This window comes from Gasterosteus aculeatus, chromosome 6 (assembly GCF_964276395.1).
Source record: "Gasterosteus aculeatus chromosome 6, fGasAcu3.hap1.1, whole genome shotgun sequence".
Classification (NCBI taxonomy): Eukaryota; Metazoa; Chordata; class Actinopteri; order Perciformes; family Gasterosteidae; genus Gasterosteus; species Gasterosteus aculeatus.
In genome coordinates this window covers 15688159-15829583 of record NC_135693.1, presented here as the reverse complement: position 1 = coordinate 15829583, position 141425 = coordinate 15688159, and the positions used below count along the sequence as shown (strand labels likewise).

At 46.2% G+C, this 141425-nt stretch overlaps 8 protein-coding genes and 2 long non-coding RNA genes across 12 annotated transcripts in view; 5 read left to right on the top strand and 5 right to left on the bottom strand.

Moving 5' to 3' along the window:
• atl2 (atlastin GTPase 2) overlaps nucleotides 1-10528 on the bottom strand; it is an 11299-nt gene extending 771 nt beyond the window's left edge. The window contains exons 1-14 of the mRNA XM_040177940.2: nucleotides 10324-10528; nucleotides 6665-6822; nucleotides 6141-6374; nucleotides 4328-4459; nucleotides 4144-4248; nucleotides 4019-4069; nucleotides 3862-3918; nucleotides 3639-3731; nucleotides 3391-3529; nucleotides 3171-3298; nucleotides 2902-2958; nucleotides 2741-2812; nucleotides 2211-2642; nucleotides 1-862 (exon numbers count right to left, since the gene is read on the bottom strand). The exon at nucleotides 1-862 is cut by the window's left edge and continues 771 nt beyond it. Of these exons, the coding sequence (XP_040033874.1) occupies nucleotides 743-862; nucleotides 2211-2642; nucleotides 2741-2812; nucleotides 2902-2958; nucleotides 3171-3298; nucleotides 3391-3529; nucleotides 3639-3731; nucleotides 3862-3918; nucleotides 4019-4069; nucleotides 4144-4248; nucleotides 4328-4459; nucleotides 6141-6374; nucleotides 6665-6822; nucleotides 10324-10396 (1851 nt within the window). The 5' untranslated portion in view covers nucleotides 10397-10528 and the 3' untranslated portion in view covers nucleotides 1-742. The remainder of the gene's footprint in view (nucleotides 863-2210; nucleotides 2643-2740; nucleotides 2813-2901; nucleotides 2959-3170; nucleotides 3299-3390; nucleotides 3530-3638; nucleotides 3732-3861; nucleotides 3919-4018; nucleotides 4070-4143; nucleotides 4249-4327; nucleotides 4460-6140; nucleotides 6375-6664; nucleotides 6823-10323) is intronic.
• On the top strand, nucleotides 7561-7839 carry LOC144409518 (uncharacterized). The gene is made up of 2 exons (XR_013468012.1): nucleotides 7561-7624; nucleotides 7732-7839. It is a non-coding gene; the product is annotated as an uncharacterized LOC144409518 (long non-coding RNA).
• An 830-nt stretch (nucleotides 10529-11358) lies between the features above and the next one.
• On the top strand, nucleotides 11359-20537 carry LOC144409517 (uncharacterized). The gene is made up of 2 exons (XR_013468011.1): nucleotides 11359-11693; nucleotides 20270-20537. It is a non-coding gene; the product is annotated as an uncharacterized LOC144409517 (long non-coding RNA).
• A 30691-nt stretch (nucleotides 20538-51228) lies between these two features.
• On the bottom strand, nucleotides 51229-54081 carry olig3 (oligodendrocyte transcription factor 3). The gene has a single exon (XM_040179573.2). It carries the CDS (start codon nucleotides 52812-52814, stop codon nucleotides 51921-51923), a length of 894 nt encoding a protein of 297 aa, XP_040035507.2. The 5' UTR covers nucleotides 52815-54081; the 3' UTR covers nucleotides 51229-51920.
• Nucleotides 54082-64857: 10776 nt separating this feature from the next.
• Nucleotides 64858-69250, bottom strand: LOC120820621 (uncharacterized). Its single transcript, XM_040178592.2, has 2 exons — nucleotides 68759-69250; nucleotides 64858-66619 (listed from the first exon to the last, which is right to left on the bottom strand). Exon 2 carries the CDS (start codon nucleotides 66568-66570, stop codon nucleotides 65776-65778), a length of 795 nt encoding a protein of 264 aa, XP_040034526.1. The 5' UTR covers nucleotides 66571-66619; nucleotides 68759-69250; the 3' UTR covers nucleotides 64858-65775.
• A 335-nt stretch (nucleotides 69251-69585) lies between these two features.
• ifngr1l (interferon gamma receptor 1-like) lies at nucleotides 69586-78614 on the top strand. The gene is made up of 7 exons (XM_040178591.2): nucleotides 69586-69893; nucleotides 73470-73599; nucleotides 74100-74272; nucleotides 74747-74928; nucleotides 75624-75786; nucleotides 76582-76697; nucleotides 77116-78614. Exons 1-7 carry the CDS (start codon nucleotides 69836-69838, stop codon nucleotides 77479-77481), a joined length of 1188 nt encoding a protein of 395 aa, XP_040034525.2. The 5' UTR covers nucleotides 69586-69835; the 3' UTR covers nucleotides 77482-78614.
• Nucleotides 78615-79777: 1163 nt separating this feature from the next.
• il22ra2 (interleukin 22 receptor, alpha 2) lies at nucleotides 79778-82436 on the top strand. The gene is made up of 6 exons (XM_040179110.2): nucleotides 79778-80054; nucleotides 80556-80676; nucleotides 80778-80959; nucleotides 81040-81182; nucleotides 81432-81591; nucleotides 81830-82436. The coding sequence occupies exons 1-5, from the start codon at nucleotides 79997-79999 to the stop codon at nucleotides 81579-81581; spliced, it is 654 nt and encodes a 217-aa protein (XP_040035044.2). The 5' UTR covers nucleotides 79778-79996; the 3' UTR covers nucleotides 81582-81591; nucleotides 81830-82436.
• Nucleotides 82437-82632: 196 nt separating this feature from the next.
• On the bottom strand, nucleotides 82633-100532 carry map3k21 (mitogen-activated protein kinase kinase kinase 21). Its single transcript, XM_040179109.2, has 9 exons — nucleotides 98744-100532; nucleotides 90235-90415; nucleotides 89993-90141; nucleotides 89673-89848; nucleotides 88171-88411; nucleotides 87948-88070; nucleotides 86446-86596; nucleotides 86271-86365; nucleotides 82633-86098 (listed from the first exon to the last, which is right to left on the bottom strand). Exons 1-9 carry the CDS (start codon nucleotides 99534-99536, stop codon nucleotides 84948-84950), a joined length of 3060 nt encoding a protein of 1019 aa, XP_040035043.2. The 5' UTR covers nucleotides 99537-100532; the 3' UTR covers nucleotides 82633-84947.
• Nucleotides 100533-101147: 615 nt separating this feature from the next.
• On the top strand, nucleotides 101148-122694 carry pcnx2 (pecanex 2). The gene is made up of 40 exons (XM_040177929.2): nucleotides 101148-101681; nucleotides 102761-102963; nucleotides 103920-104037; nucleotides 104128-104167; nucleotides 105034-105533; nucleotides 105629-105823; nucleotides 106301-106783; nucleotides 106873-107047; nucleotides 107157-107298; nucleotides 107387-107529; nucleotides 107873-107951; nucleotides 108131-108266; nucleotides 109017-109159; nucleotides 109389-109542; nucleotides 109694-109726; nucleotides 110069-110240; nucleotides 110344-110454; nucleotides 110722-110813; nucleotides 111169-111278; nucleotides 111691-111799; nucleotides 112110-112202; nucleotides 112297-112447; nucleotides 112866-113007; nucleotides 113127-113304; nucleotides 113415-113523; nucleotides 113611-113740; nucleotides 114643-114701; nucleotides 114851-115066; nucleotides 115169-115422; nucleotides 116196-116429; nucleotides 116939-117042; nucleotides 117466-117610; nucleotides 117777-118007; nucleotides 118086-118243; nucleotides 118850-118966; nucleotides 120155-120333; nucleotides 121129-121295; nucleotides 121382-121456; nucleotides 121886-122062; nucleotides 122267-122694. Exons 1-40 carry the CDS (start codon nucleotides 101529-101531, stop codon nucleotides 122438-122440), a joined length of 6384 nt encoding a protein of 2127 aa, XP_040033863.2. The 5' UTR covers nucleotides 101148-101528; the 3' UTR covers nucleotides 122441-122694.
• A 423-nt stretch (nucleotides 122695-123117) lies between these two features.
• rgs17 (regulator of G protein signaling 17) lies at nucleotides 123118-138330 on the bottom strand. 3 transcript variants are annotated; one of them, XM_040177930.2, is made up of 6 exons: nucleotides 137974-138330; nucleotides 136038-136219; nucleotides 133485-133615; nucleotides 131198-131269; nucleotides 130880-131111; nucleotides 123118-130254 (listed from the first exon to the last, which is right to left on the bottom strand). In XM_040177930.2, the coding sequence occupies exons 2-6, from the start codon at nucleotides 136038-136040 to the stop codon at nucleotides 130066-130068; spliced, it is 627 nt and encodes a 208-aa protein (XP_040033864.2). In that variant the 5' UTR covers nucleotides 136041-136219; nucleotides 137974-138330; the 3' UTR covers nucleotides 123118-130065. The 3 variants fall into 3 exon arrangements, with proteins under 3 accessions (XP_040033864.2, XP_040033865.2, XP_077961094.1); XM_040177931.2 differs by having other exon boundaries at nucleotides 135915-136219; nucleotides 137974-138184; XM_078104968.1 differs by lacking the exons at nucleotides 136038-136219; nucleotides 137974-138330 and adding an exon at nucleotides 134796-134922.
• Nucleotides 138331-141425: the final 3095 nt, after the last annotated feature.

Genomic DNA, 141425 nt, shown 5'->3' with positions numbered 1-141425 from the left:
ACACGTCAAAAGATCAGATCCCTACAGTTCTCTTCAGGATATCACAAAATACTAAAGGGAAGAAAGACGCGCAGACGCCTGCAAGCAACCGCAGCCCAGCGCGGCCTCGAGTTACATGGTTTCGAGCTCACCGGGACAAACCGAATGATTGATTGGAGACAGGCGGGACATCTAGTAGCCTGTCGGAGGAAGTAGAAAGATTCTCCGGAAAATAACTGGAGAATTACCTCGTCCATGACAGGGACATTTCCTGATTATGTTGAAACAATTTAACGGCGGCCTCCCTGTTATTCGACGAGTCACTTGTGCTTATTGGGGAAAGGTTAATAAACGGGATGAAGAGAAAGTAAAGCGAGCTCGTCTCGCTCGTAAGACAACACCGGTTAAATGCACAGAAAGTGTGTTTCAGTTTGCATCCGTTGCCGATAGCAGCCGCCCACAGCGGCGTCAGTTTTCCCTGAATTGCAGCTCAATCCTGAAGCAAGTGCAGTCCTCTTACAGCATACGTGTGTGTGTGTGTGTGTGTGTGTGTGTGCGTGCGTGCGCCTACAACAAAAGATCACAGCATGGCACATTGAAGATGAAGGTCCTTTAGCTCCAGTTTTGGCTTTGAGGCACTGGGGGGCGATGAAGAGCAGGGATAAAAGGGGGTCAGCTTTGGTGTTGAACTAGTTCCACAGTTCTAGGATTGGACACATTGAGCGGAGGGGGGAGGGAGGGGGGACACCACGGGGGAGGTGCATCAGCGAGTCTTTAACTTGGTCTGCTGCGAGCCTTGTTCTGTCAAGCTGGCTTTGATGGAGTTCACCACCGTCTGTCGCACCTTGTCCTCCATATAATGTTCACTTAGTGGCTTCAAGATCTGCAGGAGAAGAGAAGGATTCTTTGTGAGAACATGTTAACTCCTCTAAAGGCCTCTAGAAAACAGGGGGGGACAAGACACTGAAATGAAAAGGTTAGGGAGGTAAAATAAAGAAACTAGAACACAAAGCGGTCACAGAAACAACCCAAGAGTCACAAATCAATGGAACATAAACGTTACAAAAAATAAAATAAAAAAGGAATCCGGCATTCAAGATTATTAACAACCGTTGGGGCAGACGTCCCAGCTTTTACATCCTGAGGCGGTTCCGGCCCGTCAGTGTCCAGGAGTTGAAGTAGAACAATCCAGCACCATTGGACTGAAACTCAAGCATCAAAAAGGCAGCAAACTGCAGGAGCTTTTGTATAAAAAAAAAAAAAAAGAGGAAGTTCAACAGTCTGTAAATTCGGTCAGCAGCTAGTTCATCTTCTTGTAGTCGTAGTTGTTGTTGTTGTGAAGAGGAGACAGAGCGTTGCGTCCCAGCGGGGACGAAGGGACGAGAGAGACGGGGAGAGCCAGGCGGCTCCTGACAGGCTCTGAAAGTTTGGAAAGCACCTGAGAGGACAGCAGGGAGGAACGGGAGAGTTAAAAACAAGGAACGCAGCCAACCGGAAGGGGAGGGGGGGGCAATCCAATCCAATCCAGATGTTTGGGGAAGAAATTCAGGAGAAATAATTTTTAAAAAAAGATGCGAAAACTGGGTAGATGTTTAAGCGAACACAACAAAAATAAAAATAAGGAAATGATGTTGAACAGCAGGCAGAAGAGGAAAGGAACCTCACCTTTCTAACCACAGAGGGAGGAAGACGTCAAAGGAGACATGAAACTACAAATACATGAGAAACCCGAGCCGAGGCTGATGGGGCGAATAAAAGATGGTGCTGATGGAGCACCTGGAAGGTGATTAAAAAGGGTTTGAGAGACGGACGACGGGACGTGAAGACAAACAAACATTCAGTGGATAAAAGAAAAAAAAAAATGGAAGGATTCTGATTTTTCTGGTTTTAAAAACACCAGCAAATGCACAAATAATAAAACGCAGTAAACAACACACTTCATACGGTTATTGATTTGGAGAAAGGAAAATGCTATTTAAATGTAAATCACTTAACTCTTAACCTTTGCTCAAGTGTAAAAAAGAAATCAAACCACACACCAGCTGACACGTGGCTATTAACCAGGAAGTAAATGAATTGATTGGCAAATCTTCCATTTGAACAAAGTGCCCTCAGCGCTGCAGGAACTAAAAGAACTAAGATTTATCACTTAGAAAATACACAATTACACACAAGTCGTATCGGTTTTCGTCCAAACATTTGAAATGAACCACTTCCTGTCGCGGACCCACCTGTTCCCAGAGCGTCTCGGCCACCAGATCGATCATCGTCCCCACCTCCCGGAACTCTCCGGAGAACTTGACGTAGGCCCAGGCGCAGAGCGACAGCAGCGCCACGCCCATGGCCAGGTTGGCCAGCGACGCCAAGGCGCTCAGGCCCACGAAGCCCGTCACGCCGGACACCACGTAGGTGACGAACATGACGGCAAAGAGCGTGGCGGGCGTGCGCGCCGTGTGGAAGATGTTCTTGCCGTCGTTGTGCCTGGAGAAGTTGCCGTAGGCCTCGTCCAGCTCCGCCTCCAGCTGGCTCTGGTAGCGCTGGCAGAACTCCTCGCCGCCCATCTTCTTCACCGAGCGGAAGTGACCCACCGAGTGCTCGCGGAACTCCTCGTGGCAGCGCTCCAGGTCGGCCGGGGCGATGTACGGCTGGTCCCCGCCGCAGATCTGAGGGGGATGAGAGGGGGGGGGGGGGGGGGGGGGGGGTGAGCGAGGGGCCATTTCACAAGAATTCACGATGCCCGGGAAGACAAGCGCGTCCTCACCTGCTCCATGCTCTTGCCGTACATGTCTTTGGCTCCCGCCACGGCGGTCAGGTTGTTGGCCTCTGCGGTCGCCTGACAAACAGAAGACCATGAGATTCAAGATAAAAAGCTAAAAGAGGGAGGAGCCGTACTTCAGCGAGACGCCTCCGGCGGTGACGAACCTGCAGCATGGACTTTGGGTGAGGCAGTTCCTCCCCCTGGTAGATCTTTATGTAGGCCTGCGGGAAGGTAACATAGCAGTTACACCACTGTCTCCAGGTACTATGAAGCCAGCTAATCTGCATCCTAACTGAATGGACACACCGGTCACGTGTCCATTCAGTTACTACATAAATGGAAAGTTTAAAGCTTGGCAAGATTATATATCTGATGGCAGAAAGGCGGACGCCTGTTTTAAATCAGACTGAATCGGAGTGAAACGCTGCAGCACCTTGAAGTACTCCAGGAGGTCTCTGCAGGTGACTTTGTTGCCTCCGATCTCCTTCTCCACCAGGCGCTCTGGGGCCAAGAGGAGAGGCACCAGCTTGGCCAGAGCCTTCTTAAAATCACCATTGATGTCTGAGAAACACACCGAACACGCACACGTGAATCCAGCGAGCTTCAGCCGCCGCTGATCCTCGTCGTTGGCCCCGACGCTCGCGGCTCCTCACCTTTCAGCCGGCCGTCAAAGTACGGGTTGGTGGCCACCTTGAGGCCCGGGTGGGGCAGCAGGAAGCAGCCGATGCTGGAGAAGCAGGAGTGGACGTGCTTCCTCACGTTCTGCAGCTCCTCGTGTTGGTTCTGCTTCACCTGAGTTCGGCAGACGACAATTGACTCAGCGGGAAAGTCGGTTCTTTCAGGCGGTGAGAGAAGCGGTGCGTCACACAGGAGCAGCGACTATGTGCAGAGACATTCTTACCTGTAGTCTTTTCTCCAGGAAGTTGTTGCCTCCTTCCAGTCCATAGTTGTGCTCATAAGGGTAACACCAGTCCCGGATCAGAAACATCAGTGACTGAAAACAAATGGTGATTTGGTTACGTTACTATTTGACTAGTTTTCTCAATTATATAATTTAATATGATTTTACAGACATGATGCACGTTCAAGACTATTTAGCATTAACACCCATGGTCAGTCTGTACCTGGAAAGGTTTCAGGTAGATCTCCTCCATTGCCAGGCGACCATATTCTGTGAAAAGCTAAGAGGGAAACAAAACGATGACGAGGAAAAAAAAAAAAGAGCTTCTGTAACTTTGGTGCCGTTTTTTTTTTTCTTCAACAAGGAGAAGCGACACCAACCTGCAGATGCTGCAGGTCGTCCTCCTGTATGTTCTGGGAGAGGTTGTACACCTGCAAACACAAGGTGAGGCATGATGGTCGGACATTTAAAAGAAGCGGCCAACACGCTTGCTCGTAAGCCTCACTTGCACGGAGCTGGTCATGGTGCTGAGGGCGAACACGGTGGCACAGTCCTTAATGGTGGACTGGCTGTCAAACGCTCCCTGAGTGTCCACGAGGAGCACGGCAACCTGTTGAGAGACACGCCAGATGTAAAGCGCTGCCTCCTGGGGGGCTACAGATGTTCACACCGTGAGCTTCATCGCCCACCTTGCTGCCGTCAGGCTTGTCCACCACGAAGACTTCGCTCCAGATCTGAATTCCCGTGGTTTCCCTCTCGCAGCCTCCTCTCCAGGAGAACCCGGTCAGGGGCTCGTCGTCACCTCCCATCCACGACTCGCCCTGTTACCCAAAGGGAGAGGGGGAGGAGGCGAGGGCAGGAAAGGAAGAGAGGAAAGAAGAGGTCAGATGAGGCATGAGGAATGGGAGGTAAATGCTGTAATCTAGGAGAGATTACCACCTCTTCTTTTTTTCAAGAGGAGCAGTGGTGAAAGAAAGTTGTTTTTCCAAGATTCAAGACATCTTACTTTCCTTCGCTTAAGGGAAGTTGTCTGTGATCACAGTATTTCCAAAATAGGAAAAGGGGGAAGAATGGATTCAGGCGATTCCACCAGCCCTAAAAACTAACCTGTTGTTTACCAATATATTGTTGGTTGATAACGTTATCGGATAAGTGGGGAGATTATTACACTCGAGCAAAGGTCTGAAATCTCGGTTGGTTCTTGATAGTGGATTAAATAATCCACTATCAAGTTCTACCGGTCTGATTGGAATGAGTCTCTCACAGAAACAGACATGTGGCAGCGCAAAGCCTCAGCTTGAGTATGAAGGCTGAAAGAAAACATGGGATTCGATGGAATGTTTATCCATAAGGGTATTTGTCTTTTTTTATGCATCACTAAAAGTTGCCCATCCAACATAAAGTTGATTTTTTTTTTAAAGCTGCACATAGTGCCCTTGTCATTTGTTATTTCCAGTTGACGTGTCAGGAGATCCCCCGTCCACTAACAGGAAATGCATAGCACTCAACAAGCCTCACCTGACGAGCAAATAACTGATTTGCAAGGCAAAGTACGCACCAACACAGATTGCGTGTACGATATGACGTCAGTGCAGAAATATCTCACAACACAGCAGGTTATGAATAGATGATACATGAGAATATTCAGCTGTCACAACAGACACAAATGAACGCACGACAGACGGTCGAAGCATCCACCTCTGGATGTAACTGAATATCAAGAACCACCGTCTGAAGAAACAATAGCAGCATTCAGAAGGTGAGCATGTGCAGATCTGGTCCGACACGCGTTAATGTGCACGTTCATTACAGCTGTGGCGGAAACATTCCTGCCTCGTTACGCCCTTAAGTGTGTGTGCAAGTGAGTGTAAGGTGATCCTGGCTGCTCGTGAAGGACTAGTTGTTGTTGAGACAAACAGTTGTTGGATGAGCTCAAGAGTGTGTGTGTGTGTAAGTAATGTACAGGGTGCCTTTTCTTAAAGATGTTATTTCAATGGCCAGCAACCACACAGGCAAACTAGACTGAAACGGTTATTTTATTATTATTATTGGTTCCCAAAATGACAGCTAAGTACGAGGACGTAAACCTTCCCAGGAGGCGGAGACCGGTTGAACCACTGCATGGATGCCAGTTGCTTAGTCACCCGGTGGAGACGGTTTCTGGGGATGAGCCCAGGCAGGACGCGCTCGTCCCTTCTCGTCACTAAGACACTCATACCAGAGCTGGTGCTCATCTCATCTGTTGTAGTTGTTCATCCAGCAGACCTGTTTTCACAAGCCCTATTGTCTGTGTTACACAATATTAAAGTGAGGGGGATATTATCTTGTGAACACACCATCAGCAGGCGCATTTCACAATCTAATTCTGTGTAAGTACTTTTACTGTGTAAGTTCCCATTTAAATAGATTTCCCTTTTTGATACTTGATCCAATTGCACATTTTTGACGATGCAGAATAATGCAGCTTCTTAAAACAAGCGTATGTGCGGCGTTGGGTCTCACCTGGCGGTGCATGTAGCGCAGCATGAAGTCCAGCAGGAAGGACTTGCCCTTGCGGAAGGCGCCGGCCACGGACACCACCACCACGTTCAGGTCCTTCACGTGGTCCTGCAGCAGGATCCTCTCCAGCGCCGCGGCGTCCAGCTCAAAGCTGTGCTCGTCCTCGTTGGCCAGGACCACCTGGATGGGCCTGGCAGCCCCCTCCGCTCCCTCCTCCTCCGCCTCTTCCTCCACAGCCTGAAGACATGAGTTAGCAATCCATCAGTGGGGAAAGCATTTAGGCCGTAGCAATGATGAACCAGCAGCTTTCATAGAGAAAACAGGAAACGGAGAAAGCCAAAGCTGAGATCAGCAATCAGACCGCTGGGTTTGTGTGTGTGTGTGTGTGTGGGGGGGGGGGAAGCTAGAATGCGACATACGACATTTGAAACGCAATATGGCAGAATTGTTGTAAAATGAAAAACATTGCGCCACATGGTAAACATTGTGATTTTGTAGGCAGCGATACAGCAGGAAGTACATTTTACCTCTCCCTCCAGAAAAGCGTCGGGGGAGGCGGCGAGGCGGACATTTTTGCCCGAGGTCGAGGCGGCGGTGCGCGGGGTCTCCTCCGGGTCTCCGGGCGCGGCCAAAGGGGGCTTCACGTTGTGCCGAAAAGGGGGGACATCTTCCACACCACTCAAGCCTTCAGGGACCCGGACACAGAGACAAACGGGTTACATTACGCTGGTTAGATGACGCCGTGCTGCGTGCGGGCGAAGTGAGGAGGCGCCGCATGTGGACGCGGGTTTATGTGGTGAGCTCCAAAACAACGCCCCAGTTTGCTCCTCATTAGTTTGTTTGCTACGGGAGCTCAGAATTCGCCCTACATGCGGTTTTGTTGTAGATCTTTCCAGCATCCTCTTCTGGGCTAAATACATTCACCCACTCGGGCCGGCCCATCTAGGTCAAGCTCAAAAATAGCTGAAAATCACAAAAGGGACAGCAAAAAAAAAAGAAAAGAAAAGTTAGTGGGGCAGCGTTTTCAGTCTCCTTCTGAGCCGTTTCTGTGAAAGCGTTCTTTAGATGGATGTTGCCTCCACAACGTGAAAGTTACAGCGCTTCCTGTCACCAATACACAACGGAGTCCAAGCAAGTGGGCTGAACCACAAACGGCGACGGCTGCAGACGAGTAGCTCGCATTATTCCACACTGGAAATTGACAATCGAGGAATCGACTACTTTTGACTAGAATGCATTTCAAAAAGGCAATCTAATATTGTGAAATATCTTCAAGGGTTTACTGTGTATAGCCAACCCAGTTTTCTAAATAGTTCAGACCCCAATGAAGAATAATTAAAAAATCCATTTGCTTGAACAAATATTTACAGTAAGATTAATCGAGTTTGCAGATCTGTTAAATATTTTTGTCCATCCGATCCAGGTAAAAAATGAATCCCTGTTGAAGGATAGTACGATCTATTGGTCAAATGGCCGACAATGAACCGGTAGGCAAATATTTTAAAACGACTCTCCATCTGCACCACAGAGTCTCTCACCACAATCAAATGAGCACAACCTATTCCTTTCATTACGATCCTTGCCGGACACGCAGGACCGGACTGCTCGGCACCACCACGGCCAAGGGCAAACATCTCAGTCCATTACTCATGTGAAGAAAGACACACCCTGAAATTCATTTTCATCTGCTGGCCTCAGAACCCAACAACAAAACAACAACAAACCAGATGAATAAAGCAGCATCAGGACCAAGGCCATGTTCACGACTTTGATAAGACATCAACACTCATTCTGTGTCATTTTCTTCCAAACCTCAGAGTAGAATATAGATTTCAGTTACTATAATGCATTTTTGTTTCCACACAGATTTTATTTGAAATATACAAGTGGTGGTAATGCTGGCGTTTCTGAGTACGGGGACCAGCACCGGGACACTTCAAGGACGTGGGATGGGGGACCACAGGGAGTTCCTCAGTAGGACAACTGGAAATGGGGCGTCCACAAGATCTACCGAGTGTCCCTGCAAATCCCCACAAGGGAAAAGCCGCCATGCTCGGCGGAGCCGTTACAGTAATCTGCTCCGCGCACAAATTAGCGCTGCAGATTTCATGAGTTCGAGGCGGCGCAGGCTCTCATGGAGTCCAGAGGGGTCCCACACAAAGACGCTATTCTGCCTGGACAGCGAGAACACAACGTGTGTGTGTGTGTGTGTGAGCGAGACCAAACACAATGAGCACGCAAGGAAGCTTTCTGCCGATATAAACACCACGATGAAGTGGAGTTTCGCCTCGGCTCGCAGAAAACGAGGGGGGAACTAAACCTCTTATCTTGCAACGGAGCAGATGTTAACTGGCTTCTACACCTTTTTCTGCACCGCGTGCACTAAAACACACAAAGTCGTTGTGGGATAAGAGGGGTTTTGTGCAGTGCGTCACTCGTACAAGTGCGGGTCTATCTTTAACCGAGAACGGAGTGCAAGCGAGTCCATCGTATCAGCTCCGCGTCCCGAATCAGCTCTGCACTTCCGCAGACTCCTGCACTCAGTCTGAGGCCACGGGCCGCTTCCCTGCACCCGCCGTGCCTTCCTACTTTCATGAGGAGAATCATCTCCTGTTTAAAAAAAAAAAAAAAAAGAGGGGGTGGGGGGTGTTTGGTGAACCTTTGGGAATGAAGAATAGACAGTTTAAACCTTGAGACATTTGTGCAAAAATCATTTCTCAACTGTTGCAAGACGGATTATTAATGCCAAAGCTTCTCAAGCAGGGTTTCAACACCCTTTTTCCCCCCCATTCAGGCGATACTTTCTTTCATTATTTAGAAAACTAATCTTTAAAGTGACCACTATCTGGTTATCGTACGCCATGTCAACAACACTGTGGAGCGGACAAATTGTCCACCTCAGTCTATTAAGATGCCGTCACACTGACTTCCATTCACACGTCCAGACAACCTGACACGGCCTCCCTGGACAAGAGTCAAGTGGGGGGGGGGGGGGCAAATGTTCTCAATCGGCCCGATTGGGAGTCAGTGAGGACAAAGTGCAGGTTGAGAGCAGCCGCAGTGGGTGAACGTTCTTGCCACAGAGTTTGGCGGCCTGTATGAAAGTAGACATAAAGGTGAGATCGTATCTCAGCGATGAACCTTGTGGAGACTGAGAATCTACCGTTTGTTACAATAACAGCAGGTGTGCTGTAAACTCGCCGTGGGAGAGGAAGGGATATGGTTCCTTTCTTTTAGGGGGCAAAAAATAATCAAGAAGTTCTGAGAGCCCAAGGTTATATTTTCAAATGTGTTATTTTATCCGACAACAACTAAAAAGCAGTTTGAAAGTACATGAATCCTTCTGCAATTTTTTGCAGACTTTTAGTCAAATTAACTCAAACTACAAAACAGGCTGCAGGCAGCAGCCGTATTGCCCCAATATTGCTTTAAAACCTCGATCCAGATACATTAAAACAAATCATCACATGTGAAACTTACTCATTGTAGCACGTTTAAAGTTAATAAAGATTCAAAGAACGATGACCACGGGTCACTTCCTTCCATGTGTTGTGATTATTCGTTCCAGTAAAATGCGCTCGCGGTGTATTAAGTTATGTTCGGTGAGACTGGCCTCGCAGAACCGAGCGGACTAATAATAGACCATTTAAAAATACCCGAGTTACTTGTGCCCGGGAGAAGATTAACGTGTTATGTTTAACGTTAATTTAATTGGACCGAACGGGAGACGGGACGGAGCCTCCGCCGGGGGGCCACAGGTGAAAGTGACGGCCCGGACGGAGCGACCAGCGGACAGGTGTTGCGGAGGATCTCGTCACGGATCCCACAAATCGGTTCTTACACGCAAACGCTCTCAGCTTAAGTTAACGAGGGAAAATACGTTCTGACGAAGTGAAAACCACGCGCCGGGAACAGGTTTCTACCACATAAGGGGGTTTTAAACCAAAGATTGGCGAACTTACATTCTCAGGCGACACATTAAAAAGGGGGTCACAACATTTTCCGCGACACCGCAGAGTCTCTCCCCCCCGTCCAACTCCAAACAGGAGCTAACGGAAAAGCGAGTTTACCCCTCAGAAAGACAAAGAGCGGCGAAGCAAACAACGGGTCCGCTTGTTTAACCCCCCCGCGCCCCTCATTCAGTCCACTGTCACACATCCGCCTGACAAAACCGACGACGGGTTACCTTCGTCTGTGACTCGGCTTTTGCAGTTGGGCTCGAAGGCATTTCGGCTCCTCAACCCGCGCACCTCCGCCATCTTGGTCTACTGAATTCAAAAGTGTGTGACGTCACAGGAGTTTTTTTTTCTCCCCCTCTTCTCACGCTGTCTGCTGCCCGGAGGCCGCTGAGCAACACGGCGTTTCCTTCCACCGCGAGCACAACTCCGTCCGTTATAAAGTTATTTTAAAGTTTAAAAAGAAGGATATGTTCAATAGACGGCCAATACTTCCTTGCTTTGAGACTAGTCTGTTTAAAGGATACAGTCTGTTTGATAGTTAGTATATTTTATAGTTACACACTGTTTTTGTTGTAAGTGTATAAAAGAAACCCGTTGCATTAATCATCGATATCCCCAAACTCTTTGCACTACTTTATTCTTTTTTAAAACATACACAATAGGACTTATAAACATTGACTCTTGTTATTGCTAAATGCTTTTTATAGAGGACTATTATAATTTTGTTTCACATATTGCATGTAGGCTACAATGTTTATTTGACTAACTTATAAGGCTGAGACACACGTAATTTACAGTTTTTAGGCCAAAGTCATTTTCCACACAAAATCTATTTCAGAATATTACTTATTTTTTATAATATTGAAGCAAACCACAGTGTGAGCAGCATTTGATTTATCTGATGATGTAATCCATTTGTCTTGGGGAGTGTTTGGATTATTTAATGATAAAGGTCCTCAATATTTGGCGCTGCAGATGACGGATGACGGACAGCCTGCTACACACTCACAGACAGGCTGGAAGTGTACAGCCCTGCTTTCTATTCTGGGCTATCAGCTAATGTTAGCGTGCTTACTCTGCAACGATGTTCATGGTTTGTTGTACCTGGCAAACACCTGACAGCTATAAAACAACGTTTTATAACACGGACAGGTAACCATCGGCCTTGTGGTCACTGGGGGGCCCGGTGTAATGTCTCCACAGTGCACAACCCTTCCTCCTTTGGTACCTTGATGAAGGTCCATTTGGCTTTCACAGGCGGACTGGTTAAGATAAGACTTATCTCCTGCGCTCCGCGGCTATCTGGGACGGAGTGCAGATATGTTGTTCTCCGCTCGCTGACCTCATGGCGTTTCGCTCTGCACAATTATTTCTGCTTATCAGAGAAGTCACAAAGCTCTTCACCTCAGTGGGTAAACTTACTTCATTTGTTCAGCTGTTCACGTCCAGCATTACATTCTGACTTTGGGAAAAATAGGATGTAATTTGAGAGAGTCCTAATCAGGGGAGCAGCTTTTTACCTCAAGCTCAGAAAAAAAGGTGAATTTCTCTGCTGAGGACGATCACGTGGTACGACTGAAAATGACAACAACACCAGGTAGGGACATGGACTGAAAGGGTTCTCTGGATGATGTGTCTTCGACAGGTGCGTCTTAGCCTCAATTTCATCTGTTTGCATGTCCTGCGGCAGCGAGGCGGGTTGGTTTTGGCATTCAGCGAAGTAAAAAGTATTGAAAGGAACTGTTGTAACTTTTCAAACACTGGACTCTAACTTGTCTGCCCCCGACACACAGACTCACATCAACACGGTCAATTTACATTTACATCCGAAGCTTGCCTTAAGTAACTCTGCACATCAGGCCGTAGGCGGCAGCTGCGATTGGGTGGTCGGTCAAGTGCTGGATCGACTCTCTCTCTCTGAGGGGCGACCCCACATATCCTGGAGATCCTGCTCCATCCCAGGATTAAATGTGACATTTAGAAGTCAAAGACGGACTCTCTCGCCTCTCCTGTCATTGCTAAAAGTCACAGATCAAAGTTGTTGTCGAAGAATATCCCTGTTTGTAACGTAGGGATCGTAAGTGTAAAGGTTTTGCTTGGCAAAAGAGTCCAAACTGGGAGGACGACAGCGCCCTCAAAGCTCAGCAAACATCTCACCGATAACAAGCAAACTATAGCTTCACGTTTCCGGTTCTTCAACACGCCGCAACACGCGAGGTCACTGTTCGAATAGAGGTCGAGACACAGAGGTTCTTGGTCGTCGCAGCGACGGATGGAAAATAATTAGTGTTTTAGAACGAGTGAGAGGGAGAGAGACCGGCGGCGTTAATCTGTGTCAGTGCTCTCCTATTCTTAGCCGGTTGGTGCCATCGGCCAGCAGAAACATGAGAGACGCACACGTGATGACACAAGTCCTGGTAAATTTAGAGAGAGGGGTCAGAGAACAGGGACAGAAGCCCCCTGAGCAGCACTGAGCTCCAGATGTTTGCCCGTAAACGTTGTGTGTTTGAATACTCTCTACCTGAAGGTGTCACGGTTACTGATACCGGAGTACGGGAGAACCCAAATGCACGACTCGTACACGATGGACAAGACAGGAGGGTTTTAATCAAGGTTCAGGCAGGGTCAAAACCGGGAGATCCGTCAGGAGGCAAACAAGTCCAGAGGGGCAGGCAGGTAATCCGTAGACGAGGACAGGCAGGGTCAGAACCAGGAGGGCACACAGACAGGCAGACAAATCCAAAACGGGGCAGGCAGGTAAATCGGGGTCGAGGAACAGACGAGGTCGGAATCGAGAAAAACAGGATGGCTTCGGGAAACGCTGGAAAACTTGGTAGAACACACAAGACAATCTGGCAGTGAGCAACAGAATGTGACTGACTTAAATAGTGAGTGACTGACGAGGGAAGGCACCACAGGTGAGGGTGAGGAGAACCAGGTGCAGGAAATCAGGTGACGAGGTGGGAGGATCTGAAATGACAGGAGAGTTAGTGAACATGCAGTGGAGATGAATAGACTATGATGTGAACACCCAGTGAAGATGAAAAATAAACTATGATGTGGACGTATGTGTGACAGAACTCCCCCCTCTAGGGACGGCTCTCGACGTCCCACTGGGCTGGTCCGGGTGTGCTCTGTGGAAGTCCCTGATCAGGGAAGGGTCTAGTATGTGGCGTGACGGGACCCACAAGCGCTCCTCTGGGCCGTATCCCTCCCAATCCACCAGATACTGCAGCCCCCTACCCCGTCGACGAGACTTGAGTAGGCGCCGGACCGTGTAAGTTGGGCCCCCGTCAATGAGCTGGGGGGGCGGAGGGGGTCTGGAGGAGGGTTGAAGTGGACTCTCCAGGACAGGTTTTAGCCTGGAGACATGAAAGGTGGGGTGGACCTTCATGGCCCGCGGCAACTGTAGTCTGACTGCTGCAGGGTTGACGACCCTGGAGACTGGAAAGGGACCCACAAATCGAGCCGCCAACTTCTTGGACTCCACTCTGAGTGGAAGGTCCCGGGCGGACAACCAGACACGTTGTCCCGGGACGTAGCAGGGTGCCGGGGTGCGACGTCTATTAGCCGACCGTTGATACCGGTCCGAGGTACGCAGGAGCGTGGAGCGGGCTTGCTTCCAGGTGCGCCGACACCGCTGAATGAACGCCTGGACAGAAGGGACGCTTGCCTCCAGTTCCTGCTCCGGAAACAGCGGAGGTTGGTATCCTCTAGAACATTGGAAAGGTGAGAGCCCGGTAGCCGAACTGGGGAGTGTGTTGTGGGCATACTCGACCCATAGGAGTTGCTGGGACCAAGAGCGGGGGTTGCGGGAAGAGATGCAGCGTAGAGAAGTTTCCATCTCCTGGTTCATCCGCTCTGCCTGACCGTTGGACTGTGGGTGAAATCCAGACGATAAGCTGACTGTGGCCCCCAGTAGCCTGCAAAACTCAGACCAAAAATGAGAAGTGAATTGTGGCCCCCGATCGGAGACCACATCGACGGGCAGACCATGCAGGCGGAACACCTTCTGTAATAGCAATTCTGCTGTCTCTTTAGCAGAAGGCAGCTTAGGTAGAGGGATGAGTTGAGCAGACTTGGAGAAGCGATCAATTACCGTTAGAATAACTGTGTTACCGTCAGATGGGGGTAGGCCGGTTACAAAATCCAAGGCAATGTGGGACCAGGGACGATGAGGGATGGGCAGGGGGTGAAGAAGGCCGGATGGAGCCTTGTGAGAGGGCTTATGCTGAGCGCAGATAATGCAGGCACTGACGAATTCTCTAGCGTCCTTCTCCATGGTGGGCCACCAAAACCGTTGTTTCAGCAGAGCTAGCGTGCGGATCACTCCCGGGTGACAAGCCAGGCGGGAAGAGTGACCCCACTGCAGGACCTTTGAGCGCAGATTCGCTGGGACAAACAGAAGGTTATCGGGGCAGGCACTCGGTGCCGGTTGCGCTGTATGAGACTGTTTTACTTCCTCTTCCACCTCCCAGGCCACTGCCCCAACAACACATTCAGGGGGGAGAATGTTCTCCGGACTCTGAACGCAGCTCCTGGACTGGTACTGACGGGACAGGGCATCAGGTTTGGCATTCTTCGTGCCCGGCCGGTAAGTTAGAGTAAACTCGAAACGGTTAAAAAATAGAGCCCACCTTGCCTGTCTGGAGTTCAACCGCTTGGCAGAGCGAATGTACTCTAAGTTTTTGTGGTCAGTCCATACCATAAACGGCTGGTCAGCTCCCTCCAGCCAGTGTCTCCACTCCTCCAGTGCAAGCTTTACCGCCAATAACTCCCGATCCCCGATGTCATAGTTCCTCTCCGTGGCAGACAGTTTCCGGGAGAAGAAGGCGCATGGATGAACCTTCTGATCTGTAGACGACCGCTGCGAGAGAACTGCTCCTACACCGGTGTCCGACGCATCCACCTCCACCACAAACTGGCGAGCAGGGTCTGGGAAAACAAGGATAGGGGCAGAGGTAAAACGTGTTTTCAATTCCCCGAATGCCCTGGCCGCTACCGAGGTCCACTGAAAGGGCACTTGTGGGGAGGTTAGAGCGGTGAGAGGAGCAGCCACAGCACTGTAGTTCCGAATGAACCGCCGATAGAAATTGGCGAAGCCCAAAAAACGCTGCAGTTCTTTGCGGGTGGAGGGTTGGGGCCAGTCTGCCACCGCCCTGGTCTTCGCAGGGTCCATCTGAATATTGCCGGCTTTGATGACGAAGCCCAGAAAAGATACTTCCGAGGTGTGGAAACTGCATTTCTCTGCCTTAACGAAGAGGTGATTCTCAAGGAGTCTCTTGAGGACTTGCCGTACATGTATCACATGCTCCTGTGTAGACTTGGAAAAAATCAAAATATCGTCCAGATAGACAAAAACACAGACATTGAGCAGATCGCGGAGAACGTCGTTTACCAGCCCCTGGAAAACAGCTGGGGCATTAGTGAGGCCAAATGGCATGACCAAATATTCATAATGTCCACTGGGAGTGTTGAAGGCCGTCTTCCACTCATCCCCCTCTCTGATCCTGACCAAATGATAAGCGTTGCGTAGATCTAGTTTGGAAAATACGGTTGCCCCTTGTAGCAACTCAAAAGCAGATGAGATGAGTGGAAGTGGATACCTGTTTTTGATGGTGATGTTATTGAGTCCCCGGTAATCAATACAAGGTCGCAGGGATCCGTCCTTCTTGCTCACAAAAAAGAACCCCGCGCCGGCCGGGGATGACGACGGTCTAATGAGACCGGCAGCCAAGGAGTCGCTGATGTACTTCTCCATAGTCCTAGTCTCAGGGGCCGACAGAGAGAATAGTCGCCCTCTTGGGGGCGAGGTGCCCGGAAGGAGGTCTATAGCACAATCGTACGGGCGGTGAGGCGGTAGTGAGGTGGCCCGAGCCTTGTTGAACACCTCCTTTACATCGTGGTAATCCTCGGGTACGCCCGTGAGATCTGGGGACTCAGGAGACACGGAGCGGCTAATGGCAGACGCCGGCTTTAAACAAACCGCGTGACAGTGAGGACTCCACCCAAATATAGTCCCAGTAGCCCAGTCAATGTGCGGATTATGCCTCCTAAGCCATGGAAACCCCAAAATGACTGGTTGTTGAGGTGCATGAAGTACATGAAAGGTGAGTGCTTCACTGTGGTTACCTGACATCTCCAAGCGCAGCGGGGTGGTTTGATGAGTCACCCTGCAGAGTAGCCGACCGTCCAACGCCGTGGCCCGGATGGGTCCTTCCAAAGCGATTTGCTCAATCCCCATCTTGAAGGCCAGGTCTTGGTCGAGGAGATTGGCGTCTGCACCCGAGTCAATCAGAACCGGAACAGTGTAGCTCTTATCCTGGAAAAACAACTGGGCATGGATTTGGGGTCGAGAGGGCATTTCTAATCTAACTTCCCGGCTCACCAGCGCCCTCTGGTTGACTGGTGAGCCCTGTCTTTTACTGGACAAGCGTTCACATAATGACCGCTTTGACCGCAGTACATGCATTGGTTGGCCTGCAGGCGGCGGTGCCTTTCAGCCGGAGCGAGTCGAGCCCGTCCCAGCTGCATTGCCTCTGGCCCCGCGATAGACTCAGAAGGTCCACCCTCGGTTGGTGCCCGTCGCGGTTCCGGCCACTGGCGCGGCGGTGATCCTGAAGCTGCGCAAGCGACCCTCTCTCTTCTCCGCTCCCGCAGACGACCGTCGATCCGAATGGCGAGGGCGACCAGCTCGTCTAAACCAGCAGGGAGATCCCGAGCTGCCAATTCGTCCTTTACTCGGCTGGATAATCCGTGGTAGAAGGCATCGCGAAGCGAGGCTTGGTTCCAGTCACTCTCCGCTGCCATGGTGTGAAAGTCAATGGAATAGTCGGAAACGGATCGTATTCCCTGCTGCAGACCAAACAGTCCCCGGGCCGCCTCTCGTCCGGGAGTGGCATGGTCAAAAACCCTCTGCATCGCCTCGGAAAACGACGCGACGGAGGAACAGATAGAAGTCTGTTTAGCCCATTCGGCCGTTCCCCAATCCCTTGCTCTCCCTGTGAGCAAGGAAACAATGTACGCTACCCGGGACCTCTCGGTGGGAAACGCGGACGGCTGGAGCTCGAAGGCGAGCGAACACTGTACCAGGAACGGTCGACAGGAACCGGGAGCGCCGGAACAACGCTCGGGTGGAGGAAGACGTGCGTCGGACATTGGAGCGGAGGTGGGTGCTTGGGCAGCAGCGGGGGTGACGTCCGGAGTACGCGTCACCACGGCGAGGTTCCGCAGGTGGTCGCGGAGGGACTCCATGCTGCTCTCATGGCGGGCCGACATAGACTGCATGGCCTCAGCCATGAAGTGGAGCTGCTGCTCATGGCGCTGCAACATGTTGCTTGGATTCGGGGTTTCGGGCTCGGTACGTTCTTGGTCGGCTGGGTTCATGTTTGGCCAGATTGTACTGTCACGGTTACTGATACCGGAGTACGGGAGAACCCAAATGCACGACTCGTACACGATGGACAAGACAGGAGGGTTTTAATCAAGGTTCAGGCAGGGTCAAAACCGGGAGATCCGTCAGGAGGCAAACAAGTCCAGAGGGGCAGGCAGGTAATCCGTAGACGAGGACAGGCAGGGTCAGAACCAGGAGGGCACACAGACAGGCAGACAAATCCAAAACGGGGCAGGCAGGTAAATCGGGGTCGAGGAACAGACGAGGTCGGAATCGAGAAAAACAGGATGGCTTCGGGAAACGCTGGAAAACTTGGTAGAACACACAAGACAATCTGGCAGTGAGCAACAGAATGTGACTGACTTAAATAGTGAGTGACTGACGAGGGAAGGCACCACAGGTGAGGGTGAGGAGAACCAGGTGCAGGAAATCAGGTGACGAGGTGGGAGGATCTGAAATGACAGGAGAGTTAGTGAACATGCAGTGGAGATGAATAGACTATGATGTGAACACCCAGTGAAGATGAAAAATAAACTATGATGTGGACGTATGTGTGACAGAAGGACCGGTCTTCAGTTACCGTATTTCTGCCCCCTCATATCACGACTGATGAATGTGAGTATTTGGCCTCAGGTTGAAACTAGCTGGATGGGCTTTTCAAGGCCAAGGAAGGAGCTCCCTCTAGTGCTGCTCATAAAGTAGTTTAGTCCACACAAGAACTTCATTCAGCGGCTGATCACAACTAGTAAGGACACAAAACCGATCTCAAAACAAGCAGAAAATATTGTTTATAATAACAGCTGGATCCCTGTGTTTAAAAATACAAGACAAGCGGATAATTTAGTTCTGAATGTGTGACCTTTAGTGCCACGGTGTTGATTTGTTTTAGGCGTAATACAACATTATGTGAGAAGATAATGAGTCAGTTCCATCAATGTCACAATGAACAAAAATGACCACGCCATGTTTTCTTCCTTCTTCCTTTTACTAATTAAAAAAACACCACAATGTTTACTATGCAAGAAAAAGGAAACATCCAATGAAAAAAACCCACAAGCCACTCATCACTTGCCAGAAGCCAACACAGTATTTGATACGATCAAACTACAACGCAGATCATCTCATCATTATTTGAGATTATACAATATAAATCCATATCCATATTTTTCTGTAAGATGCTCATATGACTTCAAACTTCTTGAACTACATTAAACTGAACGTGAGAGTAACTCGCTACGATGCATCATGAGGAAGAATATATATCAAGGAAACCACACGGTGGCAGTGTTGGCCTGCAGGAGGGTAAAGACCTTTAGACTCTTTGGGCTAAAGTTTAAATTGAAATCAGCATTTCATCACCATAAACAGAGAAGCGATCTGAGCTCTCCTGTCCGGACCAGATGCAGAAGAATCATTCATGACTCCATCTCCGGAATTGGGAAACATTGAAACGGCCTCCTGGGAATAAATACATTTTACAAGATATTTTTTTTCCCCCTTCTTAAATCTTTGCACAGGCTTCCAGTTAGCTAAAGAACAGGTTTTTGTGGTGATGCTGACTCATTAATAAGTTAACGACCGGTGCAATAAACACACCTCTTAACTGTCTGATGGAAAGACACCCGGAGGGTCTTGTGATTCTCCAGTGAGCAGAAGCCACGAAGCTGCCTTCAGCTCCGATGCTGAACACCTTCCCAAAAATATGCACGAACTCTGTGTCATCAGTTTGTTATTTACTTGTAACCGCTCTATAACTGTGTTGCTTGTCCGCTACATTTTTTTCTAATTCTATTCTATTAACGTTTGATCTTTCAATGTCAAGCGTTAAATGGAGGCTCCTTTTTGATAAATAGTTGATAGCATTTGTGTGTTCGTCCTCATATACAACATGTTTGAACAAGCACAGCTGAGACTGTGGAAATATTTCATTTCATTGATTTCCATTTAATTTGATGTGATGCAATTGATGTGAAGATATCAAGAATTACTGTAAACATCAGCATTATTACTGTTATATTGAAATTCTCAGATTTTTACAGACAGACTTGATAATACACACACATTCCTCTGCAATGACATGAGGGGTCTTCTCTTGACCTGCAGTGTTATTCTGATATACATATTGTATTATGTGACCAGTATTAATTCCTTAACCTCATACTTTGTTTTCATAAAGTGATCCCTTTATTCTTATTCTAGTTCACTTTCTTCCCAAAAATTTTTAAACCTAAAAACATGAATCCTATCACAACTCTGCATGTTATTTGAGCAAAGGGGTTTGAGTTCACCTGATCTTTGTATACGTTCCCTTTTCCAAGCAGCAAACTTTGGCAAATAATTGTTTTGCCATCTTTTGTTTCTCTATTCGATCGTTGCACGGATCACTAAAAGGCCACGCCGGTTTGCTGTCCTGCAGGCGGCAGCCTGGACCATCAACCTCAACAACGGAAAACACTTGTCGTTCCTGTTGTCCATGAATGGAGCACTTGAACTAGATCAGCATATCTGAGGAAGTTGCGGTCGGCCTACTTGCATGATCCCTGCACTTTTGGGGTTGTACCCTCACGGTTGAATGCAGTTATTTTAAGTATCTTTGGATACAGTCGTCAGCTGAAGAAACGCATATCCTGAAAAACTAACTGATCACATTTGAATTCCACCCTCTTGACGAGAAAGCTAAACATCGTCGTCCTGGTGTTCCTCTGCAGCCCTCGACCACCTTGCTGTGTCTCCTCCTCTCTGCAACATGGTGATGGTCCCCTCTCTCCTTGTCCTCACAGGTCTGCTTGCTGGATCCACGGCCTCGCTGCCGCGTTGTCATGGTGTCTGATTGTCGAGCACCCCGTCACAGTCAGACGTCCCTCCGAGCCGATTCCACGGTCGCCATGACGATGGAGCCTCCAAAACAACACAACTCGTTTTTGAAGTTCCGTGTTTGGAGGCAGTTGAGAAAGGTTTCCGAGTTTTTCTACGAGTCTGAAGAAAACCGTGATGTATTGTTTTATCTTCTCAAACTCATCCAACAAAAAATAAACATTTAAAAAACTATCTGTTCTCATGACATGTTTTGCGTGGATGAAGCAACATTATTGATACAAGCCAAGTACAAAGCAACCATTGTTAAGGTGCAGACCATTGCTATTTGATGCACTTTTCATCAAATAGCTAAATTTAAAAAAAAGGAAAATCTTTAATGCATCATTCTATAAGATAACTATTGTCATTCTGTATGTGAAATCCTGATCTGTAGTAAAGAAATGTACATCATATGTCAAATAGAGTATCCAACCACTCCCTTCTAATTGTAGGATAAAAATGTAAACACCTCGAAGTAAACGTCAAACAACACTATCCTTAATATGTGAGTAAAATTGTGCATGTAGTTTTTAGGTACAAACCTAATTTCCGCCGCAGCGTTTCAAACTCCTCACACCTGCACACTGTAGTTCTAAATGTTTTTAACTTAGATTCAAGCACAAAAAGCCTCCAGCACTCGGATACGAGGTGACCAATGGTAAACCGGGACCCTCAGTGTCTCCAGGGCTGCGGGCCCTCAGGGGCAGGGGTGTGAAAGGGAAAGCCGGGGACAGGAGGCTCCGCGGCCCGGCTAGCGGACACGCCAGCGGGGAGTCTCATCACTCTCTCCACACTTCTGCTGTCAGGCCTTTTGTTTCAGCGGCATTGCTCGCTCCCGACGGCCGGCCTCCCAGGTAACTACGCTGCTGAGCTGCTGCTGGGAGGGACGGTACACATGCAGCCTCGGCACAGTCTGCACAGATCAACCACACGATACCAAGAATTCATACATTTTCAGACTAAAACAGACATCCCTTCAGGGATGAACACTTCCCGTCGCACCCTTCTCCTCTCCTCGCTAAAACAGCCACATGCAACAACTGTTTGTGGGCCCCCTCCCCTGTGCCATCACTTAATGAAGAGTTAAACAATAGTTATTTACACCAATCATCATGTGTATACATATTAAAGCACTTACTTCAGGCAAATAAAATTACTTATTACCTTCAGCTTGTTGTTTATTAACTTGTCAATAAACTGGTCAATTTGATCTTAAAAAATTACTTTTTAAGATTTAACCTTTTGACCTTTCTCCAAATAATCTAAATGCATTCACTTTGACGATTAATGCTCAGAGAAGAAAAATGTTTATAGTACATTTAAGGAGAAGACCGCAATAGAGAAGTCGCAATAACTCTGATGTTACTGAAACTAAAGTCATCAAATACAAAGACAAACAAACAAGTCATTTAATCACGCTGGCAGCGCAACAGAAAAATGCACAATAATTGCTCAGAATAGTGTTAAATAAAATGGAATACTGTTTATATTAGAAGAACTTGAGGCAGAAACAGAAAACCAAATAGGTATTCCAACATTTGAATAATTCAGAGAAGAATAGTTTTTTCTTTGATTAGTAGAGTTTGTGTTCACTTCGTCTCCGGTATAATAACAGGGTGCAGATTGTGCGCCATCACAACACAATGCTTGTGTGTCTGCTTTCCTTCACACCTTTCCATTTACTTCCACTGACAATTCAAATTTTCAAAAAAAAAAGAAAACAGCAGCTCAATAAGCAAAGAGGGAACATGTTGAACATTCTGCCGGAATCACGCTGTGTTTTTTAAATGTTCTCGTTTTTGTTGTAAATGTTTCGGCATTTACTGAGCAATTATCTATGCTTTGATTCTCACGGCTTGATGATTGTTCATCACATGTTGCTCTTTCAAGACTCTCTCTTCCTCGCCGAACAGAAACTTTTGTTCTGCCCTCTAAACAAGAGTTTGGGGATTTTAGAAATTTAAACAAAATGTTCCGGGTGACATCGTGAACAAGTTGATTTTCCAAAGTATTCCATCAAATCTGATTTAGTTTTCAATCCCTTACTGAATCGTTTTGTTTCAAGCTTTTGTTGGAAAAGTCAAAAGTATCATCACGGTTTAGTCCTCTAATCTGTCCCACGAGAACGCTAACAGAAGGAGGCCTGCTTACGAATGGCAGGTTATTTAAAATCAAAGGGTCAAAGTTCAAATGTTGTCCAGAGTTTGGTGGTGTCGAAGTCGAGAAGTGTTTCAGTTGTGTGTTTAAAAGTCATCAGCATTCACGAGTCCTCCGGGAAGCATTGATGAGCGAAGATTGTTGTGGTGTCATATACCTGTATTATGTGGCATACAATGATTGGGAGAGAGAGAGAGAGGGAGAGAGAGGGAGAGAGCTGCAGCTCCACCAGCTCTCCCTCTCTCTGGGTGCAGCTTTGTGTGCCATCAAAAGGCCCTGAGCAAAGAGACATGAGCCTTAATTGTTGTGCTTTATCGGGGGGATAAAGGCGGGATGGGCATCAATTTAGGACGCCTTTATTAGACTACAGAGTGTGACAGACTGACGGAGAGATAATTGGCAGAGAGGGGAAAAGGAGGACGGGATGAAAGAGGAGAGGGATGGAGGGACGAGGAGGAGAAGGGTGGTGCATGGAGGCGTGTTTGATGGCGTTGTCATGGAGCAGAAGAAGGGGAACAGAAACTGAACCAGCTGATCCAGAAATGATACACCATCTCTTCGCAGGAGAAAGATCCAGTGCTCACTTTCGCACCCTTTAAAAACTATTCTGAAAGTATATTTCACTACAATGATGGAAGTTTTTTCGGAGCAGCATAAAGTTTTGATGTTCAACTTGTTAAACGCTTCATGAACAAGTCAAATGTTTGCCGCGAAGCTCGAGGTTTACCGGAGAAGCGTCGCAAATTAAATGTCTCTCCTCGACATTTTGAAGGATTTCCTGAAATTAAATGTTTGCAGAGTCGAGGGTCGGATGCTTGTTCGTGGTTATGTGTGTATTTTAAGGCCTCGTGTAGTGTCAGGATGCATTGTCTGCTGGGTTTCTGCACGTGCCGCAGCTTGTTAATGTGGCAGGGTAATGTTGGCCTCCTTCGATTACATCTCAACTAATGTGTTTGTCTGATTATACTGCGGCAACGCCAGGCCTGTAAAACAAAAAAAGCCGAGCGTCATTTCCAATCTGTCCTCCGCACAACGCGCTAATGGCGTCATTTATTTTTGATGCGTGTTAACAAGTGCTGAGAGAAAACGCTCAGGAGCAACTTCATTCCTTTCTATTCAGTTCCGCATAAGAGGCGTTAGATCGGTTGTCGGGTTCACACTCTCTTATGTTACACTGCCATTCCCACAAATCACACACGCTCTGATCATTCCGGGGTTCACACACACCGACGGAGAAGCCCGAGCCCCCCGCCCGAGCCCCCCCCCCCCCCCCTCCTTTTCCCCCTCCACCCCTGACATGAATATATGAGTGTTTTTATGTGCGCAGTGAAAAGGCTCCGCTGAGTTAAGTGGCCTTGTTGTATTCTGCGCGGGCTCAAGCGGCTTCCAGTGGGTGGGGGGGGGTGTTGGATGGGAGTGGTGGTGGTGGTGGGGGGGTGGATGAAGGAGAGGCCTGTGGCACCATGCCTAATCAGCCTTTCTCGCCAGGGTCAAGACTTTCTGTCTGGGTCCGCGGTGCTCCCTGCCACCGAGGACTCGCCCATTCAAGCGCACAATGTCCCTGTCAGTCCCGACAACACTTCCTGCTTCTGCTGGCTCCAGCCCTCGCAGGGATACACAATATTTCACAGCTCCAAACAATGGCCTGTCTGCCTGCACCCACCATATGGTTACTATGGGCCGCAATATTGACACACATCACTAATTATTCAAAGATCCGAGAGGGAGTCTGCCGGTTGTTTTGTGATATGTGGGACCGGGAGGGAAAGGGGAGCAGCGCAGGTTGGTTTAGCTGCGTTGGCACCACACGCGCATGGAAGTATTTTTTGCACAAACCTTCCAAGGAATGAAGCTGGCGGGAATCCAGAAATACATTAAATGTTTTATGTATTTCTGTATTTCAGGCACTTATAGAGACTTTACAGGATAACTCTTAACAAATACTGCTTCACACAAACACAAATCCATCCATAATACAGTCTATTAACAAGTGGAGTGATTTTTATTTCAACTCATTGTTGTTTCTTTTTTATTGAAAGAGCCTAAAGATCCCTGTGAATTCCTGAAAATATAAAAAAATATAACCTAATTGACTTTACATGATGTATCAATAAAGTTGTGATAGTGTAAATAAAACATGCTCTGTGTTTCCCCTCATGGAGAGAAGGAACGCAGAGGGAGATAAACCAATATCCTGTCTCATGACAAAAAAAGTAGTTTTGTTAATTAAAAGATATATTGTTTTGTCTAAACTGTTTATTTCAGCTTCTTCTGAGCAGCACCGAGGAATAGTCCTTCAAGTTTGGGACGTTTTTGTTTTGAAGGCGCGAGAGAGGACGTGTTCCATATTGACTGCTTTGTGTGAAGAGGAGGACATCTGGGCTGCAGTCTAGAGACATCCAGCACACCTCTGTCCAACATATGCCTGCTCTTATTCCCACCGGAGCCTCCCAATAGAGCAGGAAGCAAAATACAAACCAGCCTGGGGAATCAGACAGCAAATAACTGTCTTTAGCGTTCAATCAGAAAGAAAAAACGTGCTGTTATTCTGAATTCATTTTCCGATTCTTTAAAGGCTCCTTTAAGCACCTGGAGGAAACACGTACGGTCTGCTACACAATACACCGTATGGAAAAATAACCTTGACGCATTTTCTCAAGTTCATGTTGCATTTCCAGGAATCGGATTCCACTGCTACTCAAATGTTACTTAAGGAATTAGTTTAATGTCAACCTCGACGAAAGACAGTAGGACCAAACGCTAGTGACACACATCATACCACCCAGATGTGTTTGGCAGCACACAAAGATGCACACAATACTAATATTACAGTTTGTAAAGTAATGCGAAGATACATACGTACTTGTTGACCTGCTGTCCCGTCTGCGAGTCCTGAACGTTACAGCAAACAACAGACAAAATGTAATTGTTTGCTTCTTCCTAGAAAGTGACTTTGTTATAATTTGTCTGCTGCAGTGTGAAATTGTTCGTCTAATTGAGCTTGAGTTTTTTTTTATTACGATCTGCCTAATGTTGACTAATCTGTCAAACACAGTGCACTAAATACTCGTCTTTCTTTTCATCACAGCGTTGGCAGGAGGGGAACTTGTCTTTAAAATGACTTAACCATGTACTCTTGTATTCAAATCTTGTAGTTTTACAAACTTTGCATTTTCACATTTTATGGTAATTAAGTTGCCATATAATAATATAATAAACTGATCTGCCATTCAAAATTCCAATAACACCGCGCGCTCTATTGACACTAAAAACCGCGTCGGTGTTTCTCTTCTGCCACGCCTGGGTTCGATTCCCGGCCACTGCAAATTCCCCCCCCCCCCCGTCACAGGAGCAGGTATATACTCGTCTTCCGCCATCTTCCCCAGGAAGCTCTATAGTACAACTGTGTCTCCTGGTCCTCCCCCCCGCTCCATTTCCCGCTACCCAAACCCTTGTAGAAGCTGGGCGGCCCCCTGAGTGGTGGGAATGTGCTCTTGTGCAGCGGGCCACGACCGGCCCATGTTGGGACAGGCGTCAGCGCTCCACTCCGCCGAGCAATTGATTGACAGCCCTCACTGAGGGAGGCGGGATTCCTCGTCCGTCTCTCAAAATGCTGCGAAGACGAGGACGCGGCGTCAAGGATGCTGAGGTGCTACTGGCCCGTGTTTCCTCCTCCTCTCCTCTCCTTCCAGGTCCTTAGCAGCCAGGGGAAGACGGCCGGTGGGCTGAGGGTTGAAGGTGGCCACAGGTCCAGATGTTCCTGAGGTTTCCGCTGCCGCTCCCAGCTCACTGAGATGTTTCTGTGCCACATCTGTCCGGGCAGAGGTGCGCCATATTGCTTCCCATCTGCCACATGGCACACGCACACACAGACACACACACACACACACTGAAACTGAGGCGCACACATGCAGCATGCCCAGAAACTGCCCATTTTAACCGCGGCCATAAATAGTGTAATTCATGGGTGTGAAACAGCGGGTTTTTAAGAGCGCTCAGAGGAACGGAGCGGAGCTGGAACCTTTGGCAGCTGACGGACAGATTTTCTGTCCCTGGTAGCCACATGAAACTCTGTGAACTGCACGCTGAACACACTGAGACGCAGGAAAATGAGAGTCAAACTATCTCTGTTTCTCTCTTTCTTTCTCTTCCTCTGTCCTTGTGCGTCTCACCATCTGTCTCCTCTCGCTCTGTGACCTGGTCTCCCTGTCTGTCCCTCCTCTGTCCTCCCCTTTTTTTTTTCCCCCGACAGAAAATGAATGTCACCCCCGTCCCAATGTTACTTGGGGGAAATTGACTCCTTAGCCCCGGTGCTGTTGGCGGCCATATGCTGATGTTTTCATATTCCGGAGAAATGAGGAGAGGGAGTCGTAAAGAGTCACAATTACAACCCCGGCTCGCCCCGGCCAGGAGAGGGAGGGGCCCCTTCTGTCCCACCTCCAGCGCTGTTAAAGCCCCAATCCCTCAGTCCCAGGAAGTGCCGCGGGCTTCTGAAGTATCACAGTGGCGCGACCTTTTCACCGGGACGCTTTTTACGTGTTTAGTCTCTCTCTCGTTCTTATAAAAAATTCACGACCGGGCGGAGGACGCCGCCCGGCTCAGCTGCTCCGCTGGTTCGTGGCTTTAGGAGACGTCCCCGTCTTCCCCAGCACGGCGCGTAAAGATGGAGGCGGCGTCTTATCTATATTTCATGCTTTTATCTGCTCTCTGCGTTTAATTAGGCCGTTAGAAGCTCGTTAAATTCTATCGAGAGCAAACTTTTACCTCGTTGCAAAGTTGTGCTGATGTTGAGCTTTTCCAGGCGACGCCGGATGTTGATCACCTCGCGTCCTCATAAGTTACTATTGAGTTATGCCATCTTTGTTGTTTTATCACATCGTTTTCTTCCAGGGAGAATGTTCTCCTCTGACATTGTTTTGCTTCTTATTGAGACAGATGGAGGAATGAATACTTATTAAAATGGAGTCTTTTCTATAGCACGCCAGAATTGAGCAATAATCAAACAGGACATAAGCAGAAATATGCTGTGAACACGACTCTTACTATTATCATCTTTTAAGTTTTGGGCAAAATTCCCGCATTCAGCTGACAAGAAACGACGTTAGCAGTAAATGAATGCATTATAAATAAATAAATGCACTATACTCAGTCTCATTCGGCTTTTTGTCCACAACAAGTCCAGTGGGAAATATCCGGCTCATTAGCAGCTAAGTGCGGCACTATGTTCACTAACAAGGGCTCAGCAATAAGTCCTGCTTGTAGCGGTCACGCCGGCTTTTGTAAAACGAGGAAACCCACTTGCCCGATTGGGAAAGGAGGTAAACAAATTAGACTTATGCGTTTTTCCGGAGCAAATGATTCAGTAGCTCAGGAGTGAGCAGCCTTCTCATATATTATATTGTGGTTGGCACAGACACAGATGACAAAGACAAAGTCTGTGGGTTTCAGTGCATTTCCAGTGTACTAAGACATTCTTTTGCACTTCTTGAGCAGTTCCTCAAGGTCAGATCCAAACAAAATGGCCGAGCAGCTCTTTGGCACGTTGGACGTGTCACAGGTTTCAAGTGGAAATTACCTGGACCCCGACTCTTGTCCTGGGAGCGGGCGGCTATTCTGGGTTTGGTGTCCTTTGCTCTTCTTTGTGGTTATGGGCTGCGTCAGCAGAACCGTCGACCTGCTGCTCATAATGAAATGACCAGAGAAATGACCCGCGCTGACCTCCGGTCCCGCCTGCAGCAACTTCCCAACGCCAACGTTGTCCCCCTCGATGCACCCGCGGGGTTCCTTCGCGAGCCAATCGGCGCCGCTGCGGAAGCGGAGGTGCGATCGGAAAACGGGCCGTGGCCCGGCCGGGCCGCGCCGCGCAGCTCTTTGCTGGTAATCGCCGGCGTGGCGTCGTGCGGCTGACAGATGCCTGCTCCAGCTGGTACGGGAGGGTGCGGGGTGGGGTGTTTATCGGCCGGTTGGAACGCGGGTCCTCACACCCCTCCGCTGCGCTGGCCTCCGTCGCCGTGTTTAATGAGTCACGAATTGCCTGTTTGTCTTCTGCTCCCTGCTGTTTCTGCACTCCCGCTTCCAGAACAATCCCTGAAACACATGCTGCTGCGCTCCGCAGAGCAGCCAGACAGGCCGGCTCGGCCAAACCGTTGTAAAGAACAAAGTTGTCATTTTTAATTTCTTCCCGTTTTCTTTTTTTTTGGGGGGGGGGGTCATTTTTTAATTTATTTTTCTTCTTGGGTGTTCATCTAAGGGAGGGATGGCTCGTTCTGTAATGAAGCTGCCTTTTTCAGATGCTTCGCATGACCTCGCCAATATGGCTACCCCGAGGAACCAGTGCCCATTTGAAGCCCCTGACAAATACATAAATGGCTCTATAATTGGGCGGCTTTGTGGTGCGAGGTGCTGGCCGATCTGAAAGTGCTGTTTGACACTTTGTGGTGAATGTGACTTACATTACGACAACACGTGGCAGTCGCTAAAGGAGCAGAAGCTGGCACACTGATAACACATAAGCAGGTGGTGTTGACACACAAATGGTTTGTTTTGAAGAATGCGGGGGGGGGAGGAAGAAGAAGAAAGTTTCCCGCGAAACGAAACAGATCCCAAATTCATTTCCGGGCCAGCGATGGAGCCGTGCGACTCCGCGAGAGCGGAGGGATCCGCAGTCCAAGTAAACACGCAGAGACGCTTGGATGGCCATCAAATGGGACAGAGCGTGCACACTTACGCACGGACACACAGTCGCAGAAGGGGTGTTTGTAGCCCGTGTTAGGGGATGTTCTGCAAGCTGCCCAGAGCTTTGCCTTAATCTCACCTGTTTAATCTGCAAGGCTGGGTGACAGCTTCTGTGACAGGAACAGGTGGCTCAAACAACTGCTGCGGGACAAACTCGGAGAGGCCGTTCTGGAAACGTTGATTAAAACACCCGATATAATTATATCATTTTTATTTCTTCGAAGGGAAATACTTTGATGGAAAAGAAACTTTTTTGCGTTTGGAGGTTATTTCATGTGAAGTTTGTCTCAGCTGCGTCATCGTGGAAGACTTTCGCAAAACTGCATCCATTTGTTGAAATGTGTCATTGAATGCGTGCAAAACCTGTATGTTCAATGCATCCGTCCACCTTCGTCAGATAAACACACGCGCGCGGTTGCCACGGTCGTCCGATGATCAGAAGGAGCGAGAACCATCCGTGGAATCTTGGCAGCGTCCGGATTCGGCCCAGTGCCGTGAAATCCTCATTTGGCGGGGCTGCTCTTTGTGACCGGCGCTGGGTTCTCGGAGTGGCATTCTTCTCATTGTACAGGTCACCGAGACAGAGGCGGCCGGCCTGAAAAGATCCTCGGCGGGGGGAAACAAAGGCTTATGGCAGCCCACAAATGTCTCCTGTTCGGCTTCGGCCCATTGACTCTTTGCCTCCCCGCCAAGCAGGGCCCTGTCAGACCAGCCCCTCTCCCTAACAGCTTAATTAGCAGAAAGAACAACAATGTCGGGAGCCTGTTTCCACTGAAATAATCAAAACAAGAAAATGTCCAAAAGCTGCTGTCCCCCCCAGTCTCATTGTGCCCGTGCGGCTTGAGGTAACAGAGCCCCGACTTTTCTGTTCAACTTACAAATACAACTACATTCCTACACTGCCCCATGTTGAGCATGACGACCGACTGATAGACGGGGGGGTGCTTCTCATTAACCACGTCAGCGCCGAGCGTCGATGTGAAAACAGTCCGTGTAGAGGTAACCTGCACCTTCCAGGCGACTGAATCCTTCAGTCCGAACCCAATACGATTTGTATCAATGGTGGTGTCGACGATGATACTGCAGTTTGCATTGTGGTGCTGATGCGAGTCGCTGGGCGTCACAGAGACGCGGCCGGCCTTGCGTCCACCGGCTTTGAATCTTCGACGGCCGACAAAATGACGGGCCGCGTCTGACTGAGGCACCGCCCTCCTTTTCCACTTTTTCCTCCCACGTGCACGTTCTTGTCAATCAGTTGGTTTGATTTGGTTCGCCTCCCCTTTCAGACTCACTCCCCAGCGCGTTATCGTGTCACCTTTCGTCGTCTCCAACGCTCCTCTTCGCACGTCTTTGCTTCGGCCCGTCAGGTATCCTCAGAGCTCTTCATGCCTCTGCCTTTTTTTATAAATCGGGCTTAGCCATTAATCTCCCTGTCCGTCCACGCCGCGTCTCCCCGCTGTCCTTCTTTGTTTCATTTCTTTTATTGGCGGTTCACATCAAACACTCGCACCAGATTGATTCCCATGTGAACAAGGCTGCAGTGGGGGGGGCAGGGCCCTCCTTCCCGGGCTTTGAAGCTACTTCACATCCTGTGGACCCCTCTAAGCTGGACGGACACACACACACACACACACACACACACACACACACACACACACACACACACACACACACACACACACACACACACTCCTATCCTGGTCCACTATGGAAAATTCAATCACTGTCTTTGACTACTATATTTCAGAGGCAAAAATCCCTCATCTCAAATACTAATCACCTGGCACATGCACAGACATTATTCACACCAGCGAATATCTTACATCTTATAAGATAATGCAGCACAACAAATTGACTTGTTGAACAACAGTTCAATTTCCTTCCCCACCACAACTGGTTCGTAAAATATCTGCATCTTGTTTGGTCCTGTTCAGAACAAGACTAACAAGTTCAGAAACGGATGATGACATCATGATGAAATGTACATGACCTAGAAAATTACAGTTTGGTTTCAGTGCAAGAAAGGCAGCAGTGGATTTCTCCAAGTATCTATTGAAGGGTTTCACCTGCTGTAGCGAAGGTAGTATGAAAATATATTTAACATGGGATTTCATGTATAATTATAGGAATTTAATCTCCTTTACGTTTACTTATAGCATCCATGGATTCTCTGGATCTAGTGAGTCCGTACCTGTTCAAGCACAGAAGAAGGAACTTTCTGGTTAAGGACAAAATGCGACCTGCGGACCTTGATGCTCTGCATCATTTTGAAACCCGTCCAACTGACATCTTCCTGGTCACGTACCCAAAGTCAGGTCAGTTGTCAGGTCACTACTTATACAGCTTTTTAGCACTAAACTGTTTCCCAGCATATAATACATTATTCATGTATAGCAAATAAACCCAGATGAATATGTTAAGATTAAGATGAACAAAATTAGTAAATCCCTGTGTACGTAATTTGTACTTATTTTCTCCTTTGGATAAAGTTAAATTGACCACAGCTTCCAGCAGAACTTTTTTTTTCAAATGAGAAAAGTTGACGTCAGATCAACCATGCATGCGCAAACTCTGTCCTGATTATAAACTAGGCGTTATAAACAGAGCTCGATATTGGCGCAATTGGTGCAACTTTATTTTTGGGATGGTTTTGCATTTGAGGTAGTATGTGTACGACGTGAGTGTGCACTTTTCAGCTCGCAAGGCTGAATCCGCCTCAGAGAGTTAAGCGCCGCCGGTGGAAGACGTGCTTGGAGACTAAGACTAGTTTAACAGCTCAGGCCTGTTCGGCAGACGGTCGGCCAGCAGAGATCCACGCGGACCTGCCTGCTACGCTTTCTAAAATAATTAACTCATTGCAGGCTTCTCAAGCCTCACACATTGACCGAGAGACACACACACACTTCGATGTACAGGTGACTGTATAAACATTTGATGTAGTCTTGATTTGGATGTTTACAATGGTCATTTACATTTAAAAAGATTTTAAATCTAGTTCTTCAAGTAAATTGTAGCAATCGCACATTTTGAAATTCATTAATCTCGATTAATGGCGATTAATGACGCCAAACAATTATGTTTATAATGAATGTTTGTCTCGCCACATTTAGCCAGAACGTTTTCAAACCACGTCTTTTATGCACACAGTGGTGGTCCTCTGCAGACTGTGTGCCACGCAGGGTAACGTTAGCAGCTAGCTTAGCATAGCAGTGCTTTAAGTGGTGCGTTTGCCGCTCACCCCCCTTCTGTGTGACACGTGGAGTAATTTCTCTGTACAGTTCTCTGCTGTATGTTGCAGCACTGTTTTTATTTTACTTCCACTGCAAAAAGCTCTCTCGGTCTTAATGTAACTGACTGCAGCTAGCGGCCGTTTCGTTTCCGTGGTCAACTTCCGGGACGGGAAACCGTAGGTAAACAAATGTACGTTAACTACGTTAAAATATTTTGTTGCATTCAACTCGGACAGATTAATGTGTTTATGTTGACAGCCCTAAATAATAATAATAATAATTCTTCACAATGTTGGCCTTTTCTGTAAACTTAAAGCATCCTACATTTAATTTGAGTGTGCAGGGACAGCATGGATGCAGCAGATCCTGGTCCAGATCATGGATGCTGCTCACCCAGGGTGGGCAGAAGATGCTACCAACAGGACACATGTTCCTTGGCTGGAGGAGAGATCCGTGGACAACCCTTCCAGAGAAAGGCCAGATCCTCGGATCTTTGGCTCGCATCTCCCCCCTGACATGTTACCTCGGGGAGTGAAAGCTAATCGAATCAAGGTCATTTACATTTACACCGTGGCCCAGAATGAACATTTTGACAAGGAGCTGAAGGAGAAGATGAGCAACTTGGCGCTGACCTGCGTCTGGGAGATAAAAGAATAAAGTTTTCACTCCCCGCCAGCGATTCTTTTCTCACACTGGTGGAAACCGGCCTCAATCACTGTCCAAAATCTTTGGTTCTGCACTCCGTCTCAGTGCCGGTCAGTAGGATTAGTTAGAAGGGTTGAACTTGAATTAACCTCGCCTATGAAATAAGGCTATGCAACGATATGCTTTTCTGTAATTTGAATCAACTTATTCTTTAACATAAAGCCAACATATATGATCAATTAGCCATACAAGGAGAGCAATAGATCACGATAGTAGTGTGTGTGCAGGGCCATAATCCTGTATTTATTCTACTATCAAAGGCACCTAATGCTTGTACTCTGTCAATGTTTTAACCATTTATTTCCAGTAACTGCAGCATCTTTGTTTACCTCTATTTTCTTGTCACTGAAGAGTTTTGAGTTCAAAGGACTCCAGGATGAATACAAGAATTATACACGCATGGTCATTGTGTTTATTTTACTCACATCTCATTGATGAGTCGTCAATAAATCCCACCAGAAACAAGTGATGTTGTGACATTTTTTTCTCCAATTGGACGGTCAAGCATGAAGTTCAGGCCCGGGACAGCCTCACTGCCTTTACTGCGCCAGTATTGTCAATTTCCCGACTGCACGAAGACGTAGAACCCACATAACTTATTTTTTTAACAGCACGGCTCTTTAAGAGCGTCCGTGGCTGAACCATATTTAACCTTTCCGTGTCAGACCACCCGCTTGTGGCCGGGCCATTCACCCTCTCCCACTGGCACCGACAGGCCAGCCGAATATGATATAGAGCTGGACCTCGGGCCGACAGCACAATTTACACCCCACAAAACGCAAACATCTTTAGAAGATGTGCTGTGCACGGCCTCACAATGGGCTCTGTAGGGCAACAATGCCGCGGCAGCAACATAAATTACCTTCAGCTTGAGGTGGTGGGTTTTATGTAGAGAACGTCCGCACTCTGCTCCAGCTCCCATCATTTAAAACTAAAAAAAGCCCTTTTTTCCCAGGTTACGTGCACGTAGGGGGTTCAGGGACGAGCATTAGTGTGGAAAAGATTAAGTTCACCACAAACCGAATGACATTGTTTTAATATTTGGTAAAGTAAACATTAATATGTTAATGTAATGAAGGACAAAACTTTTTAGATGGTTAATTCTTTGCATTTTAAACATTAAAATGGTGTTGTAATCATTTAGTAATCTGCTCATGATCAATTAATCAATAGATTATATTCTCAATTGTTATGTCGTTAAAACAATATTAGATAGTCATCATTTTCCATTGACAACATTCAATTTCTTCTTAGATCAGCACAATTCAAAATCACTTAGCTGATCACATTCTGATCACACAAACACATTTCATTGCGCTAGTCTGAGGAAAGATGTCTCCCCCTGCTTGTATTAATGCGTAAAGGATAGTCTGTAATTTAGTTTTTGTCAGAAAAATTAACAAAAATAGTTGTCAAAATGAGAGAGTGAAATCAATGAGTCACGCTGTCAAATTCAAAAACCCAACCCTTGAATAAAGATAAGAAAAAAAGCCCTGTTCCAAAATAATTAATTCTTGAAAAAGGCTAAATAATATGTCCAATATGTTTGCATACTTTAATCAAACAGGAATAAATGGGGCATTTGTAGGGAAATATTTTAGCCACTTTTTTAATTTACAGCAAGTTGGTGCGTGTGACTGAAAACAACAAAAGAGTCACGCGGATGTGGGGTAATTAGTGGACATATTGACTGAAGAGAAGCCCTCTTATCCCTCTATGGTGAAAAGCTAAAAGTGTTACTTACTGCAAATTTACTTTCACAACTTATTACTCTACTTTTGTTACCAAGCACATATTCTACAAGCATACAGAAGACGTAATGATTTACGTCTCTTCTCAGGAAAGTGGTCTAATTTCCCTGTTTGGATTTGAGTTCATCCGTCTGTCTCTCTCATGTGTCTCCCCGTCCAGCTCCTTCTCCATCGCCGTGTTGCCTTGTCATGACCTTTGCAGATTGGCACTCAGCAGTCCCAGATGACCAGAGGACCGCGGGACAATCCCAGTGGGTTAATAATTACTCCCAGCACACAGTGACGGAAGCCTGACCCCAAGCGCGGCACAGCAAGGCATGTATGCAGCCCACGGCACCGCTGATAAATGAACGACAGCTACCGCGGCTTCTCTCGCTTGTGTCTTTTGAAACACCTTCAGTGTCCCCGTTTTGTGCACAATTGTGGGAGTACAAAGACGTTTGCAGGGAATGAGTGGGTATGTCTGAATGAAGGTTTGTGGCTAAAGGTATTTAGAGAAAACTGTACATTTCTACAGATCATTGTTGGTATCAGTGTGCCTGATTTGTCAAATATTTGCCTTGCAAACAGCTGATGGATGTGTCTTGGACAGAAGAATGTTTCTCCAGGAACTGACCCGGATAAAGTCTTTAATTTCCTTCGCTGGATACAGCATGGCGACGGCGGAGCTGCGAGGAGATGAAAGTCCAACGGAGAGAAGAGAGAGAGTCCAGCAGAGAGAAAATGACAGAGCGACGCAGAGGCCGTGGCTTTTCTCACAGACGAACATTAATAATATGACTGGGCCACAATAGGAGCTCTGAGATCAGAGAGATCACCTCCATTGTCCCGCCGTCTCCTACTGACAGCGACCGCTCTGGTGAGGGAAGAATAAGAAGAATAGAGGAGCATAACCTGGCCGCTCACCATGCCCTTCCCTTTACGATACATAATGGCCTGTGGTCCTCTGCAGAGCCTTTAGAGAGTGTGTTAAGCGTGATGTGGAGGTAAAGGTTTCAGCCGTGAGTTACTGTGATCTATGTCAGAGAATGGTGCTTTAATCTATATCATTTGCATGTTCTAATTTCTATTGTCAATTATTGTGTATTTATGGAGTTCAGAGAATAACAAGATTGATTTAATTTAACTACGATAATGACCAGCTTGAAATAAAAGGTTTTCACCTCTTTTTAAAAATCCGACACCAAAATGCAATAAGCTACAGAAATGTGTGGAGGGTCTTTAGTATGTATCCTCTATGGGGGCTCTTGTTAATGTGTTTATTAACCTCTGACAGTATAAGAGTTGTGCTGGGACTAAACATGTTTTAAATTGAACTGCTAATGGTTTGGTTTTTAGAAAATGGTAACTTTGTAACTCTGTAACTCTGATGCTTTTTTTGTCTCGACGTGTTTGCCTGCAGCCCCTCCCTCGTGTTCCTCACCTGCTCCAGTCACCTGACCCCCACTCAACCAACCACAACTGTGTGAGGAAATATCAATCACGTCTTTCTTAAGATGTTTTGGAAAAAGTCTGTCTTTAAACATGATAATATGTAGCTGGTTCCTGCACGACAATTCTTTGAGAGTTGATTACCTTTTTTCATTTATCATTTTTCAAGAATATAGATGTGATAAATGTAGCGCTATAAAAAGAATAATATTTCCTTCATTAAATGTGGTAAAAAGTAAAATCTGCCAATATAAAGTGTCACCTTCAACAAAAACATACACTCAGACAGGCATTAAAACACTGGAACCGTTAGTTGAAGAAGAACATGGTAACACTTTAGCTCTGAATCCCATCGTGTTTAATCCGTCGGATATTGTAGGAGATCTGTACGCTATCGGAGTCTCACGGGGGCCCCGAGGTGCTGCAGAACGTCTCTAGTGAGAAGTGGTCCAGTGGTCATTAATCATGGGACTGAGCAGCATCATTGGACAGGTGGACAGGTCTGGGCCACTGGACTCCAACACGTCCTTGACCTTATCCATCCTTTTATGGCCATTTTCGTGCATCTTCAGGGATCAAACATCTTGTGTGGATATTTGATTGTTTGAACTGCTTAGAGAGGACAGGTATTTCCTCTGTTGATAGGACCCTGTGTTGCACAGGTCAGTGTCCCAGTTTAGCTTTTCTGATGTTATCGACCCCTAAATCAGTGTGAGCCCTAAGTTGTTCTAAGATTTGGTCGTGACCTCCAGGTGGGTCACAGAGAGATTAATGTGGATCCTTTTAGAGAATAACAGTGTTAAGGTTGTCAAAAGAGGCCCATGTCAGAAAAAAAGTTCACCAAGCGAATAAACCAGTATAGACCAAAGACCTGGAGCTTAAATAATGATGGGAACTTCCTGTCCCATTACTATTCCGCCATCTTTTTTCCATCTGCGTTTTCTCTCCGGATGCTCTCGCGTCCATCTTCCTATCTCTCCTGAATGTTTCTTGGTCCTAAAGGCTCCGACACTCCAAGCCCAGCCGTCCGTCGGAGCGGAGCCACTTTGTAAAACAAAGAAGATGAATTTGTACAAATCTGAAAGCAAACAGCTGAGATTGTCAGCACCGCGGGAACACGATAGGGGCCAAGTGAATGATGATGTCGCTTAGCCCGCTGACAGATCACTTAGCGAGCTTCAGAAGGCTGCTTTCGGATCCCTCTCTCCTCTCCAGGGACCGAGCTTTCGTCCGGAGCCATTTTTCAGCCAATTTATTTCTTGATGTGGTCTAACCTGGGGCATCTCCCGCTGGGGAGGCTTTATGTGGTGATTAATGACGGGTATTTAGCCCAGGTACCTCGGGGACCTGGAGCCCCATCTGCACAACACTGACAGGTACAACGCTGCACTCCAGGACCAGACAGGACAGGTAAGGCCTGCGGCAGACTGCAGCGAGGCAGACAGGTGTGATGTCACCGTGCCACCGCCAACCACTGCTACGTTTTAATACCGTCGCCATGTGGTCGCTGCCTTGTTTGACCGGCGAGACTTGCACAAATCCAAGATCTGCTTTTCTTTTTCTCTCCCTCCGTCGCCCCTCATCGTGTGCGTTTCAGATGGTTTCCCCTGCATACCTCCAGAGCGTCACAAGCAAGAGGACCCGCTGGCTGAGACCGGATGATTTAGACGTCTATTATACGCTTGAACGCCTTGTCTTCTTCACTCCATCAGAGGCCGGCCCTCAGCAGAACCGGCCCAGATGCCAGAAGGGCCGTAATGAGATTAGCGTGCGGACAGGTTGGTGGCCAGTAGCTGTCACAACTGCTCTGCCCGTGCGCGGAGAGATTAATCGCGTGCGTGTGCGCGCGAGCGCTTGCTTGTGTGAGCTCACGTTGGTGCGCGCGTGCGACACGGAGGCCCATGCGAGTGGCTGCAGGCTGCCACGTTGATGGTGATTAATGAGCGAGGTAATCCATAGTCTCGTTCTGTCAGTGATAGACACATCAGCGGACCCCCAGAGCCCGAGGAACAGACTGTGCAGCTCCATCAGCCAGAGCGCACACACACACACACACACACACACACACACATGTGCAGGTGACACAGATTTGAAGTGCACACTTCCAGGTCAGTGTTTGTGACAGACTCCTGGTTGATCTCCAGTTCATCATTGGATCAGAAAAAATCCCATTATGCCGGAATAATTGATGATTTATCCTAAACGGACAGCTACTTTTCTTCCATTAGCGGACTTGAACCCATTCGCGGCTAACAGCTAAGACCGAACACAAAGCTCACGATAGGCCGTCCATAAAGACAGCAGCCCCGCGCACAATGCTTGCAACCCCCGTGGCCTCCGAGCGCTTTGAAGCCCGCTGAGATCAGAAAGCGGTGCTCCGTGGAGCTCGGACTAGGTGAGGAGTACGGGCGGGACAAGAGACGAATGGTTGGAAGCGAGGAGGGAGGGACGGAGGACAATGCCTCGGGGCCGGGGGCCGCTGACTTCCAAAGATAAAATCATATTTCGAAGGTGGCCGTCCAAATAAGTCCCCCGCCTGCCCTCCCGTCTTCCCTCCTTTCTGCTCTGAATATGGACAATGACTGTTTGCGTTTACAGAACCATAAATCAGAGGTGCCCATTGCCACAGAGCAGCTGGCACGTTTGCCAATAATTACAATTATTAATCATGCCGATTTCACGGTCTTCAGCGGGGCCGCGGGAGGCCGCACAGGACCGGGTGCGGCTGGCGCCTCGAGACTGCAAAGCAGGCTGGGTAGGGAAAGGTTGGCCTGCAGGAAAAGGGGGAGGAAGGGGGGGGGGGTAGAAGCAGCGAATACGAAGAATCAGTAGAGCAGCAACACCAAAGAAATGGTAAACTGAGACTGCTTCTTCAAGATGGTTCCTTACTGGATGATGGTCCTGATGACGAGAGCGACAGATGGAAGTCAGGTGACGATGAACAGAGAGTTTTGTTAGTAGCTTCACACGGATTTTGTTTGAAACAAACTACCCCAGTTGGTTTTCTTCATTATGCAGGAGAATACAACTTCAGGTGATCGCTCCGAACATCCGGCCACTGGAGGACTCGTGTTTAACTACTCGCATTCATTCCAGCAGCTGTTGCCAGGTCCCTCCTCCTACTGAGGCCCTCTGCTAACCAGCTGCCTCACAGAGCCTGCTGAAGCTTTGTGAGGAACCGCCAGCTTCTGTCTTTCTGCCCTTCACTTCCACTGATACTGTAAATACGCGGGCCACTGTATAATTAGATGGTTAATTAGTTGAATATGGATTTTTCCTTGTTATGGTGTGTGCGTTTTGGGAAGCTTGCCAGCGTTGTGTTTCTAAACTTGTGAAAGAATATATCAATCTGCTTTTGTCTGTGTGTCTGCAGCCGCACTTTATGTATTCGGCGGCGCTCTCAAAGTAGGGCTATTATCGCGCGCTGGACAGATGGGCGCTGCGTGGGTGTGATCCTCGGAGAGAGGAACACCGTGGTCCTGATCTCCAGCACCGAGCCAACGAATACCACGCTTCGGTCTGAGGTCAACACATGTCTGTGCTGGCACAAACACACACTGAACAGATGTGTTGTGCCAATCAAATAAAAAAGCCTTGTTCTCCGTTTAAAAGTGCTGCCACTGGTAACTGGGGGGGGGGGGTTATTGAATAATTTGAGGCAAACTGAAATTATATATTATATAATATATATAATACAGCTCTTGTGAATATTTATCATGTATTAAAAGAGGATGAAATCAGTGGGACACATTGGCGCTGGTTACGATGGAACGACTTCTGCATTCCAGTTATTTTCTAGATCTGCTTTGTCGTCGGCCCTCACTCACTCACGTGTGTCCAAAGTCATTTCCCCTTCACAATGTGCCGCTTTTACTTTCTGCCATCCTATTTTTTTCTTCGAAGATTTTCATTTGGTAAATCAATCATTGATTCCCTGAATAAAATCCCCCAACTGGTTTGACAACTAATGAAGGGAGCCCAATACGATAAAGCTTGAATCTAGATGATTCAAAGCAAATATAAAACATATATATGCAGATTCCTACCTCTAAATGAAAGATATCTATGAATTCCAACTTGACTGTAAGTAGTTTTTATTTTATTTGTTTATTTGAGTTAAATCCCTCTCTCACTCTCTCTCACTCCCTTTTTCTTTGAGTCTCCGCAGGAAAGGAGAAAATTGACAGCAGGTTTGACGGATGACCTCCAGCTAACTCTCCTTCTCCATCTCCTCCTCTCTCCGTCCTCCCATCTCCTCCTCTCTCCGTCCCTCTCCTCTGGCTCTCCTTATCCTCGACATGAATAACACAGCGTCCCCTGGGCAGGCCCGGACAGGAGGGCGGTCTTGGAGGCCAGACCCAAAAACAAAGCCCTCTCTGCCTCTGAATGTCCCCCACCTCCCTCCCCCCTGGGCCCCTGTCCTCCAGGGAGAGTCTCTCTGCTGTTAATAAGCTGCTAATGAGGAAACAGACCTCCATTCTCTGCTAACATCAAGACAGATGGATGCACACGACATGTTGGTTTTAAACTTCCTACTGATAAAAGGTTCTGATTGATCCGCGTGGACGGATCTGAGTGCGTTGGAGTGACCGTTGTCACTAATTATAGTTGCTTTGATTTTAATATATCCAAGAAGGAATATCATTGTTTGGTTTTGCTAAATTTGTTCTAGTTTTTTTCCATCTGCCAGATGGAAAAATGTACATCTGGAACCACTGTTGGTCCAGGAGAAAATTTACGTTAGCGCCTCTCAAACGTCATGGCTTCCTTTTACCTCTGAGCGTGTGTTGAGACCATAAAGACGTAGCAGGCAGCATCAGGGATGAAGGTTAATATAAGCAGTAGTCTGACTGAAAATAAAATTAAATAAAGGAAAGGCTGAATAGATGATGGTTGGCATATGTAAACCAGTGTGTTACAGACTCACTCAACATCACAGTTCGCATGTGTCTTCGCCCTCACACACTTTCTCTGTGCCTCTGCATAGTCTCCCTTCTGTCAGCCTGCTGGAGGAAGTGGCCTGCTGTAAACTCTGCAGGCCAGATGTGACCCAATAGGGACAACTGAAGGTATTAAAGACACCAACAGAACTAGGAAGTGTGCCTTTTCAAACCCTGCATATTCTATTCAGGTCCATCAGTGCAACAGGAGGACTGACAGGAGCTCCGCGCTGAAGGGCCGCGCCCTCCCCTCTCTCTGCCTCGACAGGAGGCCCATGCAGGGCGGCCTGTGCCAGGCAGGCAGCCTGGCTGTTTCTAGCCGCGGGGGGGCATCGCGGATAGGTATTGATATGGATTTCTCTCCAGTAGGACCCAGCAGAGAGCCCGGGGACCCTTAATAGGCCTCTAACGGGATGACCGGCCCGGGGACCGACCCCCCAGCACTTGTGGAGAAGGGGAGATGACAACAGATTGAGGGGGAGTAGGGGGGGGGGAGTTTGACGGACGGACGGACGGAGAAAGGTGGTGATGGACTGGGGTGATTTGGGGCTGAGTGACAGGTCTTGGTGGGGCACCAGAAAGCGACGGTGCTCACGTGTATTTGACGAGGGAAACTGCTTCTGGGGCTAAATAAGTGCTGGTCCTGCTGCATATGGGGACCTGCATTCAGTATGGGGAATATTCACTGCATTCAGTATGGGGAATATTCACTGCATTCAGTATGGGGAATATTTACTGCATTTGCAGTGATTTGTGTTGCACCTATCTGCTGTTTTCATTCCATGTCCCTAGGCCCCCCTTTAACTTATTTAAATGTTTGCAGTTCTTAGTTATGTAACCCAATTTGGGGGATTTCTTAATTGCTTTAGCAATACTCTTCCAGGCAATATTGGCATAAGGCACTTTAACAACGTCTCATCTTTTCTACGTTACATTGCAGTGTTGTTGTCGGTTCCAAGTTTTAAAAAGCACCTGTAAGAATTGTGGTATATGGATACATATAGAAATGGGAAAAAAAGGTATATTTGTCACCCCCATCTCCCCCAAATAAAAGTGTTGTGTATTGCTCCTGGACTGCAACAGGGTTGTGGATGGCTTGGCCATCCTCCCTGGTGGTAGTTAGTGTCGTGGTCACCAGCTGCTAGATTCCAGTGCAGCATCCAGTGGCTATTAGCGCAGCATCTGCTGCCGCTGACATTTCCCATCTAGCAAATCAAAGCAGCGCTGCTTTATGTACGAGAGAGAAAGATATCTGCAAGGAGATATTTTCATCTTTTCTTTCGCAGAGCTTGATTGCGTGTGTCTGTGTTTACCATTTATTCATCTGTGCGTGTAATCATTTAGATCCATATGTGGAATCGTGGCTTTAGGTTCATAACACCGAACCACAAATTTCACATTAACTCAAAAGTGGCATCAAGAATGCATGTTTTTATTGATGCTTTTTAAAAAAAAATTAAATTTGAAATCTCAATCAAAATATTATTTTTTTAGAATCCACTACCTGCTCGATCTATTAAATTGTCTTTGGCCGATCATTAAACTGATCTAAATCTGAGCTGTGGTATTCCATAACCATAAAAGGACAAAAGGACCATATACATGCTACTGTTAAGTTAATCAATTAATGTGAAATGAATTAGAATAAAAGATCCCATCCGTTCAGTTTTCTCAAAAATGACTACCGAGAAAGAAAAGGAAACCTCCTTTTGTTGTTCCCCAATGAAATAATCAAGCTTGATGTTGTTTTAATCATCTGTGAGTGGAATTCAAAATGTGTTTGTGTTTCGTCTTGTTTGGTTTGATTTAATTTTACACAACTTTGCGGTGATGTGCAGTAAAAATCTAGTTATTCTTTGAAATATGCCGTAGTCAAGCATGAAATTACTCTCTGGTAACAGAAGGGTTCCTCTCCCTCCCTCTCTCCCTCTCTCTCTCTCCCTCTCTCTCTCTCTCTCTCTCTGTGTCTCACCCTTTTCGGGCATGTTCACACACACACACACACACACACACACAAACACACGCACATACACGCACACACGCACACCCCATCACATATTTAAATGGTTCATCTGAAACCTCCAACTAAAGTGAGACACAAAAGATTCAAGTAATGCAGATGTTCAACAAGGTTTAATGACATTTATGAATTTGAAGATCATCTCTTCCTGCAAACAACTACCCACCATAGTGCGCACACACACACACACACACACACACACACACACACACACACACACACCCTCACACACACACACACACACACACACGCATCCCCAGGCCCATCACTGTGTCCTGTCTGATTGGGTGAGGTCTCGAGGGAGTCATTAAGTACAAAGCGTTAACATCTGCCAGACATTACTGAGCCAGAGCAGTTTTGATTTGTCCATATGAGGACTCTGGCCCACACAGACATGTGTGTGTGTGTGTGTGTGTGTCTCTGCTTGTGTGTTTGTGTGCCTGGTTGCCCACTGCTGCTGTCACTTCTGGTTTCACACCCCTGATAATGACTGTTCATAATTAGAGCTGTGCTTTCCTCGTGTCTTCCCACCGCTTGGCCTCGCCAAGCGTCCGGGCCTGAAGACACGGTGAGATCTTCATTCTTTCATTCTCAGGCGTCTTTGTGCTGAGATGTTTTTTTTTTGGTGAACCAAAATCTCAGCTTTTATCTTTGCGACTCTTCCAGCTGCAGCTCTTCTGTTGTCTGATTGAGCCGCTATCACTGACTTGGTGACAGCAGCAGGAAACGTCGGTACTATTAGATGCTACGAGAGAGGGGAAGTAAGCTCTAAACCCAAGCGACAGTTTCTAGATTTAAAGAAGCCAGAAGGAGGTTTTCATAAACATTACTGGTTGTAGAGAGAAGTGTGTGCAGAGAAAACAGGAATAAATACTGACAAGCTTTAGCTTCCTGCATGCCGTCATATCAGCAGCTACCACCTGGTCCTGTGAGAAGCTCCTGTATTTCACAAAGAAAAAAGGATTTGTGTTGTTCTATCTGGAGTCAAATCCATTACAGCTTTGAGCTATTGTGGTTGGATTGAAACTTCTTTCATGTTTAAAACATTTAACATACCGGAATTAAGTGGTAACCTTCTTGCCATATCTTAGTTGTCATATAGCTACTATTTTGTTGTTTAGTATAAAGTCAGGAGATCATTAGCTTAGCATAAAGCCTATAGCCTAGCTCGCGTTTAGCAACAAATTTAATGAATTGTGTGACCTGAAAGCAACCAGAAATCCACAATAACAACCATTTGTGAGCTGCTGTGCCGGTGCTGAACATGCAGATAAACACTTATTATCTTCATCAATGAACTCGATTTCTCTTGACAAATGAGGTCATTGCGTAATAAGAGCGCTTGAGGTGGGTAACTAAAGTTAGAAGTCTCTCGCTCTTCTAATCGCTCGGTGCAACTCCTCCGAATGTACGTCCACCAAAGGTGGAAAAGGAAATCCCAAACGTGGAGGAAGGTGGAAAACGGTTAACCTGATCATAAATACAATCAGGTTTTTGTGTCGCTGTAGTTCTAGCTTGTTTGTCGTTCATCCCCTTAACATTCATTTATAGTTTTAGTATTTATATTGCATATGCAATGTCTGTTTGAGCTATGTTTCCTTACATACACACACACACAAAAATTTAAATAATGAGTGTCTCTCTCTTTGCCGTCTCCCCCAAGAACCGCCTTGTCCAGAACGTCGGGACGTGTTGAAGCATTATTTACATGTTTGTTTGTTCCCCGACAGGCTGCCCCGCTGTTGTTCACATTGATATCGATCAAAACCCCCGACTGCGATGGATTCCGCCTGGCAGCGCCATCAATGGCGTCCGGACGTGCCAACTGAATCCGGGCCAGAGGGAGGAGGCTAATGTCTGCTTTAACATGGGCCGCCAGCTCACAAAGAGGGGTTAGGTAGCGGGCTAACGCCTGGGTTGCCGTCCCTGCCAGATCAGACGTTCGGAGACGGACCCGGGGAAGTGTGATCAAGAGGTGGGAAATCCTCCCGAGAAGCCTTAAAGGTGATTGAGTTTCTGTGCTGGAGACCTCTGCAGTCCGACTTTTATCAGGTCAGCTGGCAGGTGGACGTGTGACATCTGGACAGAGAGACGGATCCACGCGTTACTTCTGCTGCCAAGTGACACGCGACAGACGGGAAGGTTAGACCGGCCGCGGGGTGTAAAACGCCAGCCGATGCCAAACCACGTACCTTCAGTCAGAGGGGTGTGATTTCTGTTTTTTAAACTGCTGCCAACAGAGATGTTAGTGCAATTCCCAAAAGGCCCGTTTCGAAGCCCTCTTCCTTTCAGTTGGGTTACAAAAGAAAGTAAAAGCTGAAAAGAAAAGGTCACGTCAGCCAGTCGTTCCCTTTCAATACAGTCTTGCGTGAGAATAAAAAGAAGAGGCGCGCCCCCGTCTTCTTGTAACAGTAGTGCCTCCTCTACTTTCATCAGCTGACTCCCGACAGCTCGAGCGAGACACGAACGAATTGTGTGCCGACGATGAAAGTCATTCCGATGAAAGTCATTTCTCGGCAGGCGAAGGGAGCGAGACTCGTTTGCCCTGAAGACCATCGACCTCCAGAAACGTCGAGCCGCATCGACCACGGGAGGACGTCACGCTGACTTCAGAGCCAAAACTCCCTTCATTCCACAACTTTCCTTCTTCGTTTTATCGTCAGTGGAGGAATATAATCAAACACCTATTTTTTGTTTTTTTTGTTTTTTTCGTTCTGGCCCGTGCAAAGAGGTGGTGTGATCTCTCTATTTGTGGTGTCTGTTCTTGGCTTCAGTCGAGGCTCTCTCTCTCCTCACGACCATGTTTCACTTTGTCGTCTGACTCGCCCCGCTGAGAAGGGACTGTCGCACAGCGCTGTGCCAGGCCCCGAGCTGGCTCTCTCTCTCACGCACACACAGACACACACACACACACACACACACACACACACACACACACACACACACTTTTCCTCCCTGTTTCCCCCCCCAAAAAGTTCTCCCGCTCAGTTTTTTTCCCGCGTCATCCTGCTGAGAGACTCGTCTCTCGCGTGAACATCTGCTCCCATGGTCACCGCAAACACACACACACACACACACACACACACACACACACACACACGTGTGTACACACGGCCACACGCACTTGCGGTTCTTCTTCCGTGGTCGACAATCAAGGACAGTTGGTTTCGAGCAGTGTCGGGACAGTTAGGCTCTCACGGGGAGCCACCAAACTACAGGCGACTGGCACACGGACAAACACTCAGAGAGCACGTTTACGGCCAAACCCTGAACGCCATCTGTCAGTCACTGTGGGAGGATGTTACTGCTCGCACACACACACACAGACACACACACGTGCAGGCACTTTCTCTCTGGCTGAATCTGTGTTTATTGCAACAAATTTCACACCAAAACTATCTTGTGTGTGTGTTGACAAATTAAAGTGCGAGTTTGTGTACGTGCGTGTGCACTTTGTCTCCTCGTGCAGATTTTGCTTGCCGTGAAAACACAGCAGGTCTGTTTTGTCAGGAAGGTTGTCTGCGTGTTGTATTTTCTTCCTTTTGCAGGCGAATAATTAATACCATTGAACGGTGATCGTGCTCACGAGGAAGGACAACGCAGATGTTTTATCAGTAAAAGTGACTTTAAGTAAAAGTCCTCCGTTCAAAGATATTAACAGCTAATTATATTACTTATAAAAGTAGAAGTTTTCATTATAATTAATTCATAGAAACAGGATGTTCACACATGCAACTCATTGACACTGCCAGTAGTGTAAGGAGTTATACAATTGTTACAAAAAGCAAAAATGACATTTAACTGATCCATGTGAGCTGTTCCAGTTTGTTTGACGAAACAATACAATTTACAATTGAATACAATTTTAAAAACACCAAATACCCACAAATTGGTATAATATGTGAATGTTTGTCATTTTTATGTAAAGTGTAATAAATAAAAAATCTCTAAACTGTTCCATTCATATTTAAGTGTATGATTATTAATAGAGTTATTGTTGATGCAACGTGTCAGCAGAATTTAAACGCAGCGCAGTTGATTGATGAGGTAGTTTCAATGTGTTTTTATAAACTGTGAGGCAGTGGTGCAATATAACTAATCAGAATAAAAAAGTGCCCTCTGACTTAAAAAATAAAATATTCGTGTAAATTGCCTCAGAATTGGACTTACAATTAGGTAATATAAGTACAGTATGCAGAGTATGTTGGGTAAATGCGCTTGATTTTTTAAGTCTGTAATAACTAAATGCTTTATATAAAACTTTAACAGATGGTCAGCTTTATCTAAGAAGAATAACACCTTATTAAATCAACTTAATTTGGTTTCCATTGTTCCCATCATGACAGATGATACAACCAGCCTCAAACAATAACGCACATGGAAGTCATTCTGCAGGCCCATCCTCTCACTTCCCGCGACCCGCCGTGGACAAAGGGAAGTGTCAACGGCACCTCTCTAAATGCACAATTAACATGCAAATGAGCCCGGTCGCTAATGGCGGTGGCAAAGCGCTCTTATGATGGAAATATGCTTTCTGTTTTGGCAGCATGGTTAAACATCATTCTGCGGAATCAGCTGAGGACAGGAGGGCAGAGGGCCCCGAGGCTTCCCTTAGGGTAAGAAGAGAGAGAGAGAGAGAGAGAGAGAGGGAGGGATGGAGAGCTGGGGAATGGCCTCTGCACCTGCTTCACTGACCGTGCATCACACACACACACACACACACAGAGCACGGCCAGGCAGTCCTAATCAGCCCCGTTCAGGCTGTCAGCCCGGTCAATAACTTATCCCCTCAACTGCTTTTGTTCTAGCAGCAGCTCGGCCTGATGCGGCCGCTGCCCCTTATTCGACTCAAATGGACTTTCAATTGCTGCCCTCGGGTTCCGGCTGAAGCACATTGACCGGGCGAACAAACAAACCCGCAGCTCACCGCTATACACACTTCAGGCGGGACTCTTCAGATGGAATGCAGCCACAGCCGCCAAATGAGATGTTTATACAAACTCGTCATAAAAGCATTAAAGGCCCCGACCGGTCGTGCATATCTAACTGGAAGTCTTACACGCTGACAGATTTTTATCATGTGAGGGAGCCTGGAAAACGCGACAGTGTGTTTTAATTAACTTAACTTCTCAGGTCACACGGACACAGAGAGAAGATGGCAGCATGTTAATGCCTTGTTAGCATCTGTGTCCAAAGCTGTGTGTGTGTGTGTGTGTGTGTGTGTGTGTGTGTGTGTGTGTGTGTGTGTGTGTGTGTGTGTGTGTGTGTGTGTGTGTGTGTGTGTGTGTGTGTGTGTGTGTGTGTGTGTGCGCGCAGAGGATGCAGAAAGCATGATGTGATGATCCTCGAGTGGTTCCCAGTAACAGGTGTGCTCAGTGAAAAAGGACCAGTCGTCTGTGGAGCCTCTTGAAAAGAGGATCTGATGTCCACAATTAAGTGTGTTGGTCAGTATTTATAAATGGAGACACTTTATTTTTTCAACGTTTTTTAAAAAAGCACATTCCGGTTAACACTGAAACTTGTGTTTTTTTTTAGTTGGTTGTCTTTTTACATTTATTAATGGTGTTTTGCATATTTTACTTAATTGCAAACCCTTTTCAAGCCATGCATTTTAGTTTGTCCCTGGTGGTCAGTTTGCTGTCTTTTTGTTCAATGAACTCAACCAGGCAGGTGTTGCAAAGGCAATAAAGTTAACTCAACAAATTTATTTTGACTTCTTTATTAATGTATTCAATTGTGATCCATCTTTTTGATACAGAATAAGTGGAAAGAAAGAGAAAGAGACCAATCTAAAAGTTCCATATACGTGGAAAACATCCTTCTGCCACCGGTAAAAAAAGGGTTTCTCAACACCTGTGAAACTATTTTCCACAAAATATATAAAAAAGGAAATAGAGGCTGTGTTGTACTTGGTTACATTTGCTAAGTTGCATCATTATGATGAACTTTCTGTTGCTGTCTGGCATCCCGTTTGAAAAAGAGTAATCTAAATCTCAGTAGGATTAGGTGAAAGCAAAAAAGGGACTAATGAGTATAAATTTTGTGAACCCTGCCTGGAAGATAATCCCTGTCATTATAATAAACACAGTGGCCACAATTGAATCATTGTTTGCCAGAGTTTGATACTTGTTAATCTACTCATGGGCTTTAAACTTATTTACAGTAGAAAAATCTTAAATTTCAGAGACCAAATCAGTAAAGCAATAAATACTCATGTTACCATCTGGACATCGACCAAACTGCAAGATCTACAAAATTCAGGGATTAACATTTGTCTCTTTAACATTCCACTGCGATGCTTTGCATTTGTCTCGTGCTCGTTATTTGCACGTGCATGAGTGTTTTGTGCGTTACGTTGTGGTTTACTTAATGATCCCCTACATGAACGTAACTGTGCTTTATGGCAGCAGCAGTTGTCTCTGCTTTGCTCAGCTCCTAATTAGCCAGAATTAAGAAGCATTTCTCGGCCCATTGAAGAGTCCATTTCCTTTGAAATGGGAGCATAATAAACCTTAAGTAATTACCCCAACTCATGACTATTAACTCGCAAACCGCCAGCTTCCCTTGACAACATCCTCCTCAGTGTTGTGTGGTTAAAAGGCCATTGCAGCTCCTCAGTTATTTACACCCCATCTGGCGAGGGACAGACAGGCCGCACTCATTCCTCAAGACAAAAAAGACCCCAAGAACTCTTTCACTCCTTCTCAACACAACTCGTGTTTCCTTCCCTCCAAAACGAGTGACAAAAGGGGGCTTCTTCGTCTCCTTTTGCCTTTCTCTCTTTCTTTATTTGTTTTGTTTTTGTTTAATCCACACACTCATTTGCATGTGCCGAGGCCGAGGAAGAGGAGGAGGAGGAGGAGGAGGACAGGGGGGGGCTGAATGTATAATCTTTCCTGCATTTAGTAGCCTGTAATCCCGATGCCTCTCTGTGATGTGATTTTCTCCTCTTGGTCCCCCATGAACAATTACCGTGTAATCTCCACAAACACACACTCTGTCGCTGCAGAGATGAGACGCAGAGACACCCGAGGGACCCGGAGGACAAACTGCTCCGCGCTTTTCTGCCTCCTCACTATTCAGCCAGGGCTCCTTAAGGAGGCAGCCGATGCCCCTCGTTTCCTTTCCTCCTCATTGGCGGCTGCTCGGAAATGCTAAATAAATGCGGCCCGGCCGTGTGCGCGCGCGCGTGTGTGTGCGCGCGTGTATATTCGTCGGTGGGTGTTTTTGGGGCAACGTGAGATGAAATGAGAAGTTGACGCAATATTTAATTCTAATTTATTTTGAAGGGGCTTCGTGTGGCGGGAATCAACAAGCTTCCATTGTTTCCCAAATATGAATTATAATAGAGAGACACACGTCTTAAAGTTATGCTTATGCTAAAGTTATTCCCATTTAGACCCAATATCAATTATATTTAGCATATAATAATTCAAATGAAAAATAAACCCGGGTCAGTTTCCAACTGTCGCTTAAATATTTTGTCAATAATTAACAAATTCGCTGACTTGTTGTAAAATTCTACTATATTCTGGATTATCTTCTTTTATTCCAGGTAACGGTCATTAGAAATGAAGAGTGTGTGACTTTACGCAATGTTGCTTGGTTTAACTGAGGCCTTGATGCGGTTTTAAATATCACACCAAAAAATGATATATTTTCAATTGTTTGTGCAACAGTAAAATGCGAGAGGATTTAAAAAGTTTTGGCTGAAATAAAGGAATCTAATTTTGAGGTGAAACGTTTGCTTTTGAAAATAAACCAAGTTGTTATATGTTTGCCTATTAAAGAGAAAGTAAACGAAGAAGTGAAATTAACCAATGCATAACTCCAGGAAATGTAAATATTCTATTATAAATATTGTTAGTGAGTGTTTAAGAGTGACATATAAAATAAGAGGAGAAAACAGTGAGATATGATCCATAATTTCAGTTTTATTGAAATTTCATCCAGGGACGCTGGATGATAATAAATATTTCATCAATCAACAATGTACAAAAATAAAGACACGGGGTCTCTGGGCATAACAAATTCAGTTCAGCAAAAACAATCATGCTGTGATTATTACACCATCATGCAAAAAAAAGAGAGAAAAAATGTAAATACAGTGAGTCACAAAGTAAAAAGTAAAAAGGAATCTAAACAATTTTAAAACAAATTTTCGCATTTGTAGTTTTAGCCAAACACATGAATGTCATTATGTTTCATCTACAACTTTAACATCCTTGTTTAACATCCTTGGTACAAGGCACAGAGAGCATTCTTCGTTTTCACAAAATAACGCCTGATACAAAAAAAAAAAAAAATGAAATCAACATTTCCATGCAGCCTCCTTCCCTTTCACGCTGTGGCGTTAAACCGAAACTCAAGTCTTTGTCTTGCGTCACCCACAACTTTTCACCGTCAAGTGGAAAACTCATCAATTCCTTGTTACAAGGAGAAAAATAACGCGTATTTTTTTCTTCTTCTTCTTCTTCTTCTTCTTCTTCTTCTTTTCATACGCCCGACAAGAAAACAGACTACACAACAACATGCACAAGTAATGCCAAAGCCACCCTCATGCCCTGATTTCTCTATCTACAAACACCGTCCAGTCCGCGCGCGTCTCATTTCATCAGCTCCTTCCCCTCGACTGTGAGTCTCGTGAGGCCGGCGGTGCTGATGGGGATGTGTGGAGGAGGCGGCACCTGGCAGATGGCGCAGGGACACGGCAGTCCGGCCCAATGCTGGAAACCGGGGCCCAGCTGCAGAGTCGGGGGCGCAGCCGGAGAGCCCTTCATCAGTGGGTGGGGGGCTCGGATGGACGTGAGACCCGGCAGCGCGCTCGACAGCGTGGAGGACGTGGAGGTCGTCAGCGCGCTCCCGAGGAGAGGGTGCACCTGGTGCGCGGCGGCTGCGGCTGCGGCGGCGGCTGCGGCGGCGGCGGCCGCGGCTGCGGCGGGGCCCCCGGAGTGTCCACCTGCGCCGGCGGCGTGCCCCACGGGGCCGCAGTGGAAAGCCGAGTTGTGCCCTCCGTAAATGTCCCCCACCAGCCGCTTCATCTCGTCCAGGGAGCTGTTGAGCATCAGGATGTAGTTCCTGGCGAGGAGCAGCGTGGCGATCTTGGACAACTTCCGCACCGACGGCCCGTGCGCGTAGGGCATCACCTCGCGCAGCCCGTCCATGGCGAGGTTGAGGTCGTGCATGCGCTTCCGCTCCCGGCCGTTAATCTTGAGACGGAGGTGGTACATTTCCTCCTCGGTGACTTGCTTCTTGAGTTTGAACTTGCTGCTGCTGCTGCTGCTGCTGCTACTGCTGCTGCTGCTCTCTACTGACTTGGGGTCTCCGGACCTCAGGAGCTCGCTGGCGCTCAGCTTCTGGCGCAACTCGGCGCTTTGCGTGGACGAGGACACGGAAGAGCCGACGTGGTGATGATGGTGGTGTGGGTGGTGGTCTCTCAGAGACATGACGTCCATGTCCGGCGAAGAGGCTCTGCTGCTTGCGCTCGAGTCTGAATTCATTTTATGGGTTTGCTTCCGAGGTTGCTGCTGGCTTCCTCCCCCCCCCCCCGCCACTCCCCCCCTCTCTCTCTCTCTCTCTCTCTCTCTCTCTCTCTCTCTCTCTCTCTCTCTCTCTCTCTCTCTCTCTCACTTTCGCTCGCGCGCACTCTCTCTCTCCCTCCCCCTTTCTCTCTCTCTCTCTCTCTCTCCCTCCCTCTCCCTCACTCGTTTTACTCGCAGTGGACCCCTGATGTTTCCCGTATCCCTTCTGTCCCTCCTATCCCGTCGGTGTCCACTTTGCGTCTCCCGTGTCTTCTCTGCGCGTCTCTGCGTCTTTGCGGCCGGGAGGACACCGCTAGAGGCTATTTATACACGCGGGTAAACAAAAGCGGCTTTCCTATTCACGACGCCTCGTACGGAGGATGACGTGCCGGTCGGAAAGGGGGCGGTGTGCTTTGACTGTCCCAGTGACCGCGGTGCGCAACCATTCACTGTCATTGTCGGGACACCGTTGGGGGGCCACAGTGCGCCTCTTCTTCTTGTTCTTTTCTTTCTCCCCTTCTTCTCTTTCTCTTCTCCTCTCCTCCCGTGGATGAGAAGGTTCTTCCTGGGACAAACTGGTCAGTTTGAGAACTTCTATACCAATTATTGTGTCAAACATGTCGTAGTTCACACTTTGTATTTAACAAGTGAAATAAGTTAGTGTTGTCAAACCGGCTGTTTTTTTCAGCTGCGCAATTTGAATTTTACGCACACAATAAAAACATACATATTAGTACGCGTTTTATTAAATAACCCATAAACAAATACAATGGTCCATTGGGAGGAAGGAGGATGCACTGGGATATCTTAAAACATCATACATTCATTTTGAGCCCTTATCAAGACGGATCTTAATCCAAAATCTCGGATCGGCCACGGGCTGCCTGAGGGAATCGGGAGGAATGGGGAGGAATGGGAAGGGGAAATTGCTGTCCTATTCAGCCTCTCCTGCGGCCACAGGGGCGCACGGCCTCCGCTGGGACAGCGGGGACGTGGCCGCTCCGACGCTCGGCCCTCTGCTGTCCGTATGGCAGCATGCGGGCCTCATGCAACTTCTCATCGCTTGGATGTCTTCGAGAAGAACCTTTCCTTCATTCACTTCTGTCCTCATTATTAACATTTCCTTTACACTATATATATATATATTTATATTAAATTAACTAAGTATTTGAAATTATAGATGAAAGATATTGAAAAAACACGACTCACAAATTTGGGGTCAATACAAACCGATAAACAAAATTAAAAAACAGATAGATAAGGCATACTGTATTTTCCCAATGTAATAAACCAATTAAAAACATTTATCTACCATAAAACATATTTTATTGATTCGTCATGCGAACAGCAACTCACAGACGTTTTTTGTGGCCTTAAATTGTGAAAATACATTAAATTGTGTCCGTATTGTGTGTGTTGAGCTGCTGAGAGCGCTTTCTCCACTCTGAAGAGTCTCCTCCAGATCTTTTTTGTGGAGGTGGAGTGGAGGAACAGGCTGCCGAACAATAACATGTGGAAGTAACTGAAGCACTCTTCCTCTGACCAGCACCTCAGCATCCCTCCATCCACCCATCTGTCTTTACGTCCATCCGCCTGAACACACACACACACACACATACACACACACACACACACACACACACACACACACACACACACACACACACACAGCACTTCAAACTCAGATAATAAAGTCTGTCTCAAACTCTCCTCGCCGCTCTATCCGTCGCCGATGAGATCGCCCTGGTAGAACAGTAAAAATGTGTATTCACGGCCCCATTGTTGGCCCAGCAAAAGAGCCCTTCTCATAAAGGTGCTGCCAATGCAAAGAAAAGCGTTGGTCGGCTTTGCTCTCTCCTGGTGGCATTTGAAAGTGTAAAGCTTTGAATACCAATTGCTTGAACTGGACATATGTGAATCCGCTGTAAGCCTACTAATCCTGTCCCCAAGTGTTTCTTTGTCTGCGGGGCAGCTTCGCACACCCAAGAGAAAGTGTTCCTAATCCGGCCAATGTGGAGAAATGTGTGAATGAGAGGGACAGAGTGGAGCTCCCAGAGGAGGTGTGAGAGCATTTTGTGTGTGCCAGGTATCGGTTTGTGCAGGAATATATGGCCTTGAATTCATTTCTTTTGCTTTTCTGTTGTTTTTTTTGTTGTGAGTGTGAGTCGGTCGGAGGCCCCCGGCGCCACACAACCAGGACACTGGTCTAAGTGGAGGCAGTTATTCACCGTTCCCCAAACTACTGTCGCAGCAGGCCGTCCCTAATGTGCTCTTTTCACCGCATATAAGCTCCTCGCTTTCCTTTTATTCCTCTGTTTGCGTCTTTTTTTTTTTTTTAAATCTCTGCCTCCTCTCACACTCTTTTCTCGCTCACTGTCTCGTCTCTCAGGTTTCTGCTTGCTTCTTCTCTCTTCTCCATTTGAATCTTTCTCTCTTTCAGAGTGGCTCGCTGGCCTCTCACATCACATTCCTGGGTAGCAAAAAGGACAGCAAGTAAACATTTGAGTCACAACTGGGTTTATATGAAGAAAACCACTCAATACAATGCAATGTTTTCACTCAGTTTGAGTGTTACTATTATATCAAACTTGTAAAGTTTTGCATTGGTCCTAATTTGGCTTATTGAATTTTGTGGGTGAAGAACATCTACACACAAGCCTCTACCTGCGACTGAAAAGTCAGAATGAGCATTTATTCAAAGTCTTCCAAGATGTAATCAACCCAGAGAAGTTTTGTATTTTATATTAGTTCAGTATACTGTGATTTATACCGTTTGTTTCCAACATTTTGGACTTTTTGACCCACAAAGCAATACTTGTGACTCTTTAGGGAGGAATCATTTTGTCTTTGTCTTATCAGGCATTGTGTTATATGTAGTTGAATAAGCAGAGAATATGAGACACGTTCTCTTTTATTTGGGACAACCTCAATTTTTTGCACAACTTTCCGAACCCGCTTATCATCGCTTCAGATTCATCCAGTGACCCTTCAGGAGATGCTGACTATTCTGAGTGATTTTAGTGTGAGATTTTCTTTCGGAACAAATTAATCAAAAAGTTTTCCCGTCAGAAAGTGAATGGTTGTATGCAAAATGATTGTTTAGCGCACCTGCGATCCACCTGTGGGTCCTGACTCTCTTTAGCTGGTATAATAAGATGGTAAACATTTAGCATTTAGCTAAATGGCTAAAATCTTCCCAAGGGAGTCGGTAGAGACTAAAACCAGACTGAATATTGGACAAACAGGACTCCAAATAAATAACAAGGTTGCACCTTCTTCTTCATGTCATTTGTAGCTTTTTTTATTACGCCTTTTGCAGAACCCAATGTCCTCCTGGTCTCTCTCTCCTGGGTGGGCCACTAGACCCCCTCTGGCCAGCTCAGGGCAGTCAACGGTCGATGGAGGCGTCCCTCCAGCAGTGTGCGAAGAGGGTAGGTGGCTGTCTCGCCGTCTCTCAGGAGGAGACACAAGGTCAAGGTGGCGGGCGAAAGGTGTCAAGGTTGCTTTTAATGCAAAATATATAGTTTGCATTTTGGAAATTGTTGTAAAATCCTGGGGAAATTACGCTTCAGTTTTTGATTTTCTTTGGCAATCAGGAGACAATTAAAATATGATGTACGATTTCATCGTGTTTCTTTGTTTGTCTTGTTGTACGACTTTACTCCATTAGGAATTGATTGAGTTCCATGTGGTTAGAAGTTCTGTTTATTGATTTAAGATTCTTATCAAATATGAACGTGAAGCTTTTTTTCCACATCAGTTCTGCAGTCTGCCAAATGCATGTGTGACAGTTGATTGTACTGCTTTCATTCCGCCCGTCGAAGATGTCATCAAACCACGCTTTGAAGTTTCACAAAAAGAGATTTCACAAAGGTTGAAGCGTTCTAACGGCAGATGGGGGACAGCAACGCCAGTTGAGATCTGAAGGTGAAACCCTACAGCGTTCTTCAAAAGTAGCTTTGAGATTTATTTATTTCCAGTTCGCGCAGTGAAATGCAAGGAGATGTTCTTCCTCTATCGGAAATGTTTGCTTCACTTTTAAAAGTCTTATTTTTTCATTCCATGGGTAAATTCTATTTAAAAGAGAATATCAATAAGATTTCTGTCTTTCTTATTCTTTTTGTTTTGTGAAAAGTAAACAAACCTTCAAATTATAGCAAGCCTTTAATTAAGGAGACGATCAAACAATTAAAAGCTCATTAATTACAGACCTCACAACCATCTCCACCAACATGAATATTGAATTCCTAATTACTATTTGTGAGGCTGTTTTGTTCTTGGAAGTAATTGCCGTTAATTAGGCAAAAACAAGTCAAATTAACATTTCCGTAATGAAGAAACATACCTTCATGTTCTTATTGGTCTCTATCTGAACACGCTCTGATACAAAATTGGCGTCTCAAAGCTTTCTGAAGCATGTTGATGATGAGTTTTATCAAACAGAAACAACTTCTCTGTCTTGTTTTTCTCATCTGGATGCACTGCTTAAATGTCTCTTTTTGAGTTTTTAATATTTTCTTTGGCACATTTTTAATAAAAGAGCTCTGATTTAATGTCAGATTAAACTGCCCTGATCAAGAATACCTAAAAACGCGCTAAGAGGCTGTGGTCAGTTTACGTAATTTGGTGAGATCACATCGGATTTTATATATTTAAGAAAAGTTTCCTTTCATGAAGTAGAATGTTTCTAACACCAAGTTATGCTTTTCTGATGAAGAATATGATGAGAAGATCCATTCTTTAGGTTAGCTTAGCAAAGAGACGGGAAACAAGGGGAATAGTTTGTATCTGTTTTAGTCTCTACAAATATTGTGTAAAAAATGTTCTTTCACTATTGTACAGAAAGTTGTGTCGGCTATAACTAGTAACTTCCTGGATACTTCACCGGTTGCCTGGCAACTGCTCAAAGCATTGGAATTTTAAAACAGCTTATTTTGGTCTTTAAATAATTACATGTAGATTGGCTTCAGAGACACACCTTGTTATCTTTTGATATTGATGCTAAGCTAAGCTAACCAGCCGAATGCAGCAGCTTTATTACATTAAACAGACAGATACGAGAGCTGTATCAATATTTCCTTCAAGATTTATGATCATTATCTCCAGAATGAACCTCACCTCGGTCATCAGTCACCCTCCTCCTCCTCCTCCTCCCCCTCCTCCTCCTCCTCCTCCTCCTCCTCCTCCTCATTGGACTCACTCAGACACAAGCAGACAAAGACACACACACAGTTGCACACACCACCAGCACTTAACTAGCCTGCAGGCCGGCCCACCAGCTTTTGCAACAAGGTTCTCCTTTTAACTGTCCCTTTCAGCGCGGGACAATTGCACACCTCCCATCGCCTCCTTTCAGACTGAAGCTCCAGCCTCCCCCCTCAACCCCCCACCGCCCTCCCTCTCCTCCCCATGCTGCTCTCTGTGTCACTTTGTGTCCGCTTCGCCCCCTCCCAATGGGTGCACATGACCAGAAAATGAAGCAGGGGTCTCCGCCAGCGGAGAACGAAAGCGAGTGTGTTTGTATGCGTTTTAGAGAAAGAGGGAGAGAGGCGGAGAGAGATTAACATGTAGGATTTAGGATGGGGTGATGGGGTGAGGCTGTGTGAGCGAGGTTACATGTAGTTAGAAAGGTTTGCGTGTGTGTGTGTGTGTGTGTGTGTGTGTGTGTGTGTGTGTGTGTGTGTGTGGCCGTGCGTTCATCATGCACCATCGATAACGTAACATCGTCCCTCACACAGGGAGGTAATGGACACAAATACAGTCGAAAATAAATAAACCATGTATGTGAGACTGCAGACACACTGTTGGGAAAAAAGAGTCACCCGCACTCCGCTAGAGGAGAGGCCTTCACGCTGAACGAGAGATTATCACGTTATTAAGCGCTAATGAAAAACCAATTCGGAAAGCTCTGCTCCTGCACTCGCTCCGATTCGCGCCTCAGGTAATCCACAACCAAGAAACGCTGTGTAGGTTTTCCTAAGGAGAACGCAGGATGAAAAGCTGTGCGTATGTGTGTGTAATTAAACGTCTATAATACGACTATGGCATCTATCTATGGTCATTTCACTATGTTGGTCTTTTTCGTACACACAGCATCTATTGCAGTTTTAGCTTACTTTAGGTTTACAGATGGCAAAGCCTGTTGCGGGGGTTCAAAGGTCAGCATTTCTCTGACTCGAGTTTCATAAACAAATCCCCAGCAGTAGCTACTGTGTCTTCATCAAAGCCAAAAGCCAGACCTCCTTTTTCTGGGACCTGGAGGATTCAATTCAATTCATTTTATTTTGTGTAGCCCAAAAATCGTAAAATGACAAATGCGCCTCAGAGGGCTTTACAGTCTGCACACATGCGGCATCCTCTGTCCCGAAACCCTCACATCAGGAGGAGGATGAATCGTCGATGGAACGAATCGTCTGCATATTTCAGGAGATGTGCGCAGAAACAACTTTATCAAACGCATCATCTGTCCTGTGACGCTTCGCCTTGTGACACCCGCTTGCTCCTGTGCAGCAATTTCATATTTATGTGTCTGCTCTGCATGCTTTTTCTGTACGTGTCTGAAGAAACGTGTGGCATGCGCATGTGTGTTTTGACCGCACGCGGCAATGATAAAAACCACACCAGCACATTTTTCAAGTTTGTTTGACGCATTTAAAATGCTAATAACCCGTTTATTATGTGCTACATCAAATGCAAATGCTCCGTTTTACTGCTGTGAGGTTGGGCCGACGTTAACATTTGCATATCTTATGTCTGTCTCCTTAGCATGCACGGAGGACCTGGATAGCGGGCAGACTCTCAATAAATAACATTAACAGGCGCATTAGATAAACAAGCTCCAATGATGCTGCTATTAGGGAATGCAGAGCCGTACCCGGCTTAAATGAAGGTGTTTGACACGGCAGCATATGGTGTGCAAATTCCCCCCAAATCAACGGCAACGTTATCTGGAAGTGTCAGGGAGAGCAGACGGATCGAAAACATCGCTTTAACGGCAGACGCTTTACGATGCCGAGGAAATGCTGTGGAGGAATTTGTCTCTTTAAGACCAACTGGCGACTGGTGTGCTTCGTGTGTGTGTGTGTGTGTGTGTGTGAGAATGAGGAAGACAGCAGTTAAGAAACTCTAATTGTAAGTGAGAAACTTGGTCTGCTTTAATGTTTGGTTCATGTTAAGTTTTAATCACCTTTCAGGCTCCATTCGGAGAAACACTAAGACGTGAAGTACACATTCCATAAAGGAACTCCTCATTAGAGCATCTCTGCAGCTATTCGTCATGACTACGAGATGGGACACGACCACCCTTTAGGCTCTTTGCAGTGACGTGTGTGACGTGGCATGTTGACAGGTGTTTTCTGATGTGTTTTACACACTTTGCAGCTAAAGGTCATACCTCTGCTACAACTCCCTCAGATCTCCTTTCTTTTTTGGTTGCGGTGTAAATATGTGATTATAACTGCGTTAGGACAACCTCTCTTTAACCCAACAAACGTCCTCTCTTCTTTGTCCAAGGGCCTCTTGTGATGAGACTTGTTCCTCTATTTGTCCTCACTGTAAATCCGGATGCACTCGGGACGAGTGTCGGCTGTAGATCCCGCAAACAGACGCTGAAGCGTAGATGCCAATGCTCTCTCTTTGTCACTCTCTCCTTTCCTTCTTCCCAATAATCTCTCCTCCTCCTCCCTCCCTCCCTCCCTGCTCTTAATCCGTTCCACAGCCGTGAAAACTCCCCATGAGGGAGAGATGACCCGTTCTAATGAGTGGAGGCAACCACCCACACTCACAGACACGGAGGGTCCACACACACACACACACACACACACACACACACACACACACACACACGGCAGACCTCGCTAAGCTCGTTTGGCTTAGTCTAGAATAGACGCACTGGGCCGGGAACACGCTACATGATTCAAACCTGCATCATGATCCATTTTAAGGTTGTGGGGAATCGGGCCCTGCTTTGTCGGCATGGACCCGTCTGCTGCTGAACCAGTTAGTCGGTTAATTGATTAGTGAGCTGATGGATCAGTTGTTAAGTTCACTGGTTCCAGCTTCTGATTCACATTTTAGACCTTGAATTTGAGCGAAAATATGCAGTTTAAATATTGGAATTAGTTTTTCACATGTTAACGATGGGAAGTTATTGACTGATTCAACTGTAATTAGAATAGTTGTTGCAACTTTAGCGTGCAACTGTGTAAATTGTCTTTATTCCCATCTGACAATGTGGCACGGGACAAAGTTTTTTAAATGTTGTTAATAGAAGGAAACATCTAGATGTCTCATATATAAGATTTCTGAGCGCCACAGACTATCGAAGCCACAAAGAGTAAACAAAGAGCAGCAGATCCGCACACAGCAGCTGTTTGGGGGCGCTGAGTGTGTGCAGGTGTTGAGCCCTCAGTGGGATCGTTCAGCCTTTTTCCTGCTGGTTCCTGTACACTTGTTTATTAGAAAGGACAACGCGGCCGGTTTAGAATGTTGATTTCAGACTGCATGTGTTTTACATCCATATATATTTACACTATGAATGCTTCGAGTTAAAAAGGTTTCCAAAAATGTTTAATTTGCAGAGAACAAAGCATGCGCTACTTTTTCAGCATCTGCCTTTTTTGCTCAGGCCAAACCTAAAATGATGCAAAATTTAAAAAGGAAATGTGACCAAATGTTCAATGTGATAAATTACTCGTCATCAGCAAATTTCCGGGTCCCTGTAAAAAGATTTTCAAACTGCCATCTAAATGTAAAATAAAGATTCCACGTTTAAAACAACCACTGGAAGAGCTTATAAGGGCCACATGTTGTTATCGGCTCCAGTCAAGTGAGGCAGCTAAAGTTTGTCCTTAAACAAAAGAAAAGCTTTTTTTCAAAATTTGAATACATTCGTTGCAGAGCTGTTAGAAGGATGTACAGGTCGGCCAGAGCGGGACAACAAACCTACGTTTAGATGCGTCGTTAATTGCCTATAAATCAGGCAATTCTTAAATAAAGACAAATAATGGGCTGTTTTCATATTAATAAGTCTTGGTGCTTCACGACCGAGTATGAATGACAAAATACCCAACAATTTGTTTTTGTTGGACAAATATGACGTCTAAACACACACTCAGCGACTACCACACACACACACACACACACACACACACACACGCACACACACACACTCACGCACACACACACATTCGATACCGCAGCCAAAAGCCAAGCGAGCCGCATTCGCGTGCTACAGTATCACTGTGGAAGAGCTCCTCTGGTTCTGCTTCAACAGATGGCCTGACGGGTCCCTGGGCAGGCGGGAGGGGAGTGTTGGAGGATGGGGGAGTTAAAGGGAGACGGAGGGCGGTTGGGGGGGCTTCGCACCCCCCTCAGGAGGACTGGTGGGGGTATTGCGTGGGTGAGGGAGGGAGGGAGAAGACATATGTCCACAGTCCTGGCCCCTGCTGACGGACTGTCTCTGCTGGCTGCCTGGCTCGCTGTCTGTCTTAGACGCACGCGCGCGCTCACAATAAGTTGTTTTTAAATATATAAATGTAACACACACAAATTTACTCCACTGAGCTTGGCAGATGTCTGCAACACAGCTCCTCTCCATCTGCACCTCAAAGACCCATGCGCCCCGACAATGAGGTGACCATGTCTCTGCCCGAGCCCAAGCAGAGGGAGACAGAGAGAGGGGAGAGACGGGAGAGATGGGAGGGAGGGGATGAGGGAGGGACACATTAACAAGCTATAATCTCAACTGCCTTATCCATAATGCATTGTGTGGGCCAATTTACATGGAGCTGGTCCCTCTGGGAGAAAGGAGATCATCCATCACATTAGTTTATTAGCTCCCTCACACTCGTTTACAGACGCACACAGGAGCACTTGCTCACAGTCGCACACGCACACACACACACACACACACCATTATTTGTCCCTGTCCCTCTCTCTGTCTCCCTCTGTTTTGTGGGCCTGTTTTGTCCTGGTCGTCGCTTCAAACGGCTGCTGTAGAAAACGACTCCACACCGCGTCGTGTTGTGCAGACTGTGACAAGCAGGCAGGGTTTTTTCTTTAAGTAAAGCAAAATATACATACATATATATATGTATATATATATATATATATATATATATATATATATGTATATATATATATATATATATATATATATATATATATATATATATATATATATATGTATGAAATTCAAAGCCGAGCTGATGCTTTGTTTTCTTTCTGCGTGTATGTGATTAAATCTCAATGTGATTCTGCAAAGAATCATTAATCCCTAAATCACACAAAAAATCGTCACTTTTAAGGGTTCCTTTGAGGAGATTTAGGGAGAATGTAAACATGGTTACACAACAGCCTGTTTAGGGTTTTTCCCATAAGTATTGGTCAACTTTTCTTCACAGTTGGCTCACAGTTCAGACTCAAGATGTGTTGGAATTTGGCAATTTCAGGCCAGTAATATCAGTATTAATATATGCAAAATGTTTTCTTTTTTCTGTCCAAATGATTATGTATGTAATAAACAATTCTGGAAAGCGGCGTCGCTTTGGAGATCATGACTGCAAATATCAAAGCATCAAATGATTATCTGCATTATCAAAATTGTGTTTTTAATGCAGATTTCAGCTAAATTTGATTTGAACTTTTAAAAGATTTGTTAATATCATTTCCTGAATAATTTAGATGTATCCAAAATATAGAAATCTGGGATTTCATTCTTTTTCATTTATGAAATATACATTTTAATTATATTTTGAATATGTCTTATTTTTCCGATGTGGTTAATTGCCTAAGCACAGATGTATCTACATGTTGTTATTGTGGCTTTATTGTTTTGTTGTTGTAAAATGTCTGAATAACAAACTAACATTTACGTTAAAGAAATAATTCGAAAGGCAGTCCAGATGATCAGGGAGCCTTCATACACAATACAACTAAAACACCGAGTTCAGTATCCATTGCATGTGCGTGAGACAAAAAGGATGTCTCCTCTTCCGTGCATGTGTCAGTGAAACTAATTGCACACACACGCACACACACACACACACACACACACACACACACACACACACACACACACACACACACACACACACACACACACACACGCACGTGCAGCAGGATCCATCTGACTCGCGGTCACCCGGTGAATAAAACGAGCTGTAATTGCAATCATATATGTGGAGCTTCAGCACGAGGCGCCGTACCTTACCATTAGTATCACAAATAAGTAATAATTTGCTAATGACAACATTATGTTGAGTCAGTTTAGTGGCAATTAAAGTGAGTGATATTTACATATGGCCAATGAATCACCGCGCGAGGCCGTTCGGACGCTCCCTAATGAATATTCATCCCGGCATTTCTCCCCCCGCGCGCCGCAGTTTATGAACTGAATTATGGCTGATTTGCCCTTTTTAAAAAATGAACATGGGCGCATCTCCCGCAAGGAGGCGGCGAACAATAACGCCTGATTATAAAAATGTTTTACTCCTGAACCGCCGGCGGGGAGGCGGCGGCAGCGTGGTTGCCCCCCCCCCCCCCCCAAATCAATCCGGCCTCCCTGCCTTTTTTTTTTTTTTTGAATGACATAAATATTGACAATGTGCATTCAGCACATGTCGATGACGTGGAGGTCACGTTTCACACCGACCTCCAGGATCTCCATAAGGTGAGCGGCCCGGTCTGCGGGAGCGTGCACGGCCGCCGGTGACGTGCCAGGTAATTGTGCCCCCCCGCAGCGGGTGAGTTTGGGTGGCTGCTGACCTCTCAGGTGCGGGATCAACAGGCGACATCAGTTTGCATTCACGGGGCGCTGAACAAGATGCTGCGTCGCACGTTCATCATGCAAATGAGCGGGTTCTCTGGCAGGTGTCAGCACACGCACTCCACACGCACGCGCCCGCGCGCGCGTATGGGCAGGGGCTCGTTGTGCAGAATGACAGGACGCGCGAGGCCTCACGATCACTGAGGTCAAACAGATATCCAACGGAGGAAATAGAGAAAACTAATTACAAAAATAATTTGTGATCACAGTTTAAATCATTTTTAGCTCATATTGTAAACGTTAGATTATTTCAATACATCACAAGGCATGCTTTAACCTTGAGATCAGTGAACATATGATGTTGAATTCCGCAGTGATAAGTAAGTAAATAATGTGTTTCTGTTCAATAGTGATGACATTTTTGATTTCAAATAATTATCACGCCATAATTTATCAAGCATTACAGCCTAGGTCTGTGCTAAAAAACAATATTCCCCACAGGCTTTTAAAGTGCTGAGACACGTCATGACACATTAGTAACATTTCAGGTTTGCTAGATTCTTTAAGAAAACAAAGAAGACCGAAAAACGTGTTTCCTCCTGCCATCAGCAAGCTTCGTCCTCCTCTCTTCCTCTTTGACTCAAATGTATCTGCTGCCATCTGGTGGTTGAATCCTGGAACCAAACATGTGTTCCACATTTAAGATGATTCATCGATTCCACAGAGGTCAGAGGTCAGTTGTAGGAATGCCAGAGCAGAGTTTGGTGAAATCGATGCTGCACACAGTTCAAAATAGCTCAATGTCCTCCCTCGAATCAGGACATACTGCCCTACAAGAAAGAATATTACAAAAAAAGAACATGAAAAGCTGAAAAAACAGGCAGACAGCTTTACATCCAGTGGGAATCAGAGCGTTAGTGGGACGCACTTCGTGGTGGACATTTTCTGGTCCTTGCGTAGAGAGGGAAAACAAAAGGCTCATCTGGAGAGGGCTGGTCGGCTCCCTCGGAAGGTCTCAAATTAACTCATATATTTTGTTTCAACATTCCGATAAACACCTGCGCAAAGTATTTAGGTGCGCTTGGGAAAATGACGGTTGAATCTTTAAGATGTTCTGCTCGCGTTTGCAGGTGCTGAACTCTGGGTCGTCTTCCTCCCGCACTCCTCTGCTCCTCAGTACACAAAGCTGACGTATATGACGTCCGTCTCCGGTAACTTTGCCAGGTGGAGATCAGGGAAGGGCAGCGCGCCGTCACCGTCTATGTGCGTCTGCACGGTGTAGGCCTTGACCTCTGCCCCCCACTCCAGCGCAGAGCTGTGGATGATTCCCACTCTGGCCTGCTCGTCGTACGCCGCTCCCAGCTCCCTGCCCAGGAAGATGTCTTGGCACTGGAGCGAGGACAGAGTCGTGGAATCTTTCTTCGCTGTCAAGTCCGGGTTTGCGCCTTTGTCCTTTTTGTATTTACCCGTGTCCGGGTGAACGCCGTTGTCTCTGTCGCCGTCGCCGTTCGCGTGCGCGTCCCAGGCTCTGTTTGCGTCCGCACAGTGGGGAACCGGCGCCTTGTCCACGTCCACCACTGTCAGCCTCTCCAGGTGCCTCACGGCGAAATGCCCCTCCGGGGAAGGGGAGGGCGTCCCCGGGCCTCCGGCGCCGCAGCGGATCAGGGTGAGGTGCGTGACCTCGGAGTTGTTGAGCAGACGCGCCGCGTTTATCGCCGACGTGAACCACACGGTCAAGCGTCTCATCCCGAAGACGGGAGACGGGTGGGACTGCGGGTGGTGCACGTCTTGGCACCGGCAGTCGGCGAGCGAGGAGACGCTGCAGGGCTGCGGGTCCTGGCTGCAGGAGTAGTAGAAGAGGCCGTTGTGGGTCACGTAGGCCAGCCGCGGGTCGGAGCGCTGCAGAGCCACCGACACGTAGAGGAGCAGCACGCAGAGGAAGGGGGCGGGGGGGCCGACGGCGGCCATCACTGCAGGGGGAGGGCTCCTGGCAGCATTTTGAAAGATTTTTGAAAGCCTGTGGGAAAGAAAACATTAAGTATCGTGTGGTGAACGTGGCGTTCCTCTTTAAATTAAGGATCCGTCGCTGTTTGTTGCAGTGATTTCCTGTATTTAATTGAACGGATAACACGTTTGTCCGCCTCGATGTCGCAACAGCCTCTGGCTAACCTCAGAGAGATGCCGGGAAACTTTTTTTCGCAGTGCTCGGGCCACGTGGACGAAGCCAGACGTCTCTCGGCCCGGATCAACTTTCACACAGGAGATTCTTGTTATTGGATACTGTGATACGTGCTGAGGTCGAACCCCCGTGTGTCTCTAACCCATTAAGTGTTGTTTTAACATGACGGGAAGAAAAAGGGGATGTGGACATTCTGACCGCCGGTTTGGATCAGGAATTTGTCACACGCACACACACGTGGGCGTGTTCTTCCTGCACTTCAGTTAGGGGGACATTCTTTGGCACTGGGAACCTACATTGAATTTCACATAACACACAGTTAAAAATTTTTACTATGGAGGTTTCTTCAAGATTCCAGGGACAACATTGTTTTGAAATCTTGGCCTTTGCAAAAGTCTGTGTAGATTTTCTGGTTAGGCAATAATGTAATGTGACCGTCTGCATTTATTTTGAATGCAGCTAGTTGACCGCTCCGCTTATGTGACAAAGTAAACAGATGTGAATTCATCTAGCCTGATGTCCTCAACATTTTCTAATTTAGCCACTCCACAAATTCCACGAGGACACCAGATCATCAATTGATGTCACTGACAATTATTGTCTGTGAGGCAAAATGCCATAGACGAGTATTGGTACAACAGTTATTAAACCATGACACGTTTCTGCAGTAACATCGGCACTGTAGTTTACACCATCCTGCCCCATAAATACTCACTAGATTACCTAATACCCCAAAAGATTCAATATGTATTGTTGTTTGAGGAATGTTTTCCCCCATTTTTAAAGATCTTCTCGAGAAATCAATAGACTTCCGTCTATGCGGTCGCAAAAGTATAGAATGTTGTGATTGGATAAAGAAAGAAGCTATGGACAAACTGTGTATTTTGAGGTGAAGAGAAAGAAAAGTTACAGCTACCAGCCAAGAGTCAGTCCAGCACCTCAGACCCAGTAAAGCTAAGCTACGCTAACTGGCTACTGCCTGTGGATTGGACAGATTTGAAAGTGGTATTAATATTCACAACATCTCGGTAAAAAAGACAATGAGCATATTTTCCCAAATGTCTGGCTTTTCCTATAAAAAGTGGTTTAACCTCAAACATACTGGGGATTACTGTTTAATGGTTTTCTTCAAATAGTTTGTGTTAAGATCAACATTTATTTTATATTTACACACGACAACTTCATTCAAAATGTGTCCACTCTTTTTTTTTCTTCATAAAGTTGAATCTAACGACGAGGGGAAATGAAGGTTTGCTGTTGTGCCAACTAACGCTAAAGGAAAAAGGCAGTCGGGAAAATGAGGAAGATGACGTTGAACAGCCTTAAAGACACAGCCAGTGACATGTTCCCAGTATTCAGGGGGGGGGGGGGGGGGCATGAAGATGGTGATTCAGAGGGCCGGCCTTTGCTTTTCCCGCAGGAACAAAAATTGTTAACTCCACACTTTTGTCCCGAGTGCATTCTTTCTGCGTCCTGGCTGACTTTCCACGCACCAGAATAAGAATGAACCACAGCGCCTGACCACATATCTGGCTTAGGAATCCAAGACCTGGAACGGAGTGGTCTTAAAAGCCAGACATCGCGCTTAAGAAGCGGATTTGTGGGTCAGGGGTGAAGTCAGCCCTGTTAAAAACGCCCTCTGTCTTCTTCATTCTCAGTACATAACAAACCAGAAGTTTACAGGATGAAAAACCGCATCCCAGAGTCATTGTAAGTACTGCGTTGAATATCTGGGACACATTTTTCAAACTTTCCATCCCACCAGATAAGAGAGAATGTTTCTATTACATAACATTTCCATAGGAATGCAATGTAACATGAGAACATATTAAAAGCAAGGCTGGGCTATCGCTTTTAGCGGGCCGGCGACAGGACACAAACATACTATTAAACAGCTGTTAAAGAAGCCTAAACTATATGCCCATCAATACGAATCAAGCATGGTTTAGTTTCCCAGTTTTCTGGTGTGTAACTTACCCCGAGTTTCTGCTGTGGCGCTGATCCGTGAATGAGTCACTTTAAGGCTGGGATGGGGAATAAAAATCCCACATCCAGCTGACGTCAGGAAGAATCCCACAGAGGAAGCTGTAACTCACTTCAAGTGCAGGCTGAGTTCAGCCTCAAGTACTGCAAGGAAATGTTCCGATCAGAACAGACTTCAAGCATAGATCAATTAGGCTGTGGTTAATGTATACTAATATACAAATAACATTTAGTAGTTAAAGGAATGATCAGTTTCACAACTCAAAAAGTAGGCATGGTATTTGTTTTTAATTGTATTTAACAATCAAATGAAATTCAGTAGGCATCTGGAAAAATACGATTTTTCCCGCTAAATGATTGATCCATTAGTATACGTAGCACAGCTTATTTATTGGCTCCCATCAAGAACAAACGCTTTCCCAACGGGCAATATGGAGGAAAAAATACTTCTTGGAAAAAGAAGGTAATTTCCAGGCAACGTGATATGGCCTGATGATGCGTTCATGTGCTATCGGATATAGTACAACTCTAACTTGAAAAACGATCTGTTTCAGTCTAAACTGTTTGCCCCAATTAATGGCTAAACGGTGTGGTATGCTATTTCTTGTTTTTTGTCGTTGTTACTGTTTTCATTATAGTATTTTGCTTTGTAGCCTGTAGTATGATACCGGTGAATTTTATTCCCCTTCAGAAGTAGTTCGTTTTACTATCTTAGATTGTGTTTCACACGAAAAAAAGACCAAATATCTCATGCAGTTCTCTCTTTGTGTTGTTGCATAATCCTCACGCCTCTTTATCTATTAAATCAACCCACAGCCAAACGTGTCATATTTGGTAGGAGGAAGTTTATATTTCCGAGGTCTGGGAAAGGCCGTAGGAGGAAAGGAAGGAAGGAAGGAGGGGGGGGGGGCGTCGTATCCGCTCTAGGGACGCCAGAGTCGGGCTTTGGTGAGCGTGGACGTCGTCCGGTCGTTGTTGTTTCTCTGGAGCTTCCCAATGAAACGCGAGATTAGTTAGTGTCTCCGGTTCTTACTTTGAAGGGAAAGCGAGCTTTGTGTCGCCAAGTTGAAGATGGATTTGGCCTCCGTGTTTCTCCTTCTCGTCTGGTTACAGGAGTCGGTAGCTGACGGTAAGTTACGTTAGCTAGCGTTAGCTGAGTTAGCGTTACGTTACTAGCTTACACTGTACGTGTCAGCGACGTTTACGTCAAGTCATCCATCCCTCTAACCAACACCCGGGAACGTGGTGGTGCGTGTCAGGAGAACCTTTTTATGGTCACTATTTTACTGGCCCAATGGCCGGGGCTGACGTTGATATCAGTAGAGTGACGTCACAGAGCCTTAAAAAATAAGCACCAACGGTTGAACTGGAGAGCAGGAGAAACTCTGCGTTCATATTTACTATGAATCTCGATTAAATCAACCGTGGAACATCGTAGTCTTTTCCTACGTGGCTGATCGCCTGAACAAACCCTCCTGCTGAGGTTTGCGGAGTTGCTGCATTTCTATTGCGGTCTGTTTCCTCTTTGTCCCGTTCAGTGTTATTACACAACTTTGTTTGTGTACCGTCAATGTCTTTCTGCAACTTTGATGAGGATTCAAGTACCAAAATGCAGTAGTCAAACATACACGACACGTAGATGCACTGGAATAGTGTGTACTGTAGTGAGTGTCTTCTTCTTATTAGAAATTGGTAAAATGATCTTTAATTACATTTTTGGTGTTTTGGCTTCGTTTGCCATATAAGTCACAAAGAAAAGTTGGAAAAAAAGTGGTGGGTGAAAAAACAAAGCCAGGAACACAATGTGCACTCTAATAACATTAACATGTCTTTGTTCTATTCAAGTGTACCAGTAAGCGTGTGGATTTGAAAACCGAGGCAACTTAGACTTGCAAGACTTTTATTATTAATATTGTTGTTCTGGGTTTGTATCCTTATGGTTGAAATGTACTTATTGTAAGTCACTTTGGATAAAAGCGTCAGCTAAAGGACATGTAATGTAATTCAATACTAAGTCTGCACTTCATGTCAGCTCTCTCCTCTCTGAGTAGATGTTGTGCCAGTGTGCTAATGTCCTTCATTACAGCCATTGGGGGGGGCGGAGGGGGGCCCTTTCTGAATCTGCACCCTCATCATTTAAAGAGGCGTCCAGCAGACGTCTGCATCTTTGTCTGCAGCAGACGGCTCTTAATAATAACTGGATGCACCAAAGACCCACTCGCCCTCTTTGTCAACAAAAACTATTTCTGTCATTTTGTAAACAGTCGGATCAATCTTAAAGCAAAACTACAGCCAAACGCTCCCTCATTTCAGCCTCCCGCTTCTCAGTGTTTTCTGATGTCTTATTAATAAATGTGAATTAATTACTACATGCAGAACGATTAATAACACAGGAATTAATGACAAAATGACAGCAGAGTGTGTTGAAAGATAATGTTTCCAATTTGACCACAATCCAATGTTTGTACTTCAAAATGCAGAAAATGGCACCACTATAATATTTCGGACAGCACTCTTTTCACAATGTAATAAAGTTTGGAACATAGAGACAGAATCGTAAATGGCGGCGCGTGATGCTAGAGGAAGCATCGTTCATATAAATGAGGATATCCGATGTATATTTCACAACCGCAAATGTTCCAACAATGATGAAACGTGTATAACAACAAGGACATATGTAAGTTATTATTAAGTATCATGGCGTTATAGAAGCAGCTTGTACTTTAATGCTCATATTTCTGCACACAATCATTGCGCGTGATTGTTTCACTTCCCCGGTTGGACTTCCTCTGTCCCCCAGTGACCTTTTTAAAAAAAAAAGAAAGAAAAAAAAAAGAATGTGTTAGCATTATCTCTTACTGCTTCTGAAAGCGGTTTTGTTTTGCTCGCAGAAATCCTTTCACAAGGTCTCTCTTTCTGCGCATTCTTATTAACTCAGAAACGTGGGGAAAAAAATGCCCTAAAGTTGTGTAATATTCTGTGCAGATTGCAAAGGGATCGTGTGTGTTTGTGTGTGTGTGTGTGTGCGCAGTAAATCATTATTTCAAGAAATGTTTTATCTCCCGTATTAATTATTTCTTTCTCAGACCGTACCCAACGGGTCAAAGGTATCCTTCAAAATCACACTGGAATTTCACAGTGATCCATTTTCCCGCGGCGTTCAAAAAGCTGTCAAACTGCAGGAGCGTAAAAAGCGTAGGTTAAAACCCTGAGCCGTTGCGGTCTGGCCTGTGTGGGTCTCGTGCTTTCTCGTGGTGACCGCCTTCAGCGACAGACGTGACTGATGCGGTTAACGCTTCTTTGACAGTGCGGGCGTCTTCCTCTGTGATTTCCCTCTCGCGCCTCGTCACGGCGCGGCAGTAGGTTAGCACGTGCAGGCACGTAAATGCAGGCACCCGAGAGGAACTGAAAGTGAAATTGACGTTTTTCATTGTTCGCGATAACAGGTGGCTCATAAAGGTTATTGGAAGGTGTGTTCAGAAATTTGTGCACCAAGATTTTCCCTTTTTTTATTTAATTTTAAAATGCAACCCCAGGCCAGTGTCAATCGCCACCAATTAATAATCCAAAGCGCTGCTACTACTTCTTTACATTTACAACCTTTGTGTCTCTCTTTGTCTTCCTGAATACATTTAGAGAGTGCGTGCTCTGGAAATGTCACCAGTGTAATAATATTATATGGTTTACACCCGCTGACATTTCATCCTAACCATTGTAAACCAAACATTTATGTTGACACAGAAGTTGCAGCCCGGCTGCTTCCCGTGAAGTGAGGTTCACACAGGAACAGGCTTGTGTAAACATGCGCCCGATGAAAATCAAACTGGATTCCAGAGGTGATCAGTAGATTAAATACTTTGCTCGCCAGGGATTGTGGCACTGAAGTGGCTCTGTGCTACGGTCAATTTGAGGAACTAAGTGTGCGTGTTTATGGAAACAACATGGGTTTTACAAGCACCTGTATCTGTGCTTGTAGTACCAGCGCTAATGTTGACTTCTTCAACTTGGACCTCTTCCACACGCACGCGGTGCTCAATCAGTCTTAAACAATTTAAAACTTTGTCGTCTATGTATACATCTTGAAGAGCACTTCTCCGCCCTAGTATTTCCAAAAAACCCTGCAGAAAATCCATGTTGATCGATTTGATCTGCTAATGCTAGCATGCTACTTCGGACCCCACCGATGTCTTCCATTATATCAACACTCATGTCCCTTAGCCAGCCTTCTTTTGCACACGGCTCTGTTGTCTGTTTCTGAACGTTAGATGTAGCCACGCCCCCAGATTTGCATATAAGAACGTGACATGTAAAACGGCATTATGAAATAAGTCTCTGGAAATGAAAAACGGCATTATGAAATTACCATGAAATGAAAAGTGGCATTATGAAATAAACGTACCATGAAATAATTAAATGTATTTAATATTTATGTATTTATTGCCTCATTTATTTATTTCATGATGTATTTCAAATGCATATTTTATGTATTTATGTATTTATTCATTTATTTAATTTAGACTAAAACGGCATTCCATACGTGTTGAGATCTTTTTCTGCGTCGCTCCACGTCAGAAGACGCCGTTTGCACGCAGCGCCCTCTGGAGGGAAGTCCAGAGCGAGCAACGTTACTTTCCCTGTTTTCCCCTTTGGACGTCTGTTGAACTGGTGATATCTGCCGTCTGACGCTGCGTGTCTGTTTCCACAGTGGCGCCGCCGACCAACGTGACCCTGCACTGCCACAACATGAAGAACGTTGTGAAGTGGAGCTACGAGGACCCCCCCCCGCCGGGGCTCAGATTCAGAGTCAACTTACGCTCATTCTACCCACTGAACAGGTCCGTGGTTTTCTGTGCACACATGACCTGCCTCAGATGTGCTTTCCCGTTAGAGGTATCGTCCAAGATCATCTGTGCTTTAAACTGCACAAACCAACACGTGTATTCATTTATTGTCCATCAGTTATCAGGAGAACTGGAGCGACCCGCGTTAACCCATCGTCGAGATATTATATTGATATTTTTTTCATTTTAATATTAATTTATTATTGTACTAGAGTGAGCGGATGCTCTTCACTGAGTTCGCCATGTTGCACCACCATGTTTCTACAGGCGCCCTAGTCACAAATGTCCTAGTCGGCACATATCCTCATTACTAAATCCTACACACTAGTCCTTATTCAAACATAATGTATCAAAATGTTGATTATTGTAATGTTACTGACTGTTTACATACGTGTACAGAAGGCTGATGCATATTTTCGATGTGTCTAAAACTTGCCAGGGGCTTTTAGTCTTTCAGTTATTTGCTCATTGTCTTGTCCTGTTTGTATCCCCAGTTTCCCTAATGAGATGTGGGTCGACCCACCGGCTCAACAACAAGACGTGTCATTTCTCAATGATCCACAAAATGATTACTTTCTAAGCGTAACTGCTGTGATTGGACAGAACGAGTCTCCTCCCACTGACATCGTTTTCAGTTATTCCCGGAGCTCTCCGGCAGAGCAGAAATGTGAGTATTGATGTCATTCAAAACCAAAACCGTAAAATCAGGGAATTACGATTATTCTAAATCATTTTTTTAGAAACAATTACTAAAATGTAATCATTTTCATTATATTTAATATAATTTGTTTAACTGTAAATATTCCAAAAATAAGAGGAGCTATAGAAAGAATTTGCAAATGAATATTTTTGTGAATATTTTATGAATAAATAGTTAGGGTCAAAACAATATGTATACTTTAAAAAACATACAACATACATATACATACATAATACATAATTTGAAAAAACATGGATTCATAAAAAATAATATATATTTAGAAACCTTTTGGATAATGATCTTTAAAAAACAAAATATAAAACTGGATCCACAAAATGACAAAAAAGGGCAGCTCATAACTCCCTAAATTGCCCAAGAAATGGTCAGCTGGTGATTATCTCAGAGATCGAGATCACCTTTAACCCATTTTTCTGTTTCCAGGTAATTTGGACTTCCCATCGGTCAACGTCACCGCCCGACACAACGGCTCCGTCCTATTCCGCTTCTCCCATCCCTGGCTGCTCTACTTCCAGAAGCCGACACACAGTCCGAGTAAAAATAGAAGGAAGAAGAAAAGCGCAGAGCTCCCTGAATTTCAATACGACGTTCAGATCGTCAACCAGGTGAGACCCGGTTCAGAGGAATGTTCACCTTCCAGAGTCTCCGGGGACGTTAATGACACGCAAGCAAATGAGTCGCTTCCCGTTGTAGTGATCACTAGTCAAACAATGACAGTGATCTTGATGATGGTTTAGCACAGAGGTCTTCAACAGGGGGTCTCCGGAGGTTCTGCAGGGGAGTTGCGAAATGTTTGATTAAGACAATTTATATATATTTTTTTCTCCCACAAATGTAAATGCCTTTAAATACACGTTAACATGAATCCAACATGTTGTAGCGGTCAGATAAATTGATGGAGAAGACGTTATCTTTCAGTCCACAACGCACACATTCAGCTACACACAGCAGCTCTCAAGCTGAGCACCGGTTCACTCACGGCCCCTTTCATGCTGATACGACAGCGCAGGCACCAGCCGATCAGATCGCGTTCATGCTCACGTCTAAAGAGCGCGAAGCTCAAAAACAAAAGATGGCGGACCAAACTCCGTAGAATAGGGAGTCCCGGCTCCATCTCGCCATCAGTTTGGGGGGACCTCGGCCTGAAAAACGTTGAAGACTCCTGGTTTAGCAGAAAATGTGTTGATGTCGTTTCATTATCTATCAGTGTTTTTTAGGATTAGCATGATGCATCGCGCACATTTAACCTTCTCCGCATGCCTGTGAGCGGCTTTCCTGAAAAGCTCCGTTGTTTGTGCAGGGGGGGACACACACCTTTTTCTGTGAGGACAGCGTGTGTGAAGAGGAGCTGCTGGTGGACGCTGCACAGGAGAAACACTGCCTGGAGATGCAGGGAGAGCTGCAGGCCGTGTCGGTTCAAGCCAAGCAGGCGTACTGCGCCCCGCGGCAGGAAACACCGAGCTGTTGAGTAACTTTTTCACGCCTCCGCCGGAAGCCTCCTTTTTTTCCCCCCTAGATGTTTGTCTGGTGCGCACGAGCGCGTTGGACAGAATTGATTTTGTGGTTCACGGGACACTGTGACCTAACAAAAGACACTTATAGAAATATATAAAAGCAGGACGTGAGGACATTTTTGACCGACATGGATTTAATAGTTTAAATATTAGGTTTAAATTGAACACTTTTATATCAACATGCTTTTATATCAGCTTTGGCAGTTTGTACGAACGGTCTTACTCTTTGAGTCCAGAGGATTGATGCAAAAAAACTGTACACTGTACTTAATGCCAAATACTACGTATGTGATGCTTGTCGTTGAAAAGTAAAAACACCTGCAAGTGCAAATCACAAAGCAGAATAGTTTTTCATTCACCAGTTCGTCCCGATTCCTCTTTTTGCCAGGACGCATCCCAACGAGAAAACACGGCTCGTGAGGAATAACTGCCTGTGGCTTCTCGCCCAGGAGACAGAATTCAGGAGAACTTGGGGAATGTGCATGTAAATTGATTTGCAATGCAATGTCCTTGCATGAGGTCAACTTTTTCACAGCCGGATAAATGCACCAAACTCTCAAAGTTGTTTCCTCTTTTTCGGCTCGCAAATAAAAACATGCGTGATAAACATGTGAGATTATCAGCAGGATCTCTAACTGTAAACCACGAGTATCCGCTCACCTTCCTTTGTGAAAGTCTGAGTCAGAGCTCCCACTGGTCTCTTTTGTGTGATTTTGTTATTGTTCATGCATTTCTGTCATGTAGATCTCCTCCCCCTCTGCGTCTGCGGCGGCCTGTTGGTCCTGTCCTCGCTCGGATTGGTCGTCCTCATGCTGTACCGAAAAGGCACCAAGGCAGATATCGCTCCACCAGATTTTCTGGTACGTTCATCCTCCCAACTCTGGTTTCACTATTTGAACGGGAATTGTTTGGTTTGAATGAAAATGGATTTAGGTTTTGAAAATCTAAACCTGTCGAGGCCTTAAAACATTTCCAGTGTTCTGCCATAACCAGAATTCACCGTCCAGTGCACTGCGTGTGCACGATTACCAGTGCTAATGCTAATGACATGTAGCATACATTTGTTGGTTGCAGGCACCACACAGCATAAGAGTGTTCTAAGGCACTTACTTCGATGCATGTTACTGGTAATGTGCCACCCGGTGTTCAAATGTAGGAACTGCATGTCCCAGTTCACCCGGTGTTTCCCTCAAGCAAAGCAACAAAACCCACGTTATGGCTGCAACATATCCCGTCTCTAAGAATTTCCCTTTGTCTTTTTTTTTTCTTTTTTTAAAGATATTCCCGAATAAACGGTTGAAGGCGACGCACACGGCGCCGAAAGAAGCGCTCAATGTGCCGGAAGTGGGCTCGCCCACACGCCTGCTGCCGGCAGAGGAGGAGGAAGCCCGGACGCCGCTCAGCCCTCGCTTCACCGAGCCCGAGTTCCGTCTGCCCATCGGGGTGTTCGCGCGGGACGAGGGGGTGATTGTTGACGAGGAGGCGGGCATGGATGGAGAATCCGGGTACATGGGGGGCAAAGACCTGGACCAGGAAGACGAGGACGAGGCGCCGTACTCCGGCAATGTCCACGTTCCTTATGAGAAGCGGCCGGTGCTGGATAATTTGGCTCCAGGTGAACTGACTGAGGGTTATCGTGGCTAAAGGTGTGGGGGGGGGGGGGCTCACAGCACATTGTGCCACATCGACTGTTCGATCTGTTTAGATCGAATAAGACCGAACAGCGACTTGTTACAATGCAAAGTGAACGCAGATGGAGAGACATCTCCCTTCCTGTTGCACCTTAACATGAGTTACATTTATCTTTCGCATTTATATGCCAAAGCGGCCTTTGGAAGTTTTATGACGTACTGGATCCAAAACATTTCCGAATCAGAGTCCCTGGAATGTCAGCAGCATAATCCTAGATGGTAATGCTGTGCATGTATTGTTGTTTTTAACAGGCTATTTGGGTTTAATGCTGTGATCGATCCTGCTGGTGTCACAAAGATGACGTCAGTGTCCAAAAAGGGCACATGATCTTTTTAAAAAAGAGTTATTACTTCCCACGCATTTACACAATAGCTTTAGCATGTACAAAATCTCACTCTGTGATTTAATCGCGCAATACTACCCGCTGATGGCATTCGAAATGTGTTAATCATGCATGTGATGCACGCACACAGGCTTTAACACACGTGTGAATCTACAAATACTGAGAATTTCCTTTTTGCTTATTTGCACCTGGGACTTTGTTGATTGGTCCTCAGCACCTTAAAGTGAACTGGATGTGTCCTGATGTGTGTGATAGCAAGTGCAGAGAGGTGGAGGTCGTGCAGCCTTTCAATCCATGTAAGCAGGTTTCGCACCTTTTGTGTAGTTAAACACACTTAGTGTCGTGGCTCATATCCGGGTTTTAGTTGATTTTTGGAGCAACTCCAAATGTTTTGTATGTAACCTTTTTTTGTGTTCTGTAACTTAAAAGGTGTGAATGTTAGATGTGTTTTATAGTCGGTGCTGAAACATGAACAGTGAGTCTGGCAGAAGTGAAACCAGGAAACGCTTTAAGCGACTCTGACAATGGGAGTTTGGAGCTGGTGCTTTTCTTTGTTTTGGATTTGGCGCTGCTCATTAAACTCATCCACTTAATTGTCTAATTTAGCTACTGAGCTGTTCTGTCGGTCAATCTGTCCACCTCATTTTTTTCCTTTTCTTTCTGAAACAGCCATTTTTGTATTTGTCCTCTTTCATCTTTTAAGTATTATGTACGTCTTTCAAATAAAAAAATAATACATTCATCGGGCCTCTTCTGTTTGTATCCTGTTGCACTGATCAAATAGGTGGAATGAAATACATAGTATTACATACATGTACTCATGTACTATACGTACAAATCCGAGGTTGTTTTTTATACCATAGTAACACCCTTTTGGATCAGCTGTGAAACGTATGATCACAAACCTGAAAAACGTTTTTTTTTTATTGAGCTCATGAAGAGACGGATGTTTTTTACAGCACAACAACACTACAAACTATCCGAGTATAATGGAGTTTATAAATTGGTTAACATAACCGTGTAACTGAATGAGTACTTTCGTTGTGCAATCTGGCTGATTAATACTTTTAAAAAGTGCCGTTAATACTTTCACTCAACTGAAGGATCTGAACACTTCCTCCAGCGCTGTTGTACGCAAACTTCAGATGACATTTGTCTCTTCAATTGAATGTTCGACCAGTTACTGTTTATGAAACGCAAACTGCTCAGGAAGGGAAGTTGGTACTTCAGTGAATCTGCCGAGATCCATCGCAACCGTTACTACAGAAATGTCACGACATTTCAGCGGCCGTGTCCTTCCTTCTTCTGAAGCTTGACAACGGAGACCTCTTTTGTGCGTGTGTGTGCGTGCGTGCGTGCGTGTTCGGGATGCTTCCTTCCTCTTTCCTGGCCGCGTGTGGGAAACTTCTTTTGTTTCTATAAAGCAGAGTTATATCCAGAACTTCAATTTGCACAGTCATCAATTATTTGAAGGTTTTGCAGAACAACAATTATACAATCTGACCGCTTCTGTAGATATTTATACACCTGTTTACAATACATTGATAATTGACACAAAGTGGAACCATGAAGTAGATAAGATGTGGGCCCTCCACCTTTCTCTCTGTTCTCAATGAGCATGAAACACGTTTCCAGTAAACTGTTCTCATATGAAGAATTTATTAACGGGAATTATTGATTCAATAATAAAACCAGAGCTGAGCTGCTTTACTTTCATTCATTTGAGTGGAATTGGGTCAATGCATTTTTCTTCTATAGCGAGTCAAAATGTGAAAGTGAAAAATGACTTTTCCAGAACATTCACGAATACTTCATCATTTCAAATGAAAGCGATGTCATTCAAATCCACAGAACAACAGCTTCCTGTCTTCTGGGTCCAAACATTCTGGAAAAGTCAAAAAATTTCCATTTGCATTTCACAGAAACGGATGAGAAATATACACGTCATAAGGTGACGATGGGGAAATGCATTTCTTTCCCTCAAAAGCGTACTTCTGTGTCAAAACACTCCACGTGTGCGTTGTGTCACATGCTGGAAACGATGGCATTTAAAAACAGGAAGTCAACTTAAATAAAAGGTGTCCGCGTCCTGCGCAGCATCAGTCCAGTGACCTCGGCCGCGCCATGACTGACCTTCTGCTCCGAGTGGTGCTGCTGGGGAACCTGGGCGCCACGGGTCCAGGTAACCGCCGACTAACACGCGTGTTTTGAGCCTTGTGGATCGTTGTTGTCTCCAAATGATTCAATTTTAATGTCACACAGATGATGATTGTGTTTTTGTTTTGATTTTTAAACATCAGCGATCAGCTGAGAGGAACTTGGCAGGTTTAAAGAATGTAACTTTAGGCCTGTTGTTCTCTATTATAACAAACTGTTTCCTGTAAGATGCGAATAATGACATTGAAATGTATAAATGTGGCCTCGACGTATCATCAGGGTTCTTATGGATCAGATGTGACCACACGATGTGCCGGGTGTGTAGTAAACAGGAGCACACGTGCATGAGGTTCTTTTAGGGAGAAACAAAGTCCTGGTTGATCTCTGATGCTCACTATGTAACACTCACTGGGAAGCTGTTTCTACTAATTCCAAACTTAAGAGCTTCTGTCTAATAACGTCTGTTGTTCTTTTACTAACCAACTAGACAATAATGGACTGATGGTTCTATCTCGTCATTCTTCAGCTCCCCTGATGCTCGCTGCCCCCACCGGGGTGAGGTTTGACTCTGTGGACTACAGGAACGTTGTGCACTGGACTCCAGCCTCCAACAGCTGCTCGCTGCAGTACCACGTCCAGTGGAAGATGTGAGCCATGACACACGCACGCACACACACACACGCACGCACGCACGCACATGCACGCACACACACACAACAGAGAGTAAAACGCTCTCTCTGCCCTTCAGTTACGGCGAGCCTCAGTGGTTGGACGCGCCCGGCTGTCAGTGGATCCACAAGACCCGTTGTGACCTCAGCGCCGTGACCTCTGACCCCAGAGAGTGGTATTACGCCAGAGTGCACGCTTCCTGCCGGCCCTCCGGCAAAACGGCCTGGGCCCTCTCGCCGAGGTTCAGCCCGCGCTGGGACAGTGAGTGTTTTCCCTCCTCCTCCGTCTCCTATTTCTCCTCCTTCATCAAACTAAATCCTCGTGTCGAAAAAACCCCGCAGCCGAAATCAGCCCCCCTGTCCTGAGGCTGGAAGTCACGAAGCGGGGGATCGTGGTCCGTGTGAAGCCCCCCAGGCTGACGGTCCGCAAGAAGCACGGCGACCTGCTCCACGAGATCTACCTCATCCACCCCGGAGGACGGGAGGTACACACACACACACACACACACACACGGTAACAGTTGCTTTTCTGTCTCTTGGAGCAAATATAATAAAGGTAATGAAATGTACAGAATATTAAAACCATCACTACTCTTACAAAGAGGAAGCAGAAGAGTTAAAAGCAGAAGAACAACAACCACAAAAAGCAAGAATATTACCAACCATAAATAGCAAAGACCATAAAAGGAGCGCACGCCACTGGTTACGTGACACGGACCTTCTCCCCTTGGCAGGAGGTGTTTGAGATGATCTGCTGCTCCAACAAGCTGCCCCTGAAGAGGCTGAAGCACAACGCGACGTTCTGCCTGCAGGGACAGACCGTGATCCCCCTGCAGGCCAAGAGCAGCGGCCGCAGCGCCGTGAAGTGCGTCACCACGCTGTGACCACACACCAGTACGCGCGCACACACACACACACATTGTCTGAGTGTGAAGGGAAACCTCTCCGCTGTAACAAAACAAATATTACAAAAGTCAAGTGTCAGTTGTCGCACAACGCGGTGAGACAACAGGAGGGGAGGGAGATTTTCTCCACAATGACACCATAAGGCCCCCCGGCACTATTTTTAGGTTTGTAGAGCTGTGATGATGTAATGTAACTGGAGGGTCATTCATCTTTCCCCCCCCTGTAGTCACACGAGGCAACGGCGGACGTTCCAGCGGTTCAGCGCCGATCACCCGTCGCTACCTCGACAGCAGCAGACATAAACAACCTCACGATACAAGTGCAGCACTTTATTCTGAGAAGCATCAAGGATCCGACCCGATGAACTTTCTGTCCCTGCATTGTTTCAGTGAAGATTCATTTACATTTAAATTGTTGATAATCTTAACTCAAGGTCCACTTTGCTGCTGATGCTGTTCACAAAATAACTATTGAGTAGAACCAGAGTTTTGTATGTATAATATATGTGTTTTTGTGCTTTCATGGAGACCAGCTCATCTTTCACTACAGAAACACTACAAGGACAATGAAGTAGAGCAGTTTGTGTTACCTTCCAACTGACTACGGAAAAGCACAAATCATCACACACGATATCAGTGAATCACACGTTTAACAATCTTCTCTTCTTTGTCTCAACATTTGTATTCATTTGAATGGAAAAACAAATAATTTGGTGAATGAGTGACCCCCGAACTATTTGTTTGCACACAACACTCAACGAATGTTCAGATACACAACGTGGAGATAAATTGTGTCTTTGTGGATCATGTCAAAAATAAACGCCACATTGATCACACTGGTGTATTCTGTCAAACTGCACAAACTTTTTGCTATTACTCATTTACAACTTAAATTTTTTCTATGACTATGCTATGACTTTTTTCAAATACTATCATCTTAATTACTTTTTATTCCATGAATTTTAAAAATGAAGAAAACAGCAATAATTGTAACAACAACAACAACAACTTCAAAAGAAAAACAAGTCGACGAAAGCCTCGATTTAGACTTTATTCAAAATGTCGATAAACTTGTTCAATTAGGCGTGAAACAACCAATACTGTAAAGAGACTTAAAAACGTCCACTGAACCGGATCCAAAAGCGCCTCATTCAGCGGGACGTCTCTTCTCGCCGCTGCTCCTCTGAGGTCGTCTGTCGAGTTCTCGTTGGTTTAGTGGTTTTGGTCCTGAGGACAAAGAGGCCGTGGTGCTGCTGGAGACGAGTTTGGTCCCAAAGCCTGAAGGCGTTCCAGGTGCAGTGGAATGTTTTTCGGGGCGCGTCGAGGCGTCGTTGACCTCGGTGGACAAAAATTGTCTTCGTCAGCTGAAGGCCAACTGAGGACAAACTGCAGAACTCAACTTCAAAACAGAAATACAACATTTTCAGGGGGACACACAGCACCAGTGCATTATGGTATTTACAAATAACCTTAATTCATTAAAAAATAAAAGTAAATCCAGTGATATCTTGGCTTGTAAACTGCCCTTTTAACAGCTTGATTATTAGTAAGGCTTTTACAGTGTTGCTTGACAGTCAGTGGTCACAAAATACAGAACACGGGGAACTTCCCATTCTAAATGATCCGAAGATGCCACAGTGATACACACACACATCAGCATTACAATTATATCTACACAATTTGAGAGTTCACAACTCACTGTAAACACGCTTGGTTTTGTCCTCTGAAAGTGGGAAACACTTGTCAACTTGTCTTCATTCATTAGAAATAAAGACCGCAGTTAAAAGTCGAGGGGTAGAATCCCTCAAAAGCTACATAATGAAGTTCCTTTGTTCGGGCTTTAAGGGAGCGACCACGGCGGCACAGTCAGACCTCCACACGGACACGCGTGACGTGTCCTTCACCTGGTTTACGTTACCACAATGTTTCTGTCCTCTAACGTCTCCAGACCTTCCTGAGCTGTGATGAGAAGGCTGTTGGCTATGTGTTTGTTTCATGCTTCATAAGATCTGGAACTTGGAAACAAAGCAAAACCAGTCAGGTAAATTAAATTAATTAAACTGAGATGAATGTCAATGTTTAGCTTTAAAAAGATTTTTTTTTTTTTAAGAGGGGGGAGGAAAGAAACCTCAAATTATACAAAGTGGAATGCTCATAATAAAGAGTATGTGAGAACTTTTAGGGTTTCAGGGTAAAGTATTCCTATTTCATGCACTTGATGTTTCCACAAAATTCATCTGAGATTGTGCAGCGTCATTGGATGAGAAATTCATTTTCGAGCAGGTTTTCCTGACATAAACATTCGTGGCCAAAGTGTCGTGAAACATTACCCCCCCCCCCCCCCCCCCCCCCCCCAAAAAGGATGTTCTATAAATACACTCAACACTCAACACAACTGAACTTGTTCGCTTTGTAGCTCTTCTTCCAGCTGCTTCTCTAAAAGCTTTAGGACTGAGGGCCGAACATACGCTCCAGTATGAAGCCTGTCCCCGGAACACAAACGGTACTGCAGCATCGCTGACTTTTAAAACACAAAAAAGCACAAATGAAAAAAAAAGCATCAGAAAGATATGGGATAAAAAGAAATATTTACAAAACAAGACATAGGTTGGGGTTTTTTTGTTCAACATTTTAAGGGTACACGCATGATTCTCGAGTCCAAAAAACAAATCTAAAAGCGCGATCGCACAACTTCAAAAACCGACATGGAATGTACGTCCTGCTGGTCGCTACGGTCAAGTCTCTTCATATTAAATTACCTATAAAAATATATATATAAATAAAAAGGTGAGGGTATTGTGTTGCGAAAGCTGCAGCGGCGGTCAACGTTTAGCTGCACCGACAGAGGAGGAAGGTAACAAAAGGGAGGAGGGGGAGACGGAGGGGGAGACTGAGGGGGAGCCGAGTGAACGAAAGATGGCTGTCGAGCATCCAGTGACCAGGAGGAGGCGCCGAAAGTTCACAGCGGACGTCGCAGTCCAGACCAAAGAGAACCGACCACGGCGGCTGGAAACATTATGACACGTGTAACACTGCAACGCTAAAAATACCTTCAACATCCGGAAAACTAGCGGTTGATAACTGGGCCAATTTGGGAGGGGGGGGGGGGGGGGGGGGGGGGGGGGGGGGTTGGAGGGGGAGGGGCTCCAAACACGTTATCGTTGTTGATCAAGGAGTTTGCGAATTCGTCGTCATCCCGTCGGTCTTTGGTCTGATCTCAAATCTCGAACCGGAGAACACTCGACATTCCCGAACCGAGACGAATGTTTTTAAGGACAGAACTTTTAAAGGAAAACCGGGGGTTGGAGGGGGGGGGGCAGCTCGGTTTGCTGTGTGTGTGGCTCCCTAGGAGAGGAACCCTTTCTCCAGCTCGAAGACGGACGTCCTCCCCGGGGAGCTCTGGATGCGGCACAGCGGCACGGTGCAGTCTCGTTTCTGTCCCTCCGTGTCCACGTCCAGCAGGGAGCAGCCCGTCCCCACGTCCGCGGTCAGCACCACGCTCAGGTTCTGGGCCGCCTTCCCCCCGGAGTAGTGGCCCAGCGAGTAGCTCTTGTTGCGTCCTCGCAGCAGGGCCCAGGTGTGCGGCTTGGCCCGGAAGGACACGGGCCGCGGCCTGGCGCAGGCCTCGCCCCCCCGGGGCCTCTCCGACGGCCCCTCCTGCGCTCGCTCGTGCTTCTTCTGCGAGGCCGGAGGGGCCGGAGTGGTGGCGTATTTCTTTCTGCGCAGGCGGGTCCCCGTGTTGTGGTTGCTCTGCTCCGGCGGCTGGCTTTGGGTTTGCAGCGGCGTCCGTGCGTTGGCCGCGGCCCTGTTATTCTGGCCGGCGCCGGCGTGGTGATTGGCGTCCGCGAGCTCGACCGTCCCGGACCTGGAGGGCGACGCCTCCGCCGCGGACTGCGGGGGGCTCCTGGCGGAGTGGCTTTCCATGATGGCCGACATGGAGATGAGATTGACCGGCTGGGCGGCGGCGGCTTGGTTCGCCGGCGCCTCCTCCTTTCGCGGGCGACCACCCGGCGGCGAGGTGCTGCGGCGGAAGCGGGTCGCCCGCTGAAACAGGCCCTCCTTCTTCTTCTTCTCTTTCTCCTCGCGCTGCGGCTCGCCGTCCTCCCCGGGGGCGGAGTTCTTGAGCGCCTCCCTGATGTCATAACCGAGCACGACCGACGCCAGCAGCGAGCCGCAGCCGTACAGCACCGAGTCGGTCTTGCGGCGGGCCGACGCCCTCTTCAGGCTGTTGGTGGGGGTGACCTGCGGGGTGGTGGAAGTGGAAGAGGTGGACGTCGTGGTGCACGGGTCTTCCGGGGCCTCCGGGGTGCCGCCCCCACCCGCCGCCCCGACCCCAGAGTCTCCCGCCCCGCACGGCCCCCCGGGGCTCTGGGGCTGCTGCTCGTCCCTCCACAGAGGCAGGTCGATGTACACCTGGTTGGGGAACTTGAGCGGTTTTGGCTTGGAGCTGCTTTCGGGACTTTCCTGGGAGGAGGCCTCGTCTTTACCGGCCCCCGCTGACGACACAGAGGTGGAAATCAGCCAGCAGAAGCGTTACACAAAAGTACTTAATTGTCTTTGTGTGACAGACGTTAAAAGGAAAACGAGGGTTATAAGTAATCAAACACAGAAATAAACGCGTACAGACGATCACAACGTGCGCGGCATCACGCGGGATTTTCAGCTCACTTTGTTCAGCAAACAGGGCCGAGAGGGGGACAGACTTCTGGGATTTGACCAGGCTGGTGGACCAGGGGTTACTGCCGTCTGACAGGGGACGCACTCTGGAGACACACAGAAGTATAAAAACATCACGCACAAAACACCAACCCGTGTGTGTGTGTGTGTCTGTGTGTGTGTGTACCTCTCCGCAGCAGCAGGCCTCTCTTTGCTCTGTACTGAACTGGGCCCCCAGGTTCTTCCTTTCTTCTTGATTCCCCTTTTCACATCGTCAAACTCCTCTGGCCTGAAGAGGGCGCTGCGGCCCCACGTGCGGTTGCTTTCGTCTTGGGTAACTGTCGACACAACAACAGACAGAGAAACCCGTGTAGACACGTTAGTACGATTATTTTAAAATGTACAGTCCATCCGTAAAACCTCAGTAAATACACTAATACAGACTAAATGTTAAATAAGCAAATAATTAGTCGTGGGTGTTCTCTCATAAGAATGTATTTCAAGGCAGTTATACACTGGATGGCTTTTTAGCTTTTACCTTAATAACGGCATTGATTTAGGAAGATTCAAAGTGACTATTTTCTATAAATATACTAGAAAATATCACCAATGTAAACCTTTATTTGTGAAAAGGAAATCAAAACCTCCAAAAAGCATGAAAACCAAAGCTGTTGCAAAAGCTTACGGCTGTTGTGATGGCAGCAGACACGGGAAATCAAAATTATTATTTTTTTTAATTAAGATGATTGAAATAGAAATTTTGCAGAATCCGAAAGTCTACGCCGTAAATTGCTACCAAGAATAATACCAGTGAGAAAAACCAGCACACCCCAAGGCCGCACATTAGAAAAACCTCGTCAATCAGCCAACATGATCCCCACAGACGTCAAACCCTCTCATATGTCAGAGAAGCCAGACATCACGAGCAGCACGCGGGAAGCCGATCGCTTCGAGGCCGCGAGCTCGCTGGTCAGATCGACGTTATGTTGGTAAACATACAAACCGTCCCTCCGCATGTGGGACATCGCTGGGGAGGGAAGTAAACCAGTTACCTCTGACCAGCGTGAGACAAGTTGACTCCTAGTTTTTACTGCGCTAAAATGTAGTTGAGAGACAGGTCAATGACAGTAAGGAAATGATAAAAGAATATATATATATATATATATAAGAATATATATTCTTTTAGATTAAATACTATAGATATTTGGGACGTTTTTTATAATATAGTACACTTTTTGTTATAATAAATCACATGTATCCATTTAGTGAGATGTGTTCCAATACATGTTAAAGTAAAACTATCAAAGAATTTAAAAAAGTGCATTATTTCTTGGTAGTTAGAATAATTGTTTGCTCTTCATTTAATTGCATGTTTTGTGCACCTATGTTTCTGTGTTGTCTCTCACGCGCGCACAAAGACACACACACACTCGCGCGCACGCAGGTCATGAAATATTCCTCCCATCAAAACAAACAGCGATTCTGAGCCACAATCGGCGCTTCACGTCTGAACATCATCATTGCGCGTAGATGCTGAGCAGGAAGTTGTTACTGGCGGGCCGTTGGTGCGTGACCAAACTGTCCAAACAACTGGCTGCTCGTGGCTCGGGAGCTCTCGTTCACACGCCTCTCGCCGCCGGGACACTGGAACTGCTGACTACTTAAGAGAACAAAAGGAACAGGACTCACGCTGAATGGCTCGTAGCCGGGGGATGAGCGTGGGGCTGCTGGGAGGAGAGGAGCTGGTGCTGTGAAGGCTCCGCCTCTTGTCCATGGAAGGCGAGGCCTGCACAGTGATCTTATGCTGGAAGTCTGCAAAATGCAATATACAACTAATTGATATTTGAAGAGGAAACGGCAATGAAATGAAAGTGTGGATTTGGGAGAATAAATGTGCGGCGCGTTCCCCCACCTGAGGGCAGGCTGATGCGGTTTCCGTCCTTCAGTTTGAGGCGGGAACGCTTGAATTTGCCTTTCCTCTTCTTCACGTTGGGCTTGTCTTTGTTGAGCTGGAAGATGAGGATGTTGAGCTCCCTCTCCAGCACGTTGATCTCCCGCTCGGCCAGCTGCTGCTCGCGGCGCTTCAGGAGCTCCTCCTGAGACTTCTGCTGGAGCGTGGCCCGCGTCAGCTCCTCCTCTCGGGATCGCAGCTCCTGGAGGAACGCGGCGCCGGGACGCACGGGTCGTTAGATCGCACAGACACGCCTTTTTTATGAATGTTTCTCAGCCGGTAAGACACAACTCTCTTGTAAGACCGATGAGAATGCATTGCAAATCAACAGGTGGTAACACGTCTCATGAATCATTACACTACAGGTCATTTAGCTGACACTTTTTACCCAAAGCGACTTACATCGCATTTTTTAACCCATGGCTATTTACATTTTTCCCGAGGGGAGCAATTAGGGGTTAGGTGTCTTGCTCAGGGACACGGGGGCTCAAACCGCCAACCTTGCGGTTCCCAGCGCACCCTCTCTACTCCACGCGCCACCATCGAGCCTATGAATCCTATGTAACAAGGGGAAAAACAGAAAAAGGAGGCAGCAGTGTATTGAATAACGCTTCCTTCAGGGAGATTACTGCCTGCTGTTTCAGGCCGTTTTTACCAAGCTAACCAGTCACGTCCCCCCAATTTCCCTTTAACTGCTCGCAGTTGAGTAATAATAATCCTTACTGGATGACTTGCATAAAGTAGCTTTCCAGTCAAGCACTTCGGCCACCCACCTAGACGCAGATTACTGCGGGGCGTTTGGGGGAAGGTAATGTGCCATGTGTAAATGTTAGATTATGCTCTAAGCTATTTGTTTCTTCCTTCTCATGATTTATGGTTTACATAACAAACAAGCTTTATAGGGCTTTTTAAGGCCTTATGTGATTAACACAAAAGATACGTGTTAAAAATGTGGTTTAACACAACAGAACATTTCTAATAAATTAATGTATAACACTAAAAATATATAACTATCAAATAAAAAAGGCATAAATTAAAGTTTTAGGACTTTTTAGTATCTGTGTCATTCAGTTCACCATTTGTTGACTCAGCTCTTTGTGCTGATCCTGCAGTCTCTACAAACACTAATTACCCCCCCCGCTTTAAGCCAGCAATGGGAGACTTAAACAGGAAGCAGATTAAGGTTTTAACAAGGGGAAGCCTGCTGAAGCGCCCGGGCATTAATCACACTTTTTGTCTAACGCGCAATTAGCGTTTCCACTGAAAGTAACCAATTAAGTCCATAAAAAGCTGCCCAAGCTCAGATAAACCTCAGCAATCAGTCAACGTGTGTTACTACTGGTGTGTAAAAATACAGACACAAATGAGGGATGGAAGGTCTGCCTCATAATTGGCACGTCGGGTTTCTAACTTCTAACCACATCTGGTGAGGAAGCTGTAAGGTCTTCATCGCCCCGTCCCACCTTCTCTTTGGTCCTGAGCTCGTCAAACATCTCCTGGATCTCCACGCGCCAGTCATCCTGCATGCTGTGGAAAGAGTCCTGGGGCATGGTGGCCATTACCGCCTCCTCGATGGCCGACAGCTGCTCCAGGATGCAGGAGAAGGAGGGACGCACGTGGGGGTCCTGGTCCCAGCACTCTGGACGAGCACACACACACACGGTACATGTTAGTTAGGTACATAACTGCGTGTAACGGTCGTCTCATGTCATTCTGAAGACAAAAGTCCATTGAACCGTTTCCGTCCCGCAGCATTATCATTATGGTTCCGTTACACATTTACCTTCCATGAGCTTGGCGAAGGGTTCGGGGCAGGTGGAGGGGATTGGAAGAGTTAACTTATTGACAGCCACTCCGTAGGCCACAGCCAGGCCGTCTATCCCGCGGTACGGAACCTCCCCCGTGAGCAGCTCCCACAGCAACACGCCATAGCTGACAACGCAGGACATTTAGCAGGAGGGTCAGTGACACGGTTTGATAAATGCTTGCTGGGGTGTGCTGCGTCCTGCGCGCCATTTGTCGTACCTCCACACGTCACTGCCTTTGGAGAAAAGAGAGGACTTGATCACCTCGGGGGCCATCCACGAGTAGGTGCCCGCCGCCGACATTTTCGTGGTTTTGTGCCACTCCCTCGCCAGGCCGAAGTCCGTGATCTTCAGGGTCTTCCTTCCGATGTCGTCGTTCTCGATCGTTTCAAGTAATAAAACTGAGAAGAGAGAGGGACTCGTCAGTGAGTGACTGAATGAAATGGTTCGGGATGAAAGTGACAGATGTGACGGTTGCGGCCGTGATATTCGCTATAAGACCTGACTAAAGACCAAGGTGACATTTTTGAATGTCTTGTTTTGTCCAACCAGCAGTTCAAAACTGAAAATAGATCCCAGACTAACTTTCTATTCAATCTTTTCATCACAGTGAAAAAATATTAAAATACAACCATAACTGACAAACCTTCCTCTCATGTCTTTGTCAAAAAGACGCGAGTGGTGCGTATCAGCCGCCAAAGTCAAGACTCCTTGATGCTTTTGTTCGCTGTTATTTATCAAAATGTGCATTTGCCTCTGCAAAGATCTCGTGTTACAAACTGTCCCATTTCATGATTTACAGGCAGGTCAGTGTGGACATGTCTTATCAGCTGTGGACATTTAACAGCATGTCATTTCAACTTGAGTCAAAGATATTTCTTAAAGTGGTTTGCCGAGCGTCACTTAGGTGGGAAGATGGTGGGAAAACTTCCTGTGCGAAGGTAAACTAGTGGAGGCGTTGAGACGAGTTCCCGACCCGACACGCAACGTGCATCACAGCGCACACCTGAGAAGGTTGCTCAGTTCATAAGGCTGCTTGTTAACAGCTTCCTGCAGACGCTCTGATCTGTGAGAGTGGAAGTGGGACTCGAGTGGAGCGGCTACACGGTGTCGGTCACTGACCTTGGATTCGCTCCGTCAGACATTGGACTGAATGTGCAACACACACACACACACACACACACACACACACACACTTTAAGTTTGGTCTTTTCCACTATTTAAGATTAAATGGTTCACCTGAAATACACTTCGTGACCCTAAAGCCTGGCTGGACACACATTGTGATCATTACAAACAATAGTGAATGTGTGCGGCCAGGAACAGAAGATTGACGGCTTGATGGAAGACACACAGAGAACGGATGTTGTGAGCTGACGGATCTTGATCTTGTTTATTGGATGAAATCCAAAAAGGACGAACATTGAGAACAAGCTTCTAAAATGAGGATTTATGGTTTTGTTTTAGTTCATTTTTGAACGCCTCACCTCTGATCCCAAAGTTTGGCTTAATTTGTAATTCTTTTTTTACTACAACCTAAAATAAAATCGGCTCAGTGGACACAGACAGACACACACAAAGGGTGGACTGATTTTGCGCTGCGTTTTAGGCGCAGTGAGACTCCTATGGGTTCTACTAATAACAGGTATTGGTGCCATTACCCCCCTCAGGCAAGGAGGGGATCCTCTGCCCGGGCTGCAACAATAGGAAACCCATTACAAACAGGTTTCACCAGACCAATGATATACTACTTCTTGTTGTCAGGTTCCCGCTCAGGGACCTCGTAGCGCGTATGAGGACTTACGCCGGGTTAGAAGAACAGTAGTCTTGGGATAACCCCTTCTGCATTGAGTGGCCTATAGAATTTCACGGCAAATGCTTCCTTTGTAGCGCCGCGATCCTTCAGTCAGGCCCCTAGAGGTTTCACTCGCTCACTCTACCCTCTAAAAATAGGAAATAGGTCATTGAGGCTGCAGCTATTACTACTTAGAATGTTTTTTAGCCTGCTAGTTGTTTTTGTCAATGGATCGTGGATTGTAAAAAGTCTACGACAGGACTACTGTCGCTTGTCATTGTATGCATGAATTCTCTGATATAAATGAAGGTTATTATTTACATGTTTACATTACAGGTCATTTAGCAGACGCTTTTATCCAAAGCGACTTACATTACACTTTAAACGCATGGCTTTTTCACATTTTGCCCAGGGAGCAATTAGGGGTTAGGTGTCTTGCTCAGGGACACTTCGACTTGAGACATGGGGCAGCTGGGACTCGAACCACCAACCTTGCAGTTCCCAGCACACCCATGACGACCCATGTTTACATGAGACATCAGTCATCAACATTCACCGTTTAAGCAAGATACTACAATCTCAATTAGAAAATAATGTTGTTCTTTTTTTTTTAACGTTGGAGGCATGGAAACGATTCATGCTACTTTATCATTGGTTGCTGTAGCATACTGGTGACAAGACGATTTAGGTGATTTTTTTGTCAATTTGGTTAATTTGATGGTATTTAAGGAGCCGCCGACGAGCCCCTTCAGTGGGGCAGCGGCTCAGAAGCACGGCATAAAGGTACAGCACGTAGCATAGATTGCATCCTTTTAATGGGTCGATAGTTTTACACAATTTCTGCATTTGATTTCTGTACCAAAACACTTCTGCTATTTACACATATTTACCAAATTCCAATTCAAATACTCAGATGGTCTCTTGAAACAACACATGGATTTGCATTCAAAAAGAGGAACAAGATGTTCTGGCCAACTTCTATTTTGGGTAATCATAAAAGTCAAGCCCTAGGCAACACCCCGCCTTAAAGTTAGCACCTTTTAGAGCCTTCACACTGGTGCTAATGCACTAAATAAAGCTGCGGCTCGTCGTTCTTGGGTATTGTTTTGCGCGTTGGAAGATATGCTGAACAAGTTCTTTTGGGTTATTAGAAAAATAAATACAGGCCACAGAAAATGCCCGACATCTTTGAATTGGTTGGTATACTGGAGAAATATGGAGAAAATTATCCAACCACTAAATCCACAAAAGCTTGTAAACTGTATTTCTCTCCAAAATATTTGAAAAGGATACAGAATGGAATAAAAGCTGCGTACTCTATAATGTTATCATTGCCGTTATATTATCTGGTTTACCAATTGCATTAACTACATTTTTTTATTGCACACTGCAAAAAGTCTGGTGATACTTTTAGGTCTCAGTATATAGTTTACTATTTTCAATGGAGAAAATGTGGAGCAGCGTAATGCAATTGGAGATGGATATGCCCCACAGCCAGACCCCACCCTCAGTCCAACCCCCCTTTAATTCCCCTCCCCAAACAGTGGGTCTTGAGGCAGACATCTTTCAGGGTGGAACGGTGGGCAGATCAGAAGCAGAGCTGCTGCCTTCAAAGCGGCTCCCACGCTTCTTCCCATCGCCTATTCCCCCTCAAGGTAAAAAAAAAAAAACTTCTTTGGCAAACCATTTCTTCTCTATTCAACAAACTAAAATACCTCAGGTGTAACAAAGCTGCAGCAGGTATTTAAAAAAACAGATTAATAAAAATGTTTTGGAGCACTGTTGCCGTTTCCTCATTGAGTATACTGACTATTACTTATTTAAGTTTGTACACAAATTAACCTAATTTAAACTAAGTACTCATGTATTAAAAATATGGTATTTAGTATTCCATGTAATATCAAATATGCACATAGCAAGTCTTCAGTAGCGAGCAGTGCATTTGCAAAGCCAGTTCTCTTGGTTTACAGATAACAGGATCTAAAACGGTTCTTCTATATTGCACAATGTTTTAAGGCAAACTTTAAAAATGGTTTACTCCTCTACTACAACAAAGGTTTCCAATTAAACAGTATGTGAGCATATTCCTGGGGCCTCTCTCTGGACTGAGCATTGAGGCAACGTGGTTGCTGTAGAAATTGGGGAGTGCGGCCTCCTAACTTGCCGTGGCGGTATTTTCGTAACTGTGCCAACAGACTTAGCGCGAGAGTAAGAGGGCTTCCTGTAGTAAGCAGAAACAAGGCTGCGAAACATTCCCCGACTGGTCCGTCCCTGCCGCCTGCAACCAGAGTGGCCCCCGGGCTTTCTGGTTGATGGGAAAAGGATCAGGGTCTAATAGCTGGCTGAATCCATCCATCATGGTCACGTCTCTCCGGGCCACTTCCCCTTTGTCTGTCCCCTTCCTGTGCTGGTCTCGGTCCGTCTAAGCCTGAATTAACCCAGAACCAGGCTGATTAAAACATGACTAATGTTAGACGGCGTACGGCCGGTACCCATTGCCGTATCAGCATCTATCTACGTGCCGAGGAGACCGAGGCGATTGGTCGAACGGGAAAGCAGCCCTTGTCGGGCTGTGGGCCCTTTCCCTTTTCACCCGGCCCTCCAACAATAGGTGCAGTCAGGGAGAGGTCATAAAAAACACAGTGAAAGCATCTCCACTCCTCCTCTCTCCCCTCTGCCCATTCTCTACTCAGAGAAAAGACAGGCAGTAACTGTCTGTTTGTCACCGGGGGTAATTGTGGGAAGCCTGAGAAAAGTTGCCCTGCAGCACCTAGTCAAGCTTTGCTAACTCCTCTTGGTTCCTAATTATGATAGAAAAATTACACGAGTTAAAAAACAAACTAGTCTCTAACGATACATTTTGAGCTAGATACCAACTCTACCCCCTTTGTTTGAGTTCATTAGGACCCAGTAATGAAAAACAAGATTTAAGGGGTCTCCTTTGCTGTTCCCACAGACGCGAGGTTGTTCAAATAGACCAGCAGTTAAGTCGAGTCTTTTCACACCCAACCCAGACTAAATTAAATGGAAGATGCATGGAAATACGCCAGCTAGGAATGTGTGAGAGTTGCATCAATCTTTAAAAAGCATATTTTCAATTGCAAAACCAGTTGGCTTTAAATGTCAACTATAGCGAGAAAGAAAATAATACCACCGCCACATAAACCACAATGTAAGTCAACTACTCCAGTCAGCACAGTCCTTCCCACGAGGGCTATTTTCATCAAATAATCCAAATCAGAATGGTTGCTTAAAGGGATTTTTAAATGAATGTGACTACTAAAAACACTTTTATTCCTACAACACGTATAGGGATGGAAACAACAGTTGCAGATGTCCTCTGCACATGCAGACCTTTTCCCCTGGTTGCTGCAACAAGTGGGTCATAGTATCCTTCAATAGTATACGTCTCCGTCAAATCTGTATCTGTCAAACCAACAGAATGATGGAGGGGGAGATGGGGGGGGGGGGGGGGGGGGGGGGGCACACAGATGCAGCGTGATGGAGCGGAACAATAGCTTAAGATTGATGGGAGAATGCCGCTGCACACGCTCCACACTGAACTCAGTCCGTCTTCATGGCATTCAAGCACACATTCCTGACATACCGTCTCTGCATCAAAATGCCAAACTCCAAAGTTAATGTGGGCTCTGCGTGCTGGCTCAGGGCCAGGTTTCAGTGGGGGTTTTTTTTTTTTTGCTCTATGAAAACTTCCACAGCTTTGTTGACGGAGAGTTTAAATCCAAATTGTACGGTGCAACAAAAAAAAAAGGGGGGGGGGGGGGTCAATGAAATGATTGATACGAGAACAAACAACAAAGTTCCAAAAAAAGGTGGTTAACAGAAGAACAAAAGGACCAGTAAATGTATCCTACTGAACATAACTTATGTATCCACATGGGCTAACATGCTATTGAGGATATTCGTTCATTACATTGAAGTGTATTTTACTCTCCTAAGCTTTCCCACTTGGAGCCACAGAGTCAATGTTAGGCTGGTTATTTTACAACTAGTTAGATTTCCCATACTCCTTTTAATGAATACCTTTGTTACTACATCAATACAACAGTATAAGTAAACATGAATGTCGTCGTGGCGCAGGGGGGTAGAGAGGGTGCACTGAGAAGCACAAGGTGGTGGTTCTATGTTCCATGTCGAAAGTGTCCCTGAGCAAGACACCTAAACTCCAATTGCTCCCCGGGAAAAAATGTAAAAAAAAAAGCCATGGGTTAAAAATGTAATGCAAGTCGCTTTGTATAAAAGCGTCAGCTAAATGACATGTAATGTAATGATAATGGATGTCTATGGCACACAGGCTGCAGCTTCACACACAATACTTGGCAGGATAAATTCATGGTTAGTTGTAATTTGTTAAGGAAGTTTTCTTGATTCATAAACAAACATAAAGTGTCTTAAGTTTGAAAATTGCCCAAGCCAAGAAGTAGACGTGGACAATAACAAGGAGCCAGAGGGAGCAGAATGGAACAAGAGAGCGAAGGTAACTAAGGAGAAGAATAACGAAGTAAAAGGGGGAAACCCCCTCAGTTTGTGCCAATAAAAGAGTACCGCTGCTCTCTGGGAGATTAAATATGAACGGAACAAAACAAAACGAGGGCTTTGAGACCCTCCGAGTCCTAGCCATTCTTCTGGCCACAGTAGCCTAGCAACCGCTGCTTGACCAGTCCATTGTGCAAACGTATGTTAAGCTTTTATCCCTCATTAGCAACATTCCTCCCTGCAGGCCGGGATTTTACAGATTAGGTTGAAAAACACAAAAGAGATTGGACAAATCTTGCTGACTTCCAGCATATTACTTTACCGGCTAATCATTGATCAAATAGCTGCATGTTTGTCTGCGTGGAGCACGTGTACACGGAGAGTTGATAAATGGCAGTCTGAGGAGTAGAGTGAAGGTGGGAACGTTTGGTTGTGTACCTGTGTGTGCATTGGTCCGGGAAAAATACGGGAGTGAAATAAAATACCAAAACAGAAACATTGCAAAACACACGGACATTTTAATTAATAATTGAAAAAAAAAAAAGGGGGCAGATTGTAATCATATCGGTCTACCCCCCCGTGCGGATAATTCCCCCTCCTTTCATCCTCATTGACGGGCCAACGCCGCGACAAAGAGGCCGGCCCTCCCCAGCAGATGCAACAATTCCTGCTGGCTTCATTATTCTAGGTTTACGCTGGGAAAACAACCCATCACACCATGGGGGGGTGGGGGGGGGGGGGGGGGGGGTGTTTGTGTTTATGTGCCAGAGAATATTTTGTGAACTCAATGCACTGCCTCGAAGCAAAACACACACAGCTCCTTTCTTTCTCCCTCTATTTAGATAAGACAGTGTATTGACCACAGATGTACAGAATAGTGACTGTGGGACAAGCGACTACTAACACAACATATTACATGTAACACAAATATTCCCGTTTCACGGCTTTCACTGCAGCCTACAAATGCAATAAGCACGCTCCGGATGTTCTCTCGTAGTATTGGGTTACGTTCCCCACTCTTTACTTAAAGCTTATGCTGCCTCTATGTCACAGCGAAGTGGCAGGACAAACACACAGACTGGCGTTGGGGGGAGTTTGTTTGTGTATGTTCACCAAACATCCGATTATCTTAAACACTCGAGATGGCAGTGAAATCCTTTCTCTCCATCTGCCCCATTATTAACAGCTCCCATCTGAAATCCGTCTACTTTCCGGGTTGGGCTTGTCTACAGTGTTTAGTCCAGGCAGAATTGGGGCCACTACATGCGCAGAAAATGCACCGTTTTCGGAGTTTGTTTTGGTTTGAAAAAAAGAAAAAACTAAATCCAGATCTCTGCAACAATGGCTAATAAGTGATATAATCTCCAAGAGTGAACCCATGTTATTATTCTGCAGGAATATTATCAAAATATACAGGCATCACACCAAAGCCGCTTCCTGCACGTTCTCAGGATGCTAAGTCTGATCACAAAGGAATAAATAGTGTTTAGAGTCCTATTACGTACATAAACACACCTGATTTGAGGTGAGCAGTCTGTGTCAGTGGGTATGTGACTTTCTCGTCTAGTCATGTCCATTCATTATTCAGTCCTAGGAAACTAAAGTTAGCCGGCCTGTTGTCAGGTACCGGCCCACGAAGGAACCAGCAGGTTCCAACTATGTGACCCTGTACTCAGACGCCTGCAAACACTGATATTTTCCAGACTGCAGCAACTTTGTGGAAGTATTCCTCTACATTGACTACAGTTCACTATGGAATTCCCCGATGAATAAACAAAACGTTCCTGCACATTAAAGCCGTGAGTGGAATGTTTCTTCTTCTTTTTACCCTGTGACCTCTGGCATTAGCTCTGGTTGGTCAAGAACATGGCCTGACCGTGTGCACTGTGTGACTGGTTATGTGTTTGGTAAATCACTGACTTTATTTGAACAACATTTCAGCTGGGAGGGCGGGGGGCTGGGAAAGTGTGTGTTTTAAAGGAGATGGGGGGGGGGGGGGGGGGGGGGGGGGGGGGGCTGGGCAGCACAGCTGAGCAAACTCTTAATTTCACATCCTCTTGATGCTATCCCCCGCCACTTCATACACCCACAAAACATTTACACCACTTCTAAATCCATCCGGGGTAAAGGGCAGCACCGTGCATGTGTGAATTACCAGCAAACTGAATTCAGGACGCGATGACACAACACTGCATCCCGAACAACTTCAAAGTTGTCATCAATAACATAGAATAATTGCTGTGCAGGGGCACGCGTTTGAAAGGGTTAGGTCCCCAAATTAACTGAATTGCCACCACCACAAATAACTAAAAAGGTGGATGTGCAACAGGTGGAGGTTCCCCTCGTGGTGAGGTCTTGCCCCTGAAGTTGGCTCACTTGTTTTTAATGGATATCACACAAACACACACACACACACACACTTGGAACGTTTGCTTACTGTTGCTAGACTTGAGGTCGCGGTGGATGATGGGTACCACGGCCTCCTCGTGGAGGTACAGCATCCCGCGTGCTATCTGCACGGCCCAATTGACCAGGATGTGCGGGGGGATGCGCCTCCCGGTCAGCGCCCGGTTGAGCGTCCCGCCTCGGGCGTACTCCATGACCAGGCACAGGTTGGGCTCCTCCAGACACACTCCCTCCAGTCTGATGATGTTGGGGTGCTGCAGCATGGAGAAGAGCTTCGCCTCCTGCTTGACCCCGCCGGCGGTGGCGGTGATGTCCTCGTCCGGGTCTTGGCGAGCCGCCTTCACGGCCACCTCTTGATCTTTCCACGTGCCCCGATAAACTTTGCCAAATCCGCCCACGCCTATGATCTCCTCGAGCACCAGTTCACTGAAAGGGATCTGCGAAGGGGGGGTCGGGACTTGCTCTATCGCCCCCACCGACACACTCGTGGCGGGGAGACGGTAAATAGCGGGCTGGTAGGTGACATAGTTGGAGGGGAAAATCCCCACCCGGTGGTTGATTTTACCGGTCCACCATCCCTCGTCCCCGGAGATCGTCGCGTCTTTGGACAGCACCTCCACCACGTCCCCTCGCCGCAGGCTGAGCTCGTCCTCGCCGCTCGCCTCGTAGTCGTACGCGGCTGTCCACAGCGACCGAGTCGCGCACAGCGGCGCGGAGTGAGCGCACGCCCGGACCGCGGGGGGGTCCGTCCAGGCATGTTCCCCCGTCCCTCCGCCGCACGGCCGCACTTCGCCGTTCGGGAAAGCGGCCTGCGAGACATCCATTTCTCGGTGGCCGTGGTGGCACCATAGGGTGCAGAGGGGTGGGGGGGTGGGGACGGTGGCGTAAGGGATGGGGTGGGCTTTTTAGAAAACAAATGAAACACTGTAAAACGGTCAAATGGAACTTTTTTTGTTTTGAATCCTCATGTTGTCACACCGAAACGAGCCCCGCGGATGGGCATTCCGTGTCCAAAGTCCCGTGGGACAGCGAGAAAACGTCCCCGTCCCCCGAAACGTTATCCACGTCGCCACTCCGGGGGGAACCGTGGATGAGGGCGAATTACTCGCTAGCGTGGTTGCGGGCTACCGTTAGCCGAAAGACTGTATAGCTCATGTCAACACGAGTTTTAAAACGAATAATTCATATCTGTGTCAAATAGCCTCCGCCGGAAGAAGACAAACGGGTCCAGGACGTAGTCTGGGTGATGCTAATGAAAACTAGCTAAAAGTTAGCTCTCCGGCGATGGAGCTAAGTTTAGTTACCAAGTTTTCGCAGGTGCCGCAAGAGATGCACCTGCGCTGTCCCCTCCGACCGGGTAAAGTTAAGACTCCGAGGGAGAGGTTTCTCTCAGGAAGACACCAGTAGAGCTCATCTAGTCACCGAATACCGGCACGTAACGTTGACTTTCTCGTTTGTGGACTTTTAACGTGGAATTGTCAACGGCATTGGCTAGCGGGTTAGCTTAGCATAGGTCAGCTCAACGACCAGTAAGGCAGTTGGAAAAGTTGCTCCTCTTCAGCTTAAGATCGGTCGTTCCCAAGTGTGGCTCTCCTTCGCGGAGGAGACAAGAAAAGCCGACGTTTGGACACTCAAAAAAACATATAAAACATCCCGCATTGTAACGCAACATTGCGTGAATAAAAAAAATGAAAGAAAATCCGTCAACCTTTATCAAAACAATTCCCCCATCGCCACTTTCGCCAGTCGAAGTCGGACCCAGCAGCGGCTGTGGGAAGGAGCTGCGGGACGCCGCCGCTGCTCTCGCTGCCGGCTTGGATGCCCCCGGATTGGCGGATCGATGACACGTGACCACGGCAAAGGGGGAGGAGGGGAGGAGCTACTGTTGGAATGTGAGAGGACTGCGCGCCTTCGGAGAAATTAAGGCAATAGTAGAATATATAAACGCACACTCAAATCTCTCTGAATGCAAGTCATGGGAACATGAAAGAGGTTTTAATGGGAAAAGTATTTGGCATACTGCTGCTATTAAGGACAAGTATTAGTACGGCACACAAGGAATGTGACAACGGTGTCAAGTGGCTCTCGGTGTAGGCCTAGAGGAGACGCGCTGCTACAGACACACATTCTAATGCATCCATTACATAGGCCAATCACAATAGAATAATGGTAATAATAATAATGAAAAAGCCTATTTATGATCGGTTCTTCTCTTTAGGAATTTGATTGTATACATAAAACCTCCATGAATATTGTCTCCCTTAAGTCTGCATAGCAGCCCATGCAGCCCGCGTGCGCGTCCATAGGCGCGTGTGTTCATATCAACACAAAAATCCTGCACCATATGTCTTAAGTGTTCGGCGGATTGCCCCCCCAAAAATACGCCCGTTGTGCGTGCGCGCGGATAAACACCGAAGGTGCGAATCACATAATAGGAAAGGATAGCGAGGGGGGAGGGAGGCGGACGGGAGGCGCGGGGCTGGCAGAGGGGGGGGGGGAGGCGTTCGGAGCTGCGCATCTGTGAGGAGAGGGCAGAGGGAGAGACACGAACAGGACAAGATGAGGACCGCGGCGGCAGCGATGGACGGATCGACGTTGGGACGGCAAAAGGCAGACGAGAGGACGGCAGCGCCGACGGAGACCAACACGGCATGAAAGACACGGCTCGGGAGACGTGCTGCATCGCCCCAACATGGAGGCGTAGCGACGGTAGCATGCATTAGAGGAGATCATCCCATTGTAGCCTAGCAGCAGCAGCAGCAGCAGCATCAGCATCACCGTCCAACCTGAGCGGAGAGGAGGAAACACAAGGGGAGATGGGCTCCCAGGTTGTGCAGACCCTGCGTCAGGGAGTGTGGGCATCTGTGACTGGGGGCTGGTACCACGACCCGGACCAGAACAAATTCAACAACTCCTGCCACCTCTATCTGTGGATATTTCTCCTGATGTTACCCCTGTCTCTCCATCTGGTGAGTTTGTACGAGGGAACGTGACGCCCGAGGCCGCGGAAAAGGGGGGTGGGGGTGTGAATTTTCTCACGGGAACCGTAGGTAGCGTTTAGATTTATTTATTTTTGGGGGTCTCCTTTCACGGACAAACGTGCGGTGCCTCTGTGAGTTTAGCATCCCTCGTGTGTCTGATTGCCGCTGAGGGAAACACCAGTGAGAACCACCCTGTCGCAGTACGTGTCCCCTCTGCGTGCAGTGAGGGACGCATGGCTGCTCCTGGATGAGGCGAGAGGCGGGAAACTACACGGGTTCACTGATATATACTTTCATGTCATGGCTTTTCGAAATTGCTGCAACACTCCCTGGAATATACTGCAAGGGATTATTACCCGACTGGAGGTTCCTCCATCTGGGATGTGTTGCGGACGTTAACCTTGTAGGATATGTGGAGATCAGTAGGTCTGGAGTAAGTAAAATATCAGGATATGGTGGTGTGAATGAAGGAAAGAGTTGCTGCGAAAGGTCAAACACCTTGACCTTAGCTGTGATCAAGTATAATGGTCACAGCAGGCACACTGAAAGGATGACTTAATGATCTGATGGCGTTTACTGTCTGAGTAGATTACTTCTATAGCAGTAGAAGATTTCTATGGAGCAGAAATGTACATTGCTGTCCACTCTTCTTCTCTCCCGTCTCAGCGCGATGAACCGTGGATAATTTGTAGGAGCTGTGGGTTCAGAGTGATAACCCTCGAGTCCCTCATGAATTAGTGCATTGTTTCAGCTTTCTGGGAGGGAAGTTAAACATTTTATTAGCAATTTAATCCTTGCGTCCTCAATCTTCCTTTTGCTAATGGGCCATTTTCCTCCTTGGGCATCGTCATAAATCCATCAGTTAATCAAATTAGATCTCGTGGTTCCCCGAGTCTTTAACACACATCTGTGTGAGTGCGAATGAGCTTTTACATTTTGCAGAATTTCACCCACTTCTGAAAAGATGAGACGCGAAATCGCAGCGTGAAGCCGTCAATCCATCACCGTTTCAGAGGAGTCGGGACTCTGGAGAGCTCGTTTTGATGAAGCTCCTCTCCTCTCCACAGGCCCTGCCCCCTACCACCATGGCTTTGAGCATCTACTGCACTTCCATCACAGTCTTCTTCATCTTCATCAAGCTGGCCAACTATCGGCTGCACCTGATGTTCGACGAGGGCGAGGCGGTGGTCCGCAGCAGCGCCTCTGACCTCAGCAAGGCCCCGGAGAAGAAAAGTACCGCGTCGGATTCCTGCCTGCCCGCCGGCATCAGGTACACCCACAGAGACGCATGTGGTCCCGACACTACATGCAGGGGGATCAATGTAAAAGGGGCTGTAAAGGACCTTTACGGATGAATTGGAGGCCACTCACAGAGACGTACAGCTTTGGAAGATTTAACAAACCGGAGCTTTGCTGTTTTGTGCCTCAAGTGGCTCTCTGTCAGGTTGGTCATTACAAATGCTAGGCCACAGGGCTAAACCAGTAATGATTCTAAATTATTTACGTGAAATTGTACATTTGGGCCTGAGTGCTCCTTTTAGAATGATTGTAAACAGGGAAACTGAGCGTTCTGTGTGTGCCTGTAAATGAGCTTTACCTTTAGCAGAGCTTCAACGATGCCTTTACCGTGAGATGAGAAGAGAAATCACAGCGTGAAGCATTCAATCAAACACTATTTTAGTGGAGTCAGGAGATGTGTGGAGATGTTGTTTTGAATACGATGGAGCTCGTCTCCTCTCCACAGGCCGTGGCCCTTTTAAAAAAAAGGCATAACAGATACCTCCCGTTTTTCCCTCTGTATGTGTCCATTTTTCTCAGTCGTCTCTCTTTTTGAAATCAGAGTGACTCAGAGTGCGATGTAGACTTTTTCCACTTGGTTTTAATGGCAGAGCTAATGAGAGGGGATCGTCAATCTTCAGTGGGCGGCTCCTCTCCAACACACTTGATCTGTACTAATAAACCAAAACCCATAACCTCCTGTTCCCCGTGAGAACGTAATTCGTTTCATTGCTGTGCCCGTCGAGAAAGGAATCTTCAAGTCCAGACAGGGGTACTTCTTACAGCTTCTTCCTCCCGATAAATCAGCGGATTTTAGTTCAAACACGAGAGGCGGGGAATGAAGTCAGACGATTCCTTCTGAGAGAGACATAATGATATATGGCGATCCATCTCACTCTAGCTCCCTGTCGTTTAATTCCTCCCCCGTCTCCGGCCTCTGTCCAATAGGAAGAGCAGCACAGTCCCAGACGGTGTTGCCATGACGATGTTGTCTCTGAAACGTACCAGTCCGGTGATCCAGGTGACAGTGAAACAGACTGAAACCGACCCGGGACTGATCGGGGTGGTGAGTGAACCGCTGGACCAATGATGCACTTTGTTGACCTACATAATCTCCTTTTGTCAATCACGTGTCCCTGAATTCCCTTTCACGCAGGACTGTTTGAAGTCGGACGAGGAGGGGAAGACCGTGGAAGGTATTTACTCCCGAATTATTACAGATGAGCTTCTTTTCTCCATTTGGTGGAAGTCTTGATGATATAATTATTTTTGTGACACAGTCTAACGTGCATTGGACTAATTTAAGCAAAATAACAATGTCCATGACGTACAGCGGGTGCTGTTATGCACAATTGATTATATGCTTGATACGACTTGACCTAATTTTATATCAACGGTGTTTGCAAGTTGGCTTGTTGCATTCAGATGAAATCAGGTGAATCTGCAAAATTATTGTTGACTGTCTGTTGAAACTCAGTCTGGGTTTGTTTGGCTAAATGTTTGCACGGGGTTCACAAACATATTGTTCTCATTGGCATTTATGTTTAAAACGTAAGATCACACGTTGCTGATATGCGCTGATATTTGTCAGTTTGACTGTAGATATATATTTCTATCAGCTTGGCCCTCAACGTACCAATGATTGGTACAACAAAGCAGTTTTTATCAGTTTCTAGAGAGATGGTAATGCATTTGAATGCTAAAAATGACGCTGACATTATGTCAAAGTGATAAGCGCACATTTATAGAATGAAGATAGCAGGAAGAAAGAAAGACGTCTTTTCATGTCATTGGGGGGGGAGTGTTTTTGTCTATTGTCAGAATCAATCTGTGCTGGAAGCCAAAGTCTGTCCCTCCTTCCTAATGCACTCGATGGCTCCTTATACGATGTAGATTGACAGCCTCCTTTACTGCAAACACATCGCTGTTGTAAATATACTCAGACGAGCACAGAAGCAGCAGCCGGCCAACAACCACTATTTTCATTGCAGGGAATTTAGCATTAGAGCAGTTGTATCGATATTAGTAGGACATGTTGTGTTGGCCTTTCATTCCATTGCAGGACAGGGTGAAAGTGCTGTAGGTGAGAGGCCAGGTGAGGGGGGCCTGCAGCCAAGCCCTTCTCCGGATGACCTCTCCAGTCCCAATCCAGACCAGGCCGCCCCGCTGCTGCAGGCCCAGCAGAGGACCCCGTCCCGAACGGACAAGGACGAGAAGCAGCCCGGATCCGTGGGTGGGACAGCGAAGACGGACGCGGAAATAACAGAAACTGTGGCTGTGAAAGAAGGAGGGGACATCCAGGGCTCGTTGAAGGACAGGGAGCCTTCGGGGCAGGAAAGGACAGCAGGGAAAGAGCCGGACAGAACGGAAGAGTGTGAGAGTAAAGACAGCGCCGACGGAGAGACGGCTGATGAAGGTCTGCCTCCCTCCAAGGGGAGCGAAGATTCGGGCGAGGAAGAGAGCGAGGGGCGAAAAGAGCCCCCGGACGCCAACAACAACTCGCTGTCGCCTCCCCAGGATCAGCAGATTGAATTCATCGACACCCCAGATTCTCCCGCACAGGTACGCGTCCTCCCAGGAGTCATAGCGGTTACGCCCGGTGTGTCTAAATTCAAAGAGCACGTTTGGAAAACGCCTCCCCCCCTGCTGTTTCTCAGGCCGAGCCGGTGGAGGAGACGTACTGCTCCGATGAGATCGAGGTGGTCCTGGTGGACAGCTCGGGATCGGGGCCGGCGTCGGCTCACCTGGACGACAGCGACACCGTGAAGATCATCATCACCATGAGCTGCGACCCGCAGACTGCCGCTCAGCTGGAGGAGAGCGTCAAGCAGAGCCTTCTGGAAAACGCACAGGTGGTTTTGATGTTCTACATGGAACACCTTTAACATCCCGTTCTGGCTGTTAAAATTGTCTTTTACAGTCTATCAGTATGACATGTTTTTTGTATCCAGCCATATTTGTTATGTTTGGAAACTTTAAAGTCTCTAAAATAGATTTCTTTGGGTTGACAATGTACGGTATTGTTTATTTTGATCGACCATCAAGCAGGTGATGTAATGTAATGACCACATTACATACTTTTTATATTTTATTTTACCCCTTAAATGACTTATCATTAAGTGAAATTGGTGGAGAATGGAAGAACAAAGAACAAAGCTCCATTTATCCTTTAAAAAATCTTGCGCTGAACCTAGATGTTAATGTCATAACGTTTATGCTCATGTCTCCTTGACAACTGCTCATCTTCGTTTACCCAAATGATGAAGAGGTTTATGTCTGAGGTGTTGGTACATTTGGGGATTACAGTGTCTGTGTGTGTGTCCTATAAGGCTCAGAAGGATGCAGGAGAGTGTCGCATCAAGATCCCCGTCATCACCTTTGACTCCCCCAAAAAGGAGAAGCAGGAGGCGAAAGACCGAGAGGAAGCGTCCGACTCCGAGGACGACCCCGCCGGCAAAAAGCAGCAGGCCGCCAGCCCAAGTGAAGAGTTTCACCTGTGCAGAGAAACCACCCCATCCGAGTCCACCGCACGGGAGGCTCCAGATCCAGACCAGGGACACCTCAGCGTTCAGATCCCCGACGACAGCACGCAGAGCCCCCAGCTGACCAATGACAACAGCTCGTCGGGCATCGACGTCCACTCGCACCGCGACGACACCGACCCCCTGGACCCCAACGTGGATTCACAGGGTTTCCTGCGTCTGCCGCCGGCTTTGGGGCGCTATGGGCCCGGGGGAAGGACTCACATCCGCGGGCTGAGCATGGACAGCGGGAAGGACGCCGTGCTGCTTTCCGACAGCGCCCATGTCACAGTACGTTGGCTGTTTGGTTCTGTCTCTACTTTAAGTCATCCCCCTTCCTCCCGTCCGTTCATGTGCTCAAACATCTGTCTCTTCGTCAGACCATGACCAGTTCCAAGTCGGATCTGGAGGCGAAGGAGGGCCAGATTCCCAACGAATCCAACTTCTTGGAGTTTGTGTCCTTGCTGGGGTCCCTCAGTACCAGAGGGGGAGGAGCCGGCAAACGGGAAGACGAGAGGCCGAAACGCAAAGAGGACGCTGGAGCTGCAGAGGAAGGTGAACCTGAGCGAAGAGGAAGGTCTTCTTTACATCCCCGTCCTTTATCTTCCCTCTTCATAGGGTCAGAGTCAATGCAGATGATCATTTTCTTTCGATTCGGCTGCAGAGAATCTGAGCGTGACTTGCGGAGAAGACGACACGATAACGGCGAGCAACGCGGATAACAAGCCAGAGCGACCGAAACCGCCCACCAGCCTGCCCACCGACACGCCGAAGGCCACGCAGATCCCCATAGTCTCCCCTGACAGGTACTCGAGCCTGCACACCCACGTGCTTCAAATAATACCCACATAGCATCTATGCAGAAAGCCCAGTTGAGTGTTTTCCCGTCTGCAGTCCACAAACAGACAGAGAGAAGGATCCAGACTACGACTCCCTGCCTTCACAGACCTCTCAGTCGGAGAGCTCCATGCTGCAGGTCATTTGCAGACCAGAGGCCACCAACAAAGAAGACGCCTACACCTTCCATACTGTACACAGTAAGCAGCAGCCCTGTATTTTTCTTTGTTGTGGAGACAAACGCTGTGTGAGTCCCAGTGAGGAATTTGCCTCGGACATCAAAACAGACCAACAGTAAATAGACCTCATCCATAATTTAGGAGTCTACTTGTGCCGGGACAGTCTGGTAGTATTTTGATACTTTTGAACAAACACACAGATGGCCTGCCAGCATCAGCTCAAAAGCTTCTGGATTAAATTACATTTAAGTGGAAAGGCTCCAAGATGTTCAGCTAGTTTTATGCGTTTGCATTTGTCCTCTAAAAAACACAAACTCCAAAGCGAGATGGTCTGACGAGTTGAGTGTGTGTTTTTGGCTCACAGGGGACAGGCCTCGTAAGCTGTATGCAGAGAGAGCTCTCAACCTGCCGCTGGGAGCCGAGCTCATCACCGGCAACATGTGGTACCGCCTCTCTCACCTTTACCTGTAACAAATAACACCACATACTCACCCCACGTTCTTTTCCCTGCTCCGTTGACCTGGGTCGTCTACTCGGCTATTTCCTCTCACCTCTTAAACCATCCTCACTGCCACAGATTAACATCGACATGTTTCGTGTGTGTGTGTGTGTGTGTTCTCAGTGACCTTCTGTCTACTTCTTCCAACTCGGAGTGTCAGGACGCCCTGGCCGGCGGCCACGCCGACTGCCCTTTCCAGCGCCGCATCATCCCCGCTCACAGGCTGCGGCCACGGAGGACGCACCCTGAGATATTTCAGGTGTCCATCTGCTCTCACTCTTTTTTTTTTTGTCCTTTCTTGCTCTGCATTGCAATGGTCAGGGGTCTTTCAAATGTTTGCAGAGATGTTATTTAAAAAGGTAACTTCTTTGGCACTAATACACCGTAGAAGTGCAGTGGAGCTACGTTCTTCTTTCAATCAGGAACATTTATTGCCAAACTATGTTCCACATACAAGGAATTTGACATGGCGGTTGGTGCATAACATTGGACAATGAGACAATGGACAACAAGACAAATAACACCGTGTCGGATAAAGGACATGTTAAATTTACAAGTGGCTCACAGTTATTTTTGTGTATTGTGCGTGCGCGGTTATTCCGATTGTTTCGTGCTTCGGCATCAATCGACAGTTGGTGGTTGTAACGTGCCAAGAAATGCAGCAATGTGCCAAGAAATGGAGTGAACAAAAGGGCATTAGTGCACAAACACGCATGTGAAGGTTGAAGGTTTCCAATTAGTCCAGATTTTTTTTTTACTGTTTTTTTAACCCGATTATTAATTAATAAGACTTGTACAAATCCATCAAATAATATATACATAGTTCATCAACTTAAACAAAAAAAAAAAAATGAATGCACAACCCTCAGTGTATTGTTTTTTACTGTTTAGTTCCGACTTGGAACTGGTCATGGAGACAGATGTTTGTGACATGTGAGCGGTCGGAAACTGTATACTAATACGTAAAAAATGTACCACGTGGGAAATGAATTGTGTTTGTGTGCGTCAGGAAGAGGACTCTCTGGACGAGTCGTCGGAGACGTCCACCCAGGAGAAACCGACCAGGAAGATCTATTACAAACTCAAACTGTTCCCCGGGAAGGTGATCGACCTTTTATACGACCGACTCACCCTGCTGGCTCTCCTGGACAGGTGATCCAAACTGGCAAAACTCTTCCCTTCAATCAACTTCCCAACGGACAAATGTATATAATGTCAATAAGTGTCACGTCGTTTCAGTTTGAAGAGCAGTCGAGCGGTGATTCCATCCTTGAATGTCGGCCTCTCATCGATTTAATTTTTGTTGCTCATGAATGTGCTGTGAGAAGCAACTGAATGACCGGAATGCCTTTCTGTGTGTGTGCGTGTTGCTTTTGTGTAGAAACCAAGACGTGTTGGAGAATCTCGTCGCAGTCTTCATGGCCTTTCTGGTTTCCTTCCTGGGGTTTGTGCTCCTCAACCACGGTTGCTTCAAAGACTTCTGGGTCTTCCAGTTCTGCCTGGTCATCGCCAGCTGTCAGTATTCCTTACTGAAGGTGAGAAAGATACAAGATCTCAGATGTTTAATCTGTACCGTTTCTAAGAAACAAAAATTTCTATTTTTACAGTTCCTATTTTTACAATTGTTTTAATGTTAATTCACAAAAGGTGATTGAGCGTTGGGCTTTATTCTGTGTTGTTTTGCAGAGTGTTCAACCAGATGCAGCTTCACCAACACACGTGAGTCCAACGTTACTTTCCTGAGAGGTCTGAAATATTATTTGTATGTATTTGTGAGTATTATTTATACACTGATTGTTTTTTAAAAACAAACATTTGTATTGATTCATGTTGCGTATCTTTACGGAAATGGTTTGTTCTAAGTTTCATCAGATGTTCCGATAAATTTAAGTTAGTATAATTAACTTAACTTGAGACAACATAATTGTGTTTCAATACAGCATAATGTAAGATTGCCTCATGATACAATATCATTGTGCAGCCCCAGTCCATCAGAGGATATTGTTATCTTACTTTTCAAAGTACACAGTTTTAAGCATATTGACCTGTTCATATGTGCAGGGTCACAACCAGCTGGTGGCCTACAGCCGAGCGGCGTACTTCTGCGTATTCTGTGCTCTGATCTGGATGCTGGAGCAGCTGCTGAGGAGGAAAGACCTGCCCGTCTCCAGCCTGTACGGAGTCACCATCGTGTGCCACGACGCACTGCGCTTCTTGCGGGACCTGCTAGTGGGTAGGGATGCACGTCCCCGGAGGGACACGCGTTTACGTCACGATTACGCCGATTTGTCCTCCGCAGATACTAAGAACGCCTTTTTGTTTAATCCATAAAACAGGTTTTACCTACTGCTTCCCAATCACCTTCCTGGTGGGGCTTTTCCCTCAGATCAACACCTTCACCATCTACCTGCTGGAGCAGATCGACATGCACCTTTTTGGAGGGACAGGTTGGTTAAACTATTTATCTGTGTAATGAGAATAATTGAAATTGTTATTTAATGTCACAATGTGTACAGTATGTGTTTTTATTGATGACATGTTTGCCTTACACTATTCCCTCTGTTGCTGTAACAATGCAAATTCTTCCTGGAATAAAGTGTTGTTTTATTTCATGTCAAACCGTTTGTGATATGAAAAAATCCCCCATCAAACTAAGGCTTTATTTCTCACTGTTGGATACTGTAGCATTTTCACCGTAATCTATGCGTTCTCAGCCGCTACGAGTCTCCTCTCTGCAGTCTACGGCATCCTCCGCAGCCTCATGGCGCTGTCTCTGCTCTACGGCTTCTGCTTCGGAGCGCTCAAGGTACAGTTTGACTGGATGTAAGATGAAATAGAGCAGCAGGTCGGAGACGTTTTCCCCCCCCCAGAGTTTGTGTTCGCAGTCCTTCTCCTGCCTGTAGAAATAAAAGAAGCTATTAAAGGTACTATTGCTCGTCATTCTCCAAAGGCAACTTACAGGGAAGAAGCTTTTAAAGTGCCAAGCTCTGAAAGCTGCACTTCTGAATATAGATGATGGTTTGATTCATACCTGTGTGTGTGTGTGTGTGTGTGTGTGTGTGTGTGTGCGTGCGTGCGTGCGTGCGTGCGTGCGTGCGTGCGTGTGTGTGTGTGTGTGTGTGTGTGTGCGTGTGTGTGTGTGTGTGTGTGTGGTGTTACAGGAGCCGTGGGATGAGCAGCACACCCCAGCGCTGTTCTCTGGTTTCTGTGGCCTTCTGGTGGTCTTCTCATACCACCTCAGCCGGCAGAGCAGCGACCCGTCCGTCCTGCTGTGAGTATTCCTGTTTGTGTGTTTGTGTGTGTTTGCACGCCGACACCGGGGCCGGATTTTGATGCACTCAATTCTCAATTTTGAATTAAAGTAGAGAGCTGCATGGGGGATAACATGGCTGAATGAATGAAAGAAATGAAGGCAGATGGTTGATTGTACTAAACTCTTTATTACGTGTTGATTGATATCCTCACTTATTCTGCTCAAGTGGGCTTTTTTTTAGCCAATAAAAACCATATTAGATCAGAAATACAAAATAAGAGGTCAGACTATTTCCTTTACTATTAAAATAAAAAAGTTTTCCCTGTTTGTATTTTTGCTGTAAGTTGATTGAGTGTCTGTAATAGCAATGTCTTCATTTAATTCAACAAACCCCATCCTCTCATTCCCTCACGTGTGACATCACTTACAGAGCTCTGGTGAAGTCAAAGATCATGCCCACTTTGGTGGAGGGCGAGGAAGAGGAGGCGGAAGATGCAGAAAGTAAAGACCCACTGCCGGAGAAGCTGCAGAACTCTATGGTAACTAAAGAGGATTATTAGAAGATGAGTGTTAATTTACCCCGCTGAGCAGTGATTAAACAGTTTTCATTATTCCGAAATTCAAGAAAATTGAGGCTCATTAACAACATCCACCTACATGCAATTGCGTGTGATCGCGGGGAATTATGAATCCGAGAAAACAAGCCTCTGCGGTGTAAATGGGGATCGCGAAGCCCTTAAATCTATAATCTCGAGCGGCTGCGTCTTCGGTCTCCAAACATTTAAGGCTCAGACAGAAATGACCTCACCTGAGAAGCGGACGTGTTTTCGTCCCCGTTGTGCTTTGCAGAAGGAGGTTCTGCTGTCGGATGTAGTCGTGTGCTCTGTTGCTTACATCCTGACCTTCGCCATCACGGCCAGTACCGTGTTTCTGTCCCTCAAGGTGAGGTTTTACTCTGGAACTCTTATCACAGTTTGCAGAAATAATCACTCGAGAGTTTTGTCCAATGAGTCCGTTTTTCATCGTGTGTCTTCAGCCCTTCGTGACCCTCGTGCTGTACGCCCTGGCGGGGACTGTGGGATTCGTGACCCACTACCTGATCCCACAGCTGAGGAAGCACCACCCTTGGTTGTGGATTTCTCATCCGGTTCTCAAGACCAAGGAGTACCACCAGTTTGAACCCAGAGGTCAGCACGCCTTCTGTAAATAGTCCAGAGTAAATACCGGTACAAGTATTTCATTACCAGACCACCAGATGAGGAGATTCTATTGCTGCATGAATAAAAAAAAAAATGAAATCTCACTGAATTTGACGGCAATCAAGGAATCAAATGCTCTCACAGTTACTGTTCACGTAAAATATTCGTACATATTTGAATTTGGGGCCGGTAGCTTTGGAGGGAACGGGGTGCCAGTGACTTTTTGGCAACTTTTGGAGCTATAGCGCTGCGTGACAATTTCATAAAAAAACCTTTGCTTCTTGGCAGAAATAAAATTGGAAAAGGAAGCTTTTTGGAAATACAACCAGTGTACGATAATAGAAACCCTGAACTCGGGTTTTTCTCTGCTGCGGGAAGCCGTGACTCCCATCCGCTTGTGTTTCAGAGGACGCCGTGCTGATGTGGTTCGAGCGGCTGTACGTGGGGCTCCTGTGCTTCGAGAAGTACGTGGTGTACCCCGCCATCGTGCTGAGCGCGCTCACCAACGACGGCTTCGCCCTCAGTCACCGCAAGAAGCTGGGAATCCAGTGAGTGGGCCACTAAAAACACACAGATTCCACACGTTCCGCCCGTCCAAGGTCTCGAGTGTGTGTGTGTGTGTGTGTGATGGCTCTGTTGTGTAAAGCCTTGTCTGCGCCCCCTCCAGCTGCGACGCTCTCCTGACCACAGTCGCCGGACTGAAGCTCCTGCGCTCATCGTTCTGCGACCCGAGCTTCCAGTTCCTCACCCTGCTCTTCACACTCGTCTTTTTCCACTTCGACTGTCCACGCGCCTCCGAGAGCTTCCTGCTCGATTTCTTCATCATGTCTATTGTTTTCCACAAGGTGCAATATCTCACACAAAACACTACTTTTTCTGCCGTGGGTCGTTGAAAGGCTTTTGTACGTGTCAAAGGTTGTTTGACTTAAACCGGTCGTTTCTGTTTCTGATTTAGATGCGCGAGCTTCTGCTGAAGCTGCACTTCATCCTGGTTTACATCGCTCCCTGGCAGATCGCCTGGGGCAGCGCTTTCCACGCCTTCGCTCAGCCTTTCGCAGTGCCTCGTATCCTTCCTCTAAGACCTGTGTGTGTGTGTGTGTGTGTGTGTGTCTGAGTACCTGCTTTTCTTCCCTTTACTGGTGTGCGTGCAGACTCGGCGATGCTGCTGCTCCAGACTCTGCTCACCACCGTCTTCTACACCCCGCTGGCTCCCTTCCTGGGCAGCGCAATCTTCCTTTCCTCCTATCCGAGGCCCATCAAGTTCTGGGAGCGAAACTACAAGTAAGGAATGAGTGTGCAGCCGGGAGGTGTGTGCAAGTCGAGATTACTTAGATACACATCCAGTGAACATGACTAAAAACCAACAATTTAAAACGAACTACAACCTGATATGTAGTTGCTTATTACTCTGTACTATTGGCCTCCACTGAAGTTAAACAACTTTGATGGGCCACACTGTTGCACTGCGTCACAAGCTCCTCATTTACTGTTTTGGGGTTTATCTGCCTCGCATCTTCCTGCTGTTGTTAATGCACATTATCTCAGCAAATGTGTATTAATTTGCAGCCCAAAACAAGCGCACTATTTCATCCTGTTGGAGTGGTGTTTTCAAAAGCCTCCAGTGCCGAGCAGTTACTAAGCCTTTAAAAATGAATGCTATAAATATCCAGGGACGGCGGGGGTGGAGAGGTAATGAGAAATGAATGTGAACTCGTGTTTTCTGTCATGTGACTCGTGAATTTGAATAATATTATCACCAAAATGTTTATTTCCTGAATGCGAAAAAACAATGCCATCCTTTTGAGCCGAGCTGATTGTCAGACAGACGCCTTCCTACTGTCTCGCCCCTGTGTTCCCTTTTTACTCATTGATGTGGGCGGCAGGCTGTGCTTCGGCTCGCTGAGAGCTCCAAAAATACTCCCGCGGCTTTGTTGTGCAAACTCGTGAAGTTAAATGTAGTGAAGCCGACGGTGTTTATATTTAGACGTTGTTGTCTTGCATCTCTGCTGGAGTCCGATGTTGGTGTTTTAGGGAGAAGTTGTGCAGGTTTGTGCAGGAATCTGTATTAGGTTGTAAACATTATTTTAAAATAGGTTGTAATTGGCTTAAAACTGATGTGTGACTGCAACTTATTCTACTTTAAACACTTTATCACTATTGTCTTTGTCTCCTGTCCATTGCAGCACAAAGCGCATTGACAACTCTAACAGCAGATTAGTGTCCCAAGTAGATAAAGAGACAGGTGAGTCCTTTCTAAGTGCACATTTTAAATGCCACATATGACAGAGATTGACATCTTATTGTGAATGAAGCTTTTTTTTTTTTTTGTCCTTTCTTGAAACCGATCCATCCATCCGATGTTTGTTTGTTTTTGTTGTTTTTTTCACGCAGGATGCGACGACAGCAACCTCAACTCCATCTTCTACGAGTACCTGACCCGCTCGCTGCAGCACTCGCTTTGCGGCGACCTCATGCTGGGCCGGTGGGGAAACTACAGCGCCGGAGACTGCTTCATCCTGGCGTCCGACTACCTCAACGCCCTGGTCCACCTCATCGAGATCGGCAACGGGCTGGTCACTTTCCAGCTGAGGGGCCTGGAGTTCAGAGGTAACACTTCACCGTCCATAACCCCCGTCATACCTCCATCCTCCCCCCCCCCACGAATGGCCGATAAAACTCACTCGCCTGCGACTGTGTCCGTGGTACCAGGTACCTACTGCCAGCAGCGGGAGGTGGAGGCCATCACGGAGGGAGTGGAGGAAGACGACGCGTGCTGCTGCTGCGAGCCGGGCCACTTGCCCCACATGCTGTCGTGCAACGCCGCCTTCAACCTGCGCTGGCTGGCCTGGGAGGTGATGGCCACCAAGTACCTGCTGGAGGGCTACAGCATCAGCGAGAACAACGCCGCCACAATGCTGCAGGTGTACGATCTGCGAAAGCTACTCATCACCTACTACCTGAAAGTAGGTTGCATTTCTAACCGGATTCATTCAATTAGACGATTGTTGTTGAAGTTATATGTAATAAAAAGAAACATTGCCGCTTTAATTGGGCAATACTTTTTCATTAATCATTTGTCAGGTTAATATTTTTAGCTTTTTATGTTGTGTCTCTTGATACACAACTTTGTTGTCAAAATGAACACTGTGACTTGCTTATATTTCTCTGAGGAGGCTTTTAAAAGTGTGGGAGGGAGAATGTGTTATTTTGTCGTTTCCCACACAACATTGTCACATGATTATGTCATTATATAAAGTGTTAAATGATTACCTGATTTTAACTACCGAAACAGATATTATAATAAACATTATTAACACGAGAGTCGTACATCCGACTTCTATCAGACACAATATTTATATTTATACATATCCTGTATTTCAGAATTTCACAGTTTGCATATTTAGGTATTTAAAAGTGTACAGCTGTTGGGCGGAAGACATTATGTTATTGTTATTTAATTACTCTCATTATACTGATACATAGTAACGCTGATAAGCGCCCCTGACAAGGCAGCAGCCCTTGTTATATTCCATCCCTGTCTCTTAATTGGCAAACAGAAATTGAATATTCCTCTTGTCTCAACTGTCTCTTAAAGATTTTCCTGTCAAAAGGTTAAACCCTTAAATGGATAATGCAGTGTCTCGCGTTAATGCATTAATCATTATTCCAAATGGCAGCATGCCAAAAAGCAAAGTGGTATGCAGCCTACACCCTCATGTCCCCCCTCTCCCCTCAGAGTATCATCTACTACCTGATCCACTCGCCCAAACTGTCCACCTGGCTCAAGGACGCCGGCGTCCAGGAGGCGCTGCAGTCCTACACCAAGTGGCACCACATAGAGCGCGACCCTCAGGTCTTCAGCGTGAAGATCGACGAGGACTACGTGCACTGCTTGCAGGGCGTGACGCGGGCCAGCTTCTGCACCGTCTACCTGGAGTGGATCCAGCACTGTGCCGGGAAGATGGAGACGGTACTGCACTTTATTATGGTTTAAAGCCTCAGTATGTTTTTTTTTTCTCATGGAATAACACTAGTCTAAAAAACTCATAAAATGTTGCATGAACTGCAATTTTGTCAAATTGAGTAATAGTAATATAATTCTATATTGTAAAACTGCATTCTACTGAGAAAAAACGTACAAAAGGCCCAAAGCAACTAGCAAAAATGCACTGTACTTGTACTTGTACAACAGCTGTGTTCTCGTAGTACTACATTTACTTGACGGAGACGTTTTACTCTCAAAATTGAACAATTGCATTGTTTTTATGACTGAAGCTGAAAGCCAATAGATAAAGCAGGATTCCAACTTGGATAATATGCACACACACACTCGCACACACACACACACGCAGATTTCCGGGGAGAAAACATCCAGCTCTTGGGTGGAGTACGTGTGCTTCACGCTGTCAGAGAGTGCATAGCAAAAATAAACATTATTCCAGTAGCTTTATGCCTCCTTGTCTCTGCGTATGTACCCAGACTGTGGACAGCGATGAAGACTCTCCTTTAGTGACGCTGTCTTACGCTCTCTCCGTCCTGGGGAGGAGGTCCCTCGGCACAGCATCACACAACATGTCCAACAGGTAAAAGCTATTTTATATGCGGAAATTCCCTCAACAAAAAACACATTTCTTCATCAGGAAGCAACGAAGGCTTTCCGAACCTTATTGAATAACCACAGCTGTGCTTAACTGGCGTTAAGCTCTTTCAGTAACTCATTAAGGAAATACAAACCAACTCCACCCACATAACACATTGGTTTATGCTTTTTAGATAAATGCAGAAATGACATATAGTTGCAGTATGGTGGATGCACCAGTTGGGGGCATTAGCAGCTAAATCTTTAACCACACACTATTCCAAAAGATACTGCACTCGTGACTTTTTTTCCTTTGTGTGGTTTGTATTGAACAGATATTTTATGGTAATATCCTCCCCTCCCCTCCCAACCCCCCTCTTGCTATCTCTTGTTTTCCCTTCACACACCTCCTCCTTCAACCATAAAGTCTGGAATCATTTCTGTACGGCTTCAACACCCTGTTTAAAGGAGACTTCCGCATCGCCACCAAAGACGAGTGGGTTTTTGCTGATCTGGACCTCCTGCAGAAGGTGGTGGCCCCGGCGGTCAGAATGAGCCTCAAGCTGCATCAGGTATCAAGTGTGGTGTGCTTTTAAACGCTACTCGCATCTTATCACAAACTCTCCCATTCCATAAATACCGGGACGTTCAAGTGTTCTAATCTTTTTTTTCTTCTTCACCCCGGAGCAGACGTTTTAACATCTGATCGTCGTGCCTTTTTCCCTCTGCTTCGTTCAGGATCACTTCACCTGCCTGGAGGAGACGGAGGAGGCCTCCATCTTGTACGAAGCCATCACAAACTACCGCAGCAGCCTGGTCATCTGCCACGAGAGCGACCCGGCGTGGCGCAAGGCGGTGCTGTCCAGCCGCGACACGCTGCTCACCATGAGACACATGATCGACGACGGCACGGACGAGTACAAGATCATCATGCTGTACAAGCGCCACCTCAGCTTCAAGGTCATCAAGGTAAAAGGGCCGTCTGCCGTCTGCGCGTGTGTAAGAACCATTTTGCACCGTTATCATAATTGTTTTGTGTTGATACAGATCAACAAAGAGTGCGTGCGAGGCCTGTGGGCCGGCCAGCAGCAGGAGTTGGTGTTTCTGCGGAACCGAAACCCGGAACGAGGCAGCATCCAGAACTCCAAGCAGGCGCTGAGGAACATGGTGAACTCGTCCTGCGACCAGCCACTGGGTTACCCCATGTGAGCCCCCCGCAGCGAGGATGTGCAGAGCACGGCCCCGACGTGTTGCTGCTTACTTTGTCTTTTCAGAATGCATGTATTTGAAATATAGAAAGGGAGCAGTGTGTCGCATTTTGGGAGATGTATTGACAAAAATCTATATGGTTTAATATTTTAGTTTTTTTCTAAAAAAACAGTCTTTTTTTATTAACTAATTATTTTTGTTTTATTTCCATGATATGTTTTAACTTCTTTTACAAAATATTTTTTTTAGTTAGACAATGACATTTGTTGATACATATTTGGAAACATTTTTTGACCCAATATTATTTTACATAATTTTTTATGATATTTTTCGACCAAACATATTTTGAAAATAATTTCAAAAAATTGACCTAATATTTGTGGACTTTTCTTACCATGACATTTGATTCAACATATTTGGACTTTTTGAAAAATATATTATTCAACCTTCTTTTTTACAAAATATTCTCCAACCTAATAATCATGGACTTTAGTTTTTACCTGCAGATGCTGCCAAAGTCAACCCGCTGCACCTTTAACTTCTTTCTCTGTCCCAAAGACCCTCTTTGCCAATAGCATGACTTTCATTTTATTGTCTTCAAGGTACGTGTCACCACTAACAACATCGTATGCAGGAACACACCGCACGCTCCGCAGCATCGGAGGAGGCGCTCTGAGCCTGGACGCCATTCGATCCTGGCTCTGCTCCAAATGGTTACGGTCGGTTTCTAATAAACACATTACCGCTTATTTAAAAAAAAAAAACACACACACACACTACTTCTCACTGAGTCAAACTTCCCCTGTCGCTGGTCTCTTCAATGAACCGTCGTCACATGCTCAAGTCCGGCGCCATTCTCTATTTGATTCTGTCCGGTGGGGGGAAAAGACAACGCGGCGACCTGAGAGGTCCCGGACCCTCTGTCCGAAGCATCTGGTAGACATCGTGTTATGAGATGTGATTTCAGTCTTGGACTGAAATAAAGAGCGATATCACCACTGCAAATCGATTGTATTCAGCCTGCGACATTTTCAAGCTCACGAAGAAAAAAAAGAAGGAAAACATTAAGAATTATAAAAGCTGATGAAACAATGTTCCGTGTTTTGAGCTGTTAAAGAATGCCTGGCTCTTCCACGACCCCTGTGGAGCGGATATCCCACGAGGAACGGCACATCAGATAACAGTAACCTCATAACGTTCCCCGGATTCGGTGTAAATCATTCCGGATCAGCCGCCAACCGAGGCGTAATGCAGAGTGAGAGCCTCTCTGTGGATTTACAGATATTGGAAGTGCTGGGCGGAGACTTCCCCGCCAACTTAACGTCGTTTTAAATACACACACACAGGCCTGACAGTGGTGGGGGGCTGACTTGAGGACTGCAGAGTGGGAAGGCAGCCAGAAGCTTTGACTCTTGTTGATCGCCCCCTCCTTCTTTCCTTCCCTCCTTCCTCTCTTTTATTAATTACTCCTTCTTTTACACATTACCTTCAGCCTGGCTTATTGTGGAGGCATTAACCTCTGCAGGTCAGCTAATGTGTGTGTGTGTGTGTGTGTGTGTGAGACGTCTCTTAAGCTTGTTTTCCTTAGATTAGATTAGTTTGTAAATCCTGTTTCATCGACCTCGAGTTAAATGCGTCTTAATTTCAGTAAGTAGCCGAGGAGCCAAGGAGATGGGATGTGCATCTCCAGCCAGAACACATTTAACTAATTTAAAAGGCGAGCTGCACTAGTGTGTGTCACATATGCTCGCACAGTTTACGTAACATCTCTCTATGTGTGTTTAACCGGCTGGAATAGTTGAGGCTTGCAAAATATTTGACGGCCCTCTGCCAGTTTGTGTCCCTTGTGCTGGCGTGGACACGAATAAATACAATGAATACAAGCGGCGTGCTCGTGTGTCCTGCAGGGTGCGGAAGGACAACCTGACCAGCTGCAACAGCGGGGTGAACATGGAGGACGTGGACTGCGGGGCCGGGGGTTCGTCCTCGCTGAGCCACAACCGCCCGTCCTCCGTCACGTCCAACAGCCTGAGCCTCTACCAGCACAGAGCCCGAGCAACACACAGCCACAGACACCACAGCACGGGTACGCGCGCACACGCACACACACACACACACACACACACACACACACACACACAATGTAGATTACCATCCTTGTGGAAAATGTCTATTGACTGTATTGATTCCAGGGTCCACAATTGCACAGTAACCAGAAATCTTTTCAAACTAAACCTCAAAAATTGAAGTCTAAACGTCCCGCCAAATAACCCAAATGAGTCTGCGAGTGGGCGGCCCGGTTTGCACTATAATAACAATAAAATATACAGTGAATTTATGGTTTTTATTTAACGATTTGTAGGTTTTCTCATCTTTGTCTGTTAATTGATACTAATATACTTACAAATACTTAAATACTTGAAATTCAAAATGACACCTGCGTTGTCTTTCAAATGAGATCAATTGATTAGCACTGAAATGCACCCGTGCTCAATTTACTTTAAGTACAGGTGGGGGTTTTTAAGGCAGTGAATGAATCTAGTTCTATAACGTTTATCTCCTTGATCTCAATCTGGAGAGCAGGCAGCAATGGGAAAGAGTTCAACGAGTTCAACACAGATGACACACCTACAACAGGAAGTAAAAAAAACCAGATGACATGAGGCAGGAATTACAAAATAAAACAAAAACTATGACAACGTTAAATTGAAGTTAAACAGCAATCTGATTTATTGTTGTTTAAGTACATTCTAGGAATATTGGCTCGAAAGACACAATTGATTATACATCATCAAAAACATTTTTTTGGGGGGCGGTTCATGTTTTATATTTTTTATATCCAATTACAAAAGTATGCAATTCCGTGTTTGCGTTTTTGCAGCCAGGAGAGAGTACCGCAGTCGGTCAGTGCAGCCTCAGAGTCAGCGCCCCCCCGTCAGCAGCCAATCAGGGCCCATCCTGGACTCAGGCTCCAACCACGGGCTCGTCCAGCGCCTGTCCAACAGTCAGCTGTCTTTTAATACATCCATAGCCTCTATATTCTCCCAGGTATTCACACACACACACACACACACACATTCCCAGGCTTCCGTCCTTTGCCCCGGGAGAATACAGCGACGTCTCTCTGTCCTCAGGTCCCTCGTCTCTCAGGAGCAGGCGGGATCAGCTCGCAGCTCCAGGCGGCGCAGCATCAGCAGCGCTCCAGCCAGGTACGAGCCCGACACACCAGGCGGCGCCCTGCCGCACCCCTTCGATTCTCACACACACGCAAAAAATGTAGACTGAAATCATATATTTAGATATTTGTTTTTTTTTAATGGCCGTACTTGCCAAATAGTTGCAATTCCAAGTTACTATACACGTAGTTCCGGTCTGGAACAATAAGTGATTATAATTTAGTGGCGTTATGTTTAGCAGTCAAACCCCTGAGTACATGTGACTCATGAATCGAGTTATTACCACTACTTAAAAAATGCATCTGATAAACAATTCCACCACTGATGGCCGAAGCATGTGATTGTAGTGTATTAATGACTACAAGTCATTCTTAGAAGCAGCCTGCTTTCCCTGATAACTATTTTCTGCATGAGCTGGTCTGTGTCTCTCAGCGATTGCCGTGCGCTACTGTCTCTCCCAAGGTCTCCTCGTCCTCGTCCACTCTCAGCTTGCTGTTTGGGAAGCGTAGCTTCTCCAGCGGCCTGGTGATCTCCGGGCTTTCCGCCGCCGAAGGGGGAAACACCACCGACACGCAGTCTTCTTCGAGCGTCAACATCGCCATGGGGCCCTCGCACAGGTCCAGCAGCAGAGCCACACAGGTAGGAGACAAATCCACTGGGAGAGATACAGGGACAAGGAAAATACCTTCAAGTAGCATGAGGCCTGTTGTGCAAAGGGCATCAACCCTTTGAAGTAAAAGTATCCTTTTATCGATCTTCTGAAAACACACAATTAGAATATTTCCTTAAATAAGTATATTTATCTTATGTGGCACTTCATCGCCTCTCTTTGTCCCTTCTCAGTGGACATCAGAGCCATATGAGAGTATAGACGCGTCCTACTCCAACGCTGCCGTCACGCTGAAAGACGGCGTGCAGTCAGGTGACCGAGGCTGCAGCCTGGGATTGGACGAGACACAGGAGGAGTCGACATCCGTCTCAACCGCTCCGGAAGCGACTGACCAAAAGACTGTCTGAGATTGAGACAACACACACACACACACACACACAAGAGAGAGCGCCCATACTCGTGCCCACATGCAGAGAGGACTGTATGAAAAGTTAAAGCGTACACACAAACATACAGACAGATTGTATGAGAAAGCACCCATGCACACAAACCTGCCTCTTCTCCTGTCTTCAGCATGTGGTCTCACCTCGTTGTCTGAATGTAAAGTCTAAAAAACATCATCGTGGATCCGGTTGGTGAAATAAAGACGTTTTTAAATGAGGCTCCCTTTTCTTTCTACCTCTGGTCAACTTTATTATTAATGCGCAGGCTTCTTTTTAGGAAACTACTCCATTGCACATTATGGAGTATGGATGGAAGACACACTGACGGTTAAATTTAGTATGCTAACATGTCCATAAAACCAACAATTGTTTACTTGAAATAACTGCTGCAAAACTTGCCAAAATGACAAAGCACATGTCAGATTCCATTGACATGCAAAGGCTTAAAAATGGAGGACCAAACCGTCAACAGATCATCACTTTACGACCCGTAGAGTTACACCACTTTTTTGTGCTCAAACCTTTTTATTTGTCGAGTTGCAGGTGTCTCTAAATTAGCACCCTCACAGTACAGCGTCAACACAGGTAGTACTAATTATATTCCACACTTCCAGTCGAAGAAAGACACAGTCACATTTGGCAAAAATCTATTGAGTATTTATTGTAAATTGTTACATTTAGATTTCTTTCTCTAGCAGCACTATTTAAATTACAGATATTCAAGGGCAGTAACCATAAATTGTGTTTTTCTCTTAATGCAAGATGTCACTGTGTAAACAAAGAGAGAGACTGAACTGTAGATCAAAATGTACCACAACATAACACGCTGTTAATGTGACGGTGACTCATGTGGTGCAAGAGCTTTATGAACAGTTTGAGATAGAAAGAAATAAAAAACAATGACTGAAATAAAACTGTTATTAAAATGAATTAAAAAATAAATTAAAACATGTTAGAAATAATAAACAGATTCTTTTTGTAACCATTTCCATTGGGTCTGATAAAGTTTACAAAGTCTTCAGGTCTGTTGGTTACATTTCAACAAAGTAGATTATATGTGAATGATTCAGAGAGATGACACAGGAACTTGAAGAAACAAATAAAACGTGTTTCGTAAGGAACATCTTGTGTCTAACAGAACAACAGATTTTATATTCAGACAACTCTCATGACCGCTGGACAAAAATTGGATTAACATTTTGGCACATTTTATCCCCAATAGACACATTGCTGGACTTTCTCGGGCAGTTCCATTTACTAGTGTGGGAATAAAAATCTTACTTGTTTTCACTTTCTTTCCTTTGATCTTGTCTTATCTTACATAGCGTAAATGTTTTTTGGGGATATTTCTTGGGAGGAATTTCCTTGTAGGGAGTTACATGAGAAACCTCAGGCGGGTCCGTGAGAGTAAATATGAAGCTGAAGCCGGCAGGCGGGTAGCTTAGCCAAGCAAAACGAATCCACGAGCCGCTATGAGATGACGCATTACCCCACATTCAACCAGAACAAGTTTATTTTTGTACGCATTAAGCGAAAGAGTTGAATTAGTGAGCTTTAGATTTGGGCAGAGCCGCGTAAGCGGTCTCGGCTAGCTGGTCCTAGATTAGCTACCAAAACCGACTGCTGCTTGTAGCTTCACAGTTAGCACACAAATATGAAAGTTGGAACCTCTCATCATACTCTTGTTAAGCAGTTTTTTAAAAAGCTACAAAGCTACTGCAAATTGGTGAAGGACAAAGAAATCCACATTTTCTGGACAAGACTTAAATAAATATGTCTTTAATCTTAATTCTACTGTGCTCACAGCCAACAGTCACACGTGTTTTGTATTATCATGCACAGCCAACATCAATCAATGTTTCTCACAATGTAGCCAACAAATGACTTAATGCTCAGTGATGTTGAAATTCTACCACCTCTGTCATAAATTACAGATAAAACAAGGCTAGATGTGACAAGTGTTGGACTGATAATCCTGGAGAGTAATTTGAAAGCTACAGCTGAGGGAGCTCTGCGTCTCCGATCGGATCCGTTGGCAGCACACTGTCACGTTCTCATCTCAACACCGCTAACCGGAAAGCTTGAGGTCATATTCGAAAAACGGTGAATTATACATTTCACTTGTTGGCCGTTGTACAAGGATATTATTCTACCAGTCTTGATGTGAATTAAACAATTAGGATCTCAGTTGTCATCGATAGTTGTCAAGCAACCAGGGAAGAAAATAGTAAAAAAGTAGAGCTCAACTCACGAGACCTTGGATGCACCATCGGTTAGTAGTTAATACAACGAGGGTCATTTTGTTATTCCAGAAATTCACTCGCAACAAGAATTAACACCGCCACTATTAGTGAAACATACTAAAAGAAAAATATGAACCTCTCAAAAGAGTTTCGGATATTTTTAATTGTCTGCATACTGCAGTACTGGAATACATACTCATACAGTATCGTTTATAGCAAATAACTGAATTATTTCATTTACTTAGCAAAAAGCATGCTCAATAGAAAAAAAATCACTTTTTCTTTTCATTGGCATAAAGTGACAGTAAAATTCTTTATATGGTCACCTGCCGATCATCTCTCGACAACTACAACGGCATGACAAGAACCAAGAGGCTTAGGCATCTAAATCAATAAAGAGAAAAGTGATTGCCTAAAACTGTTGAAACCAACTTCAACTAGGTACCTGCACAAATATAATCTCTTTCCTACAGGAGCACAAACACCTCCGGGAGACGTACGAAAAAGAGACGGTACGAGGGTGTCAGTAGGAAACATCCGTGTCACTTGTGTTGTATGACGACAACGTCTCTGATCCGACTGCGTTGAGCTGTGTTTTACGTGAGATGGTACAGCGAGAGAAGGTGAGACGGACGGAAAGACACGGGTTGGGGGGGGGAGAAGAGGAACGGAAAGAGAGATCTTGAGGTCTGTTGTGGAGCTCAAAGAGGCACCAAATCCAACTGAGGGGCACAAAGCGGGTCACTTGATAATGTTTCTTTAGCATTTACACTACGTCATCCCTCCGATTCTCATTCCCGACTCACTTGTAATCTTCTATGTAAAAATTAAAATAAACAAGTATTAGACCCAAACCAACCCTTTACTAGAAGCTGAAAGTGGCCCTCGGGGGGGGGAAGGGTCTCGCAAGTTACGAATAACTGACTTTTCTTGCATTAGTTGAGTGTTTTAAGAAAAAAAAGTCAGCCCACTTTCTCTGATGTGTTCCTGCTTAACGCTACTCATTTAACACAGTGATAGTCTGATTCTGATGTGGCTACAAAAAGAACAAGAGGTCGAAGAATAGAAAACTACGATGCTGCTGTTTGCCGACGACGCGGTGCTGTTCACATTTAATTTAAAATCCAAACAGACAACTGTGCAGTGTCCACTGAAACACAATACGGATCTAATTATTAATTTCATTAATGGATTACTGATCTTCAGATGCGACATGCGTGCAATACGGACAGTGCACGGGCTCCAACTTTGCTCAGATGCTGCCCTTAAAATGACATTAGTGGGTCGTTTCGCAGAGTTCATCACTGGGCTCGTTGTTCTACTTTTACACAATGTTTGTGCCTCACAGGCTGAGGCTGGACAACAATAATCTTTCACGGGAAGTCACAATGAAGTTGATTCTTAAATAAAATAACTCCCCTCCTTCCCCACCGAAATTCTGCACAGGGTCAGCTACAAGTGGTGCAGCATGACAGCCGGTCAACTTTACAGTCAGTCAGTTGAGTTCCAGTCGTCTATAATATAATTTTACCAAGACTCCAGCACACAGCCACATAATGTCAGACAACAACACATTTATTTGTTTTCAGCAATGTTTCTTTTTTATCATCACAAAGGCATATACCATTTCTCTCTGTATTACTTGTCATATCTATATCTCTCTCTCTATATATAGATATACATCTAAATAATTTATATAGGAACAAAAATAAGCGTACATTTTTGCTGAATAAGACTGAAGAATATCCGCAAAGGGCATTGTAAACCATGGTCCATCTAAAGCAGGTGAAAGGTACGGTAGTTTGCCCTTTCCCAACTCCCCCCACAGTAACATATTTGCATAGGCAAAAATGGGATTAGCCCTTAGACAGTGGATTCCTGAATTCTTTAAAGAGATGCAAAATCTAGTTCAGCTCAGCACAATTGAAACCAAACATACACACAAACAAATAATGTCGACCAGGCCAAGCTCTCTTTAACCGCTCTGCTCATATACATGGTCATTTTTCTGTGCACGTTTTTGTTTACAGTGTTAGGCTTCAAGTAGATCTAAAAACAACTTTTACATCGACAACTAGATGTGAAATAAATTAACCAACATGAGAGGTAGTGAAAAGCCTACAGAGACGTTTGTTGTTGTTGTTTTTATACAAAAGAAGAAAAAAAAACGTGTCCGTAAGGCCAAAGCTTCTCAATCCTCCTCCGCCCCATCAGGACCCGTCAGCTCCTCCACCTTCATTCAGTCAATAAAACCACAGCCACGTTTCAGAAACCCGCCCACTTGGAACACGTGGAGACTCTGAGCGATGACACTACTCCACTTCATCAACATCATTGCTTGTGAAATCTACATTTGTAATGCAGTTATTAAAAATCAACAACGGCGTATCCCCCCCCCCCCCTGTGTAAAAGTCACAATAAATCGAGAGGAAAGGACCGACGGCTGTCCTCTCTGCGGGGTGCGGCTGTGTCTGCCCTCCCTGTAAACCCTGTAAAAGTGCTCCTGGAGGCAGCACTGGGCACACTGGGGACGGTTAGCGCCCTGTGGTTATGAGGTACACACACACACATCTCACAATTAATAAATGTAAACTTGCTTTAATTGCACCATGATTTCATAACGTTGGTGAAACATTCCGGTGTTAGTAGCCGTGCAAAGGTGGGGCCTGTCTGCAGGAGAGCCTCGTTGGGCTTCTACTGTGTCAAAGAGGTTATAAAGTTGTCCAAATACGACATCTAAATCCGTCGGATTCAGAATTGCTTGATTACGCTGTATTCTCATGCCTCTGATCAACTGAGCGCATGCATGCAAAGCTCCTCATCACAGCGGCTAAGCGCATCAGTCGAGTCCTTACGGGTATCAGTGTGGTCTGTGTGTGAGCGCTGTATTGCCGTGGGTTAAATATAATATATTTTCACAAAGGTCATTATTGGTTTAGACTTCTTCACGTTACAGTGTCAATTTTACCGATTTATAACCAATAGTTCAATCTTTAGTACTAATATAAGCCTGGTTTTGTGGCATCACGTTAGCATTTTAACACTGAGTGAATATATGTTTGTAGGAAAACTCCTAGGAAAATTAAACGTAATAATTGTGTTGTTGCACTTGAAGTCATCGTGTAAAACTTGCTATTGCATTGTTATTAAAATAATTTCCTTTTTCTTAAAGGTGTTGCAGTTGGTTATTCATAAGATAAACTTCTTACAATTCAAAACTAACCTAACACGGTGGGACACAGCTTCGAAAAGACTCCGATCCATCACCACCAATAGTTTGCTAGACATCTCGCACCGTCAACTCTTGAATTTAATCTCAACCCAAACTTGGCACGTGAACTTCAGGTAGTTAAAGGAGATGGCAACATGGATGCTTCCGTTCATCAGTGAGCAGCGGCACGGTTTCATCGACAGCTTAATACTGCCACAAAACCAGAGGCCGGCTATCCGTCATGTCCCGTTAATTAAACAAAACAGCACATACTGCATTCATGCACTTTCTACTGCACATCCACAGGCCACTTCAAATGTTCACGTCGTCAAAAAAACGACATGACATTTTTAAAAAATGTTAGTGGGACATTTGGCAAGACCCCCCCCCCCCCCCCCCCCCCGCCTTTTATTTTTTATTTTTTTTACATGTCTCCCCTCCCCTACCATGTACCATGGCCGTTATCATCGCATGCTGTCAAAGTCGGAATTAGAAAAACTAGAGTGTGCGATGGGGGCGGCAGTGGGACGGAGGCTTAGCGTGGCGAGCTCAGGCATGCTGACGCCTCGTTAGCCTTTGTGTGAGGGGGGCTAGCCTAGCCCTGTAGCAGGTTAGCATTATTATACCAACCCTCTTCACTAGCTCTGGTAAAATAAAATAAAAAGAGTGTCTTTGATGGGCAGTAGTTAACTGAAGGACCACCAAACACCCGCCAAACTCCATCTGCTGGAGAAACACACATGCGCCGCGAAGCCTGGTGACGGCTCCCGTCGGATCTCCCCTCGTAGCGTCATGTTTTGGCCCCGTGCCCCCCGGGACGTCCCGACTTTGGGGGGGCCGTCGTGTCGCTTACATTCCTAAAAGCTAATGCCTCACAGACACAAGCCAGGGGGCTTCTTAACCCCCCCTCTCAATTAGATCAGTGCCTGCTGCATCCGGAACCAGCTTTCCATTAGGATCCATTCACAAACCACTAAAAAAGGTGAAACCCTCTTCTGCTACGCAATAACTTCAAAATTTACGCAATAACTTCAAAATGTAGATGACTATTTGGAGTTGGCAGGGTTTCCCCCCTCTCCTCCTCCCCCCACGTTGGGCACCTGTGCTTGTGATGGTCTGAGTTGGAGGGACGGGGGAAAAGAGACGGGGATCGTTGGACAAACTGTTGTTGCTTTCCAGAAAACCTCCAGCAGCGCTTGTGCCGCATTTTGTTACACGTAAAGGCATTGTGATTTCCTCGCTAGGAGAGATTTGTCTAAAGTTCATGGGTAGTAATAATACATGTAGCTGCCCAACCACAATTCTAGCCCTTACTTCTCCCAGTTAAAGAATCCTAAAGAAGGAAAGTGCTTGGACGGGGGGGGGACGGGTGGGTGGACAGGTGGACGGGGGGATGGACAGGGTGGATGAGGTGGTGCCGCGGCCTTCTCTGCAGGAGCCATCCGATCTCTTCAAAAGAAAAACGGCAGCAAGCTTCAAAGTGGCAGAAGTGTACTATTCCCTTCACGGGGTCCCCCTGTCCTCACACATCTCCATATCCACAAAAAAGGGGGTTGCAGTCCTCGGCTTACATCGTCATGCTACTGTTGGCAGAGAGAGAGTCGCATGCAGAGCCGGTGCTTCTACTGGTCGAAATGGGCCGACGCCGTCGACTCCCACCGGCGACTACGCGTCGCGTTAAAGAAGCTCAAAACCAACGTGTGCACATCTGAGGAATGGGACAGACTTATGAAATAATGGGAGAGAATATTCATGAGAGAAGAAAGCATGAGGTCTAAATATTCCAGTCTCTCTCTCTCTCTCTGTTCCCATGGAGGCGTCCTCTTCCACAGTCAACAAACAGCACAGATTGCTAGCAAAACAATCACTGGCCAGCATTAATGGTCTTAAATGGACCAAAAAAAACCCGACCAGCAAAGGCCGACCTGGCTCCAGTCGAGAACTGGATATAAATTGCTTAAAAAATATAAATTAAAAAAACAAAAACAACCAGCCGTCTTGGATGTCATTCAGTCTTTTCAATCAAAAAAGAGGGAGAGATTTTTTTTTCAAACCCGACTTCTGGCACCATAGTAGTATTTTTGAAGTTTAAGTAGTAGTCCCGTTGGCGTACGATGGCGATGAGCGGGGGGAGTCTAGGTGTCGAGGCAGGCGCGCCTCCTGTTGGCCAGGAGGTCTCTGTAAACGGAGGAGTTGAGGAAACGTGGGAAGGAGTCGCGGTGCATCAGGGTGTAGATCTGGAACTGGGCCTCCTCGTACATCAGGTTGCTGGGCTCCGCCAGGTTCTGGTTGATTCCTTCTCGGACCCGCGAGTCCAGGCTCACCTGGGAAGGAGGGAAACAAATTCTGGCTTCGTCAAAGCGTCGCACAGGCTCAACGCGGAAAGATGTTCCAAACACCTGGAAAACAGCTAGTTAGCAAAGTGCTAAATTAGCACCCTGACATGCTGGGGACTCAACGCTCGGCCTGTGGTGTTGCTGTCTGCCGCCTCGTCCCCCCCACCGGGGACAAGCTGCGGCCTGCAAACAGCTACAAATGTCTTTGGATGTTTACATATGAGAGGTTATGTAATTCCGTTTAAGGTTAAGGCCATGACATATTTTGACCTAATGTTTTTATTCTTTATTCTAGGCGCAAATTCAGCTGTAGAGCAAAATATATGATGCATTATACTTCATCAAACTATCCGGCACCATATTAAAACAGACGCCGACTGGATTTATTCACATTGCACTGCTGTAGCCTCTTTCACTCCTCACTTAACATTTTTAATTCAGAACTTACTTAACGTTAATAGTTTTACTGAAAAACTATTCCCTCTGCCACTGGCAATACTGCAAAGTTAGAAAACTTTGCTAACATGCAAAGTCATTAGGATTCTTCATCAAATATTTGATAACAAACACATATTACAGGGGAGTCACGTCGCTAGCACACACGCAGCCGTACCTCTTTGGGTGACAATATGGACACGTAGTCCTCGTATATGATCCTGGACTTCTCCTCCACCACCGCGGGATCCGTCTCCTTTTTCAGCTCCTCGCAGGCCAACCAGAAGAGCAGGTTGTCCTCGCTGTACTCCGAGCGCAGGAACTCCCGGAAGACCTCCCGGCCCTCCAGCGAGCGCAGCATCATCTCGAAGCTCCGAGCCCACGACAGCACCTCGTCGAGACTGGGTTGTCTGCACAAAGTGAAGGTTGTGTGACACACACACACACACAGTCAGAATAACACAAACATGCAAGGAGGGACGAGGGCTGGACTTACTGTTCTTCCACAGCTTCAATGCTGTCCATCTTGCAGGTCTGTCGTTCACTCCTCTCTATCCTGTCTTCGTTCCTGGAAAGGAGACGAGGAATCACTGATCTCGCCAACACTAAAGTCCAGACTTTCTTCTGACAATTTGTATGAGATGAACTCGTCGATGGAGAGTTCCAGAGGCAATTAAGTCTCAGGGCTGAGATATTTGTCTCACTGAAAGTTTGATATCTGTGAATTTGTTTAGTGAAATACTAAATGGATGGACCCCCATATCTGAGCGTTATTTATTAAGAGGTATTAGTAGGGTCTTTAATCCAAATCTCTCTGTTCTACAGCTGAAACAATTTGTTAATCAATCAATTATTGTACCAATAGAAAATGATTGGGAAAACATGGGATCATTGTCATTTTCAAGCACGTTTACACCGATCCAGCCACAGCTTCTCACTGCGAAGGGTCGACTCTATTTGTGTGACAGTAATCCTCAACAACGCATCAAGAAAACAACGTGCAGATGCGTCAGAGTTCATCTCCTCCGGCCATCGATGAAACTCGGAAGCATCGGTGCGAGCTTGAAACAACTCGAGGGTCCACACAGTGAGGAGCTTTATGTAAACACTGGAAACGCACGCGGTAGCCGCTCTGTCGGTCGCAGCTCGGCCTCACATGCCGCGTCGACAATGCAGCGCGCTCTGAGCCGTCTATTTTTGTCACACACCGTGGAGGCTCTTTGCTTCCTCTGGCCGTCTCTTGTCAAAGTCCCCCATTGTGCGGGAGTAATAGGCTAAGCTAGCCGGGGCCCGCGGGCTCCCTTCGCAATACGGCTAAATATACCGGCTGTTCCTCGCAGCTGTTTTGCATGTGATGTGTGGACGGAAAGAGAAGGCACCCCGACTAGATAAGGGCCTTGTGTGAGGGCGGATATGAGGGGGGTGGGGGGGTTAGAAAGTAGGGAGAGAAAGTAGAGAGTTATGTATCAGAATAGTAAAAAAATGAAAGAAAAAGGTCCTCAAAAAAAAAAGAATCCTCAATGGATTAGCGACGCGTTCTGTAATCCCGTCCTCTGGCGGACGCAGAGCCGGTTGAAATGTCAGCTCGGCGGGAACAAGTTGGAGGCCCTGCTGACGATTCGGAAACACTGGTGTGATATTGATGCTTTTAATATACTGGAAGCACAACCTTTTTCCGTGACAGTGTCGGATGTAAAATAAAAACGAGTGAGGACAAAGAATAAATGAAAAACCCACGACCGTAACGACACCAGCGAGGAGCTTTCTACCTTTCAGCCGTGCACTCCACATCAAGGCTGGAGACGTAAGTGAGTGGTACTACACAATGTTTTATACGATTTAGCCAAAATAAAACTTTCAGGCTCCAGGTAGATGCCACTTTATTTAGGTTTTTAGTCGAAAAAATCCGACAGCAGTGTTTGAATGGGAGTCACTGCGGAGGCCCGGTCCACAAGCTGCCACCACTTCATCTGAAGGGGTGTGAGAGAAGCAGCACATTCACCATTCAGCGCCTGAAAACAATGTTTCATTCACTGCTCTCAGAGTGGAGCCACAGAGAGGCAGCGACAGGAGCTCCACAGCGAGTTACGGGGGCTTGGTGCCTTGCTCAGGGGCAGGAAAATGCATTGAGCATTTGCACAAATGAGACATTTTGCGTTGTGTGTATTTTTTTCTCTGTAATTTGAAAATGTAGGGCAGGACAATTTTTTTCTGGATTAATCAGACGGTTCGCTGTAATTGAAAGCACCAACATTGTCCACAACCAAGATGAGACCGGAAAACATACAAAAACAACATTCTAGATGTGGAGTCAGGTGATAATTTGATGTTATTTATTGGAATTCATCATAAATGACATGATCCATCCCAGCTTGTATTGTGTTTTGTTAAAAAATAACCCGTAAAATAAGGTAAATAAGGGTAATTCAGACATTGCTTTGGCCGGGTGGTAACATTTTTTCTTCCGCCCTTGCTTCCAAGCATCTGCTCTATTTTTAAACGCAGCATCAGATTAACTGGTTATTGCATCACATGCATCTCTGTCTTAAAAAGTTTTTTTTTTTTTGGAGTTTCCGGCTGCAAAAGACTTTTTGAAAGTCACCAGACGACATCATACCCCCCATGTTGTAGCCTGAAAGCCCTAATTTTTGTAAAGCTCCAAATGATCTATAAAAAATATGGATTATGTCGGTATTTCAGAACCAAAATACCAAATAATGAAGCACTAGACGGAGCTGAGTGTTATCAGACAAGTGTCCCAGTGTTGTGTAGTACTTTCTCACCAGAGACACTTGCAGCAGCCGCACCAGCAGAGGCAGCAGGTGTTGGGTCGGGGCTGTCCGGGGGCCTGGGGGGGGGCCTCGATGTGCGCCGCCTGCCTTTTTCTCATCTCCACTCCGCTCACACTCCGGGGCTACGTGACGGGAAACACACAGAAAACCCAATTCTGTTAAATGCCCATCGCATTAACAATAACAGTCATGCTACAGAGAGCGTGCATGTTTGACTTTTGGCTCGCTGGCAATGCGCCATAAGAGAGAGAGAGAGAGAGGATTCACTTCCTTGTACGGTTCGAGCGTTTCTGGCACCATCCGCGTCTTTGTCTCGGCTTTGACGGATACTACACATTCAGGGGGAACGGGGTCGACAAATTACGCACACACACACACACACATACACACTCACAAGTGATCGCGAGTACGCACACAAATGAACTGACTGGCCGTCGATTTAGAATGCGCGACACCCTTTGCTGAGGCAGGAGACGAGGATCGAAGCAGGGACAACCAAAGCGTACAGGGGACGTAGCGTGAAACTCCTTTTCAACGCTCATGCACACACGTTTGGGTATCTGGGCGTCCAGCGACCCACGGAAAACCGCCCAGCGGGACGAGCCATTCACGAGCCCGAGTGTCCCCATTGCGTGAGAACGACCTTTGCAGAAGGAGCACCACATTTCTTTCACAGGCCATCTCAGAGCAGACCTTCCGGAGAAGAGTTTATAAAGAAAGGTATTCGAAAAGGTACACGAAGACAAAAGAAGAGACTAAATGAAGCAAGTTCTCGGATAAAACAAGTGTGAACCTCTTTAGTGTAGATGGTGGTTACACTTCAGTCAGTCAGCTTCTTTGTGTTGTGAGTTAGCTCGGATCGCACAAAGTCACATAATGAAGATACCAATGAACTGACAGAGGCAGCAGTGGACCAGCATCTCCTGTTTAAAAAATAGATTAAAAAGTGATGTGATTTGTTTCTCTGACACTTAAATGTGCGCGAGAGAAAAGTCCACAGACGTTTTTGTCCGCACACACGATAGTTGTGGTTTGTTCGAGCAGAAGATTACACTCGGCTGGCTTTTAAGGACCTAAATAAGCCCGTAAAAACCCCTTTACCCCTTTTTAACTATAACAGGAAAAATCTACACCAGGAAACACTATGAATATCAGCCAGGAAGCAGATGTCAGAATAAATCTATCTCCCATGGAAAAGATGATAATGATCTCCGCCATTTGAGGCACTTAAGCTTAATTTGACCGGGCGGTGAAATGTAAAAAAAAAAGCACATTAACGAACTGCAGTCCAGCACATCTTACCTGCAAAGCCATGGCTCAAATCAAATACTTAATTATCCAAATATCGGTTAACTTTTGATTATCAGGCGGGGGAGCCACCTCTCTCGTCCTGTCTACGCGCGCCCACGCCGTCGACCACGGCGGCGGTGCAGCACGCAGCGGTTTAGGCCGGGGCGACCTGCCCAGTATGCAAATGTCGCCGGCGGTCAGAGCGGCCGTCAGCTGTTCAGCGACCAGACGGCAGCCGTGGAAAAACAGTGCCGTTGGATGCAAACGACAGCGAGGTGACATGCAAATATAGAGTGGAATTACAAATACATCCTGGATGTGATGACACACGCACACACACACACAAAAACAACAAACTAGCAACAAGATCTGTTTAAAAAGTAGGCCGATTTTATTCATTAACACAAAACGTCCTCCTATCAATCCGTCTAATCCCGACAACACTGTGTGCTGGACACAAGTTTGTTCATTCATACCCTCACTGAGCAGCACTCACTGGCCAATGAGGAACACAAACACTACGACGGCTTTACAAAAAGGGGTACGATCAGCAATACGTCGTTCTATGCACATCTAGCAACGACTGCTCACAGCGGGACGTGTCATCCTCCGAGTCCACGTGTCCATCCCATGGTCTCCCTCAGCGGATGCAGTTTGCCAACAATCAGCTGTTGTGGAGTTGACGACGAGGGAACATTTCATCCACTGAGATGTGATTGAAAGACGTAGGAAAAGCTACTTTTTGAAAATGTTCAACTGGTGTTAAAGGGACACGACGTAAAAGGTTGACTACAGTGAGCTGCTGTGCTGCTGCCTTTCGTTTTCTCCTTTGATCTGATAATTGGGCGGCACAGGGAGCACAGAGAGCCAAAGAGAAAACCTTGAACCTCCAAAACCGCCGATCGCTAACCGGTCGTACCAGAATGAACAAGCTCGCTTTTTTTTTTACTGTGGAGACATTTTGCGCCTCGTGGATGACACTTAAACCAGCTCTTGGTCAGACATGTTTCTTTTGTCTTCATCCGCTTGATTTTAAACACAAATCACGACGTCCCTCTCCGCTGTCTCTCATTCCGAAGCTCCACGGTCTCATCGATCAGCTTAATGACAACATGTCCGATTTAAACTCACAATGAATTAGTGATTCCCTACAAACAGGTCAGACCGAGCGGTCATGGCGCGCGGTTACGGAGTGACCGGCTGGTCTGGGCTTCTGATCGGCTCGCTGGAAAGAAGAGGGGTTACTGGTCTCACCATCCCTGATGGAGCGGCACAAAATGGGACACGAGAGCGGCTCTGAGGCGCGAGCGCTTCCTCTCCTCGCCTCCCCTGCTCCTCTCGCGTTTCACTCGCCGTCCCCTCCTAGGCTGCCTAGGATGTCGGTGAAAGGCTCATTTGTGGATTCGAGACTACAGGGAGCGTTGAAGATGCAGCATCTGAGAAGAAAAAACGAGGGCAAAACAGTCACAACGGGATTATTTTATCCCGGCTATGTAAATAAAAATGCAGTACTTTAAAGTTGAAGAACAAACTTGGCAGTGCGCTCTGCTGGACAAATGACGTCAGTCAGTTTTTAAGGCGCTAAAACAATTAGTTTGACTGTTTAACCAAAAAATAAAACATTCTTTGTTTTTAGTTATTTAAGATGTTCTTATTGCCCAACGTATCAACTGACTCGGCTGTGACATGCTTGTCAAAACCGGACGAAGTATCAGGAAATAAACCAAATGCAGTATCATCATCATCATCATCATCATCACGAGCAGCTCTGACAGCTCTGAAGGATTAAGCTCATCGGTGGTGTCACGACCCCACCAGTCAATCACAGTCAGAGGCCGTTAGCCAGATTTGGTCGCTGACGCAAACTGACTGAGAGCCCGAAGGCGACGGCGCTTCCCGGGTCGCCGTCACGCCGCATGTTCTCACGCAGGAATTACTGTTCAGAACGACTTGCTTGCCTCACAACGGCAGAAGTGTTTGCATGTGGAACATCAACGCTGGAAAATCATATTAAACTGTTTTATTGAAGGTTCATTGACTGCTATGTTTCTGTTTTACCCCACTTACATTTCACATATTTTTGTCTTCAGTTGCGTGGACACGACGTATTGTCCCTTTGATGTCGAGAAGCAGAAATTGTAGTTGTGCGTTGTGCCAGGAGAAGATGGACACCAGTCACTTTAGCAGCACGCTGAGTGAAATAAGTTAATCAAGACATTGACAGAAAAATAATCCGGAGACTGAAGTAATTAGATAGTAAGTAATTAAACTGGACCATTTCTCAGAAAAAAAGTATTTGAAGATGTCACCTTGGATCTTTCACTCTTGCCCATAACCCTAAACAGGCAACAACTGGCTAATTGATGGATAATAAAATGAATTGTTTATTGCAGTCCAGCATATAAAACCATCATCAATAACCACGATCAGTCTGAATGTTTTCACATGATGTCACACAACATCATAGGAACACACACACACACACACACACACACACACACACACACACACACACACAGCAGCCATGTTGACTCTGACTCACACATCTTCGCCCGACGCGCACGTGAGGAAGTCTCGCAGGATGTCGTGGGCAACAACAACAACAACAACAACACAACCTGGCCTCTCGCGACCAACGTCAAGCAACACAACTCGTGCGTGGCCTCCTGCCTGACTGACCGGGAGAAGGAGGCGGAGAGCGTCCGCTGGGCCCGCGCGTTTCACCGGGTAAACAGAGTCCGCTCATCGGACCCTCAGTGCAACGCTGGGACCCCCGACCCCCCCCCTCCTGCAGGGTGCGGGGGGGGGTGAAGGGAGAGGAGACCCCCCTCCCAGCTGACAACCAGGGGGTGTTAACCGGATTAGAGAGAGAGGGGGAGAGAGGGAGAGAGGGGCGGGGGGCTGCACGCAGAGGACCGTCGCAGCGAATTTTCTGTTTTTTTCTTTTCTTTTTCTTCTTCTTTCTAGAACTCAAACACCAGCCACTTTCTCTTCGCTAGCGTTAGCCAACAGCCAGAGGTACGCTATCTCTCGGCAGCTGGAAGGAGGAGGCGGTGGTGGTGGTGGTGGAGGTGGAGGAGGAGGAGGTGGCAGCTGAGAAGCAGCAGCAGTGACGGCAGCTAGCCCCGTGCTAACGTCAGCTAGCCCCCGCTCCGCGCGGAGCATTAGCGCGCGACAACCAGCATCTTACCGCTTCGCGTCGGGCCGTCGGTGTCCCCGGGGTGGCGGGTGCGATAAACGCGACGTCCCGGTGCTTATTTAGCGACATGGTAAGCGGGAATCCTGCGGTGAAAGGTCCATCGCCGGCTGTTTTTCTGCCATCCGCCCCACTTCAGCACCGAACGCCGCCGAGCCCCTGGATGCACTGCGCAGGCGCGCTGCTGCCGCCGCCGCCGCTCTGTGAGAAGATGCACTGCCGAGGCTCCACGTGAAGGTTCTGCAATGTGCAGAGGGTCACGTTGCACGACCAGCGTGCGCGACAAAGCCCGAAAACGCCACAGTATTCGTTCGATCGCGATTATGCTGCATTGGTTGAAGTCAAACGTTTTGCATGAAGAACAAAACATCTGTCCATTCAAGTCATTAAATAAAACCGGTCTGAAGAGGATAGCCACAGTGTGAAGTTTAGAAGGTCGCTATTCATATAAGAGCACATGCATCCTCAGGTTATAATCCAGTGAATAATATATACTGCATATTTAAACTCACGCATTACATCAAAGCGCTTCAGTAATTGAAGAGTTGTTTTATGGGTAACTGGTTTTCTAACATATTCGTATTATAATGGGTCTACTGTGCATTTTATATATGTCGTTATTCTGTGATGTTATCTGTGAGTTAGTGGACATTTATGTGAATGTGTCCGTAAGGAATGATCAAGGACTTCTTGGTTATTTTCTTCCTTATCTTAATCTTTTTCTCCTCCCTAAGGGATGAAAATTCAATTTTAAAAGTCATGGGTGATTTAAAATGAGATGTCAGGTGAAACAGCAGCACATGGCTTTGGATCAGACAAGAGTAGGTTGAGACTGTGTTTCAGGCCGTAGAAGTGGTTAAAAGGCTAAATCTATTTTCTACATAAAGAAATAAACGTCTCTGTAATTTCTTTTTAATGGGCAATCATTTTGGCTGCAGACAGCAAGCGAGATGGTTATGCTACATTTGACACCAATAATATTTCCTGGCATGCGAAAGGTTAATTATTTAATTGGTGTATTTATCTACTGTATTCATTTCCTTATACATCCCATTTACATTTGATCTCAAATCATTAGACACAATGTGAGCTACATCATTGTTTATAACATCAAATTATTTATAATTTTTCAAGAATAATGACTATTTGAGACTATTTGCTCCTTTTATTGTTTATTTGTATAGTTCCACTCCGTCAATGTGCTTCTGCAGCGTGAGAGTAACCACTGATCGTTCGGACTATTTTCCTACGGTTAACACAGGGGGGCACCAAAACTCTGCTCTCTCTCTCTCCCCCCCTCACACACAAATTACACACGCACACACACACACGCGCACACCTGCCATACAGCACTAGGAAAGCCTAATTGCAGTAAATCTGCATGTTAACTTTGCATGAATTATTTGAAAAGTATTACACACTGACAGCGAGCGGCTTTCGGCTGACAGAAATCACACCGCGTTTTGCGATGCACGTCTCATGGATTGGTGCTTTTCACATCAAAAATCTACATAAGTATTGTTAAAGCACTTCTTCTTAGCTGATGTAAGCATACAACCAGTACTGTAATTTGGGTATTTCATATATTTATCGGTCATCATCTTTGTGCATCTGCCACTCGTAATATTTCAATGTGAGGATCGATGAGCGTGATGGAAAGGTCATGAGAGGGAAGTCGAGAAGATGCATTTTGTGTGTTCCCTCAAAGGGCTCGGATCACATGCGGTTTTTCTCCACATGAGCTGATAACTGCTCATGCTGATTATGTGATAATGTCAAGAGCGACACACTCTGAAAAAATTTCACCGTAAATTAACGGTATTTTACTGGCAGCAAGGACGCCAGGAATTTACTGTTGTTTTATGGTATAATACCGTAAATGGTTTTTATACTATGTTACCGTAAAATGGATTACTGTATGTTACCGTAAACTTGAACAAATTTTACTGTGAATTAACTGCAATTTACTGTCAGTCGACGCTAGTAACTTACCGTTTTATTTACAGTGCCCTACCGTAATTTACGGTATGTTACGGTATGTTGTATATTGGATTACAGTTTCTTACCATACGATTACTGTTTTTGCATTATAAATACCAGAATGTTACCGTTTACTTATAACGTATACATTTAATTCCCCACAAATTAAAGAAAGACATCCAAACTCATTTCGGTCATAGTGGTTGGAGTTTATTAGATGCCTTTAAGACAAAAATGTTCGGCATTTGTAACCAAGAGCAAAACATAATATCCCGCATGTATATAATAATAAAAAAATTAATCATAAAATCATTAGGAACAAGGTAAACTAACTGCAACAATACGCTATGGAACACTTTCAATTGGCCGCAGCAAACGGCTGGCGTCCTTAATCCAGTGCCTCTATAAAAAAAAGATATATATATATATATAGAAACACTGTCATTGGTAAAATATTAAAATTACAAAGTTGAGGAAGACAACAAGATGTAAGGAAGGAGAATGTTAATCACGCTAGGCAAATAACACTTACCAACGTTACTTGGAGAGACGAGGCAATGAGAAACTCCTCCGATGTTGAACTGCACAGGTGTTCTGGATGAACTGAGATTACGCGTCTGACGTCACGTCAGGAGCAGTCGGTCACGATTGACACTCAAATGACTTTTAGGCAATGAACACTTTGAATAATACAAATATTTATAATCTTTACATTCCGGCCACTGAAACGACAGCGATGGCGGCGCATGGGATAGGGAGGGTGTGCCGTGCAGCACAAGGTTGGCGGTTCGAATCCTGGCTGCGCCCTGTGCCAAGTTAAAGTGTTCCTGAGCAAGACACCTAACCCCCAACTACTCCACATAAAATGATGTCAAAACATGGGCGTTTTGGATAAAAGTGACAGCTGCATGTATAGTAATGTCCTGTTAATCAAAGTCCTCATCGATACTATCTCATTATGATGACTTACAGCAGTGGTCCCCAACCTTTTTTAACTCACGGACCGTTTTCATATCAGACAATATTTCGCGGAGGGGGGGGGGTAGTAGTCGCGCGCTCTGTGTTCGCTGCTCGGCGAAACTGCACGGTAAAAGGACAAGAAAAACGCCTGGTGACGCGTGGGGAATCTGTCCGAGGGTCGAGCGCACATAATTAGGATAAAATCCGGTCAATTTTCAAAATAAAACATTTTTCATTTTTCTGTAAAAAACTATATATAACTTTCTGTGGTGCGGCCCGGTACCAAACAGCGGCCCAGTGGTTGGGGACCTGTTTTTCAGTGGTTGACATGGGCTTCCATACATTAACCTACAAAGATGTAGATGGATTGTGATTCACTGCACTTGTATGTGTAGTTCCACCGCTTCATAAAATATATGCAGTTGAATTACGGTAGTCTGCTATTATTGTAAATTGACAGATTTAACTGTTTATTCATAACATTGGCTGTTAATTTACAAGCAAGG

Coding starts and splice junctions, on each gene's coding strand:
- olig3 (XM_040179573.2), bottom strand. CDS start 52,814: ATGAATTCAGACTCGAGCGCAAGCAGCAGAGCCTCTTCGCCGGACATG.
- LOC120820621 (XM_040178592.2), bottom strand. CDS start 66,570: ATGGCCGCCGTCGGCCCCCCCGCCCCCTTCCTCTGCGTGCTGCTCCTC.
- ifngr1l (XM_040178591.2), top strand. CDS start 69,836: ATGGATTTGGCCTCCGTGTTTCTCCTTCTCGTCTGGTTACAGGAGTCG. Junction 74,273..74,746: donor CTCTCCGGCAGAGCAGAAAT/GTGAGTATTGAT, acceptor TTCTGTTTCCAG/GTAATTTGGACTTCCCATCG. Junction 76,698..77,115: donor TCGCTCCACCAGATTTTCTG/GTACGTTCATCC, acceptor CTTTTTTTAAAG/ATATTCCCGAATAAACGGTT.
- il22ra2 (XM_040179110.2), top strand. CDS start 79,997: ATGACTGACCTTCTGCTCCGAGTGGTGCTGCTGGGGAACCTGGGCGCC. Junction 80,055..80,555: donor CCTGGGCGCCACGGGTCCAG/GTAACCGCCGAC, acceptor GTCATTCTTCAG/CTCCCCTGATGCTCGCTGCC. Junction 80,677..80,777: donor TACCACGTCCAGTGGAAGAT/GTGAGCCATGAC, acceptor TCTGCCCTTCAG/TTACGGCGAGCCTCAGTGGT.
- map3k21 (XM_040179109.2), bottom strand. CDS start 99,536: ATGGATGTCTCGCAGGCCGCTTTCCCGAACGGCGAAGTGCGGCCGTGC. Junction 88,412..89,672: donor AGCTCAGGACCAAAGAGAAG/GTGGGACGGGGC, acceptor GCGTTCCTCCAG/GAGCTGCGATCCCGAGAGGA. Junction 86,366..86,445: donor AGGCCTGCTGCTGCGGAGAG/GTACACACACAC, acceptor GTGTGTCTCCAG/AGTGCGTCCCCTGTCAGACG.
- pcnx2 (XM_040177929.2), top strand. CDS start 101,529: ATGGGCTCCCAGGTTGTGCAGACCCTGCGTCAGGGAGTGTGGGCATCT. Junction 110,241..110,343: donor CTTGCGGGACCTGCTAGTGG/GTAGGGATGCAC, acceptor TCCATAAAACAG/GTTTTACCTACTGCTTCCCA. Junction 115,067..115,168: donor GAGGGGCCTGGAGTTCAGAG/GTAACACTTCAC, acceptor CCGTGGTACCAG/GTACCTACTGCCAGCAGCGG.
- rgs17 (XM_078104968.1), bottom strand. Junction 131,112..131,197: donor ATTGAAGCTGTGGAAGAACA/GTAAGTCCAGCC, acceptor CACTTTGTGCAG/ACAACCCAGTCTCGACGAGG. Junction 130,255..130,879: donor CCATATTGTCACCCAAAGAG/GTACGGCTGCGT, acceptor CCTCCTTCCCAG/GTGAGCCTGGACTCGCGGGT.